At 35.6% G+C, this 144,179-nt stretch overlaps 1 protein-coding gene across 2 annotated transcripts; it reads left to right on the plus strand.

Moving 5' to 3' along the window:
• Positions 1-23,499: 23,499 nt before the first annotated feature.
• Positions 23,500-117,706, plus strand: LOC138703196 (leucine-rich repeat-containing protein 15-like). 2 transcript variants are annotated; one of them, XM_069830887.1, is made up of 3 exons: positions 23,500-23,752; positions 114,195-114,620; positions 115,640-117,706. In XM_069830887.1, exons 2-3 carry the CDS (start codon positions 114,250-114,252, stop codon positions 117,558-117,560), a joined length of 2,292 nt encoding a protein of 763 aa, XP_069686988.1. In that variant the 5' UTR covers positions 23,500-23,752; positions 114,195-114,249; the 3' UTR covers positions 117,561-117,706. The 2 variants fall into 2 exon arrangements, with proteins under 2 accessions (XP_069686988.1, XP_069686989.1); XM_069830888.1 differs by lacking the exon at positions 23,500-23,752 and adding an exon at positions 83,126-83,251.
• The last annotated feature ends 26,473 nt before the right edge of the window (positions 117,707-144,179 follow it).

Raw genomic sequence — 144,179 nt, forward strand, 5'->3', positions numbered from 1 at the left:
ATTATTAAATTTAAACTTGTAGATATCCTACGAAAGAAAATATTTTTTCATTAAAAACCAATGATTATGAAGTAGAGGATCCCAAATCTATTGCATATTCTTTTAACGTATTATAGTATATAGGACAGAAATATTATTGACAACTTAAACATTCAAGATTTTGCAAAGATACTGCAATTGGTTACTTAACAGATGCATTTAATAATTAGTATTAATATATGTAATTATTCAATAACTGCAACAATGCTTTTTCATTCAATCATAACATGAATAAAATTGAATGCACATTAAATTAAACACTACTGAAAACACGTAGATAAAATAGTTAAAATTAACTGAAGGGGTGAGAATGAAATAATCCAAAGCCATACTTTTAACAAAAATTGTTTTGTGCGAGTGCATTTCATACACACATGGGAAAGCTATTAATAAAATATTGTAATAATTACTCAACAAATGATATAGCCTAAAGACTCTAAACCTTTGTAAAAGTTTGTCTATTGTTATATATATTTTTTTTAATTTCATTATAATTGTTAGTTTTTAATATATATGCATTTACATTATACATGTGTGTATAAATGCATTCATTAGATTAACGTTTATAATATTATAACTTGTAATTTTGTATTGTTTGCTATCACTAACACTTAATCTCAGGACTTTGTAAAACTCTATTTCAACGTTACTTAGCTATTTCAACGTTATTTAGACAAAAAAAAATCGTTGTGTAGGCTAAGAATCGAACTCGCACTCTTCTACACAACACGCAGAAGTCTTATCGTCTGAGCTATTGAAACGACATGAAAGCTTTCCTTTCTGTGCGGAGTGTTATCTAGTCATGAAAGTCCATTGTCGATTTAACTACAGGATTTATGTATATATTTATCCTTTATTTACGTAATATTATCATATTTTTTGCAGTTTTTGAAGTGAATTTCGGAACGATGCTAGTTACAAACCAAATAGCCTGAATTTAAGTAACTCAATATTCGTTATCTTGTGTATCAGTGCTCTGGTCTCCGATCATGCGCAGTGTTTTACATCTGAAACTTAGGAATATTCAACCGTCTCATCCTTTTTCAGGGAAACTGTACATGTTGGTTTCATTGAAATCTTCTTCTCATCAGTCGCCAATATTCTTAAGCTACGGTCACACGTCGCTACTTTTGCTGCGCAACTTTTGTATTGCAGCTGCAAAAGTTGCGTGTCATGTTCACACGTAAGACAAAAGTAGCGCGCTGCACGCTACTTTTCGTGCTGCGCAACCCGAGCGCTGCAAAAGTTGCAATTGGAGGGTTCACACACAAGGCACTACTTTTGCAGCCGCAGTCTAGCTGCAGGTTTCCATCTCCGTGTTGACTTTTCAATATACATTTTATGGTTATGTTCGCATTATTATAGAACTCATTCGAGAGCTTACTTATCTATTATTTGCTTTTCTGTTCTAACTAGTATTCAGAAATTGACATTATTTTTACTCTAAAGCTATTAAAAACGCCTATATATATTTAAATGATAACCAACAGCACATTCACGTAATCAATGTTGGCAACCCTGCTGTTTGAAACTACGTTACAGAAAATTAAAAAAATGAATTATATCGCCAGCAAATATCCTCTGACTATGTTGTACATTTAGTAACTGTTACAAACCATTTATTTTCATCACATCTAACATTAAAATATAGCGAAGCAATAAAAGTATCATTGGCACATTTGGGTGGCAACACTGCTCGCAACCGCAGCAAAAGTTTCAACAAAACCGATATCAATAATGCTTCGGCTGCAACCCTGAGAACCCTGTTCACACTTCGCTACTTATAAGCTGCGCGCAGCATGAAAAAGTAGCGGGCAGCAGGTTCGGCAGCCGCTACATTTCGGGCTGCACCGTTGTTCACATGCCACAGTACGAGAGTTGCGCAGTTTTTTTGTACTGCAGCGCTGCAAAAGTAGCGACGTGTGATCGTACCTTTAATTGCCTTATGTCTTCATTTCTTGCTCGATTTCTTCTTATCCATTATTTTTATTAAGATGTTCATTTCGTTTGTTTCTAGAATATCTAGAGTCTCTACTATATCAGGTCTTGTCTCAGCTATATAAGTCAATATCGGACGTAACATTATTTTCAGTTTAGCATATTTCCTCAAATTTTTGTTTCTCCATATTATATCATTCATATAGCCTTATATACTTGTTGCCTTGTTTGCCTGATATGTTACTTCATTTTTCAATGATCCAGAACTGTACTCCGTTCCATAATGTTTGACAGGCGACGTAAACATTGCCAGCAGAGAAGGGGAGAAGTATAATTGCTATTCAACCAATGGCAGAGGTCTCATTCCACGGTTGTCTTGAAGTTTGGCTGGGATAGAACGCTTCAGAGCACTTAACTTCAAGATAAGCATGGAATGAAACCTCTGCCATTGGTTCAATAGCAATTATCCCCCCTCTCTCTCTCTCTCTCTCTCTCTCTCTCTCTCTCTCTCTCTCTCTCTCTCTCTCTCGGCATTGTTTACGTCGCCAATCAAGCATTATGGAAAGAAGTGTAGTTAAATTCAAATTATGGTTTATTTAACGACGCTAGGAACTGCAGAGATCATATCAGCGTCGCTGGTGTGCCGGAATTTTGTCCCGCAGGAGTTATTTTTCACGCCAGTAAATCTACTGACGAGCCTGTCGCATTTAAATACACTTAAATGCCATCCACCCGGGCCGGGATCGAACCCGCAACCTTGAGCACAGAAGGCCAGCGTTATACCGACTACGCTATCGAGGCCGACAAGCATAGTTATCTAAGTACCTAGATAGTTGAACAACATAACCTGTTCCATAGAGCTGCCTTGCAGTTCCAACTTACTTCTCAAAGTTAAATTAACTTACAATCAAAGATTTCGTTTCTCAGGTTGATATTTTCATACCATATTTCTGGCAGCATATGTTATTTTTGTAAGAACTGATATTGGTATTATGTTCAAACTGAAAAATAGTAAAGTATACTTAATGTCTCTCACCTACGATTCGAAGTCTTTGGCGTTAAACTACAGACATGAACAAATTATTAGACTGAAACATTTTTCTTGGAAACATAATATAATTCGTCATATCAACTATCAGTATAATTCACAGAGTCTCTATTGTTGTAAATATGATTGTTTACATCTTCTGGTATATTTTTTCCAATGATTAAGTATATTTTTTCTGGCTATGTTGGTACTACTGGTGTTTTAATTATATACTGCAGAAGATATTCTCCCGTGGCCTGCAAGAAGACCGGACATGAACGAATTTGAAAATCTGTGATCTATACTGAAGAAGAAAGTGAACAAAAAGAGGCTTACAACAAAACATGGACTCATTTAAGCAATGTCTGATATCTGGCTAAATTATGCTGATATTCAAAGAAAGTGTCAAACTTTGGTTTCCAGCATCCCTGAGAAAATCAAAGTGTTAAAAAAGAATAAGAGCATGTTCACAAAATATTAGTAACCTCAAGACTCAATTTTCTGTTCATTATATCTGAAAAAAATACATTTTTGTTCGTTATTTTTACCAATAAATACAGTTTCGTTGCACATGTAATTAATTTAGTCTAATAATTTGTCCACGTCTGTATGAAGTTAAACAAAATAAAGGATATATTTTGTACCGCCTCCGCCAAGAGACAAAATTGTTCCATAACCAAAACTTCACGGGATTTTGAGCATGCAAATATTTGGCGAGTCCAGTATGCGTTCCTTATAATTCAATAACTTGCTATATAATTGAACAACACTACATAAAGAGAGGCTGGATTTAATCCAAAATTAGATAATTATTACAAATGCTATTATGGTCGTGGTCTAGTTTCAGACAATCTATTTAGTTGAATTGTAAATAGGAAAGCTGCGTACTATGAGATAAAAGAGAGGATTCGGAACCCACTCCGTTAATATGCCACTCACACGTTTAATGTTGCAATTACATACGCCCAAAAGCAATCCATTTTGTTTTCGCTGTTCATTTATTTAGCTGGCACTGTGTGTGTCACCATGGTTATTGCTGCTGCCAGTTCATCACACTAGGGCCACGCCCCACAGAGAGACACGAAATAACAGAATTACAAGCGCTTTTTACGAGGCTTAAATTTAACTTTCCAATAAGATACATAGTTTGGCAGCTTTAATTCCCTTTCTATCAGGGGTCTACTTATGTTCCTAGATTATTCATGTTCCTGTATATATGTCATTGTACTTATAAAATAAAACTTGTAGATCTGTTATGGAATATATATCGACTCATGTAGAAACAATTGGAAACAGAATGTCCAAAGAATGACCTGATTCGATATATTCCGTCAGTGCCACTTAAAATGTAATAAGTTTTTGGCTTAATACGTTTCATTTTATTGGGTTATTTTACGACGCTGTATCAACATCTAGGTTATTTAGAGTCTGAATGAAATGAAGGTGATAATGCCGGTGAAATGAGTTGGGTCCAGCACCGAAAGTTACCCAGCATTTGCTCGTATTGGGTTGAGGGAAAATCCCGGAAAAAACCTCAACGAGGTAACTTGTCCCGACCAGGATTCGAACCCGGGCCACCTGGTTTCGCGGCCAGACCCGCTGACCGTTACTCCACAAGTGTGGACTGCTTAATACGTGAGATGTTGAAATGTATTATTATTATTATTACTCAGGTTCTTGTTTATGCGGATGACGTGAATATGTTAGGAGAAAATCTACAAACGATTAGGGAAAATACGGAAATTTTACTTGAAGCAAGTAAAGCCATAGATTTGGAAGTAAATACCGAAAATACGAAGTATATGATTATGTCTCGTGACCAGAATATTGTACGAAATGGAAACAGAAAATTTAGAGATTTATCCTACGAAGAAGTGGAAAAATTCAAATATCTTGGAGCAACAGTAACAAATATAAATGACACTCGGGAGGAAATTAATCGCAGAATAAATATGGTGAATGCGTGTTATTATTCGGTTGAGAAGGTTTTGTCGTCTAGTCTTCTGTTAAAAATCTGAAAGTTACAAATTATAAAACAGTTATATTACCGGTTGTTCTGTATGGTTGTGAAACTTGGACTCTCACTTTGACAGAGGAACAGAGATAAGGGTGTTTGAGAATAAGGTTCTTAGGAAAATATTTGGGGCTAAGAGGGATGAAGTTACAGGAGAATGGAAAAAGTTATACAACGCAGAACTGCATGCACTGTTTTCTTCGCCTGACATAATTAGGAATATTAAATCCAATCGTTTGAGTTGGGCAGAACATGTGACACGTATGGACGAATCCAGAAATGCATATACAGTGTTAGTAGGGAGACCGAAGGAAAAAAGACCTTTGGGGAGGCCGAGACGTAAATGGGAGGATAATATTAAAATGGATTTGTGGAAGGCGAGATATGATGATAGGGAGTGGATTAATATTGCACAGGATAGTGACTTATAGCGGGCTTGTGTGAGGGCGGCAATGAACCTCCGGTTCCTTAAAAGCCAGTAAGCAAGTATTATTATTATTATTATTATTATTATTATTATTATTATTATTACTACTACTACTACTACTACTACTACTACTACTACTACTACAACTACTACTACTACTACTACTACTAGTAGTAGAAGTAGTAGTACTAGAGACCGGATTTTAAAGGGAATCTCTTTTTTTATTTCAACACGAAACATGAAATAATTATTACGATGTTCAAAACTATCTTCCACCGACCAAATTATGTGGCTTTGACTTCCCTCCTTTTTCCCCCTTTTTTTAGTCCATATTGCCTTTTTTCAACTTTTTTAAAAACATATCTTATTTTGGTCCTTTTTTTTGACAATATCGCAAACGTTTAGATAATTTTCCTATACTGTTTTTTTCGATAGACATATAACTTCCTGAGCAAGCGAAAATAAACATCGTTCTTCTTCTGATTCCAGACATTGAAAAACTAATAAAGTGTGCTGATTTAGAGTTCAGGATGAAAAGAACATTTTCATCTCTGGTTTCAGTTGATGTTGAGGGTCATTTTCTGTTTATAAAGACATTCAGCATTCGAAGAGGCAGAATCATATGGAAATGTTGAATGTGTTCAAACACAACACTTTCCTTATGTTATGAAGCGATAAATATATGCTCGTGTGGGCTATGTGTATCCATGAATGTGCTGAAGTGTGTTTTCAATTAAAATAACACCCTTTTGAGGGAGTAATACAGTCCTTTTTGAAGTCCTTTTTTGACTATATCAAATACAACACTTTCCTTATGTTGTGAAGAGATAAATGTAAGATGTGTGTGCCGTGTAGCCTATATCCATGAATGTGCTGAAGTGTATTTTGGGGAGTAATATAGTCCTTTTTCAAGTCCTTTTTTTACTATAACTTTCCCATTTTTTGTCATTTTTCCCCTATAAAATTCAGTCTCTAATTATTATTATTATTATTATTATTATTATTATTATTATTATTATTATTATTATTATTATTATTACGTAGGCCTATTCCTTATAACGCCTTTAAACACCATGAAGCCTCGAGAGAACGGGAATGTAGAGCTCCACTAGGATGAGGTGGTGTGGTCGGCACCACGCTCCGACCGCCTTTTACCCGCGAGAAAGACCCGGTACTCAATTTGATAGGAGGTTGAGTAGATCCTGGAGCCGTTCTGGAAGTTTGGCAACGAATTCGGACCTTCTAGACAGTATCCAGTTGCTGTAACAACTCAGTTAACTTTTCGCTACTTCATTATTAATACATTTAATTAAATTTACAGCTTTTTAAATTTCGCTGTGTTTATTCTGTTATTCCTTATATTCATGTGCAATTATATTAGTACTAGATGGCTCTTGCATTTATAAACAAATATTTTCATTTTTTATTTAGGAATGTGAGTGGAATATGATGCGATATAAGCACACTTGCCGCAGGATATTTAGGGAACTGAATGATATCTCTTCTGAAAGAAACTAAGGAAGAGACTAGTGAAGTGCTTTGTGTGGAATATGGCATTTTATGAGGGCAGAAACATCGATATTACTGGAGCGTGAGAAAAGGATAGACAGAATAAGAAATGAAGCTGTATTGTAAAGAGTGATACTGGAACTGATCAGGAAAAGAAAAAGGAATTGGTTGAGTCACTGGCTGAGGAGAAACTGTCTGCTGAAGGATACACTAGAAGAAATGGTGAACGGGAGAAGAATTCGTGGCAGAAGAAGATATCAGATGATAGATGACATTCAGATATATTATATGAATCATTATGAGACATTTCCCGGTCTTTGATCGGGTCAAAAACCTAGATAGAACTCATATTTAACTCTTGCGGCGAATTTCGGCGAAGTCCGAAGGACCTAATTACTCAAATCCATTCTCCTCACCTCCACGCTGGGGCTCCCTGGGATCTTTTAAGATGCGGAAGAGAGAGTGGTGTGCGGAAAGCAATGGGAAGCTTCCACATCTATCTTTCCCAAGAAAAAACTGCACGAAGCTGTGTTGGAAAAAGTAGATGAAAAAAATAATGATGCTCAAACTGATCAGAAAGAGGAAAAGGAATTCGCTGGGTCACTGGCTGAGAAGAAACTGCCTACTGAAGGATGCACTGGAAGGAATGGTGAACGGGAGAAAAGTTCGGGGCAGAAGAAATCAAATGATAGACAACATTAAGATATATGGATCATATGCGGAGACAAAGAGAATGGCAGAAAATAGGAAAGACTGGAGAATGCTGGGTTTGCAGTGAAAGACCTGTTCTTGGGCAGAACATTATGAATGAAAATGAATATGGAGAGAAAAAAGGAAGGCACAAAATGGGAAAGATTGGACAATACAGAGTTTGCAGTGAAAGACTTACTCTTGGGCGGAAAACTATGAATTAATTAATTAATTAATTAATGTCAATGTACGTTAGAATTAAAGTAAGAACTAGCGCTTTTATACAGCAAACTTCATGAACTGATTACATACTCATCTGATACAACTGATTCATTGTAGCTACATTGTATAAATCAATACAATGCATGCGCATTACGTACCAACCTTGGTATACCGTGTTAATGTGTAAATGGTATGCGTGTTTGCGAAATAGTCTTATTTAATATCACGCGAAATTTTAATTTCCTTTACATAAATTCAGATCGCTTTTGACATTACCCACGGTAATCTAGAAGTATTTATTTATTTAGTAGGTTATTTTAAGACGCTTTATCAACAGCTTAGGTTATTTAGCGTCTGAATGAAATGAAGGTGATAATGCCGGTGAAATAAGTCCGGGGTCCAGCACCGAAAGTTACCCAGCATTTGCTCATATTGGGTTGAGGGAAAACCCCGGAAAAAACCTCAACCAGGTAACTTTCCCCGACCGGGAATCGAACCCGGGCCATCTGGTTTCGCGGCCAGACAGTCCACAGGTGTGGACTCTAGAAGTATTTTTCTTGTTCCCTATATATATTGAAATAATAGATATAGAATGTTGCTGGTACATCTACATAATTGTTATCGAACAAACGTTACAAAAGCATAAAATATTTTCGTAGCAAGTCTGGTCCACCGCTATGAAGTAATGGTTAGCACGTCTGACCATGAAAGAGCGGGTCCAGGTTAAAATCCTGGTTAGGGCAAGTTACTTGATTGAGATTTTTCCGAGGTTTTCCCTCAATCAATTGAAGCAGAATTGCTGGGTGACTTTCAGCGTTGGACCTCGGATTCATATGGTCATAATTCCACTTCCCTTCTTTCATCATCATCTCCGTTTCTTTCCTAGGTTTAGGGCTTGCTCCAACGTAGAATTTTCTACGGGCCGCCGACAAATTTGGACCCCATGGATATATGGTCATTCATTGTTGGTGGTAGCGCTATGCACCGTGGGCTTTTCACTGGGCTCATGGTAACAAGTGGGACTTCACATATCATCATCATCATCATCATCATCATCATCATCATCATCATCCATACAATAGCCCGGGTTAAGTGCACGATGTGGCGTGCTGCACTTCACTGGCGTTCAAAGATACCTGACCCTACTAATTGATAGTGATCGATAATTTGTTGATGTGATTGTGGCTTCTTTAGTTATCGCTAGGAAGTTAGTACCGAAACTGTTGTGTGAGCTTGGACTACATCTCTACCGAATGAAAATAGCGCGCAGCTCTCAATGTCAATGAACCAGAACGACAAACATGTGCTCTAATCGTCCACGGCCTTAGAACAAGAAAAGAATAAAAGAATAATAAAAAAATGTAATTTGTAATTGAAGTCCTAACATTCTAAATGTGCTAAGTGCCATTTTTTAAATTTAATTTTATTCATTCTAAGGGAGGAATATTCATATGAGAATATCACACTAAATTGTGGTTGTCGTAGCTCTCTACATATATTGCGCAGTGTGTTTTTCATCAATATCTCAGAAAGTTGTTTTTGGCACTTAGAACATTTAGAATGTTAGGTCCTCAATTATGAGCTTCGTAACTCCCAATCTACCCATACATATAAAAATAACATATAAAGTATGCAATTGAGGACTGTTTTTGCAAAACTTGCTAACTGAAAAAACTAAATTTTACAGGCGAGAAAAAACACTATAGTATGCAAGTTTTGCTGTATGTCTTCCTTATAGCAGAAAGCAAGTTTTGAAAAAACGAACACACTTTGACACACTACAATGAAGAGAAATAACCCAATTTCATTAAGACGCTTTGAACATCATGTAGAGGCCTGCCTTATGTTAACGAATCCATCAAAATCTCAATTTTGCAAATTTTACAGTTAGCAAGTTTGCAAAAACGGTCCTCAATTACGATTTTAACCTCATTATAACAAATAACAATGAACATTTTCATTTTACCAAAAGAAATACTCCTTTTATGTTAAAAAAAACAACATTTGTACTCTGAAAATATTCGTTCTACGTCACTAAACGTTACTAGAGCAAATCTAAAATATGCTACATTATTTCTTACTATCATCAGGTGAACAACTACTTTGTAAATCTAATAGTGTATCTCGTATGGCACATAATATTAAACCCATAATTGTTTTCAAGAACATTTTAAATTTCTATTGTAATGGCAGCTAGGAAGTTCGTATCGTAATTCTGATGTTGAGTGTAACGCAACCGAATGCATAGTAGCACAGCAACACGAGACGTCAACAAACCAGCAAACAAACAAGTATTGACGGCTGGTAAATAAACTTGTCTTTCAACCAACATTTAACGAAGAATAAACGTGTTACACACTCCTGTTTGCATAATCATTTACTAACAGATGAGTTTACTTTTTTTAAATCATGCATAATATTGACATTACGCAAATAATACAATAATAACAGAATAGCTCATTTTGTTCAAAACCTAAATTATTAATATAAATTAAGAATAATTTACAAACTATTCACGACTGTACACAGCTCCACAAAATGATACTGTGCGTTGTTTATGTGAACTACGTATCATCTGTAGCGAGACGGGAGCAGGGCGAGGCGCGGGTGACATCTATATTGCTCGCTGTCACTCAACTGAAATCTACTGTTTTGTTACGAACTTCCTACCTGTGGTAATGAATCAGCTTATAAGATTCTGCAGAAATGCAAAACAAACGCCCGCCACTCAGCTTGCAATCCAGATGACGTAATAGCTAGTGGAAAGAGATGGAGAACATGCGCATAGGTCCACCTGTCAGTCTTTCCACCACGTCGCGAATAGTACAATGGGCCCACAGGAGCGGCCTGCGTGTGAGAACAGTCCCCGTCCGTGGCCTGCTCTATAAGGGGACTAATGGAATAGAATAGTAGCAAGTCTACATAACCGAACAGACTTAAAAAAGGAGACATAATAATCGCGTATTCGTCGCAGTGTAATCAATATATTATTAAACCTGAAATAATTATAAATTCTTCTGCTGGTAGAAATGAGGCTTTATTAGCTTCAGAGAAATATAATAGCGCTAGGTAACAAATTATTCAATGTTTATTCAGACATGTGCAAAATGACACTGAAAAAACTCCAAGCTGACTATTAAGAAGTTTCTTGTTATGGTTCTAAAAGTAAATCTGTAACATTTTGTGAAACCCGAGAGGAAACTAGTCTAAACTACGAATTCAATGGTGTTGTAATTCCGCAAGAACAATGTTGTAAATACCTAGGAGTATATTTAAACTCCATACTTTCTTGAGGAGACCAAGTTGATAATGTTACGGGTAAAGCATGGAGGGCACTTCACTTTATTATGAAAATCTTGAAGAAGGCTAGCCCCAAATCGAGGGAAATAACATATGTCATGTTAGTGCGACAATTAATGAAAAACAGAACTACATGTTGGGATCCCTATAGAATATATCAGATAAATTCCTTAGAAAGAATCCAGTTAAATTTGTTACACATAAAAGAGAAGACGGGAATGATACGATAAAAGAACTTAAGTGGGAAACATTGGAAAACAGACGTATAAAAACTAGAATAACATCAATGTACAGAGCACATCTAGGTCAAAAAGCATGGGTAGACATAACGGCTCGGTTAGAGAAGCCAACGTACTATGGTAGGAACGATCATGAGTTTAAAATCAAATGTAGAAAAAAGAAAACGGATGTAGATAAATTCTCATTTTTAAATAGAACTATAAATTATTTGAATGACCTACCTGCAGCGGTCTTTGAGGGCTGTCCTTCCTTAAGGAGATTTAAAAATAAATTAAAAAGTTGTAGCCTATATAAAGTGTTACATTACTTAAGGTGACATGTATTTACTTAGCCTGACGAGTTATTCTCTTGGTTTGAATTGTAACTTATTTTAAAATAGCTTGTAAGAAGGTCTTAGACTGCAAATGTTCAGTTTAATATAATTCTGTTTATAAGTATAAATAAGGGTGTAATTGTTTGTCTTAATTGAACTGTAGTATCAGTGAAGCGTGGTGAGTCAGTGAAGTTATGGTTTACAATGACAGTGAATAGTTTCGATCAGTGATAAGTTATAGTGTGTTCTATAGTGTCAGTGAAATTTGTTATATAGTGTCAGTGAAATGTGTCATAGTGCCAGTACAGTGAGTGAGATGAGAATGAAGTGAAAGGTTATCAGTATCAATGTGAAACTTATGTAGGGCTTATACATATATGGGTTGCAATAGAAAATTAGGTTCACTCATTAATTAGGTTATTTTATGTATTATAAATTTAATTATTGTATATTATTTGTATTGTGTATTTTAATTGTATTGTGTAATATTTTTATTCTGTGTAATTAAGTTACCACTGCCACCGGGTGTTTACCCACTTGCAATGTAAATAAATACAAACATACATGACGCTTAATACACATTACAACAGATCATTTAAGGCGTTCGCAAAAATTAACTCTTGAATAACGAGTAGTGTGCATAACATCTCCATGTATTGTGGGTCCCTATCACCACGGCATGGCGCGTCCTGAGGTTGCGGATAGAGGAGACGGCCTCCAGATATGGAGGGTAGCTGCGAATATAGAATAAGCAGTCGTGGACAGCCGATAAGGGGTGGTCCTCCAGCTTGGGGGTTGGGCGAAGGGCTAACAACCCATCACCGTAAAAAACAGCTTGTTACGAAACCTAACAGTAAGCCTCGGAATGGGCCTGATTCTCCGGCACGACCACAGCAAAGGAAAAAGGAGTCCGTATAGGCCATTTTCTATCTGATGCTTTTCCAATTCACTGCGGGCTAAAGCAGGGAGATGCACTATCACCTTTACTTTTTAACTTCGCTCTAGAATATGCCATTAGGAAAGTTCAGGATAACACAGAGGGTTTGGAATTGAACGGGTTACATCAGCTTCTTGTCTATGCGGATGACGTGAATATGTTAGGAGAAAATCCACAAACAATTAGGGAAAACGCGGAAATTCTTGTTGAAGCAAGTAGAGCGATAGGTTGGAAGTAAATCCCGAAAAGACTAAGTATATGATTATGTCTCGTGACCAGAATATTGTACGAAATGGAAATATAAAAATTGGAGATTTATCCTTCGAAGAGGTGGAAAAATTCAAATATCTTGGAGCAACAGTAACAAATCTAAATGACACTCGGGAGGAAATTAAACGCAGAATAAATATGGGAAATGCCTGTTATTATTCGGTTGAGAAGCTTTTGTCATCTAGTCTTCTGTCAAAAAGTCTGAAAGTTAGAATTTATAAAACAGTTATATTACCGGTTGTTCTGTATGGTTGTGAAACTTGGACTCTCACTTTGAGAGAGGAACAGAGATTAAGGGTGTTTGAGAATAAGGTTCTTAGGAAAATATTTGGGGCTAAGAGGGATGAAATTACAGGAGAATGGAGAAAGTTACACAACGCAGAGCTGCACGCATTGTATACTTCACCTGACATAATTAGGAACATAAAATCCAGACGTTTGAGATGGGCAGGACATGTAGCACGTATGGGCGAATCCAGAAATGCATATAGAGTGTTAGTTGGGAGGCCGGAGGGAAAAAGACCTTTGGGGAGGCCGAGACGTAGATGGGAAGATAATATTAAAATGGATTTGAGGGAGGTAGGATATGATGGTAGAGACTGGATTAATCTTGCTCAGGATAGGGACCAATGGCGGGCTTATGTGAGGGCGGCAATGAACCTACGGGTTCCTTAAAAGCCAGTAAGTAAGTAAGTGCATAACATCTTGCTTGCCTCGTGTTCATAGTTAGATTACAATGAAATAAATTGCCTTTGCTAATTGTTATAATTGTTATGTAGATAACGATGTGTTGTATGTCGGAGGTACTTGATTTTTAATTAATATTTCTGAGAAGTACTGCGAATCACGCGACGACAGCGACACCATATGGCCAGCAAGGTGAACTCGGTACTCACTCCAGCCTGAGATGACGCAAGAGGCCAATCACAGGAGGTGGTAAACTGTATTTATTAGCATTGGCTTTTCAACCACGTACAATGCGAATGAATACACAGATGAAGCTATTTACCCTGAAGATTTTGGGTATTATTACCCAATAAAGTTTACTTATCAACGCACAAGTTACAGCCATTAATGATAAATGGCTGGATAGTTACCACAACCTGAAGTTCTTTCGTTATGGAGACATAATAAGTATATTCGAGCAGGGGCACACGCAACCCCCTTGAACTATTTTTTTAAATGGCATATTTAGATTTGAATATTTTTTGTATCCGTAATCTTTCTTCCTTCTGTAATTTTTGACTGTTAGAGTAGCCTAACAAAATTACATACATATAAGACACAGTCCTCTACTACTTCTTCAGTATAGGTAATCCCTGTGCTTGGTATTACGACACGTTCGAATTATAACAATGCTATCTTTATTATAGAGAGACCTACTGCTTAGTACTGACCTTGTAATAAAATGAAACAAATTGAAAAGGTTTTGACAGTTCTGTAGTGCAGATGTGCATTGTCGATTTTGAACTCATTTTAAGAGCGGTAGTCACTCGTCCCTTAGTTTGAGTTTATTGTGAAACTTTCGTTTGACGTTTTGTGCATTTGGGAATTCGTATTTTTAATATTAATAATAATAATAATAATAATAATAATACTAATAATAATAATAATAATAATAATAATAATAATAATAATATGGAGAAGGATGGAGTATGTGAAATGGACAGACAGGATAAGAAACGAAGCTGTGTTGGAAAGAGTGGATGAAGAAAAAATGATGCTGAAATGATCATAAAGAGGAAAAAAAAATTGGCTGGGTCACTGGTTGAGAAGAAACTGCCTTCTGAAGGATGCACTGGAAGGAATGGTGAACGGGAGAAGAGTTCGGGGCAGAAGAAGATATGAGATAATAGACGACTTTAAGATATATGGGTCATATGAAGAGACAAAAAGGAAGGCAGAAAATAGGAAAGACTGGAGAATGCTGGGTTTACAGTGAAAGACCTGCCCTTGGGCAGAATACTACGAATAATAACAATAATAATAATAATAATAATAATAATAATAATAATAATAATAATATTAATATTAATATACACATAATTTAAAATGTCGATCATGTAAGTTGTAAACAATTTTAATAATGACTCCCCCCTTGACAAAATTCTGCGTATCTACGCCACTGCATTCGAGGAGAAAATTGCTGCCAAGTGAGGGAAAAATGAGCACATCATTGCATATATTAATAGTGATTGGATGCTCAAAATATTCACCAGGATACAGGTAAAAGCCGTCAGAGTCAGACAGACTCAAGGTTCGGGCATCAGCACACAGAGGATTTCTGTTCAGTGAAGTTCAATATATTTCGTGGCATTAGAAGAGCGAATCTTTATTTAAGAGATTATATTATGAAGCAATGGCACAAAAATAACGTGCTGCGTTTATTCCAATAATTTTTTCAATGAAATTGTGTTTTCTTTCTGTTAACGGCCCCTAGAGAACATTTTTTACGGCTCTCGTAATTGCGATCGAGTGGCCAAAATTTGTATAAGCACTTCTTCTGACATTATTAACATGGTGAAAGAAAGAAATTTAACTTTTTTATCTGCCTCCTTCAGAATTTTTGCTTGTAAGTCTGTTTCTCGCTCGTTTGACAGGTCGCTTGCAGTAGTTCATGTATTATGTGTTCTTTTTCCTTGAGGATTGCTTGTGAGTGTATTGTGGTAAAGTTGTCATTAAGAGCATCCAGTGAAATAGAAAAGTCGTTTACAATGCCTGGTCTTTCTGCTTCCCTATGCCCATTGTTTTCAAGTCTCGCCATAATGCTGATGGATTTGAAGATGGTTCAATAATGTCGTAGTGTCGTAGTTTGTAATTTCTTATTTCTTGGGGCAACTTTGTTACGTAAGATACTACCTTAATAAAATATGCGAATGTAAAGTTATTTGTTTGACACTTCTTTTAATTTCTGGAATGAGAACATTCTTTAAAAGATTTATCATATTGTATGCAATTCGTACATTAAAGTAATTTTTTCATGGTAAAGGTTACAAATGACAAGTGGGGATGTATGAATGGTGTTTGTAGGTCGCCTAGGATAATTCTACTTTGCTCTCTCGTTTAGCACTTCCAGGACATAAAAAGAACTATTAGATCTCGAAGGTCGTGTTAAAGACAAAGTTCTCAAATGCAAAGAAGATACCGATATTATGAACTCCACAGCTCAAGGACTACAAACTCTATATGACCAGTTAATTGAGTTTAGTTAAGCAAGTTATGCATCTTATTAGGACTGTGGGCAGGAGTGGTAGACAAACGACGGGTGTCAGTAGTAGGTCTATGATTACAAATGCAAACAGTGTATTCAAACAATTGTACCGTATCTGAATAAGAAAGTAACAGTCAACAGCAATGTGTAATCTGGGCTTCTCTATGCCTATGACTTGCAAGGAAACCTTCTCAGTAACCCAGCCACAAACGTTTACACACTGATGCTTACGATGGATCCTCAATAGAAGGCTGCTAAACTCCAAAGAGATAAGATGTGAGGAACTGTGATAACGGATAATTATGAGACATCTCAAAGCAAAATTTGGAAACGGAATTTTTCAGAGTCAAGAACACTCTGAGCAAACGAGATGGCGCAATAAAGGAAATAAGACTGTAGTGGAATCCGTAGGAAGTAAAAACAAGAAAGAGATCAATAAAATTTGACCGGAGAACAGCCATGTATGAAATAAGGAGGCAAGGACTAGAAGTGTGACAGATAGTCAGAAATAGAGACCAATGACGAAAGTTCATGGAAGTGCAGGATCAAAAGATATAAAGCGGATGAAATCATTTTTAGCACTCCGGACGTGGAGTGAAACAATTCTAACCGATGAAGTCGCTGTTGAGTCATCATTATTTTGAAGACAGTCAGCATCACCGGCATATCATCATAATCAAAGTAAGGAGCATTCCTGTAAGATTTATTTCTCTGATATTGGAAGTCAAGATCGGAAGGCTTTCTTCGAACGCCTGTGACCTTCCTTTGTACTTATGCGGTTTGCTATTAGGTCTTTTCACAATATTTAATTTTTTTCCAGACATGGTCATGATATGCAGTCTACATGCTACTTAAGCCGAACCATTTATAAATTAGTGATAATATAAATTCTACATATAGGATACTTCATTGGTGATATTCGGCCGGTCCGGACGAACCGGTTGTTAAATTATTTCTAGGTAATATTTTCAATTACCATGGACATATACCATATATGTTTAACATAAGTACACATGAGAGAATTGATTGTTAAACTTCTTGAATATCACCACTGGGACACTTGAACTGAAGAAAATATATAAATAGCATATACAGTATTCCATATATAATCTACTTAACCCGAAATATTTATAAATTAATCAAATACATTTACATATGAGCTATTTGAGCCAAAAGAAATAATTAATTATATACAGCTACTTAAGCGGAAATATGTATAAATTACTGGAATACCAGCTACTTATAAGCTACTTAACCCGAAAAACATAAATTAATGACATTTAGGACACGTATAACCTACTTACACCGAAAAATTTATTAATGCCATATAGGCTAAATGAAGCTACTTAAGCCGAAAAATTTATAAATTGACATATAGTCTACATATAAGCCACTTAAGCCGAAAAATGTATAAATTAATGGCATACAGTCTACTGAAAAAATTATGACGTGACATACATTCTACATATAAGTTACTTAAAACGAAAACTTTATAAATTGACATACAATCTACATATAAGCTACTTAAGACGAAAACTTTATAAATTGAGATACAGTATACATAATATGAGCTACTTAAGCCGGAAAGTTGATCAATTAACGACATACAGCCTACATATGAATCCTTCAGATTCAAAACCCCCTAAAGACCATCTTGTTCATGATTGAGTTACGCCGACATATTGCTTGCAATGAATGAATTATAATAATTTATGTAGTTTGAATTCAAAAAGCCTCTAAATTTAAAGCAAAAGGTTTGTTAAAAATCACTATCAGGTTGAAAACTCCCTCTACAGTAATTGCCAGAAGTTGCTGTCAAAATTCTTCAATTTGTGAAATGGAAATAGGTAGGGAATTTTGAATCTATAGAATTCATATAAGCTACTTAATCCGAAAAATGATAAATTAGTGATATATGTATAGTCTACATATAAGCTACTTAAACCTACCAATTTGTAAATTAATTCAGATATCTTACTTTTTGAGATTATGAGAAAGTTTGTTACGTATAATACAGAAAATAATTATTCTATATTTATATCTGCGTGTATGGTAAATTATTTCAGGGATATCTGTCTTTTCAAATAAATAAATTATAATCACGAGTAGGCTATTCACTTTTATTATAAGAAATTGAATTGTTGAGAAAAATTTACAAAGTACAGTGAAAAATGTGTATGTGTATCCCCTTTGTTATACGTTATTTCTTTTATAAAACATGTTTATCCCGTTAACGAATTTAATAAAATTTATTGCACGAAAATTCTTTTTCAAGACTTATAATAAATAAAATTTCTCCCGTTCGCGTTACGAGCGTTACTAAAAGTACTTCGATGGTAGGGATCCTACTTCTCTGCCTCTAAATTTGTGGAGTGCTTTCGTAAAGTTATCATCCCCTATAGATATTGCCTTAACCACGACTTCGAGTTGCGTCTATCCGTTGAAGTTACTCTCAATTTCCTCTTCGATTTCCAGAAAACAGACATGCAAGGACTGGACTTTGCTAACATGAATGTCTTGAAAATTGCTAGAGATCATTATATAAATAATCATTGTGAACGTAAGAAATTTCGCAATGGCTGACATTTCTTTAATATCGCTCCCACAAATTTTATTCAGTCTTCTCAATAGTATTTTTCTTCTTGTAATAGGCTATATTGTTCGTTTAGCTGGTATAACAGCATGCGATCGGCTGGTCTCTCAGATTTATTCCATACATTTTTATTACTTCGATGATGCTTGTAACATTTAGTTCTTTCCTTATAGCTTTTTTCTTTGAAGGTTATAATAAGTTACACTGATCATTTAGCTGGCATGCGATCGATAGTCTTGAATAATTTTATAGTACACATTTTTATTGTTTCGATTATACTTGTGCAATATAGTTCTTTCCTTATAGTCTATTCTCTGTCTTCTATGTAATTTAATTTCTATAGATTTTTCGTGTCGTATCTGCTCCTTCAATAATATCCAATATACAGGGTAATCCGTTTGGGTATGGATAAAATAAAAACACCGTAAAATATTTACTATTGAACTTTATTTGTTGAAACCTTTGTGCATACAACATTGAAAGATGGGAGATTTCTCAGAGCTCAACATGATCCCCATTGCGCACCCTGTACAACTCACAACGGTGATGCAATTCAGCCCATGTCCGTTGTAACATAAGAGGGGTGATTTGTTGAAAAGCTTCAGTAATTTTTACTCTCAGATCATCAATGTTCCTGGGTTTCTGTGAATAAATAATGTCTTTAACAAAACCCCACACGAAGAAATCACGAGGAGTTAGATCTGGGGAGTTTGAGGGTCAAGCCAAGAGACAGCTGCTTCTCGTACTGGGTTTCGTCTTCGACCTCCTGCATGTTTTTTTTTAACACAGAACCTGTTTCTACAAATGTTCGATACCACAACATTATGGAATCATATTTAGGTACATTACGCACACCATACTCACGTCGAAATTCCCTTTGAACTCTTTCAACACTCTCAAATTTAGCATACCAAAGAACACATTGTGCCCGCTGTTGATTTGTAGTAGCCATTTTAATCATCTATGATTATCATTTGTCCTTTCAGATTATGCATTGTTGATTGCCATACATGGAAACTGCCATGTTTTAATCATAATATAACCAGCAAGAAATTTTTCCTACTATGATAATAGCTTTATAATAATAAATTAATATTATCCATACCCAAACGGATCAGATTGTACATTTGACGTCATTCTGCGCAATGCTGTTAAAAGAATTCTAAAATATTTTATGCTCTATATCTCAAAATTTAAGATTTTGCAGTTAAGTTCTCGTTCCAGAGAAAGCCTCAATTATTGGCTGGTGTATACACCTCACACTTGGGATATTATTTATTAAATATTTAAATTCAACCTTACCTAACCTAAAATTTACCATACCAAAAGTAAGATGTTTGTCGTAATCCAAATGAGTTCATAAATCCCCAGTTAGTTCTTTTTTTTATTTACAATTTCGTGAATAAATATATGAAAGAGTGCAGGTGATACTGAGAACCCTTGTCCAATAACACAATTCATCTGTTTAGTTTCACATTAGTTTTGGCTTCCATATAACAATAAAGATAAAATCGTTTGTTTTCATGCTTCCTTTCTTGTAGATTTATCTGAGGTAAAGATAGGAAATAAGAATTAGAGAAACAGCATCCAATAGGTGCAGACGCAGCCATTATTTTAGTAGTGAGTAGCGCGCTTTACTTAAATCTGCCCACTGTATACGTGACCACGGACTGGTTGGCACATGCGGCTTTCACCAGGAATTCTCCAGCATGAAGGTGAAACACGTATACAAGCATTTTATTTAGTTTCATCAGAGATCTATCTGTTTTCCTTTACCGCAGCTGTAAGAAGTAATGGTGGTTTTATTGCATTGTGCCAGTTTGTTACAGTGCAAGTTCACACAAGTATACTATTTCAATCTCATCTACTAAGGATCCTGCAAGGTAAATTAAATATTTTGTTATGTTAAAATTGCTGCATTATAGTCACATTTCGTTTTCACAGCATTATTTCTTTAACTTTTGCAAAAGTTTAATATGTGTGCCTCCATCTTCTTGGTAGTACAAGATCTGATTGTGATTCATCTCATAGAAACGTGTCCCTAAAATAGCAAGGCGACTTCAAAGTGTAGGATTTCATCTCCAGAGAATTGGCTAATTTTATGTTTAAAATATTCTGTAGGCCTAATCATAAACATTGAACGTACTGTATTAGCTTTACTCTCGTGTAATAAAGTGGCACTTCTTGGAGCTCTTGATAAGAATAGGGAGGCAGAAGTATCCTCGTGTTTAATCAAATTAATTAAATACGCAATTGGAGTGGTACAAAATTAACTTAACTTACAGCAAATGTTATGACTTGTTTGTATTGTCCAGTATATCAACTTAAAAAGTGTTTAAGAATATAATAGGCTTAATATATTTTGTTGTTCTAGTAAAGATTAATTTTTGGTCCTACAGAATTTTTTCTATTACGGTAATAATTGTTATTAGAGGAGAAAAATTCACTCCGGCGCTGGAGATAAATTCTGTGGGAACAAAAATTAATCCTTACTTAGATTCTTCGCCCAATAGTGCAATATACTGTGGAATCCCGGCCACCAAGTCACTCAACTGAGTGCGCTTCTTGCATAATGGCAGTTGACTCAATATATGTCAACATACTTATGTATATGTCGAATGTGGTGTAAGGCCACAAAGGGAAAAACATTGGAGGAGAGGGATTCGATCCGGTGCCGTAGATGAACTTCGGCGTAGCTCAGTGGTTAGAGCGCCTGGTACGTAGAACCAAGGACCCGAGATTGATCCCCGGCGCCGGAGCGAATTTTCCTCTTCTAATAACAAATATTTGTTGTTCAGTCAACTGTCCGAAGACAGATTTGAACCTCATAAGTGACACCAATAAGGCATCACTCATGAGGCAACTAACCCAGAGATAATGGGGTAGGATACTCAGTTCCTTTCCCCCTAAATTACATACATCGCTGACTAGTAAACTATTACATAATCACACTTCAGATGTACTATACAAACAATTGTTCTTCCTCTGACGCATATCGTCAAGTTAGGTGTACTGCCTGACAATAGATGTACATATCAGCCAGAAGCTCAATCAGAGGAAAATAATATGTTTATTGAAACTAAAAATCACCACAATTTTTTTCACATTTATCATGCTCATACAGTTTAAGATTCATGAATGATTTTAACATGCAGAGATACGGAAATAAAATTTGGAGCTCCCTTATTGTGTAAGTTTCGCTTACAACACACTGTGCATGTGCAGCAACAAGAATACCTGTATATATGCTACTTGTGAACAGTCGTGCGAAATTGTTACCTAAATATAGGTAGACTCCCTTCAAGACTCGCTCCAAATTTCATTCCATATCTGTACAGTACTTAAATATATGTCATTCTCCTTTCTGAAGAAATAATGATATTTTCAGTAATCCTTTTGGACATTGCTACGATTGTGGATGTAGTATCCTTCCTTGTAGCCTAGAGGGTATATTAGTAAAGAAATATTGGTATAGTCTCGGAACAAGTTGGTGTTATAATCTACTAAAAAAACGTTTGTCCAGAGTTATGTAGTATTTTATAGTCTTACAGAAATGCAATACTAAAAATCTTTACGTTTGCAACTGATTGAAAATAATAAAATCAGTGCATATTATTGGTTATCTGGACGTAGTTCAAACCAACTCTGAAAAATGACAAACATACTAATATAGTACAAAGTACATTTCATTCATTTCATTTATAGTTCTGCCCAAAGGCAGGTCTTTCACTGCAAACTCAGCTTTCCCCAGTCTTTTCTATTTTCTGCCTTCCTCTATGTTTCCTTATATGATCCATATACAGTATCTTAATGTCGTCTATCTTCTAATATCTTCTTCTACCCCGAACTCTTCTCCCGTTAACCATTCCTTTCAGTGCATCCTTCAGTAAGCAGTTTCTCCTCAGTGACCCAACCAATTCTAATAATGTATGGTTTGAGTGGTGGAGAAAAATGTACTTAACATAACCATGAATATAGTTAAAAATTATGAAAAGTGAAAATAGTATAAACCAATTCTGGACTAACGATTTTTCTATTGCATATTCCATGATAAAGGTAAGAATGTCTATATACACACCATTGAGGCATATAAGAAATAAAGTTCCTATGCTTTTTTAAATTTAGTGATCTGGTCCACACCATGCTTCGGCCGCCGTTTATCACAGGAAATATTAAATTTTATAGGACACGTTCTGAAATTTATGACGAGAAAAAAAATCCGCCATTAACTAGACTTCAGCTTGAGCTGTTATTATACGTTCAATCTGTCTCTTTACCATTCCTGGTACATGCAGGTAGGCCTAATATTCACTGAAATGTTAACACAAAGCTGAATTTATTTACATTTTGTTTTAAACAATTTTCTTGTGTAGATCGTTGAATAGGTCAGCGTGAATTTCCTTGGAGTTAAAGTATGTTCTCCTATGAAATTAACAGCAGTTTCCATAGTAAGATAACAAAGAGATTTCTTGTAGCTTTCATAATATTATTCTTGGAAGCCCTATTTTTCGACCTTGTTGTGCGGTCAGCGAAGTAGTTCTAACAAGTTTTGCTTTTTTACTTAAAAGTGCAGAACTTCCCCTTTCTCTAGAAGTCATGGACTTCAAAAAGTTAGTCGCGTGGACACTGTCGCGTACACCAGACAAAGCGGTCGCACATAACCAAGGTGAATTCAACCGCAAAGTTTATTGTAGATCAAAGGACAGATGTTCGACTTGTTTTTGTGTGGGCAGAAAGCAGCCTTTGTATAGACATGTCTTTTGCAGGAATTTCCTTCCGGTATGCAATAAAACACTGCAGAAATTTGCGTCACACCACTAGAAAACAATTATTACTTCCTTGAGGGCCCAACGTAAGCGCACTCTGCGTGTGACCTTGGCAGGCCTTGTTCCGCCATGTTGATGATCGCTTCGTGTGTCCAGTAGAGGCCAGTGTAGCAGTGACCGTGGTAGCGGCTAGGATGGTGCTGTGTCTGTGTGTATCGTTACCTTGGCAACGGAACATCGCACAGATTTTAAACAGGTAAGTTTTGTTACTTATTATAGAGTTGTATAATGAACATCTTTGTGAAAAAAAATATGAGAAACTGATTTTATACCAACGAATTGTTGTTATTTCATACGAAATCGTCTAGCAATGACTCTGAAATGTATTTAAAATTTAATTGAAACATGAAATAATATTTCAAGGGTTACAGATACGAGAAGATTTGCTAGTCCGGCAAGTAACTAAACGAGTAAGAATAATTGCGAAATATCGACTTAATAAATGAAAATATGCTTAACGAATTATTTTCAGAATTTGTTCAGAGTTTTATAAACGCCCCACATAAAGCATGTTAATGAAATAAACATTTATTAATTTGGGACCGTATACCACCAAAAAGGAGGATAATTTATCACAAATTTGACAATATAAAGCTCATTTATTGCTTTCAGTACCGCTAGGGCTATTTGTACTAATAGCCTACTGTTACCATTACTACTACAACCGCTGAATTTATTTTTCTGAGTTGCATTAAATGGTTACGGGAACAATGTCCTACTGTTTCTAACAATTTTATATTGGACTTTAAAAATTTCTGATAAAATATAAAATAAAAAATCTCGTAGATTAAAACTAACCTTAATCTTCGAATAAAATGGGGCGATGATAAAAGAAATACTTGTTTGTGGCTGTTAGAAATGATTAAACCTACTTGAGTGACACAGATCAGTCTATTCTAGATCTTGTCTTCCAAACTGCGTTTCCACCGGTGTATACAGAACGTGTCTGCTAGTAGAAAATGCGTACTACAGTGTACACGATAAATTCGTCGTTAAGCTTTAGTTGCAAGTATTTAATTTACATTAGGCTGCAGAAAGTATGAAATGTCTTCTTGTATGGCACTGGAATTGGTTTAACTCCATAAGGGACGCTCGAAACAATGCGACAGTCTAGTAGGCTTAAATTCTCATTTTCTTCATATATTATTATTATTATTATTATTATTATTATTATTATTATTATTATTATTATTATTATTATTTTATGCTTAATTTTAGTAGGGGTGAGTATATAAATTCTTGTAGCAAAGATATAAGAGCGGATTTGGCGTGGCTAAGATTTGATGCATGGAAGGGTCATAAAATTTCCACCGAAATAGGAGACAGAATCTATCCATTATATGTGGAAAAGGAATCATGGGAGCTCATTCTAAAACACTGTAAAGAAACAGAGAATTTCCGAAGAAAATATCCACCACCCTCGATACTAGGACGGATTAGAGATTCGCTTGCATTTCTTGACCTCATGGAGAATAGAGAATAGGAACAAATGACTGGATTGTTCTTCTTCAAAGTGAGATAGATTAGAACATCAGCTGTTGAAGTTTATTATCCGAACTGACAAAGGGATAAGCTAAATATTGAATTATACATTTTTATGTCTATAATAAGTTAAGGTAGGATATATTATACAGAGTGTAAGGGGTATAAGTACCGTTCTTTTGACAGTCGTCGAGGACGGTCTACAGGATCAAAAAATGTCCATACAACATAGGAACGAAACTTCATAGTTTTCCCAGAAAAAAACATTTCTTCTCTTATTTTATTCTCGTTATACTGCTTATATCGTTAGTAAAATTACGAAAATAATTACATCAGTAGGTATATCTAGCAAAGAGTTAATATTAATTTAAATAAATATTTGTGTATTCTATTACGTTTTCGTGAAATTAAATAAAAATGCATGCTTAAATTTGCATATATTTTGGCGTGAGAGACATGGCAAAGTTCAGCAGGCATTATTCCGCACAGACGTAAGTACAAGTCAGCTGAGTTCAAGCTCCCTGTCCATAGCTCTACTGCCGAGCTGATGACACTTCAGTACAGGGTATTCGATAAAAGAAACTTACAATATCATTCACAGTTTAGGAATATCATATGTTATTAATTTATGGAGAAAGTCATCGTAATTCAAGTGAGGCAAGAAGGATGTACCGTCAACGTTTTCCACAAAGTTGGTTACCTAATCGTCGAACTTTTGTAGCAGTTTCTCAAGGATTATTATAAACCAGAAGTCTCTTACCTCGTTTCGAAAATCACACAACTAGAAATTTGTTTAAAGATGACACTGCTTTACGGAAGCGGGAGAGATTAAAATGTTGCATTAGAAAAAAAAAGTGTGTGTGATTTTGTGCAGAAAACCATTATTGTTTATTTTTTAGACATACAATTAAAAATGAAGCAATATTGTCATATAAAATGTAAATTTACCATAATGTTCTATTAATGAGATTGAAAGTTTGTATTTGCTGCTCGTGTTATGTAAACATAAGTATTGTCATGGTCCGCTCCTGCATTAGAACAAAGCGTCTGTTTTGTGCCGGTATGGCTGCACCCGCTTGATCTGTACTTTGTAATTCTAAACCCCCTCCTCCCTGCTTGAGCTGTACTGTATACTTCTAAACCCACTCCTCTCCATCCAGCAACGTTGTAAAACGTCTAATATTGTAAAATTTAATAATTAGTCAAATATTGCAATTGTAAGGACATTTTTTCTTCCTTATGACATGAATAATTATCAGTTAAAATAATGGCACTTATACCCCTTACACCCTGTATAGGTCAACTTGAATATTAATGTGTTTTTTTATAGAGAGTGGTTGGATTGTAATCATAGATTACTTCTTTCCGAGAATAATAGCTCACAGATTGCGAATCCTTTGTGTAAAGGCGATGCATTAAATCAGGCAGGGCATCGGGAGCGGATACAGACTCTAAACGGGGACGCTTAATATCCATCAGGTACGGCATCAACTCTGCGCGGTGCTCGGCGGGGAAGAAAGGGGTTGAAGAGAAATCGTATGTCTCCCCGTGAGAGAGTAGAATCCGCTCTTGCTGCCCAGCCCTGCATTAGTCAGACATTAGAACAGGGTTCAGAGCCATAGTGGGCCAAACGCCATTTATTAAAAACGGAGAAAGCAAGGGTTAAACTTACGTGAATGCCATAGTTTAATGAACATTGACATATCATTTAGTTTGAATGTGTATACTTTATATTATTTGATATAAGTTTCCATTGGATTATGGTAATAACTTCATTTTAACCCTTGTTTTCTACGGTTTTAGTAAATGGCGCTTGGCCCACTATGGTTCTGAACCCTTCAATTGGTATGGAGGGCTCATCAGCTGTTGTGTAATGGTCACTGATGCAATGTCGCATCTCTCGCTACAACGTTATGCAAAGGTGTCAGATGCATAGTTACAACGGCTTGGGTATACATTAGCTGAATTTTAATTTGATATTAAAACCCCGTAGGTTCAGCGTGTACACTGTAGCTGATATTAAGTGATCATCTCATTTGTCAGTTTATTCTTTAAACAAAAATTGAATTCGGCGTTGCTAAGGCGGTCGCACTTTTTCTTGCCGTTCAGGAGTTGCACCCATAGGTGGGTTCGATTCCCGCTTTATCTGAATATTTGGTTTAGTTTTATCCGAGGATTTCCTCAACTGTAATGCGAATGTCAAGTAATTCATGGCGAGTCCTCGATCTCACCTCGCCAAATAACATCTCGTTATCACCAATTGAACCGGCGCTTACCTAGTTCATTCATTAATTCATTCAGTCTTCAGCCCAAGGGCAGGTCTTTCACCGCAAACCTAGCTTTCTCCAGTCTTTCCTATTTTCTGCCTTCCTCTTTGTCTCCTCATATGATCCATATATCTTAATGTCGTCTATCATCTGATATCTCCTTCTACCCCGAATTATTTTCCCGTTCACCATTCCTTCCAATGCATCCTTCAGTAGACAGTTTCTTCTCAGCCAGTGACCCAACCAATTCCTTTTCCTCTCCCTGATCAGTTTCAGCATCATTCTTTCTTCACCCCTCTTTCCAACACACATTCATTTCTTATTCTGTCTGTCCACTTCACATGTTACATTCTTCTCCATATCCACATTTCAAATGCTTCTATACACTTCTCTTCACTTCGTCGTAATGTCCACGTTTCTGCCCTATACAATGCCACACTTCACACAAAACACTTCACTAGTCTCTTCCTTAGTTCTTTTTCCAGAGGTTCGCAGAAGATGCTCCTTTTTCTATTATAAAGCTTCCTTGGTCATTGCTATCCTTTTGACTTCCTGGCAGCAGCATATGTTACTGCTTATAATACACCCCAAGTATCTGAAGCTGTCCACTTACTCTACTGCCTCATTTATAATTCGCAAGTTTACCTTCTTTATTTTTCTTCCTTTGACCATAGTCTTCGTCTTATTTGAATTTATCTTCATCCCATACTGCTCACAACTGTCACTTAGCTCCAGTAGCATAACCCTTAGTGTCATTTCCTCTTCTGCTAACAACGCCATATCATCAGCAAATCTTATGCACTTTATTTGTCCTCCTACTATCACTCCTCCCATGTTCTGAAAACAGTTCTTTACTAAATTCTCCACGTATATTTTGAATAGAGTAGGTGATAAAGGACATCCTTGACGCACTTCTCTCCCAATTTCACTTTCTTCTGACATTTCTTCTCCTATCCTGACTTTGTCCAGGGGTGGACAAATTATTAGACTAAAACGTTTTTCTTTGAAACGTAATAAAATTCATCATGTCAATCGTCAGTATAATTCACAGAGTCTATTCATACATAGTGTTCTGCCCAAGGGCAGGTCTTTCACTGCAAACCCAGCATTGTCCAGTCTTTCCTATTTTCTGCCTTCCTCTTTGTCTCCGCATATGACCCATATAGAGTCTATATTGTTGTAAATATGATTGTTACATCTTCTGGTATATTCTTCCACGAGTTGGATATGTTAGAAGATATTCAACAGTCAGTTCTCCCATGGCTTGCAAAAAAGGCTGGATATGAACCAAATTGAAAATATGTGGTCTATACTGAAGAAGAAACTGAACAAAAAAGAAGCTTGTAACAAAACTTGGACTCATTGAAGCACTGTCTGATATTTGGCTAAATGATTCTGATATTCAGTATGTGTCATACCTTGGTTCCCAGCATCCCCAACAAAATCAGTGTGTTAATGAAGAATAAGGGAATGTTCACAAAATATTAGTAACCTCAAGACTCAATTTTCTGTTCATTATTTCTGTGAAAAATATATTTTTGTTCATTATTTCTGCCGATGAATACCACTTTGTTGCACATGTAATCACTTTAGTCTAATAATTTGATCACCTTTGTAGTTGTTACAGCATCATTAAGTGACCGTTTAAAAAATAAAAGATAATGAAGATAATCTTCTGGCGATTCTTGAAGTGGAGGATCATTGTGTCTTTTATTTCAAATAAAGAACTCTTGGCTTTTTTTTTACTAAAGATTGTTGTTTTAACTAGCTAGATATACTTTGTGGGAGTACAGGAGGTTAGATGGGAACGGCATAATACAAATAGGACATTACTTGTTGTATTATGGGGAAGGAAACGATAATCACCAATAAGGAACAGGATTCTTTATTCATAAAAGAATAAAATCATTAGTAAAAATGGTCGAATTTATCAGTGATAGGTTATCGCATTTGGTACTTAAGGGTAGTTGGTGCGATATCGTAGTTATAAATGCTCACGCTCCTACAGAAAAGAAAGACGACCATATAAAGGATAGCTTCTATGAGGAATTGGAACAGACTTTTGATCAGTTACCTAGATACCACATGAAAATTTTATTGGGGGATTTCAATGCTAAAGTAGGACGGGAGGATATTTTTAAACAGACTATTGGAAAAGAGAGCCTACACGTAACTAGTAATGACAATGGAGTTAGGTTAGTCAACTTTGTCACATCAAAAAATTTAATTTTCAGTGGATTTCAGGGAGGTGGGATATGATGATAGAAACTGGATTAATCTTGCTCAAGATAGGGACCAATGGCGGGTTTATGTGAGGGCGGCAATGAACCTCAGGGTTCCTTAAAATCCAGTAAATAAGTAAGTAAGTAAGTAAAGACTGTTGTTTCATGCACACAGTTCTCAGGCAAATTGATTCATAGGTATTCATTATGATCGAAATCCAGCCATAAGTTCAGAATAAATCACAGTACACAGTCAGATGGACCGACGGACAGAGACATCCCAATACTATTTTTCCCATATCAGGAATGCAGGGAATTTGCATTTCCACCAAAATCTCAAAATGTATACTTTCTCTAATGAGAACGTAAAATCACAATCATTTGCCAGTAACGTCACTCTTGGTGGAATAATGGGGTAAATGTGTCATCGGTCGTTACTGTGGAGGCTTACAACCTGTTTTTAAACAATTACGACTGGTAATCCCAAGATAAAGACGTGATCTGTTAACTTCTGGTGTCGTCCTATATTGCATAACACACACCTTCACAACTCACACTGCATTCTTGATTTGCTTCCACGTTTCAAGCTGGACTCGTTTGACTGGCTGTCTGTGCTTTCCACCTATTTTGCACTTCAACCAGTTTCTACTTCTACGATTATGCTCGCAGCGTTTCGTGGACAAGAGAGACAAGAAACAGCGATGAAGAATTAGCCATCATTGTTGGAGACAAGTTTCCTTAAAGAACTTGTACCTCGCCATGAAAAATATTTCAGTTGTCATGGTAATTTACACAGACAGATAGTGATTGTTTGTAAGGCTTGGATATAATAAACCATTCGTTCTACATTTCATTTCTGTTTAATGGACGGCTGTATGTTTTATTTTAAGCAGAACCACTTCTTAGTATTCGGCACGGCAGGTTGTCAACCTCTCGGTAACGAAGTAAAAGAAAAAGTGTTACATTTTAATTGCTTAGACTCTATAATTTTTAACAAATAAACACCGAAACGAAAAGTAAACCACCTTGTAGATAAAGTAATTCCGTAAAAAGAAACATCTTCACAAAACCGGTCGAATCAATTGGATCAGAGTTCCGCAAAATGATGTCCAAATATGATGAGTTGTGATATCATTGAATGCAACCCGCCAAACGCAGGAGAATCGGAGAGGAAGAATGGGCATTTGCTTTAAAGTGACGGTGCATGAAAAAATCACATTCTTCAGATTTTGCTGAACTATTCATAATTTATATGATGTGAGCATTTACGTTGAAAACCCATATGACTTCATTCTAACTGAATATTTACCGTATCATAAGCATCTAATGTCATTATATAATGGCTACTATTATAATGCTTTTCACTCGACTTAGTTCATACCTATCATATTCTTCGTGGCTGCAATATTTTGTCTGGACGCATGTAATATAACACAGAGAGCTTGGAATTGAAAGGGTTACATCAGCTACTTGTTTATAGGTAACTATACTATTAGGTAAAACACGGGAATTTTACTTAAAGAAAGTAAAGAAATAGGTTTGGAAGTAAATTCCGAAAAAAAAACAAAGTATATATGTATGTAAGTATAGATGTTGTGACTGAGGGGTTAGCGAGTCTAACTCTGAACCCAGCGAGCCCAGGTTCGATTTCCGGTCAGGACGAGTTGCCTGGGTGAGGTTTTTTCGTGGTTTTTCCCTCACTCCTATATCAGGTAAATTTATCAGGCGTTTGGAACCCCATTCACCTTCGCTACTTCTTTTCCTCCCCTGTTATCCTTTCATTCATCATCCCGTTACTTCTTCTTCGCTCTACAGGCGACCCTCCGAAGCTGCTGGCTCTCTCGACCGGCCTCCATGGATTGTATTCAAGTGATGATGGATACCTTCTGCAACGGAACCCGGGGCAGACCTTCTCGGGGGAGGACTTCCGCCTCGGACCGTTAAGGTAGCCTTGGGGGGGGGGAGTTGCGGAAGTAGGAGTGGTAAATGGACTCTGTTGGCTGTAGAGACTGGTCGTTAAGAGGGTCAAGTGGTTAGGTCGGTGCGCGTAGAGGATCGGTGGGCACGCAACTCATCCCATATAGGGGGGATGTACAATAGACCTAGGGTCGTAGTGCGTGGGATGTTCCCTCCCACCTAACAAGAAAAGATATTGAACATGTAATAATTTCAGCTGCGTGAACATATTAAAATTGCAGAATTTATCAACCAAAAACATTAGAAGACATTCTGGTCTACCGCTGTAGAGTAACGGTTAGCATGTCTGATCGTGAAACGAGCGGACCCGGGTTCAAATCCAGGTTGGGACAAGTTACCTGGTTGAAGATTTTTCCTACTAACTAAAAAAAAATATATTTTATGAAACTTTAATGGTGAATAACACAAAAAAAAATAGTTTTAAATTTACCTCAGTTTGATTGTTATATTTCTCTGAAAATCTATCATCTATTAACAGTGAGAAATTATTTTCTGCAACATTATAAAAAAGCTTGACAGTCCAGTTTTGAATTTGTACAAAGTTATAATTCTGATTTCATTGAAACAATGGGGCATCTGTTTCTGCTGTATGACTAATTGTGGTTCATTGTGAACTTAAGAGGGATTATTCCACGTGGGCACAAGCAAATTGTACACATAATTTCCACTTCTTTAAATAAACTTTTTCAAGAGATACTACGAACCCAACCACGAGTGCGTGTGCGAACTATGTCGGAAGCCGTGTGGACGATATCACGTTGAAAACTGCCGCGAAAGGAAAACCTCACTCACAAACTTCTGAAAAGGCTAAACTACAAATCCTATGCACATTGTGCGCGTTCCATTTCATTCATAAATAAACTTGTTTTTTAATGGAGGTTCCTCATCATCAGAATTTCGCTTTTCTAAATATTTAGACAGCATATTTAAAACACCATTTATTACTTAGACCACACAACAGTAACACAAAGACACATTTCCAATCAAACTGAATATCCGGATTTCTGCTTTCTTATGATGTCATTGTTGATTATCGATTAGTGATCGATCATGATCGAATGATTACTTGTACCACAGAGAATGCTGTCAAACTTGCATGTCTTTTTCCTGCAATCAAGAATCAAAATTTTTCCTGAAGTAGAAGTGGTGTTTGGTGGTTTAATGACTTAGTGATACAACAGAAAAATTGGTACCCTGTGGTGTAATTTAAAAATGTTATTTCATAGCTCAGTTTTTTATTTTGAAATTTGAGGCTAAGTTTGTAGAAAAGTAAAAAGACTAGAATATTTTGTAATTTAAGCATCCTAAAATCATTTTTCAGTGGATTTATTATACATAAAAGAAAACCTGCTTCAGATGATAGGCCTATATGCAGATATCAGCATTCAGATTGTTTGCACTGTATATCCAAAAAAATTCCTTATTAATAATGATGTGCGTCTGGAAAAAAGTTAAATTTTGGCTCCATAAAGTCAGGAGCACCACTGTAAATTCATAACTGTACATTTTATAAATATCTGAATAGAAGGAAAACATGATTTTATATTGTAAACAAGTAGGATAAAATAAAACAACCAGAAAACGAGAGAAGTAACTTGTATGGAAGATGAGGAAAAAAGGGCATGTCTTGATGATACAGTTTTAAACACTGTTTGTTATTAACGGAGAAATAAATAAAACACATAACAGAGAATTCTGTTGGCTTAAAAATTAGTATCATCATACAGTTTTAAACATTATGTTTCAAACGTTTTAATCAACGGATATTGTTTTAAATAATTTAGAACACTTTTTTTAAACGTTTTGTTTTAAACATACTAACCCTATATACATACCAACTACTACAACCCAAATTACTGAAGTTGAATGAATACTTGATTTAATTTATTTTTATTATTAAATGTTATGATGCTTCATCTAGATTTTTGCTCCCCTCTGAAACCATTCACGTCATGTTAAAATCCTTTGTACACACACACACACAATGTGATCTCAGCCGTGTCACTTTCTTGTGTTTCAGTAACGTTTCTGTTCTTCAAAAGAACACCTTTTACGAGTATAATATTGTAATGTCAAGAACTTTTAATAATTCTTCTCAAGTGGAGCAAATTTCATAGTTATTGTAGATATTTTATGTTTATTTGTTAAATTTTACGCATGCCAATGACAAATTTTACTCCTATTCTCAAGAACTTTTGAAGAGTAACTAATTTGCAGATTCTGTTCTTCTTTGACCATACTTTATATAAGCCCGTGCATGTACTGAAACTTCGTTATGAAAGTTTAGAGTTAAATTTAAGTAATTTTAAACTCTAAAACGTCTTTGTAAATAGCTGAAAGTGAGCAAACTATATGTATAACTCGACCGAGGAGAGTGGAGACGCGGGCGATTACGCTATACGAACACAGAAGTACAAGTGGTGCTCCAGGCTGCAGGACTCCACTGGCCTTGGTCGAGTAATACAGTCTATGAAGCAGATGTTACCATAAAAATGCCTCTTTTTTGTTTGCTGTTGGTGACCGTTATAATGGCTAGGTAGCGATGTACGAGTACAGGGCAGTGTAATGCATGTAGGTCTATGCTATCCTCAGACGCGATGGCGTTTAACTACGTGTGAACAGTCCTCAAGTTTTCTGACACGTGCCAGCTGCAGATGGATTACGAACCAGGAGCGAGTGGCCATGATTTAGTTCAAGGTGTGAAACTACCTTTCACTGCATTATGAATAATGGAACTTTGCCAAAGTCAAATCATCGAATGCTTCGCATATGACATCATTAATAAATCTACTGTCTTAAGATTGATCTGTAAAATGCACATGATTAGTTCTCACCGAGGGATTCGGACTTTGAATATGGCAGATAGTATATGTAGTGAAAAACGGATTGTAAGGCACCTTTTCCCTTGGCTACTTTGACCTTTCTTGCCGTTATATCATATTTCATGCTACAATTTTGTGGACTATGGTTACTTTGAACAACAATGATATAGTTGGTGGCCCTTTTTCCAAACCTGCCTTCAATATATTCTCTTCCAGCTTCAATGTTCTTCTACCGGAGTTACAGTAGGAAACAGAAAGTCGAAATCAATGCAACTATGAAATCTACCTCGACATGGGGAACTAACAATAATGGAATTCCTCAAGGATCAATATTAGGTCTTCTACTTTTTCTAGTGTTCATAAATGATCTTGTCCTCTTACTAAAAGATGTTGTGTGTATATGACACGAGTATAGTAATTACAGCCAATAATTCCAACACATCCCAATCTTCAAGAGAGGCATTTCCCCTTAAAACATGTGATTGGTTCTCAGTTAGTAAATTAGTATTAAATTATAACAAAAACTAACATAAGACAATTTAAATCCTGCCAAAATTCAACCTCGTAAATTTCAAGCCCAATAATTAACAACAGATCACTAATAGAAACAACAATAACCAAGTTTCTTGGCTTAAAAAACGATAATGTGTTAAATCATATTAAAGAAATCACCCCCAGACTAAATTCAGTATTTTACAATTCATTTTAATATATCAATATGCCTGGTAAATTATTAATAAGTATTTAATGAATTTCAATCTTAAGGCATATAAACTTGCAAATGTTTATTTGCTATTTAATAACAATATATGAACGTTTTCGCCGTTTAGGGCATCTTCAGATATAACAAAACGCTCCGAACTATAAATTAAGTAAATTCTTAGACAAATGGCTAAAACAAACATTACAATTAAAAAATCAATACACCATTAAAAATACAAAGCATTTAATAGACAATTTGAATAAAGTAAAAATCAGCAATGAATCAAAATTGATGTCTTTAGATATAGAGAATTTGTATACAAATATCCCAATTCAAGAAACCATACTTATCGTTAAAGAAAAATTACAAAATTTACAAATAGCAGAAAATATAATTCAGCAAATAACACGATTGTTAAACACAGTTACATCTCAAAATTACTTCATCTTTAATCAGAAAATATATAAACAAAATATTGGCCTAGCTATGGGCAACCCTTTATCAGGAGCTCTTACCGAAATCTTTTTACAAAACATAGAGGATAACAAAATCAATGAATTTCTAAATAAACATAACATTAAATCTTACTATAGATATGTAGATGATACAATCATAATTTATGAGAACACTACAATAGACAATTCCATTCTTGATTCATTTAATAAACTACATAAAAATCTAAAATTTACAGTTGAACATGAAACAAACAACTCGATTCCATTTTTAGATTTAAAAATAATAAAGCATAAATTTGAATTGAAATACGATATCTATAGAAAACCAACACACACAACACGTAGTATACCCGCAGATTCAATACATCCCCAAAACCAAAAACAAAGTATGTTTAATTACCTAATAAATAGATTAACACAAATACCATTATCCAAAAATAAATATAAAAAAGAAGTACAAAGAATTTTAGACATTGCAAATGATAATGGATACAGTAAAACCCTTATTCGAAAATTAATTCGGAAAAAAGAAAACAATAGACAACGACAGACAAACACTACCTTAACAAAAACAAACAATAATAAATCAAAATTTTGGTCAACACTCACTTACAATAAATACATATCTAACAAATTAAAAAACTTCTTTAATAAAGAAAACATAAACATAGCATTCAAAACAAATAATAAGTTAAACAATAAGATCCATAACACAATAAATCCTATAGATAAATTAAATAGTAAAGGCATATATATGCTTAAATGTCACACATGCAATAAGAAATACATAGGCCAAACTAAACGCAATATAAAAACAAGATATAAGGAACATGTCAACGATTTCAAAAATAATAGAGAAAAATCAAAATATGCAACACACTTAATTAATACTGGACATGAATTAGGTCATCACCAGAACACATTAAGTATCCCAAAAACATACAATGACAATAAATTCATAAATGCAGCAGAAGAATTCTTCATTGCCTACTACCATAATAAAGATCAAAATATAATCAACGAAAATTTATTAAACTTTAAAAATCCACTGTATGCAATTTAAAACAGACCTATTCACATTGATCTTGATACGCCATTCAAACAGTTCCTTTCATATTCTTGCGCCGCTACATGCCTCAATACAGACGATTATCTAGGCCTCAGTTCTCTTAAAACCTCCAACACACCAACACCAGTACATACAAATGTAAGTATTCGAATGCCGTCAAAATTCATTAAAACAATTATATCCCCATATCAAAATTGAAAGTAAATTAATAGTTAATATTCTTTCAGTTATAGAGCTTCTTCATTTATATACTTCAATAAACCTGAGAACACGTAATAGGATGTCATCACATCGGAGTAGCCATTTCAAAGTCAATGACCTCTAAGTAAGTAATCTTATAATAATTATTACTGCTGCCGTAAAATCTTTTACATATATTTGGTATTATAGCCCATCTAATTATTACTAATTATTACGAATTATAATATTGATCTTTCTATTAATTTTCAATGAATGATTAAAAGTCATACCTAACTCATGATTTATCTATTACGAAATTTATCGTATATTCCACTACATTCACAATCAACGAGCATTTATTCAATATCTCAACTAATTACACCCAACAGTAATTCTTTAACACAAACAACATTTTTAACAAGTAATCTTATAATAATAGTTATCTGCGTCTCTATATAATAACTTGTCTATATTTTGCATTTATTATTATCTCTTAATCTCTATTTTCAGGTGAAACAATTACAAAACATACAACATCAACTACGAAAACTATCTTGAACTTACGACAATTCTCAGCCATGATTACTCTAAATATTTTATTATCTTCATTATAAAATTTAAATTTTAACATTGACTAATTTAATCACTGTATGTCAATTGTAAAGTAGTCATCAACGTCAAACAACATTCATTCAAATGCCAACGGCCTCTCTAAGTGAAATAATTACAATACACACGAACTTTAACTAAGCATCCTATCTTGTAACTTACGACAACTTTCAGCCATGATTACTTTAAATATTTTATTATCATCATTGTAAATTTTAAAAATAACATCATTGACAAATTTTAAACATTGCATATTAATTGTAACATGAGCTATATGTATAAAATAAAACATTCGTCCAGTCTAAATTCAAATTCAAAGATTATCTCAATATTCATCCTGTATCATGTTATATCTACATAAAGCTCATGAATTTCATGTATCACATATATTGTTCTCTATTCTCCTTGTTATTTGCATAATATACTATTATAGGTCCAGATAACATGTTTTGTTATATCTGAAGATGCCCTAAACGGCGAAAACGTTCATATATTGTTATTAAATAGCAAATAAACATTTGCAAGTTTATATGCCTTAAGATTGAAATTCATTAAATACTTATTAATAAATTCAGTATGTTTTGCTATTAGATTTATGCAAGAGATAGTAAATATCAATACCTTAAAAATAATATACTTTGCATACTTCCACTCGGTAATGAGTTTTGGAAAAATATTCTGGGAAAATTCTACAGACAGTAACAGTACATTCCTATTACAAAAAAGAATAATTAGAATAATAGTAGGTGCCAAATCTAGGAAATCGTGTAAGATGATTTAAAAAAACTATAAACAATGCCCATGGCTTTTTCAGTATACTTTTTTTAATTAATAAACTTCCTCATATGTAATCACGGAAACTTTGTAACTAATTCAATAGTTCATAGCATAAATACGCGTAAAAACGACTTTCATACTCCATCGGCAAGTCTATCGTGTTAACAAAAAGGAGTGCGTTATGTGTCAGTAAAAATGTTTAATAGTCTCTCTATGGACATAAAAAATCAAATTCAAAACACAAGATTATTTAGGGCCAAATTAAATAAGTACCTAATTTCTCACGTCTTTTATTCTGTAAGTGAATTTATGACATTCAACAACGCTTCATGAATATTTCTGTCTTGTATTAAGTATTGATACTAAACCTTTGTGTTGTATTGATAGACTATATTGTAAAACTCTTCTGTATATATTTCAACTAGCTTGTGATTATGATTAAAACTTTATAGACTATTAAGATTTTTTTTTGACATATTCCTCTGTGAAACGATGTACGAATACCATGTAATGCAAATATATACAATACAATAAGATTTTGATGGAAACTGTACTGAACATTATTTTTATTCGAAATCTACCATTGTGAATACCAGTGACGTACTTAAGGTATCATATGCCAATCTTCAAAACAGTAGTCTATCTTCTAACTGAAATACACTTCTGCCAAGGTTGGCACAATTCTTGACAAACAGTCGAAAACATATTTTTCTAAAGCTGCTCCTGTGTACCTAAATGACATTATTCATGTCCATCTTCAAGTTAATTTCTGGAAGACGTTATTTCAAATCGATCGAAGGAAATACTTTGCAGATTTTGTCGTGTTGACGAAAATGTACAATAGACTGTTTCTGCTGTCCGTGAAATATTCGTATCACTTAAATATTGCATTACGGTCTATTGTTTTTCCTCATAAATGTATTGTAATATGACAGTCTAGTATATACAGTCACGAAGCTCAATACGTGGTAAATATGCATCCATAGATAGTTGCTAACCACTAAGATCGCTACTATCGCCTCATTACAGACGATGCGAAATAATACCTGCACAGTCTATTGTTCCTAGTACCCTCATAAACTCAAGCTTCGTGACTGTATATACTAGACTGTGGTAATATCCTCTCAGTTTGTGGTAAAGTTTTTCGTAACATTTTATAAAATTAGATAGCAGTACGCTATTCAGATGCTCGCATAATGAACTCAAAAATATTCTACCACTGTAGCACAATTCACTTAATCCAACATTTCCATAAAAAGATGTTTTCAGGCTTTTACTGTGAATGCGATCAACTGATCAGAAATAAACTTTTGAGCATTTCACGTATTCTGGAACTTGACATTTCCAACGTTTAGAAACTGCATACAGGGTCCATCATGAGGACAGATAGGTAAGGAAATCACTATTTTATGTGTATTTGTTTCAGTATTGCATATATACCTAGAAAGTTATTGAACCGATCACATTCGTAAAAGATAGTCATATATCTTGGCGGAATACATACTGTATACGTAACAAATTGCAAATATAATTACTCAGAGAATATCCAGTTATAATTACTCACGTGTGCCATAGTTCTGAAGGTAGCCTATCAGTCCAAACGTGAGCTGCTTGCATATCGGATTATTTCTGACAATTCTTTAAGGATTCGTTCAGGAAGCACAATACACTTGTTTACGACCTCTATACGGCCTTCAAATCTTATTCCCGAGCCTTGTAGTAGGCCTATATAAAGTACAAGCATTGCAGGTGCATGACAGAATAACAACACAACTTCCGGTTTGATTGTCAACAGTTAAATGCAAGGCGTGGAACAATAACACGGGAGGTAAGCACTCACAATTCAAGAACAGTTCTTACATCACGCATTCTAAACTATACATATCGTGTATGTGCGTAATTGTAATTTATTCAACGCATATAGCTGCAGACGACTAATAGCCACCGCCGTAGCTTAGGGTGTTATTCATAGACATTTCGCTAGCCCGGGCTACGAGCGTGCTAAACAGGATTCATATCATATTATATCGCTGACTCTGGTTTATGAATACGAAAAACCTTAGTTCGCTGATCATCCACCGAAAGCCCGCGCTAAGAATGTCTATGAATACGGCCCTTAGAGGTTAGCGATCTTCAGCCGTATTCCGAGACGCGCTCGTCCGTGAATTCGTACCCCACTTGGGCTGATTTCCTAGCTTCCATAGTCTTACCCAGCTGTGAAGTTAACGTTAACTTAACTCATGCTAGTTTGTAGTGCGCTGGCCTTCTGTGCCTGAGGTTGCCGGTTCGATCCCGGCCCAGGTTGATGGCTTAAATGCGGGACAAAATTCCGGCGACGCTGATATAACCTCGGCAGTTGCAAGCATCGTAAAATAAAACATAATTAAGTCCTGCTGAGTCCTCCGACTCATCATTCCAAAATGTAATTAATTTATCAGCAATTACGTCAGGGTTAAATAATACCGCAGGTATTTAGAGTCCCGTTAAATAACACATTTTAAAATTTCACTGTTTCATGCAACTCAAGCGAGTCAGGAAGTTACTAAGTACGTCACAAATAGAAGTAGGGCTCCACATTTTTAATGGGCGTCTAAAAGTATCAATGTTAAATGGCAGTATTATCCAGGTATCAAGGTGATCGATGTGCGCACAAGCGAAACAAAGAAGCAGCAGTCGCAAAATGGCTGCACATATGGACGAGTGTACCATTGTAGAGTGCTTCGTTATGCAATTCTTCTGGACAAAATTTCTGACAGCAAAGGATATTCATAAAGAAGGTCTGCCCTTGTTCCAGTAAGAAGTAAAATAGTTATCTAATCAATAATAAAATCATTGAGCAAATTAAGTCATTTAGCTATTTGGGATGTTTATTCTCTTATGAAAATGAAAATATATTCAAAATTAAGTTCAAAGTTCCTAAAAATAAAGGGGCTGCTGAATAATATTTTTAAACCTGCAAGGAGAAATAGAATAAAAATGTATAATACTTTGACACTTCCAATGTTAATGTATGGCAGTGAGATATGGACTCTAAAAACATCTGATAAATCAAGAATTAGAGCGGCTGATATGAAATTCATGAGAAAAACTGCGTAATTTATTTTGTTACATCAGAAGAAGAAATTTTAAATAAACTAAAAGTTATGTCTGGATTAGATGAAATACAAAAATAACTGGTTTGAACACATCCAACAGAAGCCACGAGATCGTCTCCCAAGAATAATGAAAAGTTACCAACAAGATGCCATGTACGACCATTGAACTATTGGACAACTGAGACCAGAACGGATCAACCATTTGGCCCAATCCATGATGATGATGATGATGATATGATGATAATGAATTATATTATATTATATTATCGTATCATACCAAACCATACCGTAGCATATTATAATATATTACGTTACCTTACATCCAACGAGTATGGGGTAACGTGTGATTACGCTATTCCCCAACAGTTATAACTGGCTTATGAAACCTGATTTCGCCAATCACTGTAGCTCCCCAAATTCATCACGTCATTTGGCTGATGCTTTCTGAAACGAAACCTCCAGAAACCTAAATAAATGCATGTCTGGCAGTATTGTACATTTTAAAGCTTTAATACAATGAATTTCAATTTTAAAATGTTTTGAGAGTGTAGGCTTTCACGGTTATTGTGTTTGTAAAAAGAATGTTTGATGTCAAACTGTGTGCTGAGACATAACATCTCAATCATTTAGGAAATGCAATATCTATTGGTTTGATATTAGGATCATGATATCCAAGATTTACTAAATTGGCTGAGTGTTCACCATTGCTGGAAGCTGAAGAGATCACTACAGGGTTGTTTCCGGACTTTGATAACGAATTTGAATGACATCATGTGCGTCAGGAGTCACATGACAGCTGAACTGTGGCGATAGGTGACAGACGAGTAGTCAGTGATCTCATAGCACTGGTCAACAATGAAAATGTTTCGGGCTCAAAAATAGCTAATTCTTATGTATTTCCACCTGCTGAATTCAAAAATCACCATAAAAATGACAGATTAGCTCTTGCTTTGGACATAAAGTGACATTTCATTTTTTAGAGTCAACATTTTTAGTTTGGGGGAAATTTGGGGGAAATTTTGTTTTGGGAGTTGGCACACCTGTCAAATAACGAAACACAAATGTTCTTCAGTTGTTTGTAAGTTACAAACATAGATATTGTTACTGTGACTATGAATTTCATATTTTTTCTGCTGTAATTAATGCAGAATTTCTGGTTTGGAAGTGTTTTTAAAGTGTAAAATTTGTAAAAATGCCACGAAAATTGTGTGTTTGAAGTAGAAAATGAAGACAGTGTGGAACAAGAAGAAGAACCTAACAAGTCTTCCACATACCATGACTCCGATTTTGAGGAAAAAAGATGATAAACCGCACAGACTGAGTCAAGCGGAATTGAGTGATCTCATTAGAGACCTTGACCTGTCAAAGGAGAAGGCAGAAATTCTAGGGTCTAGATTACAGCAATGGAATCTTCTCGAACGTGATGTCAGGGTCTCACAGTACAGACAACGTCACAGGGATCTGCTTCCCTTTTTTTTAGAAGAAAAACAATCTTGTTTGCTGCGACATTAATGGCTTGATGAAATGTTTGAATTTGAACCATGATCCAACTGAATGGAGGCTATTCATAGACTCCTCCAAGCTTAGTTTGAGACCTGTATTACTTCACAATGGCAATCGTCTTCCTTCTATTCCTGTTGGTCATGGAGTTCAAATGAAGGAGATTTATGCAAATATGACAGCCCTCTTCGACTCAATCAAATATCATGAACACAAGTGGAAAATCTGTGGTGATCTAAAAGTCATTGCTGTACTTTTAGGAATGCAACTGGGGTACGCAAAATATTGCTGCTTTTTATGTATGTGGGACAGCAGGGATAGGAAATCACATTATATTCAAGCAGACTGGCCTGCAAGGAATAATAACCCTAGCGAGAAAAATGTTGTTGCCGAGTTTCTCGTGGACCCAAAAGATGTTCTTCTTCCACCCCTGCATATTAATCTGGGTTTGATAAAAATTTTGTCACAGGTATGAACCAAGAAGGACAGGCCTTTAAGAACGTAAGATAGAAATTTCCGAAATTAAGTGACGCCAAAGTCAAGGAAGGTATTTTTGTCGGGCCACAAATTCGAGAACTTGTAAAGGATCCTGCATTTGACCAAGTTTTGGAGGGGAAAGGAAAGGAAGTTTGGAAAGCCTTCAAGGGAGTTATTCATGGATTTTTAGGCAACAAAAGAAATGATAACTACACTCAGTTGGTGACAGTGCTCCTGCAAAAATACCATAAACTCGGATGCAACATGTCCCTTAAAATCCATTTTCTCCACTCCTAGTAGTGGAGCTTTCAGTGATGAACACGGAGGAAGGTTCCATCACGATATTTCTGGTATGGAACAAACATATCAGGGCCGTTGGAATGAAACAATGCTTGCGGATTGCTGCTGGTCTTTGCGTAGGGATGCTCCGGAACTCACAAGAGGCAAGCTAAAAGACGACGATCTCATGAAGCCACACATGATTCTCTTCAGACCCAACCATCTGCCAGGTATTCTTCCATAAATTTAGAACTCTTAAAATGTAACTGCCATTTTAAAAAATGTAAATTCACTTCCAATGCTGTTGGCATATGTAATTAAAATGTATCGTTTTCTCTTAATCTGTTAAACTGAAATACTTCCACCTATTGTGCATCACAGAAACTAGAGCTAAGAAAAATTTTTCATTGTCATATTCGTTTTTCTCAACCCAAAATTAGTAAGAATTGACTCATACAGTGCAGGAAACATTCAAAAAAACTTTTTTTTGTTGGCCAGTGTAGTCAGAGTGCACGGCGACTCACAGCAGAAGAAAATCGAGCCTTTTGGGAGGAGTACATAACAACCCTTCAAAATTCCAAGCACAGTTAAGTGAAAATAAAAAAGCCTGCAATTAACGAGGTTTCGTTATTTCCAAGAAAGGCATCTTCTGTGTATTTAATAAGATTGGTAAAGCTCGAATGGAATTAATTTGTATCATCTCTTGGGGTGCGGCGACTTGTGATGGGGGTGGATTTGCTTGCTTTTTCCACTCTGGAATTAATCCCATCCGAGCTTTGCCAGTCTTATTAGGTATACACAAGATGTCTTTCTTGGAAATAACGAAACCACGTTTTTTTTTTTTCGCTGGCTCCTGTGATTTTCACGTAATTGTACTTGCATCGGAAAGTGTTGTTATGTACCTCTCCCAAAAAGGCTTGATTTTCTTGGGCATTGCTACTGTGATACACCGTGCACTCACTACTGGTCTGTCACCTGTCGTAGCAATTCAGCTGTCGGTGTGATTCCTGACGCACATGACGTCATTCAAATTCGTTATCAGAGATCGGAAACAACCCTGTAGTTCGGGTGTAAGAGAATATGCTAACTTTACCAGTGATAGAATCATCCAGCAATCGCATTAGTCACTCCTATTCGTTTTGTAGTGTATTGTTTACATGCGTTGATGCAGTACAGTATGATTTCTACAGTTATTTCTTGTTATTTGATTGAAGACTGTTGCATTGAAATCTTGACATTATAAATGAATATTGTTAAGTAAATTAATGTTAATGAATAATACTGCGACAGAATATGTTTTCTGAACGCATACTAGCCACTAAGTACAAACGGGAGCAAATGGACAACTCGAATATAGGAATGTCCAATTAAAGCGTGTGTAATATTGGAAATAATCTAATATAGGTACTTGAAGCTCTCTATGACATAACTTGATTTGATAAGTGCCTATCTAATTATTGAGATAAAAAACAAGTTTGAGTGGCAATAATTAGTACATCACTTGAGTAATTTAATAATACAATCCTCTCCACGGTACATTCGGTGCTTGCGGCGTAGTGACAGCAGCATGGCGACCACTACACAAATTTATTCGGAAATGTTAAAGTGCTTATGTTGATAGTTTGCTTGATCATCTAACAAGAGAACTGTTAATGAGCTTATGTTGATATCTACAAAAATTGCACATACAGGTCTTCACAACAGATAAAATGAAGAAATGAGTTGCCTATGTAGTAAGTATGAGATTACGAAATTGAACCATGGATAAATTACACAGGCCTACAAAATTAAAAATCATAAAAACTTTTCAAAAAGTATGCTACAGCTTGATTTGCATAATACACGCCACTGTTCGTTAACAGAAAACTACAATTTAAGTCACACAGAGTTAGTGTGCAATCAGTGTTGGTTGCTTGACGGTTGTCAGCCCACTTTGAAGTCTGTGGATATAGAGGGAAAAATTTGATCGGTGTCTGGTAGGGTTCCCGGGTAGCTCAGTTGGTAGAGCATTGGTATGTTTAACCAAAGATCCCGGTTCGATACCAGACCCCGGAAAATTTTTCCCACAAAATTATTCAAATCAACTTTACAGGAAGTTATACCTGAAAGCTTGATTTACAATGTATGCTAAATTTATGGTTTCTTTGGGTGCTGAATACAAAACTGAGCACAGATTTTCTCTATCACGTACCATTTTTCCGCAACATGCATTGGCACTTTCAGCAAAAGTGAATGTAGCGTTATTGAATTTCATGTGGAAAAGTGATGAAGCGAAAATGTCCTCTGGCAAATATTAAATGTATATTTTACAAACACTCTTAAATTGTTATAATTAACAGCTCACATTTCGTCATATCTCTTTATACCGCCCTTTTCTCTGAACTTGCGTTTGTTGCTTTTCCTCTTGTGTGAGGTTCAAGAGATGTTCTTTGTGGCCAATGTTTTTCTTCCCAATGACTGCTTTTTGCTCTGCTATTCATTCACAGAGGAAATATGTAAATTTAGTAGCCTATACCCAGCCTTCTGACAAAGAAACATGCATAATTCCCTCACATCTCCACTGATCATCCAGTTGTGATTTTTATAAGAACCAGTTCAAGATTCTCATAAGTTTAAGGTGTACCGAATTACCAACAGGTAACGAAGAATATTTGTTGCCATTGTGCAAAAGCCCGCATCACTGCCTTCAGACTTCTTTTGGAAAAGTCGATAAAAGTCTCCATTCATCCACTTCGTACTGAACATTAAACTTTTGTATCAAACCAAGAATATCACTGCAGTATACTAAGGCACCCTTTGTGAAAAGTAGGGAGTAAATTCCTGTTCTCTACTCCTACAGCCACGAAGAAATGTCCCTGGTATCAGAAAATTAATTTATTTTAATCTGGAACGTAAGAGCTCAGCTTTTTCCTTGGGTACCATCATTTCCCATAACTATGGTCCTGGAACACAACTATGGTCCACGATACAACTATTCAAAAAACATTGTAGAAGTAACATAGACCATTCGTAGATAGCTGCAGTGACTTGACTTCGAACTACAGTTCAGCAAAAATATAGATAAATGAGGTACTACGTTATGGAGTACAAAATTTGAATGAACCATAGTTGTGTTCCAGCACCATAGTTATGGGAAATGACGGTAATCTTAAATCTCTTCTTAAATCATTGAGTTCAAACTGGTAAATTCTTCAGGACTTCTACTTTCTGTATCACACAGCCTTCTGGATTATGTTTCTGATGTTCATCAACTGGTTCGTAAAAAATTTTACATTAGAGCACTGGGTTATGGATGCAGCAAAATCACTAGTATATTAATATTATGAAACTTAAAATATAGTTTTGTGTAAAAATGGTGCGTGATGTGCCATTTTTGATGTCATTTCTGGCTTCAGCACACAAAAATACATGAAGGAGAGCTAAAATTATCTAAAATGTTTTTTTTTTCATTGTGGGCCTGTGTTATTATCGAAAATGTAATTGCCCACTGTGCGTGTGCGTGCTCGTGCGCGTGCGTGTGCTCGTGCGCGTGCGTGCGTGCGTGCGTGTGTGTGTGTGTGCGGCCCTTCTTCGAATGCCACATGGTAAGATATGAATTCAAGGAGGGTTGCAATTCAACTAATCTGTCAAAAACGCTCTCTTTCTTATTGCAACATTCCAAGTAAGTTTCTTCATCTTTGTTGTTGGTATGGACAATTAACTGATTTTTTTAATATTTGTCTACGGAGTTGGATCCAGAATTTTCCGGCACGACTCAGAGAGTCTTTTAGAGGGGAGAAATCTTATCTTTATTATAATGCCATAAATTCGCCACCCTCATCTAGCTCGGTTTCTTGGTGAGAGTGGTTTGAATTGTACATGTGTAGTGAGATTTCGCAATCTATCAAATTCAATTCAATTTATTAAGCCATTAAACACACAGTGATAGGCTTCAGCATAAATACGGAAGGGAAAAAAACATACATTTGAAAATACATATATAATTGAAAACAGTGAAGTTTAATCAGAATGAAAACACAAAACATTTTGAAACTCTAAAAATTAATGAAAACACTTTACTCTTAATGTATTATTTATAACTAAATAACTTAATTTATTAAAAAACAATTTCATTTTAATTTATGTTAAGAAACTCATCTACAGGATAAAAAGGATTAATTAAAAGTCAATTATAAAATCTAGTTTTGAAACTATTAGTTGGTAACTTACAGTATTGACTGGGAAGCTTATTATATAATTTCATCCCCATAACAAAAACATTTGTACTAGTTTCATGTAATCTACAGTGTGGAATATTAATTTGTTCACTCTTTCTAATTTCATGATCATGTGTATTGACTACTAATGAGTCGATATTATGACAAGTGTAAAGGACTAGGTCCTATATATATATATATATATATATATATATATATATATATATATATATATATATATATAAATTTATGACTGTTAATACCTGTGATTGTTTGAAAAGTGGTCGAAAATGTTCAAGACAATTTGATTGACATAGAATTCTAATTGCTTTCTTTTGCAAAATCAAGACACTCCTAATTTTGCTACCATCTCTCCAGAAAATTAAGGCATACCGGATTATCGACTGAAAGAACTAAAAGTAGGCACATCTTAAATAATTTTGGGAAACACAAGTTACTAAGTTCTTTAATAAATTTATAACTCCTGATAACTTTGTGCAATAGCATAGTACAATGATAAATTTTCTCACTGAAAAGGGTTTAAGTCCAAAGAAATTAAAGGCCGCTTAGGGATGTGTATGGTGAAGTTACACCTTTATATTCGACAGTGAAGGAACTAGATTAAGCAATTTTGTTTAGAACGAGACGACATTGAAGATGAGCTACTGTATGTGAGGTCACCAGTAAGAGACGCTGGTACCAAAATCCATTTCTATCGAGGAGGAGATGCTGTGTGGCAGGAGACTGAAAGTAAAAGAAATGGAAGCACGAATAGGGCTTTCTGATAGCTCACTCTTTCATGTAAAATGCAGTTCACAGGATCAGTTGCCTCAGGTACGCCGAGAAGAGTTTTGCGACCTCGAATACAACACCACTGATGATGTCTGCCGCAGGAGCAGACGAAACGTCTGGTAGAAAATCAACCAACAGACCACGGCCTCTCAGACCGGAAAATGAATCTAGATATGTAGAGTGTTAGTTGGGAGGCCGGAGGGAAAAAGACCTTTGGGGAGGCCGAGACGTAGATGGATTTGAGGGAAGTGGGATATGATGATAGAGACTGGATTAATCTTGCACAGGATAGGGACCGATGGTGGGCTTATTTGAGGGCGGCAATGAACCTGCGAGTTCCTTAAAAGCCATAAGTAAGTAAGTAAAACTTTTCATGTGCTGTTTTGTAACTTTCTTTCTCCTTCCCTAAATATTGATTAAAGCGTCAAGTTTAGTCTCAAAATTGTCTTAGAAGTGTACATCGCACTCTTCAAGTTAGAACGTTAACTGTAGATACTAAGATAATTTTGAAAAATAGTCATGAGTCTGCTTTAAATTTACGGTGTGCATTAAAATACAAATGCTCAGATTTTTAATTGCACACGAACTTGAACGCGTTCCTTTCCTGCAAAATAACTCAACGTGCCCACTTGCTATCGTGGAAGTGGCATTTTTCCCTCCCCCACGTCTGCTTGATAAAGAAAGTTCTTGTTAGGCATTAGCGGGGAGCAGGAGAGCATATTTTAGCCGATAAAACTGTCACGTCCAAATTGCATTCTAGGAGGGTGCAGCATGTCACACTCGTAAATATCCCTCACTATCAAGGTGGTGTATTAGTCCCTTCTTCATCCCTTGCAAAAGAAATAATTAAGACCTCACAGCTTCAGTGTATTGCCATGGTTAATATTAACACAATACAATTTCTTCATAATTAAATATCGCACGAGAAATAGTTCGATACTAAAGATAAAATAAATACTCACTGATTAACTATTAATTTATTTCAATTAATGAATAACGACTTTACCGTGTTAATATTTTAAATACTTACTTACATACAAATGGCTTTTAAGGAACCCGAAGGTTCATTGCCGCCCTCACATAAGCCCGCCATCGTACAAGATTAATCCACTCTCTATCATCATATCCCATCTCCCTCAAATCCATTTTAATATTATCCTCCCATCTACGTCTCGGCCTCCCCAAAGATCTTTTTCCGGCCTCCCAACTAACACACTATATGGATTTCTGGATTCGCCCATACGTGCTACATGCCCTGCCCATCTCAAACGTCTGGATTTAATGGTCCTAATTATGTCAGGTGAAGAATACAATGCGTGAAGTTCTGCGTTGTGTAACTTTCTCCATTCTCCTGTAACTTCATCCCTCATAGCCCCAAATATTTTCCTAAGAACATTATTCTCAAACACCCTTAATCTCTGTTCCTCTCTCAAAGTAAGAGTCCAAGTTTCACAACCATACAGAACAACCGGTAATGTAGCTGTTTTATAAATTCTAACTTTCACATTTTTTGACAGCAGACTGGATGACGAGCTTCTCAACCGAATAATAACAGGCATTTCCCATATTTATTCTGCGTTTAATTTCCTCCCGAGTGTCATTTATATTTGTTACTGTTGCTCCAAGATATTTGAATTTTTCCAGCTCTTCGAAGGATAAATCTCCAGTTTTTATATTTCCATTTCGTACAATATTCTGGTCACGAGACATAATCATATACTTTGTCTTTTCGGGATTTACTTCCAAACCTATCGCTTTACTTGCTTCAAGTAAAATTTCCTTGTTTTCCCTAATTGTTTGTGGATTTTCTCCTAACATATTGACGTCATCCGCATAGACAAGAAGCTGATGTAACCCATTCAATTCCAAACCTTGTCTGTTATCCTGAACTTTCCTAATGGCATATTCTAAACCGAAGTTAAGTTAATCGGATGGACAATATTTTAAATAGTAATGTTATTTTAGCTGATTGACTAGTTTCGACGTTTTTTCATCTGCTGAATTCTAGTAGTTATCGCGCTGTCTTCTGGTTTCCTGCTATTGTAGGTTGTGCTCATGATTGCAGGTACATATTTCAATGAGGTTTTCCTTCATTTTTTAACCAGTTGAAAAGTCCACAGCTGTGGAGTAACGGTTAGCGCGTCTAACCGCGAAACCAGGTGGCACGGGTTCGAATCCCGGTCGGGACAAGTTACCTGGTTAAGGTTTTTCCGGAGGTTTCCTTCAACCCAATTTGAGCAAATGCTGGGTAACTTTCGGTGCTGGATCCCGGACTCATTTCACCGGCATTATTATCTTCTCCTCATTCAGACGCTACTTAACCTGAGATGTTGATACAGCGTCGTAAAATAACTCACTTAAATAAAAAAACAGTTGAAAACAGTTGTCCAAAAACAATTCATTATCCAGCTGTGACTCTTGTAGTTGTTTTGAGTTGCTTCCGGAAAATACTCAGAAAGTTGTTTTAAATCGTAATTTGGTTGGTACCCACTGATTTCGAGTAAAATTATAATTGCTCGCAATTTGACAGGGATTTGTATTTTTCGAATGGGGTCAAGAACCGGTACGGTAGTTGGGGGTACCAACAGAAGTCTCGCTTAAAAGTGGGTCGCGCCTTCAAAAAGTTTGGAAACCACTGCATTAGAGTACAGTACATAATCTGACGGACAAGCTCGTATTGCGGACCTCGCTGATCGTGTGGTGAGCACAGCATAGGGCGACCGTTGAGACAACACAGGACAGTACACAAAGAGACACACTCAGACACAGCATCTATTGTATCCATTAAAGGATAGCGTCTGTCTATATTTTGTTTTCGAATATTGACTTGTCCTTGTTATATTAACACGCAATCAGCAACGGTTTTCACATGATGGACAAAACTTTACATAATACTTCTGTAGCATGTAAACACAGTCTACTTAACTCTTTGCATGTCACATAACTAGGATACCTATATGAATTCACCACTGTTACCACGGGGTTATTAAAAATATATATACTGAACACAATATTCACAGTATTATCAGAAAGAAACAACGGGAGATTTCAAGTTCGGAAAGATAAATTGCATATATTCACGTAACCGTAGAGCTTTGTTCGCCTTTCGGTGTTGTTTTATTATCTGTTACTAGACGTAATAATTGGTTATAATTATTGGTTTAGGCTTGCCAACTCTTTTTATTTATAGGCAGTCACGAAACATAACCTTAACTGATGTTTGGTAATTTCCATCGAACAGTTGTCTTGAAAATAATACAAAAATTACATATTTTAATTATTTCAGGTACAGTCTTAGTAGATAGTCGGCGAGCTATAGGCTTGTTGCGCACGTTCAGATTTCCTGAAGAATAATGTTGAACTCTTCTTCTGATGACTCTTGCCCTCCTCTTCCTTACGCCCGATCCCATGACATTTTATGACCTGGCAATCCAGTTGTTGGTGCAGTAAATCCTACTCAACAAATGGCTTAATCTAAAAGATCCACGTGAGCCTCACTAAATCTTCCAATTAAACTTATTAATTTATTTAGACATTTATTTACTTAGGAATATAGTTAATGTAACCACTTTCATATGTTGAAATAAACCAAGTTGGGCAGATTATAAATGAAAGTAGTCGGCGTGGGCAGCATAGTCGGTAAAATGCGACAGGATCATGTCAGTAGATTTACTGGCATGTAAAAGAACTCCTGAGGGACAAAATTCCGGCACACTGGCGAAGCTGATATAACCTCGGCAGTTGCGAACGTCGTTCAATAAACCATATATTTATTTATTTAAATGAAAATACTTTCCAGTATTGGAACAATTTATGATTATAAAAAAACTAGTTCTAACATATGCATTGAATGATGAGAAACAGAGTACCCATAATCTTTAAAAAAAATTAAAAAAAAAAAAACTATGTACGAAAAAGTCCCGCGCCGTGGCATCGTTGTGTAAGGCATCCTGCCTAGGACTCGCGTTACGGAATGCGCGCTGGTTCGAGTCCTCATAGGAGAAGAAATTTCCAATGTATGGGACCGGTGCCCACCCAGCATCGTGATGCACTTGAGGAGCTACGATAGGTAGCGAAATCCGGTTGGGAGGATCATCGTGCTAACTACACGATACCTCCATTCTGGTTGGATGACAGTCCACCTCTGCTTCGGCATGTGGGCGTGAGGCCAGCAGCCGGCTGGTCAGTCTAGTCTAGCCCTTCACGGGCTGTAGCGCCACGGATTGTTATGTACTAAAAAGGAACAAGACTAAGAAATCCAATGAAACGACATTTGGAAAAGTGAGACTGAGCAGATCAATTCCATGTAAGCTGCGTGGTGGTGGTGGTGGTGGTGGTGGTGGTGGTGGTGGTGGTGGTGGTGGTGGTGGTGGTGGTGGTGGTGTGGTGCACTATGCTCACCACGTGACAGTCGTTTCCTATTAGAAGAATTTTTGTACAAGAACCTTTATTTAGATACTAGCCGTACCCGTGCGCTCCGCTGCACCCGTTAGAAATAAATATAAAGTAATTACATAATTAAAATAGGACTTTTGATCCAGGGAACATTTAGTGTTTGATATAAGGATAAATCGTTTATTATGTTACTTAATTGAAATTGTATTTGCATAATTAAAATGCGATCATTTTGATCCAGAGACCACTCATTTGGTCATAAAAATTATTTTAGGAAATACAGGAAACGAATGTACAGAATAGCCTATCAAGTTTTCTGTGCATAGGAAGCTATTTTAATCTTACCTGTCCTCGATTCACTCAGAAGTTACTGTAATAACTTTATAGCATTATGTCCATCTAGAGAAACTACACTTTCCAATGGTGAATTAATAATTAATTATACAAATCGGTTAATTTAGCTTCTGATATTACTTCATACAAACACAGAAACATTCTCTGTAGGCTATCTTTCATAGCTTTCGATTGTTGCTGTCCAAGGCCCCTTATAGACGAAGTCATTTGTTTTTTAATTCATTGCACGGCCTTAGATGGCAGTTATTTTAATTTTAAAACTCATTTATCTCATTAAATATCAGTCCTATCAAAATTCTTTAAGGAATAAAACTTATCGGAAATTAGTTTTAAAGAAACTCTTGTTATGTAACATTTTTCATAAAAATCAATACTAAGCGAAATATTTCGATTTATTTAATTCAGGCCCTCCTTATAACCCCCCTTTTAAATAATGTATTTTGAATGCCATATAGCGTAAAATCTAAGTTACAACGAACTTAATTTATATTCCAATTTTCATCGAAATCCGTTCAGCCATTATCGCGTGAAAAGTTAACAAACAAACATACAGACAGACAGACAGACAGACATACAAACATACAAACAAAAATTTCAAAAAAGCTATTTTCGGTTTCAGGGTGGTTAATTGTATATGTTAGGACCAATTATTTTTGGAAAATCGAAAATTACCAGAAAAATGTCGGCTACAGATTTATTATTAGTATAGATAATTATATGGTAACATACGTTTTTATATGATCGTGTTTTTTTTTTTTTTTTTTTTGTATTTACAGCTATTGTTGTTAGGCCCTGAAAGTTATAATTCCCAGACAGAAACTTGTTCCTAGGAAAACCATTCTTCATAACATAAAACTATACTGAAATATACAGTGCACTTATTGTTATCTAGTTACCATTACAGTGCAGTTTTGTGAAGGCTTTGGAATAATATTGCTCTAAATGTTCAATGTAAAATATATTGTATTTACAATTAAAAAAAAATATGATCGTGCAAAAAAATGTTGTAAAATACAAGTTTGTGAAGTGCATTACAAAATCTCGGAAATTGAAAAACTCGTTCTACTCGTTTTTTCAAACTTTTTCTCGATTTTGTAAAAAGCACTTCCCAACCTTGTATCGTAATATACTATTTCATCTTAATTCCTTTCCTCATGGCCTCCCGAAATATATTTCAATAGAGACGTTTAGTTTACTGTGTATTTGCAAACTTTGCCAAGATATAAAGAACTGTTACCTACGGTTTATTGCTGGAACTCTCAATAAGGAGCTGAATGTAATTAAAGCCAACTTATCGCATATTTGGACCGTCTGCAGCTAGCTTGGGAGCGAACGAGCTTCTTAATTTTGCATTGGGTCGAGTTTCCAAGTTCTGAGCTATTTGCCATCAATTATGAAATGGAACGTTAATTTATTATGAATGGTGAAAGTGCTCGCGAGAAAGCGACTGGGCACTGTTTTAAGGACTCGTCGGGGATTTAACGAAGAATTAAAAGAAACCACGATAGACCACTAGCAGCATGTTATCCTTTTCATAAAAGTTCTACAAGAACAGAGAATCTCCTATGTCATTGAGACAACCTACAACAAACGTTAAAGTATGCTATTCTCTTAATTCACTCATCACGACTACGAACAACATCACCGACACTGTCGTCACAACCACCAACTCCACCGCCACTTTTGTCACAGTCATAACCACCACCAACTGCACTGTCGTCACAATCTCCAATACCATTGCCTTTGTCATCACAACCACCGCTGTCGTCACGACCAACACCAACTCCACCGCTGTCGTCACGAACACCACCAATTCCACCACTGCCACTGTCTCCACAATCGCCAACACCACTACCACTGTCCTCACTGCCACCAACACCAACACCACTATCGTTACAATCACCAACACCACCATAGTCACCGCAACCACCAACATCACCACAACCGTCGTCACAACCACCGCCACGACCACCGCCACTGTCTCCACAACCGCCAACACTACCTCTACTGTCCTCACAACAACTACCATCACTGTCGTTACAACCACCAACACCACCACTGCTACTATTAAACAAGGCTTGGTTTTTCTGAACCGACGCATGCGACATGCGAGGTGCGAGGGTGGCCTCGCACAAATACGGACTACACGAGAGATAGTGAGTGGTTTGTATAACTGCGAGATACACAGATACAGTTGATACAGAATAAATTCCTTAGGTTCCTATATTATAAGATATCGTCGCTTAAGAACCAATACCGCGTAACTGACAAAATGTAAATTTTACAGGAGAAGGAAAAAACTGAATAAAAACCATAAAAATAACGGAATAGTCTTGAAAAGTGGTGTATGGCTATGAAATAGCTTAACTAATTTATAACTAAGTGAAAATGGATGATCATGGCTGTAGACATTTGGCCATGTCACTTACGCGGTATTGGAACTCTGCCGTTGACTACATTTTGTTAGTTACTCGGTATTGTGAGACAACTTTAGCAGCTTCAAGATACATGTTGACAAGCGTTTTCTTTGCGTGAAAACTGCCTTCTGGAAATATTATTTGTGCTCTTGTATATGTCAATGTGTTATCTGAATTGTTCTCCTACCGTCTGACTTGAGGTCAAGGTCGGTAGGCTGTAGCTTGAATCAGCACTAGATTACGTTCCAGACAATGATTGCTGCATTCTTAGGCCCGATTGTATAAACTATTTAATCTTAGATCAGAGGTTAAATTGATCCTTGTTTCAGCTGAACTTGGAATTTTGTGTTGTATAAAGTCTAATCTGAGATTAATTTGTCTCAAACTAAAGTCAACTTTGACTGAAGAAATTTCTCCGATTAAGTTAGATGATCCAAATTCAGTTATTTCTTTTCTGTTTGAAATATACGAGTGACAGATTGTGCAAATAAAATATCCATTATTATTAATATTAATAGATATGTTAGGTACATTTATATATATTTCTTTCAATTTCTTGCCTTAATACACAAACATTCTTATATTTTATAAGGCTCTATCGTGTTCAGCAGTATCAAATAACATAACCTATAATTATATTATGTTTATAACAACCATTAATTATTAATGGATATGATAGGTACATTCATAAATGTTCAATTAACTGTATTACTAAAAGAAAATTTTCGTTTTATAAAGCTTTATTATGTTTAGCAGTATCAAACACCATAACATGATAACAACTTGGAGAACAGTCAACCTTCTTATTGTCCGCCATTATTTACATTGCAAAAAAAAAACCAGTGTCTCCAACAGAGTGTAATACGGAAAGTCGCCAAAAAGTAGTTGTAAAGTCGCTAGATTTCTCATTATCAACAAAGAAAGGTCACTAAATCCCTATTTAAGCAATGTAAAAGCTAAAAGAAATTGTTGTTGAAAAAGAGTTAAAATCGCTAGATTGGCAACACTGAACAAACCTGTATAACATGGTCCGCGCATCACGCATTTCACCTGTTTATGCGATGTTGCCAAATCATTTTCACGTGAACTTAGATTGCATTTGAACCAAGGTAATTTGATCGCAGAAAAGTTTTATACAATACAAGAAGTGTCTGAACTCGGTTTACTTTTCGATCTTCGATCAAAGTTGATCTTTAGTCGGGGAGTTTTATACAATTGGGCCTTAGTCAGTCAAATGCTGAAACTATGGGAAAGGAAAAACGAAGACACAGTTCAATGTTTATTGTTATAATAATAATAATAATAATAATAATAATAATAATAATAATAATAATAATAATCTATTACTAGGTACTTTATTTTCACACTATGTATTTGAATAGATAAGTAGAATTGTTACTAAAACGTTGCTCACAAGTATAATTTTATAATAAAATAATTAATAATAATAATAATATTATTATTATTATTATTATTATTATTATTATTATTATTATTGACATTGGACTTGACTGACTTGCGAATAATGAAAAGAAAATCATATAAAAATATAATAATGATGATAACTTTTCAGGCACAATATTCGTTAAACACAATAAATAATTATAGGGCTATGCTGAAATCACAAAAAGTAATCCTTGAGTAACCCTAGTGTGGAATACTAACTTATCATAAAAACTATGGCACAATCGGTTCTACATACAGTAATGTGACGGTAATTTAGACAGGCTACTGATGCTTTTTTTTCTGTGCTTTTGCACGAGAACATGACTTCTTTTTACTGAAGGGACGCCATCAGTACTATTAGCTAACCAATATCGCACAGTTCATTCTTTAATTCCCAATGTACACAGAAACATCATTTTGCAAACCTGAATTTTTTTTTCATCAACTTCTAGATTGTAGACAAATGTTCTCTTTCTTCTAGATTCAGAATTTGTACTGCCAGGTCTTTTAGTAGGAGTGAAATTCACAAGATTTGATACGTGAACGGTCCTCTGTCCCCAAGTCATAGTTTTCCAGAATGCCTGAAAGATGTGTCTTCTCTCATTAGAAATTAAATTACAGCCCTTACTTTCGAATTTTGGCACATTTTATAACTACACTCTGGCCCCAAATTCCTTGCATCTCTTTCCGTATCATGTGTCACTTTGCCATCTTTCGACCTCTTGTAGCTAAGATAAGCTTCCTCTTCCATTCCAAGTTTTTCTATTTTTCATTTTCTTCCACTTAACCTTGTGTGGCTTTGAATTTATTTTTCTCTTTTCTGTCACATTTCCATGAAACGCTTGAAGATTCTTCTCTTTACCTTTTTCTGACGAATGTAAAGATGTAGAATAAGTAGCACTCACAAATTCTTCGGGGTCGTCTACATTTGAAGACGCATCCGAAATTTAGTGTAGATCCTTCATTGACGAGGTATTGTCTTCAGTTTCTGTCCTATCCTATTTCTAGCGGTATTATTTTAATAGTGTTGCTTTAAATTATACCAGACTGCATAATGTGATCATAACCTTACCGGTAACACTGGACGGACAATGCCTGATCTGCAGCAACCCATTTTCAGAAGGACGGTTTTCTTTTGCATTTGAATTATCAGGCAGTACACCTACGAATAAGATGAGATTACTAGTGTTTATAAATGTGATATAAATTGATTAAAAACATGTGTAGTAAATATTATCATCAATTTAGATCTTCCTCCTACCGGAGGAAATGGAAGGGACCAAGCTTAGGACCACTGAATGTAGCGCAAATTATTTTAGCGGCCCATTCATGATTATTTATATTAGGCTACTTAAATTAAAATGATTCCGTAACTGAAGAAAAATAAATCTTTAATAACTGTGATACTTCTTATGCCACACCTTTGTTAATGTTCAAAGAAGTTTCTCCCGTCTTGAATGCAGAACATAGCACAGATAGGATTTCGTTCTCGCTAAACTGACCTTCGTCTGATTCATTGTCCATTTCTTTTCTTGTATCTGTAGGCCTATATAATAAAATATTAAATGTACTATATTTCAGTGAATGAACTTGCAATAAGATTCTGCGGGAATTCAGCTCAATTAACATTCAATTGACATTAGTGAAATACTTCTATTATATTTATCTTTTAAATAATTGAAACTGAACACTTCTTTAATCTTCTCAGAATATTACACACTGTTGATACAATTTTACAAGGCAGTAACGAGAACCAGCTTCCGTACTGACGGCGCGCAGGGAGTAGACATAACAGCTATCTGTTGTCAGATACGCGGTATTTCCTACAGACTTCTCGTGACTTCAGATACGCGGTATTGTACCCCCCTCCTTCGCACGCAGGCCATTCATGCAATCAAATTCCCGCGCTTGTCAATGCATACAGATGACAGTGGAGGTACCATCTGTGCAAAAAAACAGTTTTGACCAAAAATGTCAGTTACGCGGTATTGGTTCTTAAGCGACGATATTCAAAATATCTTGTCCATTCCAGTTCCTAACTAGTTTATTGAGATGGATTTTTGGTTTCCATACGCTCAATGACACAAGAACGACTTACTCGATATTTTTCAGAAAAATATGAACAAAAATAATACTGATTACGCTGAAATACTGAAACTAATTCCATTTTATATCCCTCCAAATAAATAAATATCTCTAGATCGAGACAAATATAAAAACTTTTTCCTTGTTTGGCCCTGTAATTTATTATCGATGTATTAAATTTCTTATTTTTTAATCATAATAAGAAACATCTGTTTCATGTTTTCATTTCTGTTATTTCTTTCTATTGCTAATGAGTTGCATATATTAGTACCTATTTTATAACTGCTGTCCATGTGAATCATTATCAATAATTATAAATTAAATTTGTAGGCATCTAGCCCGTGTACCTACTTTCCTGTAAGTCATAATCTATACTAATAATAAATCTGTAGCCGAAATTTTTCTGGTAATTTTCGATTTTTCAAAAATAATTGGTCCTAACATATATAATTAACCGCCCTGAAACCGAAAATAGCTTTTTTGAAATTTTTGTTTGTATGTCTGTCTGTCTGTCTGTCTGTCTGTCTGTCTGTCTGTCTGTCTGAATGTTTGTTACCTTTTCACGTGATAATGGCTGAACCGATTTATATGAAAATTGGAATATAATTTAAGTTCGTTATAACTTAGAATTTAGGCTATATGGCATTCAAAATATTTTATTTAAAAGGGGGGTTATAAGGGGGCTTGAATTAAATAAATTGAAATATCTCCCTTATTACTAATTTTCGTGAAAAATATTACATAACAAAAGTTTCTTTAACAATAATTTCCGATAAGTTTTATTCCATGCAAAATTTTTATAGGAGTGATATTTAATGAGATAAATGAGTTTCCAAATTACAATAATAACGCCATCTAAGGCAGTGTAATGAAATAAAAAACAAATGACTTCGTCTATAAGGGGCCTTGGACAACAACAATCGAAAGCTATGAAACATAGCCTACAGAGAATGTTTCTGTGTTGTATGAAGTAATATCGGAAGCTAAATAACCGATTTGTATAATTAATTATTAATTCACAATTGGAAAGTGTAGTTTCTCTAGATGGACATAATGCTATAATGTTATTACAGTAACTTCTGAGTGAATCGAGGACAAGTAAGATTAAAATAGCTTCTTATGCACAGAAAACTGATAGGCATTCGTTTCCTGTATTTCCAAAAATAATTTTTATGACCAAATGAGTGGTCTCTGGATCAAAATGATCGCATTTTAATTTTTAATACAATTTAAGTAACATAATAAACGATTTATCCTTCTATCAAACACGAATGTTCCCTGGATCAAATGTCCTATTTTAATTATGTAATTGCTTTATATTTATTTCCAACAGGTGCAGCGGAGCGCACGGGTACGGCTAGTAAATAAATAAAAATAAATATATAGACCCTATTTTAGAAGTACATGAGATGTACGAACTTCCGTGGAATATAGGTTACGGCACGAGAAAACTTTAATAATAATAAAAATTAAAATTAAACAAGAGGCAATTATTTCAGAAACTTGTTACGAAACTTAAGGAACAAGGTGTCCAAAACAAATGTAGAAGTGGTTAGCAAAAAGGTAAAAAAAGATCTTAAACAGTGTATCTGTAAGCATACAACATTCAGCGCGCGTTTTTTACGTGTGAGCATGGTTTCAAGTTCAGTGTCTCCGTGTGATCACAAATATGGTGTCAAGTTTAGAGGCTTCAAGCACTTGACTCCTGTAAACTACCCCCGTGTGAATGAGGCTTAATTCATGCAAGCAAGTTTGTGACACTTGCAATAATTGGCAACTGAGCTCTGCAGGAATGCGCTTTTATATTCCAGAAACTTCTGGACAGCCTTGTGCGTCGCATGCTAACGGAACTGGTTTCACCGACAGAAAGAAAGGCGCTTGTTGAACATAGTAATGCGTTCGCAGATCAGTTGATTGAGCAGCCTATAAGCAAATTTGTAAATTATCGCCTAAGAATATATTACAATGTGTTGACAGGCAAGAACATACATGCTGATGCATCCTTCTACAAGACTTCAAACTTAAAATCGAAACATTTCAAGTTTGTTTTGTCGAAGTCTTGTCCTTCACTCCAAGCATTAGATAAATATTTTTCCTTCTCATCTTATTTTTGGACCCCAGCAATCCTCTGTCCTATGCGTTTAGCTAATACTTCATTATTGTTGATTGTAGGTCCTATTATTTTGGCTATCATTTTGTTTGTATGTATGGGTGAATCCAGAACTACATACTTGATTCTAAATTTGTATCTTTATATACAATTTCTATTCCTGGAAACTTGAATTTTATCTCAGGATTGTTCCTTCTAGAAATAAAAATTACCACACTTTATAGTCCCCTCTCCATTGTTTTATGTTTGCTTTCTATTGTATTGTATTCATACTCTTCCCTCTAGTCAAAACGCCACATTTTTAAGGCACCCAACTTTCCTCAATCTTTCTTTCTCTCTCCAGCTATTTGTAGGGGTAAACCATATAAATAGTTTGAGAAAATCCACAAACGATTAGGGAAAATACGGGAATTTTACTTGAAGCAAGTAAAGAAATAGGTTTGGAAGTAAATCCCGAAAAGACAAAGTATATGTCTTGTGACGAGAATACTGTACGAAATGAAAATATAAAAATTGGAGATTTATCCTTTGAAGAGGTGGAAAAATTCAAATACCTGGGAGTAAATATAAATGATACTCGGGAGGAAATTAAACACAGAATAAATATGGGAAATGCCTGTTATTATTCGGTTGAGAAGCTTTTATCATCCAGTCTGTTGTCAAAAAATCTGAAAGTTAGAATTTATAAAACAGTTATATTACCGTTGTTCTTTATGGTTGTGAAACTTGGACTCTCACTTTGAGAGAGGAACATAGGTTAAGGGTGTTTGAGAATAAGGTGCTTAGGAAAATATTTGGGGCTAAGAGGGATGAAGTTACAGGAGAATGGAGAAAGTTACACAACACAGAACTGCACGCTGTGTATTCTTCACCTGACATAATTAGGAACATCAAATCCAGACGTTTGAGATGGGCAGGGCATGTAGCACGTATGAGGGAATCCAGAAATGCATATAGAGTGTTAGTTGGGAGGCCGGAGGGAAAAATACCTTTGGGGAGGCCGAGACGTAGATGGGAAGATAATATTAAAATTGATTTGAGGGAGGTGGGATATGATGATAGAGGCTGGATTAATCTTGCTCAGGATAGGAAACAGTGGCGGGCTTATGTGAGGGCTGCAATGAACCTCCGGGTTCCTTAAAAGCCAGCAAGTAAGTAAGTAAGTCACTTCTGATATTAATTGCACAAATTTGTATAGCTTAATGAAAGTATGCTACTTTGTATTGTATATATTTGTATAGTTTTGGCCGATGAATTGTATATGCTTTAAATTGAATAGTAATCCATATAGCTCTACTGATAAATTGTTTGTGTTTGTAATTTGAAGTAGTTTGCATGATATGTATTATCAATTTCTGTATATCACAACTGGTTGAATTGTTTATGCCTTAAATTTAATTAACTTGTTTTGTATTATACATATAGCTCAACTTATGAATGATCGTTTGCGTTTGTAAATTTAATAATCTGATTGGCTATGTATTGTATACTTTTAGTAGAGCCATCGATGTAGCTCAGTCGGCAGACTCGCTGGGCTGCTTATCCGGAGCTGCGTTCGGGCTTGGGTTGGATCCCCCTTTGGTCTTTGGTTTCTTCCGACGTTTTCCCCAGCCGTGGGACTGAAGCCGGATGGTCTATGGCGAGTCTATGGCGAGTCCTTGGCATCAACCCCTTTGATTTGATTACCCCCCTTTGATTTGATTACCTGGTTGGGTTTTTCCGAGGTTTCCCCCACCAAAAGGCAAATGCCGAGTAATATTTTGGCGAATCCTCGGACCTCATCTCATCTCACTACATCTCGCCAAAAAAAAAAAAAAAATGTAAAAAATTGCACAAAATTGTAAAAATTGTAGAAAATTACTAAGTTGTAAAACTATAAAAATTTGTAAAAATTGTAATTGTAATATTGTAAAATGTTGACTTGTTCCACATCTTAAAGCTTCATTGCTCATGTAAGATCTATGGAATAAAATAAATGAATGAATGAATGAATCTGGTAGTAGAAACTATAATTTACTAGCATGACCTTTAAGCGTGTGCTGACTAGTAAACACTCAGATTGAACTGTATGTGCTAAACTTTAAAAATTCTAAATTATAGTTTATTTAACGACGTTCGCAACTGCAGAGGTTATATCAGCGTCGCCAGTATGCCGGAATTTTGTCCCTCAGTAGTTATTTTACATGCCAGTAAATCTACTGACATGAACCTGTCGCTTTAAACACACTTAAATGTCATCGAACCCGCAACCTCGAGCACATAAGGCCAGCGCTATACCGATTACGCTATCCAGGCCGACGCTAAATTTTAGCGTGCTTGCAACTGCAAAATAAAGTAGCATTGATATATTAAAGTTCAGCAACAGTAGCCCTGTGTCAAGGGAACTATAATAATAAGAAGCAGACATAATAGCCAAATTGAAGCAGCTGGGATGAATGGCATTTCTGAGGAACGTGGCTGAACGACGAAAATGGTCTTATACTGTAGAACAAATTATTTCCTTGGAAACGAAGACGGCAATCTCTCCAAGTGGTATCTCACGTTCAAAGGAAGAACGAATTCCTATAACAAGGAGGAATAGCATGATGCAACTGAAAATGTGATGAAAACACGGAATTAGTAACTGCAACGACCTGGAACCTATTGCATGAAAAAATAAGAATGGTGCAACCGAAAATACGATGTGACAACCGAAATTGGGAACATAATGGTTGAAGAAAAGAAGAAAATGGTAATAAATGTTATGATTTTACGATACTTTACTTTTTTTAAGTAATAAGAAACTGAGAAGATACGATTACATTTAATTTTAGTATTACCACAGTCTACTATATACAGTCGCGAAGCTTGAGGTGATTTTTTGCAAATCTCATGATAAAGCGCTCCAAGCGGTTAGCAACTAGAAACAATAGACTGTCCACTGTCGACTTTGGACTGTGTTGTATTTCCATCGAATGCTAGCTCGTTGCGTATTTCACATTGATGCTTGTGAAATGTTCGTTATTGGTTGTAATGAAAATGTTAATGGCTAAAATACAATAATTGGAATAATAATATTTTACTAGAGACGTAGAAAAATTAAGATGTTTTAACGAATTTTATTTATCACGTTTTATTTTCAATTCTGGTGGGATTATTATTGCTTAGGCCTACTTTTTTTTCTTCAAAGGATTATGTTTTTAATTATAGCTGTTAATTTTGTTGTTATTTTTATTTGTTACTTTACTAGAGGCGTAGAAAAAGTCTGTTACAATAAAATTTATTGATCACGTTTTATTTCCAATTCTGGTGTGATTATTATTGCTTAACCTCATCCCACTTTGTTAACTGCGTAAGCCTACACTACAAGTACCGGTACACGTAAGTTACTCCATTAATTCATATTTCCATTATTATTGTTGTAAAGGGAAATGCAAATTAATATTTATTGGTTTCATAGTTAATTATCGCTATAATCTTGAATGAGTGAAGCTATTATAGTAAATTTCATTTCGTTTTGCACAAACAAAAATAATATTAACCTATTTCTTGCAGGTATCTCCGAGTTTAAGGTGGAATTTAATATACTTCATTAAAATAATAAATTAACTTTATGCATTTAATATTTCAATAATGGAAGGAAGGTGTTAATTTTTCCAAAAGAACACAACGAAAGTGTAACATATTTTGTCGTCTACTAGGAGAGAGATCTGCGATGATGAGGCGATAGTAGCGATCCTAGTGGTGGGCAACTAACCATGTTTGCATTTTTACTACATATTGAGCTTCGCGACTGTATATAGTAGACTGTGGCATTACTGACAGTGTGTGATGGCCAACAGAGGATTTTCGGTCTCTACACAGCGACCTACATCACGTCCCTTGGCGTACGGAGAGAGTGTAGCAATGATTTCAATGACCTCCCTGCAACTCACGTACACCTAACGTTCAGTATCTGAACCGAAAGTCCGCTGTCTGCTGGTGGCATATGTAAAAGGCGAATGTTTCCTTTGAACATTAACTTCTTGTTCACATTGCTTACTTTAAGCATCTGAAATAGAAAAAGCGAAGCTTTAATTAAATTATACCAGTTTGTTTGGAAGAGTTGATCCCAGTATACGGGAACTAATGTTAACATGTATAATTAATTATTCTGAGACCGAAAATAGCATTTTTGAAATTTTTGTATGTATGTATGTATGTATGTATGTATGTCTCCTTTTCACGCTTTAATGGCTGAACTGATTTCTATGAAAATATGAATATGAATTAAGTTCGTTCTAACTTAGGTTTTAGGCTATAATACATTCAAAATACTTTATTTAAAAGGAGAGGTGTGAGAGGGTCTGAATTATATAAATCGAAATGTCTCTCTTATTATCGATTATCATGAAAATGTCACATAACAAAAGTTTCTTTAAAAACGATTTCCGATAAGCTATATTCTATAACAAAAATTGATAGGATTGATATTTAACGAGATACGCAAGTCTTAAAATAACAATACTTTTTATCACCGCCGCCTCAGACTAATGGCTATAATGAAATGAAAACAAAAAATGACTCGGTCTATTTAAGGCGACCGTACATACAACAAACGGAGAATATTATTCATTTGACACTATTTTTATACCTATACAGGGTAGAAGGTAACTCTTTACGATCCTTCACACACATAACAGGTCATGTCATTTGGGAACGTTTTGTCAAATAATATTTTTTTTTCATATGACCAATAGTTTCTGTAATATTTCGAGAAAACGAATGTTGCAGCGTTGTAGACAGTAGCAGCGTTTCTTCGCGAGATGTGATGTTGTGATGTTTATTGACTTTACTGGCTTTGAGCCAGAGGCCGTTTTAGGGTCTTATACGCGCAGGATGCCCTCTCCAGCCATTGTACATTAATAACAATAAATATATATTTACATACTTATACACTATTTCTGGCTTAAGTGCCAGTAGGTGTGTGAGTGCGGTGATTGGCTTTTTATTTATTTTATTTTTTACTTTATTTTTTTTTTGTTTTAATTATTTTGGTGTAGGCCTAATTTGTTAATTTGGAATGCTTAAGGAATGGTGAACGGGACAAGAGTTCGGGGTAAAAGATATCAGTTGATAGACAGCATTAAAGTATTATATGGGGAGATTAAGAGGGAAGCAAGAAAGGGAAATGCTGGGTTTGCAGTTAAAGACCTGCTCTTGGGCAGAACACTGTGCATACATACATACATTTTTGAGTTTCCCCTTCCGGTGGCAGAAGCGTCTGAATCGTTATGGAGACTTTCATGGTGTGGTGTTATTTTATTCATCTGCCTCTCTGTTGCTGTCGTGTGTCCTCTCAGACAGTATTCAAATTTCCAACACGTGTTTGTGGTTTTGTTTGTGTGTTTTAGTTTGGTGGTGGGGGCTGGTGGTAGTTGTAGAGGAGTTTCTCCAGTGTTGTTCTGTTGTTTGTGTTCGGGGGATTTGCGAAGATGTGTTGTGTATATACGCGATTTACTGCCGAATGTGTGTATTTCCTGTTTATGTTGTTTAGGTGTGTGAAGAGTGGCTTTGTTTTTGTGGTAGTGTAAACTGTGTTATTTCTGGTGCGTCTGTGCAGGTGGAAGATTTGGCGGAGAATTCTTCTTTCGCGTGCTTCAAATTTCAATTGGGTCGTTGGAGGGGCTTGTGCGAGGAAAATGGAGGGATATATGCATAGGGATCTAACCAATGCTTTGTATAGGTGGAGGAGTTTTTCGGTTATACAACCGGGTCGATTGATGCCACTTAGGTAGCTTATTGCTCTGGTGGCTGCGTTATATTTCCTCCAGGTTTCTTTAGCTACTTCGGTCCAGGAGAGTTTGGAGGTGAGGGGTATTCCTAGATATGTGAGATTCCGCTGGAGTGGAAGTTGAGTGTTGGCTATTGTGATTGGGTTGTTCTGGAGGACCCGAGTCCGGAGTTTTGGGCGGAAGACGCATATCTATGTTTTGTCTGTGTTGACTGTGATCCGCCACGTGTTGGTCCAATTTAGATACTGCCTGAGTGTTGCGTTTAGTAACTTCCTAGCGGATGGGAGTCGGGGGTGTGTTGCCCAATATGCGACGTCGTCTGCATATTGTGCCAGTCCTACTAGCGGGTTATTAGGTAGGGGAATATCTGCCACATAGATGTTATACAGAGTGGGAGATATGACACTGCCTTGGGGGACCCCAGCTTCTATTCGGAAGGTCCGAGAAAGTTCGTTCCTTCCGAGTCTCACCTGTCCTATTCGGTTCGATATGAAGCTGGAGAGCCAACGTGTGATTTCGTGTGGCAGGTTTAAGGATGTGAGTTTATATTTTAGGGCGTCTATCCAAACTGTGTCAAAGGCTCTCTTGGCGTCTAAGGCAATAAGGATACTGTAGTGTCTGCGTGTATAAGCCTCTTCAATGGGAGTGAGCACTCGTATCAGCTGGTCGTGTAGCTGCGCTCCCGGTCGGAATCCGGCTTGAGTGGTCGGGAGTAGATTGCGGTTGCGCATATAGACGTGTAGTCGTGACACGAGAACTTTCTCCATTAATTTGGCTAATGTTGATGTCAAACTGATCGGTCGGTAGTTTTGTGGGTCAGACGCGTCTTTGCCTGGTTTAGGAAATAGAAGAATGTGAGAGTGTTTCCAGCGCTTTGGTGTGTGTCCTAGTCTGAGTGATCCTGTGTAAAGTTCTGCAAGATAATCTTTACACATGAACTATGTTATTCGTTATCTATGATGAAACATTCGTTATTGTACCGTTTCAGCACTAAATTTAGTACGAACAAACACGTAGTTCCCGTTACATTTTAAGGCAATTTCATCAATAATACAGTAGAAAGAAAAATTATGCAAGAAACAAAATTAATCCTTTAAGTACAATATGATTTTACATTGAGGATCACAAAGTTCATGTCACTCCAACTCAATTACAATACAATGTTTGGAAGAAATAAACAACTTTGAAACTAAATGAAAATGATACACAGTAATGTGGGGTACACTGTCAAATTTTTTCCACTATTCTCTACAGTGTCATTCAAAGATATTGTTCAAAGTGTCCACCAGTTGCGTGTCTACAACTTTCACACTCTTGATCCAGTTATCTGTCACAATATAAGCAAGCAGCTGCAGCGGCATTGTGAACAGTTTCGCCATAAATTAATAACATGCCCAGATACTCTCGATTATAAAACTGTGGCATCTCGTTGTGTTTCAACTGCTTCGAACTGTACGTAGCCTGCAACTAATGACGAAGTGAATGTAAGCGCATCGTCTGCCCCGTACACCTAGCTTAGCCACATGGTTTGCGTACGTAAGAAACATTGTTACCAGCGTGTCACAACCCTGTTCCCATGCAATGTGTACAAGACTATTAACGCGATTTATTCAAAATCTGTGTTATTTTCCATGCAAATACTACTGTAACATGGCCATACATAGCTTACTCTATCATCCTACATAAGATAAAAATATAATTTTGAGCAGTTTCATGAAAAACTTAATCAAAATTTCACGTTACAAAAGACCCTTTTTTTTTTTTTTTTTTTTTTTTTTTTTTTTTTTTTTTTTTTTTTCGAAAACCGTCCTTCTGGGAACAAAATATTATTAGACTTTCTTCTTTGTCATAATTCGAGATATCATATCCCAGAAGGATTGTAAAAGGTTACCTTCCACCCTGTATGTTTGTGTTTTATGATGGGAATATATAATTATGTTTATCAAGAGTAATCTCACTAGACGTTTTGATTTATCTAGAGAAAATCAAAACTCGAGTGGGATTTAATTGACTATTACACGATTAGAAGAAAGTATATAAAGATTAGAAGTAACGAAGTACTCCAATACAATAAAATATTAATTGACTTACGAAAATACAGCTGTCTTCAAATATATTATTGTACCATCTCAACATTACAAATATTACGCTAGATGCATGCTAGATGGCAGTAGTGAGCAATGCCTTCTCGTTGAGAAGTTCTCGATCTATTATACACGATGGCAATGTTACTAGTCAAGAAGGCTTTGTTGATTCAGTTTCATTTTTATTAAAATGCAACATTCCACTTCAATTACCCCAGTAATCAACGTCACTTGACAGCTGATTTTCAATAAATCTTAATATTAAACAATCTCTGATACGTGACTATTCATAATATCATATAGCAGAAGCTATAACATAACCTAACTAATATACACAAGTGTTAGAAAAGTTTTAATTAACGACGATGACATAAAAAATAAACAAGAATAATTTTAAAAGGAATAATTATTGAATGTACAATTTTCAAATTTGAATGTGGTTGGTGGTTCAATTGATGTTATATTGGACGTGTGCGTAATAGAAGTGGAACTCGTTGATTTAGGCCTACATGGTGTATTCAACTTATTCAGGATTTCCGAATGGTGCTCTTCATTTATTTGTAAATCGGATTTCAGAAGATGCATAGGTATGATCAGTGATTTTTATTAATTCTTGTTCTTGAATGCCAATGCGAGTCATATTTGAAACTGCTGTGCATCGACTGGAGTGGTTTGTAATTATATATATATATATATATATATATATATATATATATATATATATATATATATATAAAATTACAAACCACAATTATATATATATATATATATATATATATATATATATATTTTACGTCCAGACCAGCGCAGTTTCAAATGTTGGCAAACAAAGAAACAAATGCTAGGGACGCGATAAAATTAAACAAATGCTAGGGACGCGATAAAATAGTGCGATAAGCAGCCATGATTGGTTGAAATACGTCCTTTCGTACCGTTTTATTGGTCAAAAGTAGTATGACGTAGTAAGAGTGTAATAGTCAATATTAATATACAGAGAATGTTTGTGTATTTGTATGAATTAATCTCAGTTCGGTCTGAATTTATCCATCTTGATCTGTTCTAAGTAGATGAATATCGTCCACAGTGGTAAATCTCAAACGACAAGTATATTTTAATACCGAATTAGGCCTATGGTAAACTTCGTTCACGTCCACGTTATCCACCTAGCGTTGCAATAACGTGAGTTGCGTGGCTCTGATTGGCTCTTTCAACAATAACGTCAACATAGAGTTAACCGTTTATCAAAAGACAAGGTGCGAAAATTCTTTATAGTAAGCAGAGGGACCTTAGTGTAACAGAATAGCAACACTAATCAGCAATAAAGAAAAACATGTAGTGAAAGCTGCTCAGAAGTCATTAAGATAGTCTTCTGAGAGATAGAGGTGAAGGAACGCGGAATTTTATTGCACGCAGTAAGTTTATTACACGCAGCAAGTTTAAAATATTTTTATACGTATTCATATACTTGCAAACCTCTCACTTGTTTACAACAAGCACTTAAACTAATATCACCGCTATATGTGGAAAGTATATAAATAAAACGGTTGGAAGGGGTTCGTTAAGCGATAGGTTAGAAAATTACTAGTAGGGGAGGGGAGATTTTTATCTGAGTTATAAGACTTCCAGCATAGCGAGAAAGCAAAGTTAGTTTGCTAGCAGAACGAGTCTGAAGGCGGTTATTTGAAATATTTATTTAACGAGTGTCGAGAACTTCTACCTTTCTTCGCTTCTTACTATTTCTTCTTCCAATCTTCATCCTTTTTTCCACTTCGTCTTCCGCTTTTCTCCTCACTAGTGTTCTCCCCAATTTGTCATCCTTTCCTTCTCCTCAGTTTTCTCATTTTATACCTTCTTTCCTCCCTTCTTCTCTTTCTTCACTTCTCCTCTCCTCTACATATCTATCCATTCTTATCCTCTTCCATCTCTTCTGTCCTTTTCTTTCTACTTGTTATCTTTTACCGTTTCTTCTTCACTTACTGCTCCTAATCTTCATCATTCTACTCCTCTTACATCTTTTTTTATTTTCTACTTTACTCTTCTCTTCTTAATGCTCCTCCAATTTCTGTTATCCTCACTTCCTTCGTCTATCCCTCTTATTTTCTCTCTTTTTTTCTACTTCTTTTATATCTTCTCTTTCTCTATCCCTCTCACTTTTCCTGCTTCTACAATTCGTCTTACTCCCGTGTTTCTCCAATTTCTCTAACTTCTACTATTACAATTCCTTTTACTCCTGCTACTTCTACATTTTTCTTTGGTCATGATACTTTTATAAATTTCTCTTGCTCCTGCTACTTCTTCATTTTCTTTGGTCCTGCTACTTTTACAAATTTCTCTTGCTCCTGCTACTTCTACAATTTTCTTTCTACTTTTACAAATTTCTCTTGCTCCTGCTACTTCTACATTTTTCTTTGGTCCTGCTACTTTTACAAATTTCTCTTACTCCTGCTACTTCTACATTTTCTTTGGTCCTGCTACTTTTACAAATTTCTCTTGCTCCTGCTACTTCTACATTTTTCTTTGGTCCTGATACTTTTACAAATTTCTCTTGCTCCTGCTACTTCTACATTTTCTTTGGTCCTGCTACTTTTACAAATTTCTCTTGCTCCTGCTACTTCTACATTTTTCTTTGGTCCTGATACTTTTACAAATTTCTCTTGCTCCTGCTACTTCTACATTTTTCTTTGGTCCTGCTACTTTTACAAATTTCTCTTACTCCTGCTACTTCTACATTTTTCTTTGGTTCTGCTACTTTTACAAATTTCTCTTCCTCCTGCTACTAGTACATTTTTCTTTGGTCCTGCTACTTTTACAAATTTCTCTTGCTCCTGCTTCTTCTACATTTTTCTTTGGTCCTGCTACTTTTACAAATTTCTCTTGCTCCTGCTACTTCTACATTTGTCTTTGGTCCTGCTACTTTTACAAATTTCTCTTGCTCCTGCTACTGCTACAATTTTATATGGTTCTGCTACTTTTACAAATTTCTCTTGCTCCTGCTACTTCTACAGTTTCTCTTACTCCTCATACTTCTACAATTGTTTTTACTCCCGCTACTAACATATTTTACTCGTGGTATATCTGACTTTTCTCTTACTCCTACTAATAATATTCTTCTTAATCGTGGTACAGTTGCTATTTCTCTTACTCCTACTAGTAATAATCCTCTTATTCATGCTATCTCTGCCATTTCTCTTAATCTTATTACTAATATTCCTCTTACTCGTGCTACATCTATCACTTGTCTTATTTCTACTACTAATATTTCTCTTAAATAACATCCTATTTCTTTAGTGCAGTAATCGATGTTCATCTATTTCAATTCATCTATTTCAACTTCACAATGTCTGAATAGGTTAATTATTCAAAAATATACAATTATTAACATTTTGTAAGCGAATTTTAGGGATATATTATTTGCATTTTTATTTTATTCACGAAATAGTTCTAATAAATATTCATTCCACGTCTGAGATTATTATAAATAATTTTACCTTAATGACTAGTTTCGACATAATGCATCGTCTTCTTCAGCAGATTTCCTACTGCTTTATTTCAATTTATACAGAAATTAAATTCCGTTTCTCTCATAACAAACCCTTACAGTTGCGCCACTTTCACACGAAGCGCTTCAACTGTTACATAGAATCAAGTTTATAATACATACTCTTTACAATACAGGAACTCTAGTCATTGTATGTACCAATCGTCCAAGTAAAACATGTCACGTTCGATAAAGATATGAGCAATACCGGATCTGCATTAGCAAAAATTTCTGCAGTTCAGGCCTTGGATCGGCGGCATTAACCCAGAACATTGACCTTCGTATTATGTTGAGATAATCACATGGAGTTCCCCGTCATTAAAGGGCGTTAGTTCATCGCCCTTGATCCAGATCTTGTAAATAGAGCAGTTGTACCCACCTCTTTCAAAGAACCCACTAAAATAGGAAATTCTATCAGACTTACGCTCAAGATTCTGCATGCTGAACACTTCTGCTGTGTCAAGTCTTGTTCATCCCAGTTAAGTTTCTGGAAAAGTATTAACAGCTTGTCTTTAAGAAAATTAAGTTATTTTCATTCCAAGTTTTAGTAGTTGTTCATTAACATTGTAGGCCTATGTTTGTTGTCAATTTGAAAATATCATTTTCTGAAACCATCTCCCTTCCAGTTTCTATTAATCTGTCTGTCTATCTGCCACTATCTATTTGTCTGTCTATCTAATTTCCTTCTGTCTGTGTCTATCTACCTACCTATCTGTCTGTCTGTCCGTCCGTCCGTCAGTCCGTTTATCCGCTTGTTTGCCTAATCTATCTAGATATATTTTTTATTTGGTTATTTAACGACGCTGTATCAACTACTAGGTGATTTAGCGTCTATGAGATTGGTGATAGCGAGATGGTATTTGGCTAGATGAGGCCGAGGATTCGCCATAGATTACCTGGCATTCACTTTAGGTTGGGAAAACCTCGGAGAAAACACAACCAGATAATCAGCCCAAGCGGGAATCGAACCCGCGCCCGAGCGCTACTTCGGACCGGCAGGCAAGCGCCTTAACCGACTGAGCCACGCCGGTGGATCTATCTATCTATCTATCTATCTATCTATCTATCTATCTATCTATCTATCTATCTATCTATCTATCTATCTAGTCGCCCTCAGTAGCGTAGTTGGTATAGCGCTGGCCTTCTATGCTCGAGGTTGCGGGTTTGATCCCGGTTGAGGTCGGTGGCATTTAAGTGTGTTTAAATGCGACAGGCTCATGTCAGTAGATTTACTGGCATGTAAAAGAGCTCCTACAGGACAAAATTTCCGGCACATCGGCGACGCTGATATAACCTCTGCAGTTGCGAGCGTCGTTAAATTAACCATTATTATTATTATTATTATTATTATTATTATTATCTGTCTGTCTATCTATCTATCTATCTATCTATCTATCTATCTATCTATCTATCTATCTATCTATCTATCTATCTATCTATCTATCTATCTATCTATCTATCTATCTATCTATCTATCTATCTCTGTATAATACGATCTATCACATCTATCCTATCTAGTCATCTGTCTGCCTGTCTATCGGTCAGTTATAATTATTTGTCTTTGTCTCTGCCTATCTCTATCGATCTGTGTATCCGTATACGTCTTCGTATGTCCGTCTGTACTCTTGTACGTTCCTCTGAACCGCAGGACAATGCATTCCTGTTGTGAAGAGTGTTTGTTATGGCAAATAATTGAGGATTTATGAGGTTTAAGTCTCCGCCTGGACTTGACGTCTGTGCTTGAGTTCCGAGTAGACTTCGGCTTGTGTAGCCTACTCCCTGGGATTATGGAAATACTTCAGAGGAGGACTGCTAAACTTCGTAAGTTGGCGGTTGCAAACCCTACTTCCAGACGTCCTGCGCTCTCTTTGAGTAGACCTTGCCTCGTAAAATTCGCTTGGTGTGTGATGATTGCGTTCATTTAATTACACGGAGTCGAAATTTTATTGGACGCCACTAAGCAGATCTCTGGATTTTAGTGCTATTAAAACTTAAATATGCGACCCGTCCAAGGTTACGGCCAAGTCTATAGAGAGAGACTGCCGCCCTCTGTTAATCAGGAGTGATATTTCCATCGCCTCTCTAACTAAATATTTTACTTTTATTAGCTAATTTATTTTGTAACTTGATAAATTTATACTGGACTTCAAATGTAATTAACTCCTAAGAAAATTAAAAAAATAAATGTGAATTTTTGGATGGACGAACAGACAGATGAGTGGACTGATGGATTAATGGAGTATGAATGGAAGGAAGGATAAATGAGTAATGGATGGATGTATGGATGGGTGGATAGATGACGAATGTAAAAATGTATACCAGCATATGACTAGATGGATAGACATTGATTTCTTGGGTGAGTGGTTAGTTGAGCATAGGGGAATTGTTGGTTGAGGGGATGGATGGATGGATGGAATGTTAAATGTTATGTTTTATTTAACGACGCTCGTGGTTATATCAGCGTCGCCGGTGTTCTGGAATTTTGTCCCGCAGGAGTTCTTTTACATGCCAGTAAATCTACTGACATGAGCCTGTTGCAATTAAGCGCACTTAAATGCCATCAACCTGGTCCGGGATCGAACCCGCAACCTCGGGCATAGAAGGCTAGCGCGATATCAACTGCGCCAACCAGGCCGACTGGATGGATGGATGGATGGATGGATGGATGGATGGATGGATGGATGATTTAGTAGGCTATGTAAACGGATGATGTTGGTCGGTTCGCCTGTAGGTAGGTTGTCCGGTTGGTTGAATTGGGTTGGTTGTTGGTTGGTTGGGTGAGTGGATGGATGGACGGATGGATGGATGGATGGATGGATGGATGGATGGATGGATGGATGGATGGATGGATGGATGGATGGATGGATGGATGGATGGTTGAGTGAGTGGGTGGATGGTTCGTTGGGTGAGTGGGTGATTTTTTGGGTGCGTGAGTGGTTTTTTGGGTGAGTGGAATGATTTGATGTGTGAGTGAATGATTTGGTTGAGTGAGTGGGTGGTTGGTTGGGTAAGGGGATGGATGGTTGGTTGAGTGAATGGATAATTGTTGGGTGAGTGGATAATTTATTGAGTTAGTGGATAATTGTTGGGTGAGTGGATAATTGTTAGGTGGGTGGATATTTGTTGGGTGAGTGGATAATTAGTTGGGTGAGTGGATAATTGGTTGGGTGATAGAATAATTGTTGGGTGAGTGGATAATTGGTTGGGTGAGTGGGTAATTGTTAGGTGAGTGGTTAATTGGTTGGGTGAGTGGATAATTGGTTAGGTGATTGAATAATTGTTGGGTGAGTGGATAATTGGTTGGGTGAGTGGATAGATGGTTGCTTGGGTGAGTGGATGGTTAGGTAGTGGGTTGAGAGAATGGATGGATGGATGGATGGATTTTCATTTGGCCAGTTGGATGGACATGTGTGATAAATATGTAGAGATCTAAATTAAGTGATGACTTCATTATTATCAGCCCGTAACCTAGTCAAAAATGAAGAGACACTTTTGACGTTATGTTAAAGTCACAGTCTTGCATTCGAATCCCGCCTCTAATATAGATGTTTTTCCACTTGTTAGTGTGATGTCCTGTGTTGTTTTCTATGAAGATCCATCGTCGTAATGGCCATCGGAGATCGGAGTCTTTCCATATATATCCGTCCAAAAATGTAAAATGTATGGACTAAACACTAAACTTCTCGAGAACTCTTGAGTTCCGTAGAAAATAAATTACAGTTCTTATCGTTTTATCTACTTGAATTATGTGGATAGTCAGTAGGCCTCCTATTTTATACTTTGTAATAAATCTTAGTGTTTTTTTTTTTTGTGCCGCTGATAATGTTCAAATTTCTGGTCTGTATTCCTTTACCACATCGTGTCATGTAAGCTTATGTGTATTACAACTTTTAATCGTGTTCTCTTTATTTTTGTCATGCTTTGTAAGATAGCTCCTAAACATCGCCTTTTGGAACAAGAGTGTGTCTACACCGGAAAATTTTCGTTAATTTTGGATAATTCATGTACATGAGCGTTTTTCGACGTTTATTAGTAAAATCACGAGTTCATTAACGTTAGCAAAATGTATTAACTTCTCCAACTGTGCGTGTACAGTAACAAACAGTATCATATTTATACCGATTACTGTCGATCATTGATTATTATCCATTTTTATGACCTGGTTGAATCAGACTATTTCAATATGCGCAAGCTGACAGAACACAAAAGTTGTTGTTAGTGTATAGTTATTTTATCATCATGGACTGTAACAACAGTCGAACTGTTATGCAATTATTTGACTGGTATAAAATTTACCCTGTTTCATCGGTCTATGGACATCAAAAATAAATTCAGAAATAGTAAAAGAAAAAGTGTCTACAATTAGCTTGTACAATAATTTAAGTGTAATAACACAAATAAATTCAAGTCCACCGTTAGGGAATAAGGGCCAGCATGTCTGACTACGAAGTAGTGAGCACGGGTTCAAATCTAGGTTGCTTGATTGGGGTTTTTCCTTGGTTTGTCTTCAACCAATTTCAAACAAAAGCTCGAAAATTTTCAACGTTCGACGCTTGGTTTCATTTCACCGACATTAATTTTAACTTCATTTACCATTATTCGACAATTTCAGATGAAAAAGATACAGCAGACCGTAGTAACATTACCTTCTCACACATGGCATTGTACTGAGGGAGTTGAAAATCTCTTAGGACAAGGGAACAGCGTTAAATGTGGAACTGAGTGTTGTGTAAGATCGATAGATGGCAACAAATTAGTGAATCACGATACTTACGGAAATGCGGTCCTACGAATTTCAACAATCAACTATTGGAGTTCGGTATAAGCTTTCGGACCCTTTCTCCGTGAAAAGAGAGGAAAATGCATTCGAACGATGGTCCACAAGAGATGTATATGAATCAGGAACTACTTATAAGTGTCGAAGGTACAACCTATAGACCTCACATTAAAATATTTTTTGCGATTTATGTAGGCCTATATATCGTTATTTGTTTAGCCTAATTCGTTATTTATTTATTTAGTTATTTATTTATTTATTTATTTATTTATTTATTTATTTATTTACGAAATTCATATATAGATATTAAATTAATTACTTATTTAATCTTCCATTTATTTATTTATTTATTTATTTATTTTATTTGTCTATTTTACATTTATTTATTTATTTATTTATTTATTTATTTATTTATTTATTTATTTATTTATTTATTTATTTACTTGTTTATTTATTTTATTTATTTGTTTTTTTACGTCCAATTGTACTTATTAAAATTTCAAACATACGAGGAGAAATTCGCAAAGAAATCACTAGAGCCTTTTAGCTCAACCAAGGTCCCGCGCCGTTTCATAGATAAGGCTAGAACTCGCGTTATGGAATGTTTGCTAGGAATTCTCTTATGAATTTCGTCCAGTATACAATGGGACCGGTGACCATCCAGCATCGTGATGAATTTGGATAGCTGCTTTAGGTAGCGAAATCCGGTTATGAAAGCCAGCTTTAACTGCTTGGAAGATCATCGTGCTGACCATACGACATCTTCGTTCTGGTTGGATGATTAGTCACCTCTGCTGAGGCATGGGGACGTAAGATCTGTCGACAATTCGGCTTAGCCCTCTGTGGGCTGTTCGCGCCAAAAGAGTTCAAACGTAAAATATTTTTTACAACTTAGTCCCCTTTAGTAGAATATTTCACTCCAAGCTGTATTATTTATCTATGATGGTACAAAAAACAACAAATATTGTATTATATAATTTCCTGTTTCTTAAATCCATGTTATAAACTTCTCGAACACTTGATCTTGGTATGGCTAAAGTTAAAGAAATGAAATATGCTCGTGAATAATATCTTTCTACACAAGTGGACGCACTTTTAGTTATATATCACAATCTTCAGAAAATTCCCCCAGGTATCGAATATATTTCTTGTGTTTATTGTACGTTATCGTAAGCGCTGATTCCGTTATGCTGACCACATAGACAGGACGTTACACTAGTTCTGAATATCAAATGTTTGTTCATAATCCTAGTTCAAGTAGATACGAGATTTTCTAAAGGCAGAATAATTGGAAAAGGATGTGAAAAATATGATTGGTTATTAATGTAGAAAAATTCGCTACAGCGCCAGGGATCGAACCCAGGACCTCCAGTTCCACGTACTAGGTGCTCTGACCACTGAGCTACGACAAGGCTAAATCCACAGCACCGAGCGAATTTTTCTCCATTATTAACCAATAATATAACAGATAATTCTATAAGACCAAAAAAATTAATCTTAACGTAGAAAAATATGATGATTGTGATGGTGATGATGATTTAATTTTATTGATTAAAGTGCCGGTACCATACAATGTGACATTCCTCTTTAAAACTCTTCTTCTTTCTCTTATTCGTACATATACTATTTTTAAGTTATATTTTGCAGATACCGCTCAAAGTGTATATGGTGATCCTCTTTAAATGCTACTACAGTAAAAAGATAATATAATTTGTTGGAAACTGTGATGATGTACATATACATTTCATATGATAGTCTCTAATGACTTGCACCGTGTAAATATTACAATATTTAAGTGGGTTTATTATTATTTTTTGTGAGAAGAGTTCTCAGTAGAATAGCTTTGTGAATTCATTAGTATAACAAGACTGCAAAGTTAATTGTTTATTAATACAATTTACTGAAATTACAATAAATAGAAACTGATGCACAGGAGCAATTATACTTCATGTTACAATTAATTGTTCGCTTTATAGGTTTTAGCTCATATTGTCAGTTTCATATGTTGAGTTACAGACAACATTTAGACTAGAATCTGAGAGACAACAAAACATTCCATTTTATGTCCATGTTTATTTTTCCTACATACATAGTATATAATCACAATTATTCTATATTTCTCTCCATATCTGTATTTTTCTATTTGTACTCTACACTTATAATTTCATATTTCTGTATTCTCTACATATACGTGCGTCTGTAATCATCCACTCCGCAAAACTTGCAAAAAGAGAATGTAAACAAAAGCGTCTCATCAAATATGTTTCGATCAAATTACTTTACGTTCGTATCACTTAACACATTACTTAACGTTACTGTAAACTTAATTTATTTTTCAAATTTATCTTTAATTTATTCACAGATATTAACTTAAATAGAGACTGAGTTAGAGAATATGTATTCGTAACAATGGTATATGAGTTTACACAAATATAAAGGAATCTTTAGTTGAAATGGTTTTATTTTACAAGAATGTATATATTTTTTACTATTTTGTAATTACGGAAAAAGCAAAGAAATAAACAGATGCTGTGAATGTTAAATAAGTTTCACGGTATGAAATTGTAATTTTATTCTTCATATTATAGTTGGAATCTCCTGGTAGAGGGGCAGAGAAGGCCTGACGGCCTGATCTACAGTAATTTGATCGAAACGTATCTGATGAGACTTTTGTTTACATTCCCCTCTCGTAAGTCTTGAAGAGAGGAGTTACTCATCCCCACTACGGAGCAATGATCTCAAGGAGCACTGGTACTCTTTGCAGTGTTGCAACACGTTGAATTTCATATTCTCAAAACTATTAAACATATCAAAAAACTTATTTGACAAAGGTTTTTCGCATTGACTTTATCTATTATCTCTATTTTATCTGTATAATATATAGTGTTTGAGCCAGGTAAGGTATTGTGTTATAGTTATAGATTTTCAATAACTTTACTCCCGCTGCGATACAGCTGGGCACGCTAGTGTGAATCGAGCGTCCCAAGCTGCTGATCGTAAAGCGCGCCAGTGTCTGGTCAGGATACATTTGATAAGGCTACTTACGCAGAGACAATTGAAGACCAACATTGTGATTGAAATCGCTGCTAGCATATTGACAATCGGCTATACGTAGCAGTGTGATTGTTTTTGGGTGGATTATGTGGCACTGTAACGATAACAGAGGCTGGTTTTCCTTTCGTGGGTAACCAAAACTTAGTTGACCTACAGAAGCCTGGTTCAAAAGATACACTTCTCAAAATGACAAACCAATGCGTAATAATTTTAAGTCGGAACTCTTACGAACTTTATCACTGAAAATTACTTTCTTTCTGAATACGACGATGAGTCTACTGCTTTTGCACGGACGTGTCTGCATACATTAGCATATTATATGCTAGAAGCATTCTCTCACACCGCTGAATACGCTAAAGCTCGATACGTATCCATAGTAAACCCCACATGTCTTCTGCAATAACCTTCGCGCATTGCCAACCAGTAATCGGAGAAATTTTAATGAAATATGAAGATGTTGACGGAATGACGTCGATGTCTGTATTGGGGAAACGGGAGAACTCCAGGGAAACCCCCAACTGTGACCTTTCGCCACAAGTGTCACTACCGGTATGGATGTTTCAATGAAAAATACCAAAACTGACTGGAACTCGAACCTGGAAAGCCTGCGTGGCGGGTTGATGGTCTAGATCAGCGGTCGTCAGCACAGAGCACCCTGGGGTTAGCGGAGAACACAGTGCACCATGGTGCACTCGTAGCTGCTAGCGGGTATGCTCTCTACCTCTTCCTGCTGCACTACAGTGCACACGGGACGGCTCCGCTTACCCTTTGCACATTTCAGCGAGTGCTGACGACCACTGGTCTAGATGATCAGGGATTGGATATTACCAGATGAATAAGCTACCCAAGTTGGCGTCGAACTTTATAAATCACCTGTACATAAGTGCAAAAGACGTTCAACATATTGAAAAATAAAATTTTATTTAACTTCCTTCTTTTGAAAATATATGTAACAAATATATTACCAAATTGTGCTATGAAGAATCTGAAGAATTTACACTAAAATGAAGAGAAAATATCGTCATTTTTGCACAAGTAAAAATAAAATTCAAGAATTCTGCGAAAATAATTGCGCAATAAGCATTGGGATTTATTTCTCATACCAGTAAGTAACTATTTCATGTCAAAATGGTCATTAGTTTGCATAATCAGTGCAGATCACTGCGTGGCATTTTCAGTAATACTTAGATTTGTAACAGCAACCCTAGATCATATATACCCAGATAGGTCGGCCTTATAGGCTTTGAGGTTAACAACTTTGTCAGGTTTACTACACTGCCATCTAGTTGTTACATAAGGAGTCACGTCATAATTCCCATTTGACTTACATTAGCGACTGTACTGCCGTCTCGTGTTCGTTTATGGCAGACGGGTGGCGATTCTGGAGGTTGTTCTCTTCAAAGTGCTACCGATTTTAACATAGCGATGAGTTATCTGTTACATATATGATCTAGGGAGCAACCCAAAAAATCGTGATTTAGATAATGTTACCAGAAAGCAGGGGAAGAATCATTTTCTTTTTACGAAAATCATGCAACGTATCTCCTGATACGGCTGTAGAAAAATAAATCTACTTTAAATTTTGGTACATTAATTTTATATATATAAAAAGAAAACTTTCAATTTAAATATATCAGTTCCTACTCTCTATGGGTTAAATCCCTTTTGCATAATTTCGTCCAGCTGCTGCTTTCCTTTAAAGGGATAAGATTAGAGTTTGTTTACTGGTTAGGCTTTGTCAGACACCACTTCACGAGAAGCGGTAACACATATGAGGGGTTCACAACCATAGTGTACCAAGTCCATCTGGAATAGTTCTGAGATATTGAGTCTTAAAGATCCTGGCTCACGCTTAGCAACCTTCATCTTCCATAGGAAATGCTGCCCTCTGTGGAGTAACAAATGAATTATGGACTTTGTTTGTTATGGCAATGAATAAATCTAAGTTTTCTTCATCCGAGATTGTATTAATCCACAAACTGATCACTGGTGGACTTGGTCCACTCTTGTTGTCAGCACCTCATATTATCTACCAAAGATGTGTTAGAATTTTCAATTGGCATGTGCATGTTAACGCCACGTGGAGTATAAAACACCTTTGTAATATCTCGACTTGACTGATGACTACTAAAAAATTATTAATATCTTATAGCTTAAAATTGTATTCACTGTGGATGGTGGTGATAGAAATCAGTCAATGTAGGGTTAATTGATAGACTATCTGTAATTAATTGTATAATAGTAGGTTTATATTCTCTTTAAAACTAAAGATAATCTTTATAACAAAAAGTGACAAGACCGCTTGACATTGCAAGTATCGATGCGTCTAAAAAGGATGTATGCAACACAAAGCTTGCCGCTAGGGAACTAAGTCACCGCGGCGACTACACAATGTACGTAAGCACATCAGCAGCGCCACTGTGATTACAGGCAGATGATTCGCAACCCACAGACTGAACTTGAACATCTTGTAGATAACGTAAACCTGGGATCATTGAACAGGCGACTTAATTTATTGTATCTACTACAGCGACTAAAGATAAGTTATCACTTAACTTATCAGTTTCGTATTACTTCCTCGCAAGTTGTTGCAAGCGACAACTCTTCCTGGTTTATCTGCTGGTTTGTCAAAGGCCATTATGCAGGGCGTAAAGAACTTGGCAACTGCAGTCTTGCATTCGTCAAGTACGATAGTGAGCTGTAACCATGTTAATAGGAGTCAATTCACAGAAACGTGTGGGCATTGAGAAATACACGTCGGACAGTCACCGAGGCAAGTAGTAAGTACTCAATTTACAAACAGTTCACGTTCTGGTTCGCAGGCTGGCTTCCGAACTGTCTCTGCTTACGTATTTCCAGCTGACTCTCAGCTCCCAGATAAGGTGCGTGTTATATGTTGAAGATATATAGGTCTTTCATTCGAAACTTCCCAGTCTAAATAACTAATTATTTAAATTGAATTCAATTTAACCCCTTCAGGCCTGATGTACATTATAGTGTTTCTTTTTTCTTTTTTGGAATGTCTTCGATACTTTTAACTATTATGAAAAATTCAGTGTTATAGAAATGGGGAGTATTATTTTTTAAACATTTCTATACCTGAATTAAAAATAAAATTTAAAATTTTGGGGCCCCAGGGGTTAAAATTTCCCCCAAGTTTTGATTTGCTGCGAAGACTTTATTTGGGATTTTTGGATCCCCAGAATGATTATGTGACCAGTTTTTTTTAATATAAATTCGGGTCTGAAGGGGTTAAACAAAAAACACGTCAATTTAAATATTAAGGGGGAAGAATGAAACCAGGCTTAATTGAATTTTAGGTTTCACCCCCTACCCCCAGCCACCCGACCTTTAAATTTCAAATGGCACCCTTATATTTTTATACTTACATATCAAAGAGCATCCAATTATTTATACACCTCATTTATTTGTTTTTCAGTTGATTATAAGATGAAAGTACAGATTATTTTGTGTAATTTCCTAAATTTAATCAATAAGGATGATTTCTGTTCTCTCTTGAAGAGTACACACCATTTTAAAATAATTTAATACACAAACACAACTATTGCATGAAATGCTCAATAAGTTTTTGTAGCTTTATTCTCTCTTCAGCTCCAATCAACAATAACAACAATCCTTGGACCCCGGACTCATTTCACCGACATTATCACCTTCACCTCATTCAGACGCTAAATAACCTCAGATGTTGATAAAGCGTCGTAAAATAACCTACTAAAAATAACAATCCAGGTTGCCAGACGACGATAGGAAACAAAAGACCCGAAAACGAATGAGATGTATAAACAATTGAATGCTCTTTCAGATGTAAGTATAAAAATATAGGGGTGTCGTTTGGAATTTCAAAGTGGGGTTGTCTGGGGTGGGGGGCGAAATCTAAAATGCAATTAAGTTTGGTTTCAGACCTCCCCCTCAATATCCAATTGACATGTTTTTTTTATTGAATTCAATTTAAATAATTAGCTATTTAGACTGGGAAGTTCTGAAATGAAAGCCCTGTATGTACATACATGAAAACATATTTCAAGGAGTGAAACAGAGTTATGACCTTTTTAGGCTTTTACAGTGCTGTACCCAGAAAAAGAATATTTGGTTTTCAATTCTGTGTTCAAATTTAATATCTTGGATACTTCCAAAACTGCTTCAGGTTCTACACTCAAGTTCGTACTACCTAAAAACTGAAAGGTTTCCCAGTCTGTTGGATTCGCTATACCTTACAATTGATCCGGATGTAACGTACCAAATACAGTACACTGCTCCGTCGATTTAGTAGAATATGTTTGAATCTAAAGAAAGCAGAAAACAGTACAACGTGGTATGTTGTGGTGAGAATCCAAGCCCCCGCATCATGTCACAAAACGTTCACGTATGAGTATTTCTGACAAAGTAAACATTATTCAACGCCTAGAAGACGGCGCAAATATTAAGGATACTGCTGGAGATATCTATCTATCTATCTATCTATCTATCTATCTATCTATCTATCTATCTATCTATCTATCTATCTATCTATCTATCTATCTATCTATCTATCTATCTATCTATCTATCTATCTGTCTGTCTGTCTGTCTGTCTGTCTGTCTGTCTGTCTCTATCTATCTATCTATCTATCTATCTATCTATCTATCTATCTATCTATCTATCTATCTATCTATCTGTCTATCTATTCTAATGTAATCTAATCTATCTACCTATTTATTTATTTATTTATTTATTTATTTATTTATTTATTTATTTATTTATTTATTTATTTATTTATTTATTTATTTATTTATTTATTTATTTATTTATTTATTTATTTTATAGATAGATAAATATTCTAGGAAATAACATTAATTTGTATTAACCTTGTATCAGATACAGTTTTTGTAATGAATTAACATCTCTTAAATGTCCATTCCCATATGATCGATGTTTTCCTCTCCATAATATTCATCGACTTTCGTGCTGTACCCAGACGAGACTATGGTATTGGTTCCACCTAAACTCGATGCTTGCCGATTGCAGGGAACTTGCTCCGCTTGTTCTAGCTAAGTAGGTAAACACTGACTTTCTCCTATATCGACGGAGCACCGTATACAGTTCAGGTCTCAAGAAATACGAACCTGACTATGAAATCTACACAACATTCTGAAACATCGGAGATTTTAAGTCAACACATGGTTGAATATTCAAAATTCTTCTTCTAAAATAAATTACTGAAGAATAACTTGCGTTTTGTAAATGTTTGTAGAAGATTAATGTCCGTGATGTCTTCAAACTATCCCGTCAACTCCTAGCTTGGCCTACGTCACAGAGAAAGGAGAGCGAGATAAGGAGAAATAAACAAATGGTTCTGTAATACGGATTGTTAAGTGTGTATGTTAATAATGAAAACATCGATTACTTGCTAGGCTACTATGTTATTTCTCTATCTCAGTGAAGTATATAATTCCCACAGTGACAGTGAGCTGATGTTTTTATACCGATAATGTCGCCACATCCTTCCCTTTTTCCCGCAAACCCGCTTTCAGGAATCGAAATAGTTTTTATGATAGTTTTCAGGCTCGGAGATATCCTGTGGCCACTGTATATGGATGCGTTGGCCATCTCTCACGGCTGCTATTTGCTATAGCGGTGAAAGGATTACTTTAGTTCTTAAAATTAACAGATTTTCCATTGATCGAGTAGGAATATGAATCATTAAAAATTCCAGGAAGCTTCAGAAATAAGATATACGGTCCCAGACACCAGAGGAATCTATTTTAATTAAAAGCCTACATTTATGGCTGTCGGAAATTTCCTATATCCTGTCGCACATATTATCTCCTATCTCTTGAATTAACTATGCGACACGCTGTAGACTACTAACTCATCACGTGCTTGTATGTGCCAATAGCAAAAAACACGTGATTGAAGATGTCGTGTTTGAAGTGGACATAAATGGCTGTTTATTATCAGGTTATAAAACGTTCCAACACATTCATAGAATAACTGACATTTTGCACTTCATTATTCTGTTGAAAATAGTCACAGAATTTTTCTTCGCCAATTGGACGGTGATTAGCAATAGTGATTCAAGCGACAAAAACCTGTTTCGAGATATTGGCCATTGAAATAAATCTGTTTCTTTTATAAAATATTTTATGCAAGAAGTATTATAAAATTCATACTATTACAAAAAAATAGCACAAATAATACTGAAAAAGACTAACCGATTTTTAATAAGAGACCAGCAGTTGAATTAATATTTCACAGCAAAATAAATAAATGAATTTTATGCAATAAATTAATTTTTGCATATAAATAGTAGCAAAATTCAGATATCGGATTCTTGATTTTTTTCGAGTTAAATTAGCCTGCCATCAACAGATTTGTACAAATATCTTTTTTTTTAAATTGTCGGTTGATCTGTTATTGCGTAACTCCGTCCAATTAGTTCATTCAAATATAATATGAAAATATTCTTAAGATAAGCTCCTGTCTTAAGTACATTTAAAAATTATACAAAATTATGTTAACATTAACGACTATCATCATCATCATCATCATCATCCAGTTTCAGTTAAAACATTTATTTTACGACGAATTTGGTCCAAAAATTAATCATTCGTTGTCATTTATGTTCTTTTAAAGCACGATAAGTCAATGGGAGTTTCGTACAAAAGGAAGTATTTAAATTATACGATACAGCAAAAAATAGTCTTAAAAATTTCTGCTAATAAAGCACGCACCTCACATGAAAGAGCAAACATTGAAATAGAAGAAAAAGTAATTGAGCAAATCTCAAGTTTTAATTATTTAGGACGCATAGGAGTCTTACCAATACATGAAAATTACTGTAATGATATAGCAAATAACTCAAGGGGGACATGCACCTTTTACAATAAACTGTCTAGCTTTTATTAATCAGTTAATCTTTTAGTACTTTGATTTTTATTGTATTTGTAAATTTAATATTAATTGTAATTATAATTGTAATTGTATTCTTAATATTGTAGTTGTAATCCCCTATTAGAGGGGAAGAGAAGGCCTGATGGCCTTATCTCTACCAAATAAAATAAATAAATACATCTTGAAGTACTAAAAAATTGGTGAAATTCAATTTTTTTTTCATCAATGAATAAATCTCTAACCTTGAAATTTCATATGCTCAGTAGGCTATATTCTATTTCTGTAACTGTATACTATTTTCATGTTTAGTATAACAACTATTGTCATTACGAATAATAATTAGCAATTCAAAATGGCAGCTGCATTTTGTCCATTTAAATGCCGTTTCCCTGATAATTTCCACAAATATATCAATATTTCTGTGTGATTCTTTTTTTTTCTAGTTATTCCTGAATTCCATATGAAGATTATGACCTAGAATATTTAAAAGAGCTTTAATACAAATATTTTTCATTTTAATTTATATTTTAAATTTTTTTCAAATTGTATTAGATCAAAAATATATATTTTAATTAATTAAACCAATAGTTATAATAGTTCACAAGTATAAAATACAATTCCATGCAAATGTTCACTGCAATATCTTAAAAACTCATTGCGTTATTAGGCAAACTGTTTAAATAAACAAAAAGTTACGTACTCCATTTTGTGTTTCTAATAACACGTAACAGTAATAATTTCACTAAATGTGAAAATAGTGTACTATTGAAAGAGTAGTGTATATTCAGCATATTATATAGAATTTCAAGTTTATACATTTATTAATTGCTGAGGAAAAACACACAGAATTTCACTGATTTTTCAGTAGACTACTTAAAAGTACTTAAAGGTGCAATGCCACCTTTTAATTAAATTTAAGCAATTAGTAGACAATCTTAAAATAACACTGTTTAAAATGTGCGTCCTGGAACAATTTAAAATGTTATGAGGTTATTGTTATTCCAGTGCCAGCACATAAGTCTAAAATATGGACAATTAACCTGAAAAAAATTTCAACAAATAGAAGCAACAGAGATGAGATTACTTCGACCTTTAGCAGGATACACCATGTTGGCTTACAAAAGAAATGTAGAGTAGACACAAGAAAATATTTGGGGATAAGAGTGATGAAGTTACAAGAGAATGGAGAAAGTTACACAACGCAGAACTACACGCATTGTATTCTTCACCTGACATAATTAGGAACATTAAATCCAAACGTTTGAGATCGGCAGGGCATGTAGCACATATGGGCGAATCCAGAAATTCATATAGGCCTAGAGTGTTAGTTGGGAGGCCGGAGGGAAAAAGACCTTTGGGGAAGCCGAGACGTAGATGGGAGGATAATGTTAAAATGGATTTGAGTGAGGTGGGATATGATGGTAGAGACTGGATTAATCTTGCACAGGATAGGGACCGATGGCGGGCTTATGTGAGGGCGGCAATGAACTCCGGGTTCCTTAAAAGCCATTTGTAAGTAAGAGTAGACATAAGAAATGAACTAGAAGTTAATAATATAACAGATATAATTGTAAAATATAGAAACAATTAGCTTACACATACTGTATGTTTGTGTTTGAATCATTTAGAATAACACTTATAAACTTAATGGAAAATAAAAGTTACGAACCTAAAAACGCTAGAGAGAAGAATTTCAAAATTAAATAAAACTTGTGAAACCGGAATAGGCCAGGAATTCTAATCTGAATAGTTTATTATGGTTTTCTTTCTTTTATTAATTATTTATTTATTACTCTATTCCCGAAATAGCCTTATTAAATATCATGTGAGCCTTTAAATTTCTTTGGATAAATAAGTAAAATAATAAATGGACGGAGTTATGCAATAAGAGACCAAGCGCCAAAAACCTGTTTCGAGATATTGGCCATTGACATAAATCAGTTTTTTATAAACATTTTATGTAAGAAGTATTATAACATTCAGACCATTACAAAAAAATAGCACAAATAATACCAAATAAGAGACCAGCAGTTGTTGAATTAATATTTCAAAGAAAAATAAATTAATTAATTAATTTTATGCAACAAACTAATTTTTGCTTATAAATAAATTCAGATATCATATTCTTAATTTTTTCCGAGTTGAATTAGCCTGCCATCACCAGATTTGTGCAGATATCTCTTTTTTTTCAAATTGTCGGTTTGTCTATTTTTACGTAACTCTGTCCAAACATAACGTGATAAAAAATAAAATGTTTATACGAAATCATGTTAGACCTATGTAATTCTTGTATGGTTTATGTTTAAAAGACAGCTTTATTAATCCTGAATAGTACTTTATTTGTGTTTGCCAAACTGCCAAAGTCTGCTCATAAATATCCTTGACATAACTTTGACGAAATGCGTCAGCTATATCTGACATCACCCTGTCGGAAACAGAACTCGGAAGAGCGAAAAGTAGTGAATACAGCCGCCAGGAACTTTGTAGCTACTAAGAGTACTGAGTAAGGTGCAAATGCACCAGGTTGCGTAATTCTGATGATAACTGTGGAGCTAAACAACCTTAGGCCAATGGCCTCGAATTTGGCAATGCACGAATATGGTTTCATAAGAGAGTTTCACCGTTTATCACTTCTCGTTCAAACGAATCAGTACGTGCACCACTGTGTGAAAGTGATGGCGGAGCGTTACCGTGATTTCTTATATCTGACGATCTGCGTTTCGATTTATTTATTCCTTCACAATTATCTGAGAAGGCACTCCAGAACATCAGGTTTAAATACTGTGAAGAAATAGTAACGTGTGAAATCTAGTTTCTAATACAAATTTTAAGACAACGGTAGTTGGTTATTTACGACAGGCCTTACTTACATGTGACTCTTAGGCCCGATGCAGACTAGCGTCATAAAGACGCGCGTCCAATTATTTGGTTAACGCTGCGTCCCTGTGTCCACCCGTCCACACGTAGCGTCATAATGACGCATTATTCTACGTCGATTTCGCTGTCCATACGGCCCGATGCAAACTAGCGTCATAAAGATGCGCGTCCAGTGTGTACTGAACAACAGGCAACAATGAAGTGCCAGAACGCAGCAGCCAGCAGTGACGCCGCGTTCTGGCAGAACACGCAACTAGATAATTAACGCTGCGTCACCGCCGTCTGTCTTTACCTGACGCCGCGTCCTGGGAACCACGTGTGTAATGGTCACTTAGAACAATTTACTTCTAAACCGCGCATCAATGGGACGCTGTAACGCTAGTCTGGATCGGGCCTTTCAGAACCCGGAGGTTCATTGCCGCCCTCACGCAAACCCGTCATCGGTCCATATTCTGACCAAGATTAATTCACTTTCTATCATCATATCCAAATTCTCTAAAATCCATTTCAATATTATCCTCCCATCTACGTCTCGCCTCCTCAAAGACTTTTTCTCTACAAGCCTCCCAACCAGCAATCTATACGCATTTCTGAATTCATATTACCTGCTCATCTCCAACGTCTAGATTTAATTTTCCTAACTATGTTAGGTAAAGAATACATTGCGTGCAGTTATGCGTTGTGTAACTTTCTCCATTCTGCTGTAACATCGTCCCTCTTATTAGCCCCAAATAGTTATCTAAGCACCTTATTCTCGAACATCCTTAATCTCTGTTCCTCTCTCAATGTGGGAGTCCAAGTTTCACGACCATTCCGGTTGTTCTGTATGCTGTTTAGCTTTTTCGAGTGCAGACTGGATGATAAAAGCTTCTCAACCGAATAACAGGCATTCCCCACATTTATTCTGCGTTTAATTTCCTCCCCAGTGTCATTTATATTTGTTACTGTTGCTCCAAGGTACTTGAATTTTTCCACTTCCTCAAAAGATAAATATCCAATTTTTATATTTCCATTTTGTACTATATTCTGATCATGAGACATAATCATATACTTTGTATTTTCGGGAGTTACTTTCAAACCTACACTACCGGTCAAAAGTTTTCGATCACCTATCAGAACTATGGACTTGTGGTTCAAAGAGGGATTTCGTTTTAATTATTCTATCATATCATAATGCTAGAGAGAGAAAATATTTACTTTGTTGGTCTATTTAGTTTTTCCGATGTGTTTGTACTTTGAAATAAAGTGTATAATTGTTTTCATAGCTGATCGAAAACTTTTGACCGGTAGCTGTGTCTCTTTACTTGCTTTAAGTAAAATTCCCGTTTCTTATGTTAGGGTTTCATAACAAGCTTACAAGTGTTAAAATTGGCATTTCGTTCTGTGAGAAGTAAGTCAGTCCTTATGAACAAAATTGAAATAATTTTTAACATTTGAAGAGTCCACTGCGAGGATGATGGATGTCATTTGGAATACATTTTGCAGGAGAGACAATTGAAAGTTTGAAATGCTTAGAGCTCAAAGCTTAACTGAGATTTTCCGATCATTATTGGACAATGACTATCAGTGTTAATGCCATATAACCCTCTATGTACAGTACATTCTATATGTCTTAAGCTATGCATTGACAGTCTTGGTTCATTTTCGACAAGAAAGTGACATCCATCATTCTTGCAGTGGACTCTTCATTTGTATCGTACACTATTTTTAGACACCATTCGTTCCTGCTAATATAGATATAATTCTCACGACATCTCCACTATTCTCACTATAATAGTGAAACTTAAATATGTTTCAATTAAGTGGTGTTATAGCTCAGTGATGGAGCGTTGGATTGCAAAATGAAAGGTCTCCTGATTAAACCTTGGTACCATCTGATTTCTTTCATAATTTTATTAAACTTAATTCTTAATTATTTCATATAATGTCGATAAAATAGTTGTTGAAGTAATTTATTTAATTTGTATATATTTCTTCCTCCATTCTGGTTGGATGATCGTCCATCTCTGCTTCGGCATGTGGCCGTGAGGCCAGCAGCCGGTTGGTCGGTCATGTTCCTTCATGGGCTGTCGTATCTCGGATTATTATTATTATTATTATTATTATTATATATTTCTTAAACAAAAACAGTCATTAAGTACATATATAAATGTTTGGACCGTTTTATTGATCGGTTTGCGATTGCTGCCGTGTGGCATCTGGTGGGAAACAATCGACAGTCGTCGCAAACAGTTGAAAGTCGGTGTTAAAAATTGTTTCTCGAACTCGTGATAAAAGTACTTTTCGCATGATACCGTATAATATTGCATTTTTAACATGCCTACCTAGCGGTGAAGATATATTCGTACCTTTAGGCATGACTGTCTAAAAATATATTTGAAAACTGGTAGGGTTTATGCTTTTTTTTCTTGTCCACTAGTAGGTCTACTTTAATAAACCTTCTAATTGTCACTAATGAGATCATACTTTATGCTGCAATAGATGCATATTAATATGCTGTAACCTATAAATCACAGTTTAACTACTTCCGTGTGTGAACACTTTTAAGGAATTGCCCGCTTATCTGTCAATAGAAATGCAGTGCGATATAGGAGATCTAAAACTATTGGATGAGAACTGCTGGATCACAGAGAACACTTTCAAATATGTAAGTTCCAAAGTATGACAAAAATAAATTACTCTAATGCAGGTTCCAAGTTATTTTAAGCTTTTTTTGCGCCTTGAAGTTCCTATGGAGACTTATTTTTATTTAACCCTTTCTTTACGTTGCCCACTCGAGTACTAGTGTGGCAAGCCAAGGAAAAGATGGAGTGACCTGTGGCGTTGGAACAGACAGCATAGTCTACTGCCTGCAATGACGTCGACGATGTTTTGATATCTATACAATTTCAATTCTGATAAAAGTATAGAAACGAAAAAGTAACTGTTAACCATGGAGGTAGGAAAAGGTACCCATTATCCCCCGCATTATTTAATTTTTACTTTAATAATTTTATTTCAATTGGAAAAAAATTTGTTTCTAAAATATAATAAATAATTACCGACGATAAATCCGCTACTTGCAGATGATCAAGTTATGATTACACAGACAGGCGATATTTCACAGATATCAAATTATTCATGAATTTAATAACAAAAAGGTAGAACCTTGAAATATCAGCAAAAAGACGAAACATACAAGCAGTTAAAGGAAAATATCAATAAGAACAAAAATGATATAATACACTATAATATAATATTGTTTTATTAATTCAGTCTGACATATCACAAATATAAAAAGTCAATGACACTTACCCATGTAAGTGATCATTATGTACTATACAAATGTGCCCGAAGGAAAAAGTTTGCTCAATTTTAATTTTTTTATATATTTGTAAGGTACACAATGATCACATACATGGGTAAGTGTCATTGACTTTTTATATTTGTGATATGTCAATTAGACTGAATTAATAAAACAGTATTATATTATATTATATCATATTATATTGACTATCTGAACATTTCAACATGCTTTCTAAGATGAGAACAAAAATCTTAATAGCAGACGCCACTATACAACAGATAAGAGATTTTAAATGCCTTCGTTATATTTTAAGTTTAAACATTTTTAAAGATATTCGCTAGAAAGTTTAACAAATTCAATATTTTTAGACACAATTAAAATAGTTTTAGATGGTAAAGTTAATATTGACACAATTTCAAGGTTTATAAAGTAATGGCAGTCCCCATAATACTTTTGGAACTGAGCGCTGAATCCTAACACAACACCAAAACAATAGGATGCTAACAGCAGAGATAAGATTCTTGAGGTAAATTTTGGGATATACTGATCGAATGAAAAATAAAGAAATAAGACAAAAATTAAACATATATAGTCCGGTAGACGAAGTAACAAAACACCAACAAAAGTGAATGTAACGTCTAGAACAAATAGACAGTGGCAGATTCCCGAAATTATTCTCCAACTACAGAGCTGAGGGGAAGAGAGACAGAGGCCGTCCAGAGAAAAGATGGAGAGAGCAGTTTTCAATACTTGAAGACGAAACAGTCTTAAAAAAACTAATCCCTCCAGCTCATGATGATGATGATGATGATGATGATGATGATGATGATGATGATGATGATGATGATGATGATGATGATGATGATGATGAAATCGGGAAATAATATTAGAAATCTTACACTGTACGTAATTATATTTGTTTTAACTTATGTGAGTTTGTGCAAATTAATTATATATATTTAAACCGTTTAATTTGTGAATGAAGTCAAATCGCGGGCTCAGAATGACAAGGTTGTATCTGACATTTTTAACAAAATTGAGACTTTCGTTGCATTGAATTCTGCTACTTCACAGCTATCTACCATATAAATAGTATGTTGATATCCCAATTATTGTTCGTGATGAAGTTAGTTTGAAAAGGTTCTTATCTGCATTTATTTTATTAACCAAACTTTTAAAATGCTCTCCTGAAAAATTTACTAAACACTAGATAGAACCTTGTCATTCTGAACCATCGAAATGCTTTCTTACTTCAAGGATTATATAGAATTGCTTGTATGTGTATTACAGAAAACAAAAGTTTATCTTCAAGTATGCTTGGTAAATTATGTGTGCCTTTTAAAATATAATCAAGAAAATAAATTATAGCTAAACGATAAAGCCAACTCAACGAGATAAATGAATTGAATTGTTGCGATAAGCGTGAAACAAATAATTATAAGGTTTCTGTCCCTTTCGTGTCGTGATGCTTACTAATTTTTGTACGATAAAACGCAATAGGAAGACGATAGCTTCATGTCATGACTTGGTTCTATTAACTGCAAGAACTATTATGGTTACCTCATATACAGCTTTGATGCTCTATCTATAAGAACTTACAAAGATGCATGTGTAAAAATTTTCTTCAACGCTTCGAGGTATTGTCTTATGACATTCCTGACGACGTAAAGTCATACTTGCCATACGTAATCATTCGTCTAGTTTTATGTATTCTGAGAACACTAGAAAGTTGTTCTTTGAACACTCTCAATTATACTGTGTACATTACGAAAGGAATGGAAGATGTCTGATTTCATATGAATTTAAATCGTTTCATTTCTGTACGGAATAATGATACTAATATGTCGTCGGCTTACAAGCAAAACACAGCAAGTCAAAAATATTATTATTATTGTATCTCCAAAGGGGGGTAGCCCTACTTTACATATGTATGCTAGGGTTATAGTTTTACATAAAAAAGCATAAAGACAAATGGAAAAGATAAAATAAATTAGCTTACACAATGTAAACAAAACATATAACAATCCGTAATTTAGACATTGCGATTACAAAGCAAACATCAGTCATCAATTTGAGACATACAAAAATCAGTTACGCCACACATACGTAACACTTCTTAAAAGTCGTTCTCTATAACACAAGTATGCAGCGTTCCGTACCATACATCATAAATTAATATACAATAGTGACACAAACACAATCATACTATAATTAAGACATTGCGACGACATCAAGCATCCCATAACTATGATTCACATACATATCAAATCAAGCATCCGCTACCACACATACACTTCAACATAGTAACCACACTTTTAAGAGTTACAAATTTGGCTCCAAGAAGAATAAATAGGACACTATTACTAAATACTGTTATTTTCTACAAGGTCTTAAATACACCTGTAATGAATCTGTGAAATTCCTTTAAGCAACATTGTTTCAGAAGAATTTGTATTATTGGTGGTGAGAAAGTTGTATCGCACATGCTAAGGTGGGTTTCTAGCCGGTATCTCTTGCGTTCTTATAGCGGGCACTCAAATAACAGGTGGTAGACTGTTTGTGTGGGGTGTTCACACGAACATGAAGACCCGTTTGGGTTGCCAATTTTGAAAAGTTCAAAATATGAATTAAATTTTCCGTGTCCAATCATAAATTGCGTGGATATGTATGATGGTTCATAATTCTTTACGGTTAGTCTATCTTTTACTGCTATTATCTCTGAAAAAAGGCGTTTTAAAAGCTCTTGACGAAACTGAATCCTCAAAATATTATTTTTAGTTAGTTGTTTCCCTTTATGTGTATTTCATTTTGTAATTCCAAGTTTATACACAAACATTATGTACATTATATACGCCTTTTTCCCAGAAGTAATATTTTTTACTTAATGCGTTTTGCTTTCAAACAGAAGATGTGTTAATGGAGTGTGTAAGTTTTTCTGTAGGCCTATATAGCGCGTATACTTTACATGTATTGCCCCTAGTCGTCTGGTTGTTGACAACATTCGTATAAGGAGCGGTTACATGCTAACATGAGTACTAATAAACTGTATGAAATAAACTATATATCTTGGTGTCGCGGAGACTAAAGCGCTGTGTTCCTAACCGAACAGTTTGGGTCCGAATCCCACCTAAGGCGGATTTTTTTTATAACGCCAGGCTGAGGGGTACAATGAAGGATGATAGCTGTTGTTTAGTCAACTGTCCGAAGACAGATCTGAACCTCACAAGTGGTACTAAAAAGACATCACTTTTGAGGCAACTACGCCAGGAGGTAATGGGATAGGGTGGCCAGTTCATTTCCCCCTAGGGTGATAGTGCATAGCGTGTACCGAGTATCTTGAACTGTATCTTATCATCAGGCTTAGGATCCTGGGACCTCATAAGTGACACCAATAAGGCATTACTTATGAGGCATCTAAGCCAGAAGATAATGGGGTTGCCAGTTATATTTTCCTCCATTCATACACCGCTGATTAGCAACATAATGAGTATGATACTGAAAATGATTACTATGATATCGACTATATTGTGGCTGATAACTGATACTGACGATGATGATGACCATGATATTGAATGATGATATGAGGTGACCATGATGATAGAGACTGGATTAATCTTGCTCAGGATAGGAACCAATGGCGGGCTTATGTGAAGGCGGCAATGAACCTCCTGGTGCCTTAAAAGCCAGTAAGTAAATAAGTATTATTGTTATTAAATCCAAGTGGTATTTTGTACATGAGTATTCTTCCTATTGTTCACCGGCTTAAACACACGCGAATAAATAAAATGTAAAGACACAGTACTGGAGCATGTGAGAAGACAACTAAACTGTAGTGCGAACTGTTGACTCGCAACTTGCTCTCCATATCAAGGGAAGCTAGTATGATCGATGTACTCCTAACTTGTATTCAGAGTAACCAAACGCTGGACTCTAGTTATGATCGCCATGTGAATACGAAAAATTTACGAGTTGTTCTTCAGAGTGTAAATGAAAACGACATATTACTTACTTTCAAATGGCTTTTTAAGAAACCCGAAGTTTCATTGCCACCCTCACATAAGCACGCCATCGGTCCCTATCCTGTGCAAGATTAATATACTCTCTATCATCATATCCTACCTCCCTCAAATCCATTTTAATATTATCTTCCCAACTACGTCTCGCCTCCCCAAAGGTCTATTTCCCTACAGTATCCCAACTAACACTCTATATGCATTTCTGGATTCGTCCATACGTGCTACATACCCTGTTCATCTCAAACGTTTGGATTTAATGTTCCTAATTATGTCAATTGAAGAATACATGCAGTTCTGCGTTGTGTAACTTTCTCCATTCTCCTGTAATTTCATCCCTCTTAGCCCCAAATATTTTCCTAAGAACCTTATTCTCAAACACCCTTAATCTCTGTTCCTCTCTCAAAGTGAGAGTCCAAGTTTCACAACCATACAGAACAACCGGTAATATAACTGTTTTATAAATTCTAACGTTCACATTTTTTGACAGCAGACTAGATGACAAAAGCTTCTCAACCGAATAATAACAGGTATTTCCCATATTCATTCTGCGTTTAATTTCCTCCCGAGTGTCATTTATATTTGTTACTGTTGCTTCAAGATAATTGAATTTTTCCACCTCTTCGAAGGATAAATCTCCAATTTTTCTATTTTCATTTCGTACAATATTCTGATCACGAGACATAATCATATACTTCAAAACGACATATTATCCAAACTATTAGAAACAGGAAACTAAGATGGCTTGGCCACAAATTCAACACTGAGGTTTGTTAGGCGATGTTATGAAAGATCGAATAGAAGGGACACGACCTACAGGACGCCCTCGGAGCAGTTGGATAGAAAAACTGATGGAAGACGCAGGATGTATCAACTATCAACACTTGAAACAAAAGCCCAACGACAGGGTTACATGAAGAACACTCTAGGCCCATATTGAGGCGGATCAGTTTCAGGACTGAAGCACTAACCAACATCTTCTTCAGATGGTATAATGGACATATGTATATCTTCCTCCATAATCATGTAAAGCGTCGGATTTCCAGCCCATTGTAATGATGGTATTGGTCTCATTTCAAACTTGGTTTTTTTTTCTCTACTGAAAACTTGCAATTCATGACTTATCCCCCCTTTTGCTGCGCGCATAGAATAATTCCTTGTAATTTGTAGTGCAAACAAATGAAGCAATGGAATTGTGTCCTCTTGTAGAGTGGTTATCTCACGTCAGAAGGAAAGTGAAGACGCATTTACGGAATTTCCAATTATTATTGTGCGGAATTATACAGTGCGATTGAAAAGTCCCTCCGCAGCTCCATTAGTTCTAGTAATGCTGTAGAAAGTTGGCACTTCCTCATTCATCTCGGTTTGACAACCTCACATCCCCAGTCCATCATATGCTTAGCGGCCAGTGCTGCCACTTGAATTCTCTGCCTAGTGGATTCTCGGCTACACGTGGCTACACAAGCACTGCGGAGAGACTTCTCGATCGCACTGTATAACTTCAAGAGATACACTCTGTGTAATTTATTATAAAGTAGAGTGATCACTTAAATCAAAGAACTCTCGTACACGATAGCGTCCGTTTGATACGCGAGGGGTACTGTGGGGGTAAGTAATATTTCATGAACAGTTCATCACTTAACTATGACAAAGACTGAACCATCAACCAGATGAACAAAGCACTCTAAATACTTTTATCCCCAGCTACACTAACCTTTCTGCTTTTAGTAGCAGTAACTCTAGGGTACAGTATGTCATCCCACGATACCATTGCGGACCTAGGCTAACACAGAATATCAGCATCTGAGAGGCAATGACTTTTCTCCACTTGGCTAAAGAAAACGAAAGACTGTGTGCTACAAACGTTACACAACCTCATGGTGAGAGCAGGTTGTGTTTATGACCGAGAGTTCGTAACGCGAAGCGATGCAACACTTTCTGGAACGGTATAGAGAAAGTGACCTGGATTGATGCGGTATATTTTAATCCGTGATGCTCAGTGAGTTCTTAGGGGAGCTACTTATTTGCCTCTATATTTTTTAAATAATATCTTTCTAGGCAGGGCTTTTCATTCAGAATTACGCACTTTATTTTCCGCTACGTTCTTCGATATTTTGTCAAAATTATTTGATACGCTCTGACTACATTAATTCGTTTTTTTTCTTTCTTGTAATTTTGTCAGAATTTCGTTTAAATGCCCGAAATGAATCATATTTCATTTCATTTATTTTTAAATACAATTCTTACATCATACCTGTTATTTATGAGATCAGGATAAGAGTAAACGAGAGGAAATCGAATCCACTGTTGTCGACGAAACTGTCATCTTTTGACCAATGAGGAGCACTAATATACCATGATTGTAATATAGAGGCACTTTGTGAAAGGAATCGACTGTGTGCGATTCATTGCTAGAAAATATAAAAGAACTTACTCTGGTTTGTTACTGAAATGGCAGCGTGTTTGCAATGTAGTTAGTCCAACAAACAGTGTCAGATTGTCTTTAAGAACTGAGCTTCTACACATGATTTTGTGCAAACATGTCAAGAACCTATTGCGATTTCTCCTGGAATCTCTCCATAAATGCCTACACTGAGTGTTCTCAAGAACCCGCACAACATTTCCTTAAGAGCGATGTTTGTACTTTATCTTCCTAAAAAGCGGACCTTGTTGGATTTGTAATACTTGTAGTATGAGCACGTAATACAGGCGCTTTGACATCCCTAATATAAGCCTCATGGCTCGTCTTCTTCCCTGCCTTTCAAGTGATGCATTTGGTATAGATCCTTGTTTCTAGATAACTTCTCCGTTTTCTATATCCGGTGTGTTGCCTACATTCAGGGCAGTCCGGAAACTTATTGATTGCCTCCTGTATTTGCATATTTTAAACAATATCCAACATTATTTCCACACTTAAGAACATAGCTTTTCAAAAGAAAGAAAAGCTGTAGTGAGATACTGCTATAATATCTTTCTTATGAAATATCCAGAAATGCTGTCATACTAGACCATCAATGGGGAATTTGTAAAATTAATTGCTTCTGTTGACATTCGATTACTCATAAGAAGAGAGTTTAGAACTAATAAATACTAATCTCTCTTACCAGATCGATAGGGTTACTCAAAAATCACGAAAGATTTGAAAGTCCTCTGTATTTGTTAAAAAGTAACTTTATAAAACAGTAATACTGGTACATTTTCTTATATAAAAGAGTGAAGGTCCTATAAACTAATTTTTTAGAATACGCCATACTGATGAGCAGCCCATCTGTTACCTTGCAACTTGATTCACACTACATGTTCCATATCCTGAATTTTGTCTAACTTCTTGGACTTATAAAACCAATGCAGGTTTCACGTTGTTTTCTACGGATGTTGCTGTACTACAATTTTTTTTAATGTTCAAATGTTTTTACAAGCTTGCACAGTAACAGCAAATTGATTCAAAATTTTCCCTTGAAATTATTCAAGTCTGCTTCAAGGGAGCTATATCTGAAATTCAGATTTGCGTAATATACGTTACTGTAGGTACGTTTACAGAAAACTACAATTTCAAGTCACACGGAGTTTTAGTGCACTCAGAGTTGGGTTTCTGGCATCTTGTCAGCCCATTTGAGGTGTGTGGATATAAAGGGAAAAATTGAGACGGTGTCGGGTGTAGTTGCTGGGGAGCTCAGTCGGTAGAGCGTTGGTGCGCTAAGCCAAAATGTATTCTTATTTCTCCGTAAACTCGCATTTTAAGAAAATTACGAGACTTTCAAATTTTTCTTATATTTTGAATATTTATATTTATATTTATCAGGAAAGAAATGTGTCGTTCGCTGTCCTCCTCTCTTACTTTTCAGTCCTCAGTTTAAGCTACGAGCACAGTCTAGTATATACAGTCACGAAGCTCAATACGTAGTAAATGTGCATCCATGGATAGTTGCTAACCACTAGGATCCCTACTATCGCCTCGTTACAGATAATGCGAAATAGTATCGGCACAGTATATTGTTTCTAGCACCCTCACAACTCAAGGTTCGTGATTGTATATACTAGACTGTGCTACGAGTATGTTGCTATAAAATAAAGTGTAAATTACAGTAATATTTCAGTATCCACCTGTTATACTTTAAATGTCTGAATTGTTACTTCAACACCTAATTAATTATGCGTCCTTCGAACACGAAACAAGTTCATGACTCACGAGTTTCCTGCCTGTGCCAACCAAGCAGCAGTGCAAATCACTCCCAAGAACACACAGTGGATAAGTGAATTGTGAGGAGTACGAGTAGGTGTTTATGTTAACACTTAGAGCGAACATGCAAATATTTTAAATTCACGTAAGAGCTAGTATAATTAATGTCCCCGGTTATTCTAAAAGGCATCAGGCCTCAACTCGCGTTACGGAAAGAGAGCTGTTTCGAGTCCTCATGGGTTAGCAATTCTCTCATGAAATTTTGGCCAGTGTATGGGAATGGTGCCCACTCTGCATCGTGATGAATTTTGGGAGTTACGCTAGGTGGCGAAATGTGGTTTCAAAACCCAGTTAACCGCATGATAATCGTTCACCTCTGCAGACGTAAGGTCAGCAATCGGCTAGTCGGCCTTGGCCCTTCATGGGCTGTCGCGTCAAGGAAAAAAGAAGAGAGTGCTTATTAATGAAATTTCTAAACGCACCGTTGTTGATCCATTCAAACACGATTAATATTCAATTATTATGGATTTCTATCCTTGATTATCTCCATTCTCCATTACGTTAGTAAAATAATTAAAGAATAAATTTTTAAGTGGTGGTGGTCGTTCTGAACGCTGTGGTTTTGGTGGCGGTCTTGGTGATGATGGTGATATTTTATTTAACCAAGTTTTGAACTGCAGAAATTACTCAGATTCAATTTCGGAGTGTACCTACAATGAGTGTAGGAATTTTTCCTACAGACTTACGTATATTTGAACCGGTTCCATTTAGTTTTGGCTTTTGTTTAGAGCTGTTTAGTTTCGACTTTTAGGTTTATACCTTATTTATTTTCGATTTCGGATTAGCTGTTTGTTTAATTTTTGATTTAGCAGCTTAGTTTCGATTTTGAATTAGCTGTTTATTTAATTATTGGTTAAGCAGCTTAGTTTCGATTTCGGATTAGCTGTTTGTTTAATTGTTGGTTTAGCAGCTTAGTTCCGATTTCGGATTAGCTGTTTGTTTAATTGTTGGTTTAGCAGCTTAGTTTCGATTTCGGATTAGCTGTTTGTTTAATTGTTGGTTTAGCAGCTTATTTTCGATTTCGGATTAGCTGTTTGTTTAATTGTTGGTTTAGCAGCTTAGTTTCGATTTTGGATTAGCTGTTTATTTAATTATTGGTTTAGCAGCTTAGTTTCGATTTCGGATTAGCTGTTTATTTAATTGTTGGTTTAGCAGCTTAGTTCCGATTTCGGATTAGCTGTTTGTTTAATTGTTGGTTTAGCAGCTTACTTCCGATTTCGGATTAGCTGTTTGTTTAATTGTTGGTTTAGCAGCTTAGTTTCGATTTCGCATTAGCTGTTTGTTTAATTGTTGGTTTAGCAGCTTAGTTCCGATTTCGGATTAGCTGTTTGTTTAATTGTTGGTTTAGCAGCTTAGTTTCGATTTCGGATTAGCTGTTTGTTTAATTGTTGGTTTAGCAGCTTAGTTCCGATTTCGGATTAGCTGTTTGTTTAATTGTTGGTTTAGCAGCTTAATTTCGATTTCGGATTAGCTGTTTGTTTAATTGTTGATTTAGCAGCTTAGTTTCGATTTTGAATTAGCTGTTTATTTAATTATTGGTTTAGCAGCTTAATTTCGATTTCGGATTAGCTGTTTGTTAACTGTTGGTTTAGCAGCTTAGTTCCGGTTTCGGATTAGCTGTTTGTTTAATTTTCGGTTTAGCAGCTTAGTTTCGATTTTGGATTAGCTGTTTATTTAATTGTTGGTTTAGCAGCTTAGTTTCGATTTCGGATTAACTGTTTAATAGTTGGTTTAGTAGCTTAGTTTCGATTTCGGATTAGTTGTTTAATTATTGGTTTAGCAGCTTAGTTTCGATTTTGGATTAGCTGTTTATTTAATTGTTGATTTAGCAGCTTAGTTTCGATTTCGGATTAACTGTTTAATAGTTGGTTTAGAAGCTTAGTTTCGATTTTGGATTAGCTGTTTATTTAATTGTTGATTTAGCAGCTTAGTTTCGATTTCGGATTAACTGTTTAATAGTTGGTTTAGCAGCTTAGTTTCGATTTTGGATTAGCTGTTTATTTAATTGTTGATTTAGCAGCTTAGTTTCGATTTCGGATTAACTGTTTAATAGTTGGTTTAGAAGCTTAGTTTCGATTTTGGATTAGCTATTAGTTTCATTGTCAGTTTAGCAGCTTAGTTTCGATTTCGGATTAGCTGTTTGTTCAATTTCTGGTTTAGCAGCTTAGTTTATATTTCGGATTAACTGATTATTTAATTGTTGGTTTTGCAGCTTAGTTTCGATGTCTGATTAGCTGTTTGTTTAATTGTTGGTTTAGCAGCTTAGTTTCGATTTCGGATTAGCCATTTAGTGTCATTGTCGGCTCGCCAACTTAGTTTCGCATTCGGTTCAGCTGCTTGTTTTTAGTCATTTCTAGTTGGTTATGTAGTTTATCTGTTGCCCTATCGAAATACCAAGTAAGCTATGATTCCTGCACGCAGCTGTAACGGAAGGTACCTTATGTTGACGTTCCGTGCATTACTATAAAGTGAGCTGAACGGCCAGTTGTAACCTACGCTGTTATGCAGGTTGTTGACCTCAACCAATTATTCCTGAAGTATCGCGTAGCGCACCAGTCTGGCTGCAGGCTGCCTACTCTGGTTCAAACAAAAAGATCTCTGCAACGCATGCAGATTGGAAGTTACATGTGGAAAGTTGTGTTACTGATTAAAGGCTGTCTCAAAATATGTGCTACTAACGGAATTGTAACAACAATTGCACCTGGAAGCTATTTAAATGTTTTATACTTCCTCATGCTCTGCAATGTTCTACCATTCTCTTCCGTGATTTGCGGTTTAAGCTGCAAATCTAACAGAAAATATTATAATGTAATACAGACTGCTTAATTTGACGTTCATTCATTCGAATTATTGGGTAATCAAATCTATTTATTACTTTTCTTCAGAATTCTCTTTAAATCGATTTTTAAATGTAAAATTTAATTCGAATTTTCAGCGGAAGTATTTGGGCAAGTCAAAGTTGAATTCTAGTGGGTAGTAAAACAAATGATCATTCAACGTCTGTATACTGTATAATTGTTCTAGAATTTAAAAACCAAAGATCCTGTAGTAAAAGAGGAACTAGTTATTGTCAATAGATTTGTACAATGTGTACATTGAATCTCTCTTAAGTGGTTTTAAAAATTTCATTTGCTCCGTATTTCAAGATTGATAACTACATAAAATTAAAAGGGAGATTGTCTAGCTCTCTTTCTGAATATAAATACCTCAAATACCTATAGTGTAAAACAAATAAAAACATATGAAATTTACGAACTGCTTTAAATGAATAGTTTGAATTATTTTATATCAGGCGTTCTCAACCTATGCTCTTTTAATGACATTTGGTGCTCTCGTCATGCGAGTTAAAATGTTTACGCGAGCCTCTGAGATTCGGTTCTCAATTCAAACTTTGTAGTATTCACTGGATTAAATAGTGTTTCTATCTATCAATTGTAATATGTTACAGACCTGATAGGCCTTCTCGTATTTCATGGTGTATAACCCTTTTAAATACAGTGTGGACTTGATCAGAAAAATCAAAATCATTCAAAAGAATAATATGGTTGCTCGTGTGGAATTTCAACTGATACTTACATCTCCAGTCTTCCTTAGCGATAAAATATTTGCCTTAAATGGAGAAATTCATAGCTTTGGGAGAGCAGAAGATAAACAAAACGGCTCCAAATACTGCGGACTGTTTCTCTGAAATGTTTGACCGTGTTCGTTACAACGTACCTAAATGAAAAACTTTCTCACTTATGAAATACCTCAAGGACAAGGCAAGATCGCGAATAACTAATTCACATAGAACTTCTCGGATATCATTGAAATTTTTAATAACATTAAAGTTCAAATATATCATTATACTGGTGAGTGTTTTAAAAAATAAATTTTTTTATTTTATTTCTGTACTCATATAGGCCTATTGAACCTATTCGATTTCATGGTGCTCTCTCATTTAGTATTACATTGGGCCGGTGCTCACAATCTTCAAAAATTGAGAACCCCTGTTGTATATGGTACATTACACCATAATATTTCCGGGGATTTCCCTCAACCCAATATGAGCAAATGTTGGGTAACTTTCGGTGCTGGACCCCGGACTCATTTCACGGGCATTATCACCTTCAGCTCATTCAGACGCTAAATAACCTAAGATGTTGATAAAGCGTCGTAAAATAACTAAAAAACACCATAACATGACTAGAGAGAGGATTTTTAGTCCGAAACTACATTGTCAAGGGAATATTGACTATTGTCAACTGAAATAAATATTAAAGTACAGTAATCAATAAGGAATGAAGTCTGGACACCAAAACATTGGGTAGGGCCGGCTACACGTTTAAGAAACACTGGTTTAGGATGACGTTAGTTGTTTACTTTACTGATGTGCCTTCAGGTTCGTATGCAAAATGAAAGACGTCGCGTGAAGAGAGTTCTATTCATTCGTAGTTTAATGAATGTGGGTTTTGTACTGCATTATAATAGACTGTTTCGACACAGCACGCCTATTAACTTCTAAAAAGTAAACATTTCATAGGGAGTTTAGTTGTGATCTAGCAAAGGTACTGTGAAGATGTATTGAAATTCTGTCAAAAAATCTGCATCTTTGCCTGTGCCTATAAAAGATTTCGGAGATGATTATTTTTCAGTCAAGCACGACATTATGTTATGATATAAAGTGGTTAGACATAAAAGTTAATAAGCGTCATGATTTACAAAAACATTGCAACTCTAAAATAACAACAAACATCTGAAATTGTTTAGTGATTCAATTTCGTACCAGTCCACATTTTATTATGACTTGTGTCTGATGCTGATATGTGGGAATATTCACTTCTATAAACTTCAGAAAGCACATTTTAAACGCTTCATTGAAAAGTATGCGTTTAGAAAATTGCCGACTCCAACAACCATGCGTACACAATATTTAACTTTTAATTCTGTGCGATCAGCTGTTGGTAACAATAAAAGGAATTAAATTAACATTATGTATTTGCCGTCTTAGATAGCTTATCAAATGCTAAGTGAAAATTTATTCACTAAGTTAGCATAACTTGTAAGGCGATGTTAAATCGATGAACGTTTTCGGCAATGATTTTCCATCTTCAGATCATTGAGTTGTGAATGTTACAATATACAGTATGAACACTTCACAAGGTCAGAGTACGAACAATGTCAAGGTTAAAATCAGTTAACATATAAAATATTTAAATATATAAAATAATTTGTGGTAAATTTAAAATGTAACAATAAAACAATTAAGAAAATTAATGTGTGGTATTACAATTTGCATTGTTTTTAGCTGTTTTCGTGGTACTATTTGTTGATTTTTGTGACTAAAGTTAGTGACAAATTCTTCTATAAGGAAGATCGTTCCATGGTGTGTGGTTCAACCAGGCCATATATAACTGCAAATATTCAAACGAAAAGAATCAAACAAAATAAATTACTATTACGTTTAACTGTAACCGGTAGTTATTGCTGTTTCAAAACAATTTTAGTATATACGAAACTTACGTATTATGTTGGAAGCTACAATGAAAGGGTTAAACTAAAACTTATGAGTGTTCTTGAAAAAATCCTGCATATTCGAAAACTCTGAAGTACAATACGAACTAAATAGTGAACAGGTACAATATTATGTTAAATAAAACTATTTCAAATTTGCAGCAATAACATCGTCCGATGTCGAAAGATTTTCTTGTTTGCGTGACAATCAAAACAGGTTTATATTTGACATTTTACGAATGTATAGGTCATTCAAATGGATGCGTGCGCTGTAGCTTATAGTAAGAACCTTATGGTGGGGGTAAGCGAGCTAGTTAGCTGCTAGTTGAAGCGTAGCGAGTGAAGGAAGCTTCCCAGTCCACTTTTTCCTTCTCCTCACGCGCAGTAAGTTTCACGAGATACCGAATGGCCTATACACACTTGTACATTGCAACGAAATTAGTGGCACTTAAACTACATTATTTTTATTTAAAATGTATCACCATTTTCTACAAAGAAGAGAATGAAGTAAGTCGCTATCGGTCACCTGATTATACCGAGCCATGTTTTGATTCAAGCACAGGAGTGCTCTGTACAAGTTCCTGTACTACGCTGAGTTGATATAAACAACACGACTTGTATAATAGCCTACGTGACGTAGTTAACTTCATAGGTGCGGTGTCCGACCTTCCATCCCTAGTAATCACTAAAGATACGAAGTTAATGCAAAATCATATATTTTATAGTTGATTTCATCCCATGCTCTTGGAATATATGCATGAATTAGGACTCTGTGCGTCTAAAAATGGTTACTTTATGTGGCATATTAGTGCATATTTATACACATTTTCTCCACAGCATCATATTTTCTATATTTCTGAACTGGTAGATATATTTTTGCATGTTCGTATATTTTGTTGTATTTATAGTTATTGTTGATAGACCTTGAAAGTTAGAATTCCCACACAGAAACTTGTTGCTAGGGAAACCATTCTTCATAACATAAAACTATACTGAAATAGACTCATTACAGTACACTTATTGTTGCTTAGTTACCATTACAGTATAGTTTTGCGAAGTCTTTGGAATAAGATTGCTCTAAATTTGCAATGCAAAATATGTTGTACTTGTAATAATTTAAAAAATATGGTCATACAGATAATGTTGTACAATACACGTTTGCACGTTTTTCAAACTTGTCCTCGATTTTGTAAAAATCACTACCCAACCTTGTATCGTATACTATTGCATAATATGTTCCATTCATTTGGATCTTTTCGACATTTAATAACTTTTCTGTCGTTTACATCTATATTCTGGAAAAACGATAACGGTACATTATTTTAGCATAAGTCCCTAATTTCCAATAAGAATTCATATGATAAATTCAGATATTCACAATGACCGAGCCGGCCAATATTGACACCCTGTGCTATTGTTGTCTAATGTTGGCACATCTTCTGAAAATAAACTTTCAGAATTTTCTAAACATTTGTAGGCATTAATTGCAGCAGATATTCCTTTGTGGAAAATGAACAATCCAAAATTATGGAAGTTCCTGAAAAATACTGCAATAGAAAAATATCTGAGCAATCAACTCTCAGGAAAACGTATGTTTGAAATATTTACAAAGATATCATTGAAAAAATCCAAATTAAAAATTAAAGACAATAATCTTTGTTGTGGATGAAACGACAGGTGCTTGTCACCGTTGTATTGTGAATATGATTGTTGGTATTTTAGAGGCATAAAAAGCTGGGGAGATGCTTTTAGTGAATGTTCAAGAGGTAGAAAGAGCAAATTATTCCACCATTGCCCATTGTTCTGAAAATTTCATGAATATTCTATTTATAAACCGTATAAAACGCGGAAATATTTTGTTGTTTGTTACAGACGCAGCGCCTTATATGGTCAAAGCAGGATCGAGACTTAAAGTTCTATACCCAAAAATTATTCACTTAACATGTTTGGGACATGCACTTCAGAGAATTATTGAATGTGAAGAAATACATGTTCAGTAGTCTAATGTGGATGCATTTTATTTCGAACATGAAAAAAGCATTTAAAAAACCACCACCTCTTTGCAAGACATTCAAAGAAATTTCACCGCCTATTAAGTTATTGATGGGCGAACTTTTAAATGGAGAGAAGTATTATAGACGTATTGCTACTATGCGAATACACGAATCAATATATCAAGTTAACGTGTATTCAGTTCTGTGTTTTGCGCAGATGTTGCGGTGCTCAGATGCTGCTGTGTGCAAAAGATCTGGCGTAACACGTCAAGTATAGTACACGGAACCGCAACACGTTCCAGTATTTCTCCCCCTTAATTTCTCGCCAACCTTTAGACTTTGGACATATGTATATCAGGATAAATCGATGTAGGTTAACCCCAAACTACGTTGTCCTGAAGTATTTGACATTCCTCCTGAGACATCATGTATAAGTATATTGTTACACTGTTTTTTGATCTAGTGGCTTTTTATTTGATCACTCAGTATAGCTTATATATGAAGAGATATAGTGAATTTTCAATTACTACTAAATCTATTTACATTACATAGCATATTTTCACGTTGCTGTCACAAAATCTGCTTTATCCATTGCAAATTTTGAACTCTGAGATTTGAATCTGGCTGTGGCGTGATAATATTCTTTCTGACTTTCGGGTAACATTTCTTATTCTTCTCCTAACCATAGAATACGACCTACTGACATATGTCCATTATTTCACATATCGTGCTCTCCATCAGTAAGAATTAAACAGACAGCTGGAGCGAAAAATAAGTCTATTAATTAAACCTGTGCAAGTTGACTATTTTAATTCCCTTCCAGTCTTCAGTAGTTGCTTGCACCTACAGTATTTTCGCCAATGTAAGCGGATGAGCAAGTTTCTCCTTCATTCTTACATCACCTACCTCTGTATCTCTTCAGGGCACATTGGTCTGTCAGTAACCTTTTACAACGTAATCAAACACATTCCACCAATGATAGAAGAGATTTATTAAGGTCAGCCGTGGGCGCTCAGTGATTAAATTGGCCTGTTTCATAACTCTTTTTTCATTCCAGCCTTCTGGAATTTCTTAGTAATTTAATGTCTTCTCTTAGTGCACAGATTTGAGCAAGTGTGGGAAGACATGACAAGAGTTCTGATCCAGTACATCCTAACTACTGCATTATAATTCCTGCAGCAGGCCTTGACACATTAGAAATTGAATTTCTGCTACTGCTACTGCCAACGAGCTTCATTGTTTCATATTGATTACCTAACTTTCACTGCCATACAGCAAGTTATAACAACCATCATTTCTGAAGGTTATGTAGTTCACACTTCTTCTGCACATATACTGTTACAAGAATCATGAGCTAATCAAGTTTACTCGATGTTTGGATACCTAAGTAGCCACACCAGTTAAACTGTGCTCTATTATTGCTTTATATACTGTATTATTTGTTTCTATAGTACCGGATATGTACAAAGTTACGCTCAATTTCTGCTCATGCAAACATACTCCATGTACAAGAATTAGTATTATTGTTATTCAAATCAAGCTTTCAGGTATAACTCCCTGTAAGTTGATTTGAATAATTTCGAAGGGAAAATTGTTCCGGGGCCGGGCGTCGAACCCGGGACCTTTGGTTAAACGTACCAACTGAGCTACCCGAGAACTCTAATAGGCACCGATCCAGTTTTTCCCCTCTATATCCACAGACCTCAAAGTGGGCTGACAACAGTCAAGCAACAAACATTGAGTGCACACTAACTCTGTGTGACTAAATTGTGGTTTTCTGTTAACGAACAGTGACGTGTATTATGCAAATCAAGCTTTCAGGTATAACTCCCTGTAAAGTTGATTTGAATAATTTCGAGGGAAAAATTTTTCCGGGGCCGGGCATAATACACGTCACTGTTCGTAAACAGAAAACCACAATTTAAGTCACACAGAGTTAGTGTGCACTCAGTGTTGGTTGCTTGACTGTTGTCAGCCCACTTTGAGATCTGTGGATATAGAAGGGAAAAATTGGGTCGCTGTCTGATAGAGTTCCCGCGTAGCTCAGTTGGTAGAGCGTTGATACGTTTAACCAAAGGTCCCGGGTTCGATGCCCGGCCCCGGAACAAGTTTTCCCTCGAAATTATTCAAATTATTGTTATTATTTTGTGGAGCTGTTGTTGAGTGTGAGTAAAATTATTGGTTATGGTTATGGTTTGTTTCAGGTAATCATGTTGTTGAAACAAATAAAGAACACTTCTTGCATTCAAAATCGAGCGTAACATTTTATACACTCTGTATTATAATTATTATTAACTGTTTTATGTAATAAAACCAATTCTACAAAGGTCGGGACACACATTCAGTGACTGATTGCAGAAGTTTTGCCAATCTGCTTCGAAATCGTGATGTGGCGGAACGGGAAAGATGTTCGCTGATTTTCGTAATTATGAACTACAGCATTCGCGTTAGAGGTAGAAAAAGAGAAAGTAGTAAGAAGTAGGCAGGAAGTGATGAAAATACAGTGATTACACAGTTATCCATATTCTTGTCAAAGATTATGAATAAAATTTCGGTAATTTGAAAAGCTACTGTCAAAATACGCGCAGATACAAACCTCCAAATGTTGCAAGTTGATTGAAAACAAATCTAGACTCCAGCCGAAATCGGGCCGTCGCGTCACCGTGAAAAAGTAAACAAAACAGTTGCTGCTCGGCTCGGCGTGCGGGCACTGCGCGGTGATGTGTGAACACGCACATTTAATTTAACTGTGCAGTGCATACACCGGGTGACGGCCTTGGCACGGCACGGTGATGCGTCTCACAACTTACTGATCGATGACATCATGTGATTTTGCATGACTTAAAGCGTTCTATTTCTTCGTCACTGATGAAAGGCCTGACCAGCTTGCCAAGAAAGCAGCATCTTCTAGTTTAGACTATGCCTATTCCTGCTCTTTTCAAAGTATTGTTGGACTTGCTGTTATAAATAGTTTCTTAGTTCCACTTGTCGTATTTTTAAGATTTTTAACGCATCTTATGTTTAGTTTATTATTCTAAAGTACAAACCTAATATATCTTATGTGCAGTAGGATTATTGTAAATTTGTTAGGTTCAATAACAATATTAAATTATTGATTTCTTAGTTCATATCATTTTTATTATAGATAACACAAGACAAATAGTCTAACGTATATCGAGCTGTTGATGCAACCTTATTGGCAATAAGAATATGACATTTGTTTTCTGATTAATTTTATGGATTTAAAATGTTTATTCTGACAGGATATTTTCCTCGGAAAGCCATTGTATTTTTCTTCGACTCTGGGATGCTAATAATTTAACCATCATTAGTTCGGAGAATTTGTGGACTTACAGTAACTCTGGAATTCCAATAATCAGACATTGCGAAGTAGATTTGTGAAGAAAACCTGAATTAATAGTCGTAAGGAATCGTTATTATTCTCGGTTATGACGAGAGTAATACATGTCATGTCTATGCGTCATGTCGATAAAGAATAACGTATTAGCAAATCGACACGACAGACGTGTTAATTAAGTGTGATGCAATTCTGTGACGCAGAGAAGCCTGACGGTTTAACTATACCTTTCAATAAAGTGATGATCGTGCAGCAGCAGTTCTGCAAAAGGAAAATAAAATGAAAGGTAAAAGAACTGTGAGTAGAATAAAGAAAGAAGGTAAAAATTTCGAAGAATGATTGAGGCATTACGAAATGGAAATATAAAAACTGGAAATTTACCCTTTGAAAAGGTGGAAAAATTTTTAAACGTTGGAGCAGCAGTAGCAAATGAAGAGTCCACTGCAAGAATGATGGATGTCATTTGGAATACATTTTGCAGGAGAAGCAATTGAAATTTTGAAATGCTTAGCGCTCAAAGCTTAATTGTGATTTTCCGATCATTACTGGACAATGACTATTAGTGTTAATGCCATATAACTGTCTATGTACATTCTATATGTCTTAAGCTAAGCATTGACAATCTTGGTTCATTTTCGAAAAGAAAGTGACCTCCATCATTCTTGCAGTGGACTCTTCAAATATAAATGACACTGGAGAGGAAATTAAACGCAGATTAAATATACGAAATGCCTGTTAATATTCGGTTTGGAAATATTTATCATACAGTCTTCCAAAAAAACAAAGTCAGAATTTACAAAACAGTTATATTACCGGTTGTTCTGTATGCATGTGAAACTCGAATTCCCACTTTGAAAAAGGAACGGAGGTTAAGGGTGTTCGAAAATGAGGTGCTTAGAAAAATATTTGAGGCTAAGATGGATTAAGTTCGAACAGAATGGAGAAAGTTACATAACGCAGAACTGAACGCATTCTATTCTTGACCTAACGTAATTAGGAACATTAAATCCAGACGTTTGAGATGGACAGGGCGTGAAGCACGTATGGGTAAATCCAGAAATTCGTATGGAGTGTTAGTTGGAAGACGTGAGAAATAAAAGACTTTTGGGGAATTCGAGACGTAGGTGGAAGGATAATATTGAAATGGATTTTAGGGAGGAAGGATATGATGATAGGGATTGGATTAATGTTGTTCAGGATATGGACAGATGTCTGGCTTATGTGAGGGCGGCAATGAACTTCTGGGTTCTCTAAAAGACATTTGTAAGTTAGTAAATATACAGATGTAGCTGATTAGAAGTAGAGGGGCAAATATGCTCAAACAACCTGGACTGGGTACTGAAATGCATATCTTGAGCTCATTTTGGAAACTGTTTACTCTTATGTGATTTGTGGTTGGTATTAACAGCTATTCTTTATTTTATTTAAGCTGTCTATCACTGTACCTAGCAATGTACGACCATTCAGGAATAGAATGCTTTTGGCATAATAATTTTTGAAGGCTGACTTTTTAAATACAGATATGCTTGTTATTTTTAAAAGTTAACAAGTTCGTTATATTTCTTTTGCAGATAATCGTCGAAGTTGAAGCTGTTTTAAAACTGAAACCAAAGAACTATTGCGAACATGTGGGCTAGCAGAGTGCTGGTGGTGTTGCTCGGCGTGGGTGCTTGCATAGCCACTCTGCCGGAGCTGGAGTGCCCGGAAGACTGCGATTGCCACTACTTCCGGATCAACTGGGTAACTGATTGCTCTGAGAGTAACTTCACAGAGATTCCCCACGACGGCCTGAGCCTCAACGTGTACATCCTCAACATGAACAGCAACAACGTGACAGAGGTGCGGCCCTTCCCGGAGAACATCAAGCTCAGACGTCTGCAGATCGCGGACAACCAACTCAACAGGCTGAGCAGGGAGTCCTTCGCAGGCCTCAACTACCTCATCGACGCGGACTTCTCAGGAAATCAGATCACTCACGTGGACGAGGATGCCTTCAGGTTAGCTCCTTGTGCTCTCTACTTCTGATTTAAATATTCCATATGGGAAGGAATATGGTGAGAGTCCGTGCAAAAGTTGCAAGATAAACTTAAACATGCTATAATTAATCCACTTATGATTGACACTATTCTTAGTCTTACAGACCACTATTTAGGAAACTGGAGATCTATTTATTTATTTATTTACTTATTCACACATTCATATCTATCTATCTATCTATCTATCTATCTATCTATCTATCTGTCTGTCTGTCTGTCTGTCTGTCTGTCTGTCTGTCTGTCTGTCTGTCTGTCTGTCTGTCTGTCTGTCTGTCTGTCTGTCTGTCTGTCTGTCTGTCTGTCTGTCTGTCTGTCTGTCTATCTATCTATCTATCTATCTATCTATCTATCTATCTATCTATCTATCTATTTATGCATTTATTCATTCATTTATATTGTGAGAGAGGGTTGTAGGCCTATAGGCCATTCGGTATCTCGTGAAAACTACCTGCACGTAAGAGGAAAGAAGAAGTGGACTGGGAAGCTTCCCTCTTTCACTATACTTTCACGTGCAGATAGTTCGCCAACTTCCACCATAAGATTCTTATTATAAGCTACGGCGCACACAAGCATTTGATTTCACGAGAAACGAATGACCTATAATTCTATAACTTTTTTGCTTCTACTTTATTAGTGTTACAATTGTATGGGTGTGCAAAATCGATAATGAAAGTAGTTATTTTTAAATGTTTTATAGGTAATTTTCTGTTTCATTTTCTGGAACAATCTTATATATCGATATCACAAGATATAATACTTACAATGGTGGTTTTTTATTGTGGGGGTCATATTTATTTTTTTTACAAGTTCGAGTTTATTACCATAATTTTTATGCTTATTATGCACAGTTCGTAAGTCATTCGATGTGAGTCAAAAATAATGAAGTAAAGAGTGAGAAAGCTTGCATGAAGTTGATATGATAAGACATGTGTTATTAGGGAGTACTTTCGCTATATCGTTTTCGTTCTGGTATGTTTCAGAGATAGTCCAGGACTTCTAACCCTGGAACTTCAAGAGAATCCATTAGAGCCAGTTGATGGACCCTTCCTATCCAGCAGATCGCTCTTGTATCTGGATCTAAGCGACTGCCATCTCACAAGATTGTCTTCCCAGTTTTTTATTCACTCTTCCTCTCTCAACAAACTTGATCTATCTGGAAATCCTCTGCGTTCAATAGATTCAGGAATACTTGATCCACTTACGAGTCTGGAAAGCTTGAAGCTGAATCGGTGCAATTTAAGTCATATTGCTGACACTGCCTTTATAAACGTCACAAATCTGAAATATTTGGAACTATCCGAAAACTATCTAACTACTGTACAGTGGACAGCTGTGCTTGGCCCTCTTGTGCATCTCGAATATTTAGATCTCAGAAAATCTGCATTGATTAACCTGCCTGAAAATGCCTTCGATGGCAATAATTGGCTCAGGAGCTTAGTCCTCGCAGAGAACGAATTACATGACTTGGATGTTGCCACTACATTGGGTCAGAATCTGCGCCAACTTGACACACTGGATTTGTCGAACTGTCACTTGAAAGGACCCCTTTCCGAAGATGCATTTGCTAATGCTACAAAGCTTCGAACACTGAAACTTTCTGGTAATTTCTTGTCGGCTTTGGACTTATCAGTAGCTTTGGCACCACTGGCACGTCTTCACACATTATCGTTAAAGAACTGTGGACTAACTCGTCTTCCACCAAACACCTTCCATAGGCTGACAGAATTGGAAGAATTAGACATCTCTAGAAATCCTCTGAACGATGCCTTCACTGGAATACTGTCTCCTTTGGAGTCTTTGGAAATACTTGATATGAGTTACAGTAACTTATCTCATATATCACGTGGCACATTCTCGAAAATGACTCACTTAAAACGATTAGTGCTTTCTGGAAATCATCTAACAGACCTTGAATCAGGATTATTCCAGAATCTGACACAATTGAGAACTTTAGAACTGAATCATTGCGGTCTCAGTCAACCACCTGAAGAAGATGTTTTTAACAGTGCTGTATACGAAGACTTCCAAGAACTTCGTTTAGCTGGAAATCCTCTTGTTATCAGCGATTCACAACTATTACTTCCACGTCAGTTGTCAAATGTGCATCTATTGGATATGAGTAATTGTAATTTGAAAACTTTAACAAAGGAAGCGTTCAAGAATACTCCAAAAATAACTAACCTCAAGCTGTCTGGAAATGAAATTGGTGCAGTGTCTAGTGATCTAGAATTTATCGAACAATTACCCCATCTTGAAAGCTTAGACATTAGTAACTGCAGGTTTAAACACTTATCATCAGACGTGTTTTCGAATACTCCAAACATCACGTCTCTAAAACTAACCGGAAATCCTTGGAAATGTGACTGTAAAATATTTGAGATGTGGGAATGGGCGTCTGTAACAAAAGGAAATTTGGCTGTTCTTGTTGGATCTACTACTTCGCCTGAAGATGTCACTACCGGAAGTGGTAAACGGAAGAAAGAACTGTTTTGTGCATATGACGCCAACAGTATCCCATCCCCAAAAACGCCATCAAGAATTAGAGTAAAAGATTTACATGCAAATAGAACGTGGGCAAAATATGTGAAAGAATCGAACTGTGGATCAAGTCGGACTCCAAAGTCGGAGAGATATATGTCTGATATTAACATTGATGGAAGGGCAGAGTCGGCCATATTTTATGTGGATGATTCACCACCAACGTGGATTGTCATTGCTGCTTGTGTGTCAATTCTTATTTTCCTCACAACGGCAGCTGGAATTGGTATGATATTTCTATTGAGAGCGAAAAGAGTGACAGTTGGTAAATATTCTAAGTCTGCAATTGCCCCAGAGGATGGAGACTATGTCAGAGAAGTGGAAATAATACCAAAACGACGTAGGAACCCAAAGCTTGTTTAAATAATATGTTTTATTTGTTAAAATAAAATATTGTATATTTATAATGATTTATTACCATGTTTGTTTCAATAAGAATGTGTATTTTAATATTATGATGTAATCTCAGTTACTTGTTGAAATATGTATATGAGTATGATTTTCCACAATCTGTTAAAAGTCATTTGATTGCTTTCCATAACAGATCCAGTATCCTCCCACGTCATCATCTGCATCAACAATTTTCTCTCGAATAGGAAAAATAGAAGCTGAGCCACGTAGAGGCATATAAAAATTGTATAAACTCGAACCCTATATCTCCCTCTGATTATAAATGTGCAACTCAAGAGAATGGAACGTAAATTCTCCAATACTGATTAATTATGTAACGTGTAATTGTTTTTTTTTTTAATTCTGAAGTTAAAAATAGAAATTTGCGAACAAATATAGCAGACTGTGAAAATACATAACTTAAGGATTAATTTCCATTATAAAAATTCACAGTACGCTTCTGCAAGATGAATCAAACCTACTTAAACTGAGAGTAAAAATTCTACTGACAAGATGGGAATATATTGGCAAAAAAGTTTCCGTAACTTCACAATATTATCAGAGACTTCGAGAATGGATTTTAATAGTAATATTTTTTGTATAGTCTAATAACCAGATTATTATAGAAGAGTTGTACAATGATTTTATCATTGAAACCGCTACTTTCGTCTTTCTATTTCTGCCCACTTAGAAGTCTTATTTTGCTCCACTGTGCGCTGGTCGCTTGAAGAAGTCGTCATGGTTCCCCTCTATTACAATAATTAAAGAGATAGTTTTATTACAACAGTGATGCATGCCGACACAGGTCGCTGCCTTTGGCAATTGATTGATTCTAAACCAATTTCACGGTGATTAGCATCGCGTACCGACTAACTGAAAGAGGTCAATATTTAACTACTCCGAAACAGTTGTCCGTGAATTATTATCGCCTCAATATGGCAGTAGAACATAATATTCTGTAATTTTTAAAAACAGAAATAAATGTTGATTGAATACCATCGAACCCTAATATTTTCCTGTAAGAAACATGCATGTGTGGAATCTAGTTCCTAAAAAATGAGAATCGTTATCATGCTTTTTATAATCTGGATTTATTATAATACCAATATTTACAACATGCTGTATTATGAAATATTTCAAAACACGTTTATCTTTTAGTCATCTGTCCGAAGACAGGTTTGAACCTCATAAGTCACACCAATAAGGCATCACTATTGAGGCAAATAAGCCAGGATATAATGGGGTACGGTGGCCAGTTCCTTTCCCTCTCCATTGCATACATCGCTGACTAGATACATACTTTACTAATCAGACTTCAGATGTATACAATCTATTGTTCTTCCTCAAGTGAGATATAGGTCTATTGCCTCGTATTAGTCAGAATCTCAATCAGAGTTATTATCCTGAAATACTATTAAAGTCTTCAATCACAGTCACGTGGTCAAAGGCGTCATGCTTTGGACTATTGATGCGAAATGAACGCTGGTTCGAGAAATTTTATTTGTGAAATCTCAGTTAATTTATGGGATCTATGTGCACCCAGCATCGTGGGGAATTTTGACCTTGGTATCCAGCAAACTAGAATATTTTGTAAGAAATAAATAAATATAGTGGTTATATAAATATAACCTTGCAGATTTTCAGAGCGAATTCCTCATGTTATATGTAACAAAAATGTGTAATAATATATTGGTGAAAAGTCCATAGTTTTCTGAGAAAAAACTGTTTTTCCCCAAATGTTTTTTTTTCGGTAACTATTACGAGTATGATCGTGATTTTTGTCCATGTAGAAAATATAATCATCATTTATTCCCCTGATATATTTTAATAAAGTGAACGAATTTCGTGTATGTTTGATTTTAAAACCACTAATTTTCAGATGCGACCGGCTTGCAATATTGTAGCCAGAGAGGAAGATGGAAGGTAGTTCACTAAAGCAGACAGATCTGAATTCATTGACCCCTTACATATTATGTATTACGAGAAGAAAGAGCAGTGTGCTAGCGGCGATGCCAAATTGCTGAAACATCCAACTCAATTTTCTAATTAACCATGCATTTAATCACACAACGTAATATAGGTTTCTTTTCATTTAAGTGTATCCCATCGTACCTTTCAATCTGCAGGATTATTTCACTTCCACTCTGTATATCTGAATCTGAGTACGTTGAGTTAATACCTACGTCTGTTATCACAGATCAACGGCGTGAGATAATCTTCTGTAACATTTTCAAAATCTTTTTCAAATTTCCTTCGCCATTGTGGGACAGAAAAGTAGCTTTATAAAAGTTTATTATACAATGAGTCCCAATGAACGTTCCCAGTGTTTCCGTCGGCCAACTAGCGGCCGCTGCTTGCATCTCAAACTCACGGCACTTTCATCACTCCTGATTGGTGTTTATGTTAGCCATCAGGCATCAACTCTTTTTGTTTATATGCCAAGGAAGAAGAGATGAAGGAAAGAAAGGGGATCATCGCGTGAAAGTTACATAGTTGATGAATTCCAGTCCTCCGAAATTAGCTGTGCCAATTGTAGTCAGTTCATGACAGCCGACAGAAGGCCTTAAATGCATGCAATGACTCAGCTGAGAATAAGTCTAGTTTATTACATTGTATTGCGTTTTGCTATGGTGTCTTATTCAGATGCACGAACATGTACACATTTTGAAAACGAATATATGAAAAATGGAAAACTTTAGACGTAAATTTTCTGGCAGGCCAGTTCCGTATAGAAAAACAACACTAAATTTAGTGAATAGGTTTAATAAAACATGTTCTGTAAATGATGTGATGTGAATTGGGCCTATGTATCACACAATATGGGAAACAGTGCTAGCAGCTACTGTGAGGAGGGTGAGTACCGAAAGTTATTAATATAACATAGGATGTAGGTTTCAGTGCTTTGAAGCGTCGTGAATCCGCAGCTCTGTAACTTGTGGGGACCTGTTACAGGTCGACAGACAGTAATACTGGGAACGTTCGGTGGAACTCACTGTTTATCTGACCTCCATTTTTATTACACATAATAACTTGTAATTTGAATTAAGTTTACAGCTGTTTCTTGACCACAAAAAGTTACTTTCTTAGTAAGTGACTCCAAATCATAACAGAAGAAAAAGTTCAAGGAAAATGAATTTTAAATACATATAAAAGAAAGGATATGTCTTATGTTAATATTACTTTTCTTATGTACATAAATTAAACCCTTATGTACAGCAATATAAACTTCATGCAACTCGATTTAAAATAAAACATACCGTAATATTAAAGTATTCGCTTATTTAATTTTTTAACTGAGATATGAAAGAATTCTAAAATATTTATTGCCGAAACTACATAGTTTAAAAGCATACATAGCTTGATATGGACGAGTTCATTTACCAGTAACCATGGGAACGACTAAAGATATATATAGGTCACGGACCGAAGAAAGCGTTGAGAATTGGTGAGTTGGTATTCTGAAGGGACCCTTTGCTTTCATTAAGTATTAATTGAATTCTAATGAAGTAGGGAGGAGCCCTCTTTTATTCATCGTGGATTCTTTCTTCCCCTGCTTGCGTGGTGTAACTTCTTTCAAATTTCCGCCCTGTGCTACTTAATGATATAATTTCACATCTTACTTTTCATTTCTTTGTATTCAAGTTTTTCTTTTTTAATACTTTGTGGTCAGAAAACGCTAGACACAAGTAAATCACTCCTGGAGATTATTAGCTACAAAGAAACTTACTTCCCTTCTAACTTTTAAATATGCTATTTCATTTTAAATTAATGTTGTGCTATCTAATTAAAAGATATTCCCCCCGTCGTCGTGTTGCTTTCTTTGGGTGGTATTCATAGACATTTCGCAGCACGCTCTACGAGCGTACTAAGCTAGCCCCGGCTATCCAATGGTTACTAGTACAGAATTCAAATCATATCCTATCGCTAACACTGGTTTATGAATACGAAAAACGCTGATAATCCACCGAAAGCCCGTGCTAAAAATGTCTATGAATACGGCCCTTAATGTCTAAATTCCCGATGTATTGCAGCTAAAGATAGTATATATCTGAATTTATAAACTAATGAAACCTGCGTTTAATCACAATTGAAGGGCTTGGTGACAGGCTTAGTGCGACAGGCTCATGTCAGTAAATTTACTGGCATGTAAAAGAACTTCTGCGGGACAAAATTCCGGCACACGGCGACACTGTTATAACCTAGGCAGTTGCCAGCGTCGTTAAATAAACCATAATTTAACTTTAATTTTGAAATGTGGAAGTTCATGAAAAATCATGTTTTTAAAAATACACTGCATTAGATGATAACTTTAAATGTGTATGTATATTGGTAAAGAGAATAGATAAATGCTCAATTTGTTTATATATTTTGTTCACTTTGTGATGCTGCACCACATTTTCCTAAGTTTAAAGTGAGTGTAACTTACATATATGTTATGTACTGTACCTTCTATCTTTTTTTACGCGGTACGTTTAAGTGGGCACATATTAGGGAAAAATGTTATTTGCCATTTCTGTAACACTCTTCGAGTATCTTGCTCCTTACAACCGCAACATATCATAATTGGAAAAATAAATGAAGTCCAATATCTTCGTATTATGCATTACATTCAAGATATTATTAGTGGCTTGCGCAGCGATTGCTGCATTTATTTCCTTGAACTGGTTACAATATTAATCAAGAGTCCAAGTTCTTCGTTTTATGATTATGCTAAGATGATAGGCTACTGATCAAGTGGCGACCTACTATTAACTGAAATCACAAAACCACTTAAACGTTCAACGAATTCTACGAATCCCGTGCAATCTTTCTAGATGGAAAATTTTTTTATTTAAAAGTAATAAATAACCCACGCCCACTACTATTGCATAATGCATTCCTGTTTGCCTGAAGGGAGATATAACGAGGAAAGGCAAATCACCGCTACAGAGGATTCCACGTAATGAAAATACACGTAGCATTGAACATATGGAGGCTGTTCCGTCAACTATTTATCAGTATTTTTCTTGAGAACTGGGAATTAATTAGTTTCCTTTAATTCATAGAACATAATTCAATTGAGAACTAGATCGATTTCATGTGCTAAAATTGTGTTACACCTCTAAAATTACCATAGGCTATATTTAATTTACGAATAACGGAGTAACAGCTAAAGTGGTGGAATAGCGTTCCACTTTCTTGCCAAACATACCCGCTGATAAATTTAACAGACAAGTAAGAGTGGTACAGTTGAGGCCGTCTGCGCTTATTATATAAAGTACACAAAATTTAACTTTCAGCAAAACAACAAAGGCATTAGATATGTAACTTAGGTTCTTGTTTGATTGTAGTCCGAAGTTAATAACGGAAAACGTGTGCTGTACATAATCCTAAATTTGTATTATAAGAACTTCTTAACATTTAATAATGAAAAACATGTGCTGCACATAATCCTAAATTTGTATTATAAGAACTTCTTAACATTTAATAATGAAAAACGTGTGCTGTACATAATCCTACATTTGTATTATAAGAATTTCTTAACATTTAATAATGAAAAACGTGTGCTGCACATAATCCTAAATTTGTATTATAAGCGCTTCTTAACATTTAATAACGGAAAACGTGTGCTGCACATAATCCTAAATTTGTATTGAAACAACTTCTTAACATTTAATAATGGAAAACGTATTCTGCACATAATCTTAAATTGGTATTATAAGCGCTCCTTAACATTTTATAACAGAAAACTTGTGCTGCACATAATCCTAAATTTGTATTGTAAGCACTTCCATACATTTAATAACGAAAAACGTGTGCTGTACATAATTCTAAATTTATATTATAAGCGCTTCGTAACATTTAATAATGGAAAACGTGTGCTGTATATAATCTTAAATCTGTAGGCCTATTAAAAAGTACTTGTTAACCCAATAAAATAACTATATTGATATTTAACACAGTTTTATTATTATTATTATTATTATTATTATTATTATTATTATTATTATTATTATTATTTGTAATTGTAACTTTGTAGGTGTCTGAAACTGTACTTTGATGCCTACTTTCCATCTTTATGGAGCCTAGTTCAGATGTCTGAAAGTTGGTTAATGGCCTAAATGTCCAAAGTCTAGTTATAATGTATATAAAATATAATGTATCTTTTTGCAGGCATCATTATGGCACTAATAGTTTTTTAATATAATTAGAGCGTACTCAACGTACCTATCTTGTGCGATAAACTTGTTAGAATGCTGTACGTGTTAGGCAGAGAGTGAGAGAGAGATACTATACCTCACTCGTTCTACTAACGGAGGCATCTTGCGGCAACAGTGTACTAGCCAAGACCCATATGACCCATCCTTTTTTCTTAAGCTGAAATACTCTATGGAGGTATGGTATACGGATATTAAAGCTGGAGAATGTGTAGGTAGGCTCAGCAGGACAGCACAGTCGAAACGCAACTCATGACATATGATCCACATATCTTAATGTCGTCTACCATCTGACATCTTCTTCTGCCCCGAACTCTTCTCCCGTTCACCATTTCTTCCAGTGCATCCTTCAGAAGGCAGTTCCTTCTCAACCAGTGACCCAGCCAATTCCTATTTCTCTTTCTGATCAGTTTCAGCATCATTCTTTCTTCATCCATTCCTTTCAACACAGCTTCGTTTCTTATTCTGTCTGTACATTTCACACGCTCCATCCTTCTCTATATCCATATAAATGCTTGTAGTCGCTTCCTTTCACTTCGTCGTAATGTCCATTTTTCTGCCCCATACAATGCTACACTAAACACAAAGCATTTCACTAGTCTCTTCCTTAGTTGTTTACTATATTGATGTCATTTAATATTTACTTGTAAGGCCTTATGGCCTTAACCCTATCAGTACCAGTTAACATAAATCAAATAAACGAGCAAATAATTGAAATTGTAGGAAAGGTCATCATGATATCAATCTTTGTCTCTAGAATGCAAATTCAACAGTCTTCGAGGTCAAGTTTTGAATCATGAATTGAACATCAATTCAAGCCCAAACATTATGCAAGTGTTTCCACATAGTACCTGTGCTACGCGCCAAATATGACGTTACTCCAACATAGTCTATGAACAACTAACCTTATTTCCTTACGCACTGGAACAGAATACGGTCCCTAACAATAGCCTATAAAGTTAGTATGGAAGTGAAAATTTAAGTCTGTATCATGCCAGTTTTCGAATAATAGAATGAGATTTGTAAGATGTTCACCATGCCTGTCTTTAGTGAATTTTGACTTTGTATTCTGTTTGAAAGGAAGGGGGAAAAAAGCTGAAGTTCGGTTAAATAACTTCAAACACTTGAAATGACATTCATCAATCGCAATATTATTCACAACAGGTTTTAATGAGTTATTTAATGATTTATCATTATCTTCTGGGTTATCTACATAAGTTTACAATTCATGTTTTGATTATCAGTTAAGTCAGTTATTAAACACAATAAATAATGTTAAAATGTTCAATTTTATGACATCAATTTAATATTAACATTTGTTTATATTTGTTTTAACAAATATTAATATTAAATTCGAATTTACTGCGGGCTAAAGCAAGTAGATGCATTATCACCTTTACTTTTAAAATTCGCTCTAGAATATGCCATAGGAAAGTTCAGGATGACAGACAGGGTTTGGAATTGAACGGGTTACTTCAGCTACCTGTATATGCGGATGAGTGAATATGTTAGGAGAAAATCCACAAACGATTAGGGAAAACACGGAAATTTTACTTGAAGCAAGTAGAGCAATAGGTTTGGAAGTAAATCCCGAAAAAACAAAGTATATGATTATGTCCGGTGACCAGAATATTGTACGAAATGGAAATATACAAATTGGAGATTTTCTTCGAAGAGGTGGAAAAATTCAAATATCTTGGACCAACAGTAACAAAATATAAATTACACTCGGGTGAAAATTAAACGCAGAATAAATGTGGGAAATGCCTGTTATTATTCGGTTGAGAAGCTTTTTCATCTCGACTATTGTCAAAAAATCTTAAAGTTAGAATTTATAAAACAGTTATATTACCGGTTGTTTTGTATGGTTGTGAAACTTGGACTCTCACTTTGAGAGAGGAACAGAGATTAAGGGTGTTTGAGAATAAGTTTCTTAGGAAAATATTTGGGGCTACAAGGGATGAAGTTACAGGATAATGGAGAAAGTTACACAACGCAGAACTGCACGCATTGTATTCTTCACCTGACATAATTATGAACATTAAATCCATACGTTTGAGATGGGCAGAGCATGTAGCACGTATGGGAGAATCCAGAAATGCATGTAGAGTGTTAGTTTGGAGGCCGGAGGGAAAAAGACCTTTGGGGAGGCCGAGACGTAGATGGGAAGATAATATTAAAATGGATCTGAGGAGGTGGGATATGATGATAGAGAGTGGATTAATCTTACACAGGATAGGGGCCAATGGCGGGCTTATGTGAGGGCGTCAATGAACCTCCGAGTTCCTTAAAAGCCATTTGTAAGTAAGTAATATTAAATTGATAAGACATGAGATTGAACATTTTAACATTATTTATTGTATCTACATTAGATTTACAAGTGTATGAGATATCGCTGTACAAAGATGACATGCGCAAATTTTTCCTTTTTATGTCAGGAAAACATAAAAGATGAAACGTAAACATTTTGAAATCTAGTTTTCGGAGAATTACCATATTATCTTTTTATACTCCATTAAATGAAAAAATTAAAACAACAACTAGCAAAACGAAGCAAAAGCAATATATTGCCTAACTTCAAGTGCCAAGTGGATTTAGCGCCTTGACGAGGAGTTCTTGACAGTGTGTTTCTTATGTAAGATTGTTTACCTTGACGTCCGCAAAATTCTTACTATTATGTGCACGCTATTCATTTACATCCTGTGTAGAGCTGGAATAAAACGTGCATTATTACACCAGACGAAAAGAGTGAAAATAAAGGAGAAAATGAAAAAGGACGTAAAACAAAGGTTTGCAGTTTCATACAATAGCACTTTCAGCGTCACTTGCGGTAACCACGGGAATTTAACTTCATTCTTTATTTTGTTCAGTGCGCTGTTTCTGATACGCATTCCGATTACAGCCGGCGGTTTCCATGTAACAATCAACGTAGCAGTTCTCTAAACTGAAACATACAAAACTACACTTGTACTAGAATTTTATGCACAGGAAATAAGTAACCTCTACACAAGTGATCTAAAAATCTGCATATACAGAGTGTTTCCGGGCTAGTGTTGCAAACTTTCAGGGATGATGGGGAAGGGAACATGTATCAATTTGAGATAAGTATCCCTGGTCCGGAAATGATCGAGTCGAAAGTTACAAGCAAAAATATTTGTGTAGAAATGAAATAATTTTATTCCTCTATACACCTTATTTATGTGTATTTATCTGTACACCTCACACATACTGTATTCATCTGACGTTGTTTACGTTGTCTACTCACAATATTCCATTCAGTGCGCTGTCTGAGGGATGGGGACAGGAAACTACACTAAAGCAATGCAGATAGCGTAATGTGTAACGGACATGGTCGGTCCTGATATGCACGTCTGTAGACATGAGTGTATGTGTAGAAACTGCAGTATCCATTCGATCAGTCCTAGTGAAATTGGAGAAGTACACGAGAGCGGAATATGCAGACCTCATCTTCGAATAAGGATGAGGCAATGGGAACAGTAGGCAAGCTCACAGATTGTATCGGGACAAGTACCCACGTAGGAGACATCCGGCCCATACCATCTTTCCACGACTGTTCTAAAGGTTAAGGGAAGGAGGGCACGTGGTGCGAAATTACAATTCCATTTCCAATCAACTATGTTTGCTTATAACTTTCGTCTCAATCATTTCCGGACCAGGGTTCCTTATCTCAAATTGATACAGTACATGTGCCCTTCCCCATCATCCCTGAAAGTTTGTAACACCAGCCCGGAAACACCCTGTATAGAGGAGCACTTTATATGACAATTTCAATTCACTTACATCTCAGTAGATGAATATCTTCCATTCTTCTTGTTAATTGATAATGCTTAATGTCACTACACATTTGCCTAAATTGGAGCTAGAAACCAATTTTTTATTATTATTATTATTATTATTATTATTATTATTATTATTATTATTATTATTATTATTATTACCACCATCGTCACTTACCTCTGATTGAGGTTCTGGCTGACGTTCAAAGATATCTGACCTACGATTTTATGATCGTGTAAGCGAACTTTCCAACCATGGGATAAGTCAGAAGTAAAGATATTAAAATAATTGATAAACTTTTGAAAGTTCTAGTTCTCAATAGGTGGCATAATTTTTGGGACGGTTAAAAAAGTGTCAGGGATAATGATGATGTAGATTGAGCATAAATTATTCTCATAATTGACACTATCAGCGGTTTCCAGCTGAACGCAGTGTTGTTTTACAATCAGTAGAGGGGGATGAAACATTGAATTCCTTAATGAGGGTATATTTATGTACGATTGGCAACATTGACTATTACCTTCGCCGTCTATTTATAGAAGTAGTAACTAAAGAAGCCATACTTACACCAACATGCTTCGCCAACAGTGAATGAGGGCTATTTTGAACTGATATGTCATAGTTATTAGAACATTATTAAAATTGTTTTTATTGACTTCTCTTTCTTTAATGTCTATGCCTTTCAGGTCTATTAATATTATAGTTAAATTTAATTAGTAAATATCCATTTTCTTAGCTGCCAATGTATTTATGTTACTTTATTTAGTAAAAAGTTTTGTATTTTTACGTTTTGGGATATGAAGAATCAAAAATTGTAAAAATAAGTACATGGTGCCATTGAAAGAAAAAACTTCTTGACACACGCTCTCTAAATAAAAAAAACAATCAGTGTGGGCTATATCAGAAATACAAACGCAAATTTTATACGTGAATACGTTTCTCGGTATGGGATGCTGAATGTAAGGTTTAAGAATGAAGAAACACACTCACGTTTAGAAGTCGAGTATAATTTTATTTATAACAAGTCGCCATCATGTACGCATTCAGAATAAACAAGTCGGTTGCTATAGTAACTACTGTACTCTATCGTTTGCTATCCGTTGCTTATAGCCTACTCATATTTGCGCTGGATATGCCTCGACATTGAAAATTTTCTCTATTCACTCAAGTCACTCGGGAATTTTTCCAATTTAATTTGTCGACTGTTGATTGTTGGTCAATTGATGTTCTAGCCTGGTTCATTACGAATCGTTTAACACTACTGTAAACGTTCTATCACTTCGCATTCTCGAATTATACTGCCTTGACTGCCGAGCGACCAGATAATTCGTGCCTCAAATTTCTCTCTCCCCCGTATCGCAAGATGATGTCACCTGATCCCACTCCGTGGCTAACGAGTAAAGGCTCATTCACAATGAAAATTAAACATAACGTAAGCGTTAACTTAAGAATATAAACGTTATGGTAAAATCAAGAAGTCATACCATCATTCACGATGGGAACATAAACGTAACAGCAAACATACTTGGTAACTATGGAAACATAACAACGGCGCCATTTCCTCATATTCTGTGGTATACTTCAGCGCTCCACGATTGTGTTCTGTTTGCAAATCACGTGAGCATAAGCATGAAAGTTTGGAGTTTGCAAACTTTCATGTTAACTTCTTACGGTAATGTTTATGTCAGTGCTTATGTGAATCATTGTGAATGATCCCATTTGGTAGCCTGGGCGCAAACTTCTGTATTTATGTTACGGTTATGTTTAATTTTCATTGTGAATGAGCCTTAAGACAGGTTACGTTGCGACGTCACATTCTTAGTCATAACATGGCCAATATTGAACAAATGTAGGTATACATAAATGCACATTTAACATGAGTTTAATGTAGCTATTCCTTTGTTTTTTAGAACTTTGAACATGTATTTACGTTAGGCGATTGTCAAGATGGCCATGAATAGACAATGATAACCACGTGACTCCGATTCGCGCCGTAGCCTGTCTTTCTCGTTAGCCACGATCCCACTCAAAGCCACATTGGATACAATAATCTTTCATCTGCCGATCGCTGCTTACTTCATTGGAATTTTTCTGTAGTTTAGAGATTACAGGTGCGACAAAGCTCGTCTGAAAATGTATCAGTCGACTGTCTGGGACAGCAGCTTAGTAGGCCTACTGGAGCATTTCAAAACTTAATTTTCGAAAACAAGTTCCATCCCCTATAACTTTCATATATAGAGTTTCTTGATAATATTAAAAATAGGAAAGCTAAAAACAGTGTTCTATACTTTTTACTGACCTTGTATAAACAGAAACAAAACTCTTCGAAGGAAATCTGAATCACAAGAATTTCTGGGTAAACAGTTCCGGTCCCGTCCGTTAGAAAACATTAGCTTACAGAGCTACGTCCGAGTCACGTGCTTACACACAATACAGGCGCACCACGCACCTACACATACAATAGTAATGTACTTGCACTTGCGCTTTCCAATCTCCTCAATGAATTCAGATTTTTTGTCACAGTCCACTTGAGAAACGAGCTATTAACAGGAAAGAACAAGACATACTGTGTTGGGTTGACAGATCGTCAAATGCAGGCTAGGTTATTACAAGAACAAGTGAAAATTCACAACAATGCTCCTTCCCTCCCCTAACACGAGAAACATTGACTTCAAGTTTGGTTTTGACGTCATAGTAGGAAAATAATTATGTATTCTCTTCCGTGAAGGTAGAAGCTTTGAAATGAAGATCGATACAAGTCGCATATTTTTGTACATTGAATCGTGTACACCGAGCGGAAGAGAAGAAGAATCTGTTGCATTTATTATTGCTAGTTCTCGGAAGTTGAATTAGTATCAACTTTTTTCTGAGACATCACAGACAATGCAGGATGTAATATAAACTCGTTTCACTTCAACAGGAACCAATATAGCCTACTTTTATTTTGTATTTTTCAGTATGTTCTTATATATTGGTCATATTTTAAGAAATGTTCTACTTTTTGTTGCATTTTTTGCCCTTTTCTGGTTTTGAAAGGACTTTTTTTTACGGTGTAATCATAGTCTGTATTCGAGAATCTACCGGAGATTGCTTACGTAATTCGATTGCGTCATACAGGAATTTCCCTTACGGTTGCATCAGCCTCGATTCCTGATCATGTGTGTTACGTGCCTCCCTCAATTCAGCGCAGCAGAACAACAAATACTGAAGCCGTAGTGTCCGCAGTCAGCATATTGTATCTCACAAGTGAAGACGTAAAAATGCCTAAAGTAAAGCAACTGCCGATCCTTCAAACCCGACACCTTACGAATGATGACGACTCTTTACTGTAATGCTGAAGAAGATGTCTGGGAATTTCAGTTCCTCCTGATATTTAAATGTGCATGGGTGTAATTTCGGAGACATCCAATATTGTTGTTGTTATTATTATTATTATTATTATTATTATTATTATTATTATTATTATTATTATTATTAAAATCATGGGCATCTTTTTCAAGTTTAATATATTTTCATAAATTTAAAGTCATTTTATAGGTCATTTTTCTGTGATTTTTAAGTCATCAACTTCCGAGCTCTATTTATTGCCATTATCTGTGATTTCAACCAGTCCCATCGCTCGTCCTTGCTTAAGCCTTGAGTTTTCTGAAACGACACATAAGACGTGCGAGGTGAGAGGCCCGTCTCGCACAAATCCGGACTACACGAAAGATAGTGAGTGGTTTCTATAGCTGCGAAGTACGCAGATCTCGCATCTCGCAGTTATAGAAACCACTACTATCTCTCGTATAGTCGAGATTTGTGCAAGGCAGGCCTTGGTCTGTACAATGCTCTCTTAAACTGACTGAGCATATTGGGAATTAAATCAATGGCTTTCCCAAAACACGCTATGAAATATTTCATATAAAACAATTTTTATCTCGAAAAGTAAGCAAAAACAAGCAAAATTGTATTAAACTTATTTGTTTGAAATGTCTCAAAGAATAACCCCCTGAAATTAATGACATTTTTTACGGTTCAATCTGTATACTATACAGCCGGGAAATTAAAATTACCTCGAGATATCGAAAATTTGAGATACAGAATTTCAACTGTAATAATTTGGGCCGAAGAAGTATCTTGTATGCATTTACTTTGTGTTGACAGGGCATCTGTTTCGGAGATAGAATGCATTGTAATAAATGCTGCAAGTGTTCTTCGAATTACTGAATCTATGTCAGTTTTCGAATTTAATTTGGTACGGTATGTAATATGACCCCAAAGCACTTCGCAGTAGTAGACTGTTCTAAAGTCTAGTGCGGTGTACACACTACCAATTTAAGCGGTCCGTGGTTCGATTACCCAGGTAAGCACTGGAGGAAATTCATCTTACGTCTATTGCAGTGACGGTTGTCCGTTGTATTGTACTTATCCTGTGTTTCTTTGCGGTGACCCTAAGTCGTGCGAATCGCACATCCAAGAGTGGTCTACGGTGTGTGCATTCACAGAATACCATCCCTACACTGCATAGGCTTGTAAATCGGTAAAAGAGAAGAGAAGCAGATATTGTAGCGGTCCATTCTTATAACTTAATCGTTTATTCATCTATTGGTTATGGTTCTTTTCCTTGTAAACATGATTGAATTTGTTCGACCATTTATTATTAATAATTTCTCAATCCAGCCTTGTATTTAGTCTAAATGATGCTTTAGTCGTTTTACTGCAAAATCATTGTTTCTGTCGGTAAAGAGTAGCGCGATATCATAAGAAAATTATTAGGGACCGTAGATTAAGTATTACTGGAGTTTTTAAATGAACGATGTGCTTGCGTCTAGCAAGCGAAGTATTTGACTGACGGCTTACGCTACTCTTGTTTTGTCAAGTGGGGCAGAATAAAACATGGACTACTTTGACAATATTACAGTAATATTTACAATTTGAATTATTTAAATTATGTACACTAAACTACGCTATTTTTTCGACTTAAACTATAATAATAATAATAATAATAATAATAATAATAATAATAATAATAATAATAAACTACATTGTTCAAATATTAGTCTATATATATAATTTATTTCCAAAAGATAGTCTGCCCAGACATCCTGGGTTGCCAAAAACACAGAATAACACACATATAAGAATAGTAACGATTACAGTAAGATAGATGAGTCAAATTGAAATGTGAACTAGGAGCTTAAATTTAAGAAATAATAAATTTGTACATATATATGTAACAATCACATACTAACGAATAGTAAAGGGGGGGGGATTATGATATTCCGTATAAATGATTTTTCAGAATTGCCACAGACCCTTTAATGGTTGAAGTAATTATTTTTGGAATGATGTCACTATGCTTATGCATAGTGTTATGTATTGTAATGTAAGGTATATTATTTCATAATACTATAGCCTACTTATTTTATAAATTGTGTATAATAGTGTTTGATCATGTGAGCCTGCATTTCTTATGATAGTGTAATAGTGAAAATAGCGTATTTTAATGTGCATAGTGTAAAGTGCTGTCGGACATTGACTACTTTCAAAAGGCGATTGTCATAAAAGCTGCTTTTCGTCTCAAGAATATAATCAATTATCAAACATTACTTTTGTAGAATATTTATTTTTAATACCGTCTATGAATTTTCCCTCAGTATGTTAATCATTCCTTCGAGCAAAATTGTCTTATTTAACATTAAATTGCACTTGTTTAATTCTTACAGTTACATGTAGGGCCTAACTGAATACATCTACATTTTGCTTTTACTATTGTTATTACTATTATTATTAGGCCTATTATTATTATTATTATTAGTATTATTATTATTATTATCATTATTATTATTATTATTATTATATTGTTTTCTTAATGATGTAATTTATATTTGATACGTAATTTATACCAGTTGAGTGGAAGAGAAAGCCTTAAGGACTTAACTCTGCCAGTACTAGTAAAAATAAATCAATAAATAAATGAATAAATAATTTAAATTGTAGAAAAGGTCATTGTAGTATCAATCTTTATCACTAGAATTCATTTCCAGTAGTCTCCAAGGTGAAGTTTTGAATCAATCATTAATAGAACGTTAATTGCAAAACAAACAAGATGTTCCCTTATAGTACCTGTGCCACGCGCCAAATATGACGTTACTCCACTATATTCTATGAACAACTAACTTTATCTCAGTACGTCCTGGGACAAAATAAGGTTTCTACAAATTATGCAACGGTAAATCTTTGGGCCGCTGGAATTTATGTAATATTTTCTTACAAATGGCTTTTAAGGAACCCGAAGGTTCATTGCCGCCCTCACATAAGACCGCCATCGGTCCCTATCCTGTGCAAGATTAATTCAGTCTCTATCATCATATCCTACCTCCCTCAAATCCATTTTAATATTATCCTCCCATCTACGTCTCGGCCTCCCCAATGGTCTTTTTTCCCTCCGGTCTCCCAACTAACACTCTATATGCATTTCTGGATTCGCCCATACGTGCTACATGCCCTGCTCATCTCAACTTTGCTGTGGTCGTGCCAGAGAATCAGTCCCATTCCGAGGCTTATTGTATGGATTCGTAACAAGCTGTTTCTTACGGTGATGGGTTGTTAGCCCTTCGCTCAACCCCCCAAGCTAGAGGACCACCCCTTATCGGCTGTCCACGACTCCTTATTCAATATATTCGCAGCCACCGTCCATACCTGAAGGCCGCCTCCTCTATCCGCAACATGAGGACGCGCCATGCCGTGGTGATAGGGACCCACAATACATGGAATTTATGTAATAAGTAATTTAAACAGGAAGAGAGATGGGATTGATAACTATCCCAATTTTGACCTCTCATTGCATACCATTCAGACATTTCGTCACCCAAAGACACACAGGCTGATCAATTTTATATGTAATCCCACAATCAGTACAGGTATAATACTCTATTCCGTGTTGTAACTTCCATACAAACGAGAATTTGTTTAACAACACATAGTCAGGACGCTTGTGCTTGAATTAACCCTTGTCTTTTGTCCATGCCTTTACTTTTCCTCCTTCCCCAATCGTCCGTCACAGAAATAGGCTTACATTATATTTCAATGTAACAATTACACATAAAAGCTTCTACCCCTATCAAAGAAAATTTGTCAAATAGCATGACATACCAGATAAAAGTACGGAACGAGGAACTTATGCTAGATAACAGAACTATAGCCACTTCTGAGGAATTCTTCTGATTCCAAAATAATCGATACTATCGCATGTTTGAATCGGAAGAGGAAAAAGGGGGAATTTGCCTCTAGCGTGGATTCTTGTCTCGAATCCTTCGCGTATGTGGGAGGGAAATGCGGCCGCATTTTAAGCGAAGGCAGAAGAGCTCATGGATTTGATTTGTAACACAAGCAATGAGAGTTTCTTTAATGTCATTGCCATATCCTATCTCATCTTGGATGAAAGTGGGGTATCGTGTTGGCCACATGCCATTAAGTCTGTCATATCGTCATTGTTCCTGCAATGACTCCTATATGCAAAATATGAAATTTTTCAGTAGGAAAAGAAAACACACATTTATTCTTCTATGGCAGTAGTACAAAGGAGATTGTGAATTCTTACATTTTCGGAAGAAAGAAATATAATTACATATATGAGATTTTATTAATTGCTGTATCACTATTTAAGTTATTTAATAGAGCAAAAATCTGAAAATTGATAAATATGTCACATTGGAGTTATTGCCGATATGTTCTTTAAAACTGCGTAAGGGTTAATTCTAAAGATTGTTGTTTCAAAAGCTGGTAGTGTCATGCACACTTATAAGTAAATAAGTAGGTAATACAGGAGATAAAAGGAAGGAAGTGATGAAATATAGACAGAAAGAAATAAAAATGAAGAAAGACAGGAAAATTCGAGAAAGAAATAAATAACTACCAGCACTGATAGGATTAAAACTTCCAAAAGTGTTACAATTTATTATAAGTATCACCACAACACTGTTGGAATAGTTTTTAATTGGTTTATTTTACGACATTAAGCAATGAAGATAAATGCCAACAAGACGAATACCATGGTCATAGGAAAAAAAGTAAAGATAGTAAACCTGCAAATTCTAAATGAGGCAGTAGAGTAAGTGGACAGCTTCAAATACTTGGGGTGTACTATAAGCAGTAATATGAGCTGCTGCCAAGAAGTCAAAAGGAGAATAACAATGACAAAGAAAGCTTTTAACAGAGAAAGGAGCATCTTCTGCGGGCCTCTGGAGAAAGAACTAAGGAAGAGATTCGTGAAGTGCTTTGTAAGAGGCAGAAACATGGCCATTACGATGAAATGAAGAGAAGCGACTAGAAGCATTTGAAATGTGGATATGGAGAAGGATGTAACGTTTGAAATGGACAGACAGAATAAGAAACGAAGCTGCTTTGGAAAGAGTGGATGAAGAAAGAATAATGTTGAAACTGATCATAAAGAGGAAAGGGAATTGCTTGGGTCACTGGCTGAGAAGAAACTGCCTACTGAAGAATGCAATGGAAGGAATGGTGAACAGGAAAAGAGTTCGGGGCAGAAGAAGATATCAGATGATAGACGACCTTAAGATATATGGATCATATGAGGAGACAAAGAGGAAGACAGAAATAGGAAAGACTGGAGAATGCTGGGTTTGTAGTGAAAGACTTGCCCTTGGGCAGAAGATTATGAATGAATTTATTAATTAATTAATATCAACAGTGATGATTATCTAACTTCCTTCAGTCACAAAGATAAATGTCAGATTGTAAATTTGCATACCATGATTCATCACCGTCTTAATCACATCATAATTAATAAAATTGAAATAATTTAAAATGAATACATTATTATTATTATTATCATTATTATTATTATTATTATAACATACGATAATAGAAACAGAATCGCAATAGTCCACTGCCTACTAATATACCAAAAGATCCTACATACGCGGTATGACCTAGATGTTAAAGCGTGCATAAATGGTGGGTACATCCAACTTAAATACGTGAAAACCTTTCTTACTTCATTTTTTCAAGTCTCCCTACTGAATTAAGTTGAAAATGTACGAGATTATTATTCATATCCTCATTTACAAGAACCACTGACTGGTTGGATTAAATTTGTTTGCCATATCTTAAATTTCCGAAATTTTGACAATTTTTCTACAATCAATCACCGTTTTCCTCCTGCCTTCCACAAGTTTAAAAATATTTTAAATATCTTTTATCCAGCCAATTCCAGAAGGTTGCAGCAACAATGTGAGTCAGTATCATTAAATTACTTGCAGCGAAAGTAGTATATATATATTTTTTTAATTTTCCTGAAAATGTTCACTAAAAATACAGAGTGTATCTAAATTGGTGTCAAATTTTTCGGAATTTTACTGTAGACATTTCACTTCCTATTAAAAGTGTTTGGTTAATAAATGAAATTTGATGTGATCTAACAGTTGTAATGATTGTTAAAGTTAAAATTGAATAGATTAGAAAATAAATAATTCATATATTTTCTCCAATATTTATAATACGTGTTCCTAACATCAAAACAGTAAAAAAAAGTTAATATGAGCATGGGTCTGAAAATTATTCGTTAGGGAGTTATTAAAGGATTTGTCCCTTCATTGACCGCTGATTGTTTGCTGTAGACTAAAGAAATCAGAAGCAAATATATTATGTGAGTGAACAGACCGATATGCACTACATCTATGGCTTTGCAGATGGGAATGCGTCATGAGCACGTGAACTTTATGCAGAAAGGTACCCTGACAGGCAGTTACCTTGTTTACGAACATTCTCAAGAATTCACCAACGCTTGAGAGAGACTGGCTTATTTGTGAGGAGTGTCTCGGATGTTGGAAGACCAAGAGAGGTACGAAGCGTTGAGCTTGAAGAACGAGTTCTTCGTGATGTGGACGCAAACCCACCAGATAGCATAAGACGCATTGCAGTAAGGGAAGGCTTTAGTCACATGACTGTCTGGAGAATTCTGCATGATGGTTTTCTGTATCCTTATCATCTTCAACGGAAGCAAGGATTAAATGTGGCGGACTTTGAGCCAAGAAGAACTTTCTGTTAATGCATGTTATACTGTATCAGTGTGCTATGTTCATGCATTTCTTAACATTTACCTTTTTCACTGAAGAGGCTGGGTTTACTCGCGACGATATCTTCAATTTTCATTACAGTCATAACTTGGCCTATGAAAACACTAATGAAGTACGACAGGACAAACATTAACAGAGGTTCTGTCTCAACGTTTGGGGTGCAGTAATTCATATATATGATTTTTGTCAACTTTTATTATTAGAATTAATTTAGTAGATCAGTACCATTTTACAGAAAAAAGTTGTTGAATAAAATTTATTATTATTGCAGAAAATAAATAAAAGATTCCGTCACGATGTTACAAGATTTGTGAATTCACTTCACACGTTATTAACAAAAAGTGTAAAACTCAGGTCTCTGCCTCATTCAAAAAGAGATTAATTCTTATAGTGTTTATGTGAAAGCTATGCAAATCTCATGGCATCCAATTAGTTCACAAAAACATAACCGGTAAATATTTTATAGCTGTTTATTCCATGTCACGGATATTACACACATTTGGCACGAATGTTACAGATGAGTTAATGTCCTTCATTTTTCGAGTTTCAAAACAGCTGTGACATTATTTTCTAAGTCAAAATATTCACTTGAACTGTAAGATTAATTGTTAATCCAAAATACTTCAAATAAATGGCACAATAATTTTGTACAGAGCAAAAGGTTTCTTGATGCTGGAGCTATGGAATTAACAGTGCAGACTCTCAAAATATTTATTCAACAATAGCTCCTTGAAAAAGTACATTAACAGCTGATCTGTCTGTGAGTAAGTGCTGGAAATTTAGGGAAACAAAACAGTACCTATTACCCAGCCAAGATCTCTTAGATTCCGTGCCCATAAAACTTGTAAAATATTTTCCTTTTGAAAATAAAACATTATAATATTTCAATGTAGAGTCTTATCTATGTCTTACACAAATAATGAACAAATATTTCTGAAAAAGACTTTTTCATTGGAATTCCCAGTTTATCCGTAATGTATGTTAAGTGTTGCATTCTATGGCTATCACTGTTAACTTGTGTTTTTAAATTAACGTAATAACAGAAACATATTTGCGTCAATATATTATATCGGAACGTTGGTTCCACTGCTGCTTTTTTTAAGATTGTGAAAGTCCAGCTATTCCAGAGATCACTTTTCTGTCCCTCCCCCACGTGTGATGAAACTTTGACCTGTAGGAATTTTATTTTCAGTTTTGTGTTCTAGAAGTATTTGAAATAGTGACAACTGACTTTCACATTTAACGAAAGTTACTATATTTTGTACTTTGCTTTTAGTCAAAGTGACGCTCAGAAATATAGAAACTGTGTAAAAAAAAATTCAAGTTTCTGAACGATCGTGTCTGTCCACTTCTCACACCAAAGTGTTAAGTGAGTTCTTTCTGAAGCCGAATGCTAAATTCGAAACTTTGGAGTTCACTTCTGAGCTGGCGTCTCCCCACGTGCGGGGCTGACTTCTCCTGCGGGCTACATACTTTGCACATCAACTGGGAGGGGAGGCTACCCGCTACACAGACGAGCCGATTCAATCGCTCAACCACGTGACACGTCAAAATCAGGGAGGGTGGAAAATTATATTAAAAATTTAATTAATAGCTTTCCAAAGTTTGTTACCATACGGAAGGCTTAGAGTTCTATTCTGCACACCATTGACTTAACTTATTACATTCTGTTTTATACATGGCCACTGTAAAACTCGATTTTCTGAATTAAACGAAGTACAAATCGTAACTATTACATAATTCTTATGGAGAAAAGGATCTTCAGTGCAAGAGTTATGGAAGAAAATAGAAAGAATAAATAATGAAGGAGTGAGAAAGATATACAGCCATTCCAGGCAAATTGGGAATTCCAATGAAAAATTATTCTTCAGAAATATTTGTTTATTATTAGTGTAAGACATAGATAAACGTTCTGATTTCAACAGCAAATCTATAGCCTACTCTAAACAACCGCACACCATATTTCATTATACGATAGCTTCAGTTAAATAATACTTTACCTAGAACGAAAATATACAGCAATTCACAACGATTCAAAGCCAAACACTTTTCATTTAACTTCCGAAATTTGGAAAAGTACTTTTGCAAGACTTATTCAATGATGTCGGAACGTTTGCCCTCTTCTGCATGGCATAATTGAAGCGGTGAGATCAATAACCATTCAAGTCCATTTACACAAGTTTCGAGAAAAATGCAAAAACCCTTTTTTTATTTCTTACCTAATTATTATATTTTGCACGTGATATTTCTGGTTATTTTACAAATCAAGACAAAGTAGTATACCAGCTTTTAAAGTCGTAACACTTGTGGAAATATTCCAAATTTAATTTCAAAATTGCAAAAAAATGAATGGCCAGAAGTGGTCTTGAATGGTTATTGATCTCACCGCTTCAATTATAGTCTGTTATTTCCGGCGTGGCTCCTTCTCTTTATTTACGTCTTAAGCTGGTCGCGTTGTTGCACATTCTGTATACCTGCTTGCCGCCTATCAGCACAGTATATTAATTCAGTAGTTTGTTAAATGTGGCACCAGTGGAAGTGCATAACTTCATCAGTGGCCAATGACAAGACGTACATATTTAAACGTACCCGAGCTGCAACGTGATCAGCTGCCGGAAATAACAGCAATGAGGCTATAGTCACTCACTTGCACTCATTTCTGCTTTATATTAGATTCTCATCAGTTTTTCTTACATCTAACTGTCTACTGGATAGTGTGCCGCCATATAGGTACGTTTTTTTTAATAATGATAATTGAGACTTGAGTAGAGATTGAAAGAATATAAAAACGGAAGAAAATATAAACAAATCTATCAAAATTTGATCATAGATAATTTATTTTCTAAGCTCTTACTCAAGATAGTGACAATTTCACAGAGCGGGGTAGCCAGGAAAACAGCTTTGACAGGTCTTTGTGGCGATGCCAACAAGCACAAGTCAGTGACAAATATGACCATCTCAAATCTCATATTGTCTGCCCTAATTGCTAAGATGAATTTACACGACGTACACTACAATATGTATGCGCATTACTTAAAGTTATACATAGTAAGAAAGTCCGCAAAACACAACAGCACACTACTGGCTTGATTTGTGTGCTCGAGCTAACTAAATTACTCTATGTTCTTCTGTTTCGTAGAAATGGGACAGCGCTGGAGAGTTGCCACGACATTGTAAACAAAACACTGTTAACAGTAAAGGCCTCCCCAGCGCATAGGGAATTACAAGTATGGACACTTCGCGTCGGTACCTTTGATGTAACAGGACTGATTTTAATAACCTTCAAACCAGCTTGAGCGTGAGATTCTGCTTTTTCCCTAGAGTTGGCGCTGACATCACATCAGTTAGCAGTCGACACAGTGGAATATAACAGTCATACAATTAATACATCTAGGTACATTTTGTACTCAACTAAAATAACACCGATTAAATAATGAATCCGTCATTATCTGTAATGTCTAGACTCTAGAGTTCCTTTATAATAAGAGTTGAGACGTTGACCCCATCAACAATTAAAATATGTAACGATTTGATAGCACTGAAAATGGGAAAACAAAACTCCTATGAGAAGTAAAACCATATCCCTATATATTTTATACAAATACTAAACGAATTTGATACATAATTTTATAATGTATTATATTATTTTATAATATAATTTATTATACATATAAAACATAAAAAAATATTATTACAAGTATAGTTATATACAATAAAAGTAATTTGATACAGTTGTATAAAAAGTGTTCATACAACTGTATCAAATTACTTTTATTGTATATAACTATTCTACTCATGAACACTGTCGCATCTGACCTAACTTATGTAATTTAATTATTACAAGTAGTTTATCACTGAGAAATAAGGAGAAGCTGTTAACTTGAATTTATATGACGCAAAGAGTTACTGGATTATGCAATAAGTTAGGCGATGTTTGGACCCTGTGTCTCAACTCTTATATTCAATTATTTTCTTAGCGTGTGCTCGATTACACTAACCTCAAGCGATTGAAAGTGGAACTAAACGCCGGCTCACAGAGAAACAAAACAGGAAAATTCGCTGAGTGTCCATTCTGTATAATCCCTATTCGCTGGCCTCCCCTTCACGTTGAGATTTATATCGATACATATTGCAAATATCGGTATCGCGATACTAATCGCAATGTTTACTTAGCTGGAACTGTCTCAGCACATCTGTGTATCGGTGTATCAGCATCAGCTATTAGCCGAGAAATGTCGAGAAACTGCGATACCTGGCATATCCAACAGGTACAAATATTTACTCGTTTCAACGTATAACTTTTGTGACGTGCGGTTGCCAACTTTTTTGAAGAAAATACGGGAAAGTAAGGAATCGACAAAATTTCACATATAAAATAGATAAATTATTCGGTTCAGTTATTGAAAAACAGCTTTATTCTACACTTTGACAGCTAGGCTTAAATTAAGAGTATTTTGAGACACATTTTGTCTCGTGTAATAGTTGAAGTCGATTGCAATTTTCAGCTCTGATTTCATTAAATGTGTCGTGCTCATGTTTCGAACATCTGCCCAATTATTGTTCATGAGATTGTACACCCTCTTTGTATGAACATTACTACTTGGTATGCTTAGAATAAAACTAGCCAGTTTTTCCAAATTTATAACATTAACACGGTTTGATTTTAAAAGAGTGAGCACTCAACCCATTTATGGTAGACTAAGCATTACGTTCTATAAGGGCTGCATATTGTAATCCATATCTTGAATAACAAAATTAATCATATAATCGATCATCATTCACGGCAAAATCAAATGTTTAGAGTAAACAATTTTACATTATGCAAAAATAAACGACAAAAATGCTCGAAGAGAAGAATAATACGGGAGCAGGGAGACTGTTAAAAATTAGGGGCAAATACGGAAGAACCCGGGAAATACGGGAGGGTTGGCAACCCTAATCTGACGGTATTCTCTAGCTAACTACTAAAGTTAATATATTATTACGATGTGCCGAAGTACATATGATATTTCCGTGCAGAAATTCTGAGTCATCGTATAATGAAGGATGAATGGAACAGAGAAAAATTCTCTCCGGCACAGGGGATTCAATCCGACATCGGGATGGGAATCCGATATGGCTTAGTGGATAGAGCGTCAGCACGTAGAGCTGAAAACCCGGGTGCCGGAGAGAATTTTTTTTCCGTTCCACTCATTCTTCATCATACTAAAGTTTAATTTCAAATTTTGAACGATGTCTGCAGGTCAGGAGTTTCGGAAGTTCTTCAATATGTTGAAGTCATGTCTGCGTTTGTGAAATTCGTCGTCGAAAGACTACTCACACTAATAGCAATAACAGTACGGATCGTACTATACCTAAAAAATATAAATAAATTTTCCGTTGTACTTTCCGACGAGAACTACGAAAGTTATAACTTCATTGAAGAATGGAGCATCTTCCGATCATTCATTCATTCATAGTTTTCTGCCGAAGTGCGGGTCTTTCACTCCAAACCAAGCATTCTCCAATCTTCCCTATTTTCCGCATTCCTCTTAGTCTTCGCATATGATCCACACTCTTAACGTTGTTCATCATTTGATATCTTCTTCTGCCTGAACTTTTCTCCCTTATACCATTCCTTCCAGTAGACAGTTTCTTCTTAGCCAGTGTCTCAGACAATGTATTTTTCTTTTCCTGATCAGTTTCAGCATTATTCTTTCTTCATCCACTCTTTCTAGCGCATTTCACACCCTCCATTCTTCTCCATATCCACATTTCAAATCCTTCTAGTGGTTCCTCTTCACTTTGTCGTAATATCCATGATCCTTTCCCATACAAAACCACACTCCACACAAACCACTTCACTAGTCTCTTCCTTAGTTCTTTTTTCAGAGATCCGCAGAAGATGCTGTAAAATCTTCCTTTGTCATTGCTATACTTTTCACTTCCTGGGACCACCTTACGTTACTACTTATAGTACACTAAGTACTATTGCCTCGTTTCAAATTCGCAAGGTTATCTTCTTTAGTTTTCTTCCGATAACCATGGTCTTCGTCTTGTTTTCTTTTATCTTCATTCCATACTGCTCACGTTAGTCATTAGCTTCAATAGCATATCCCTTAGTATCATCTCCTCTTCTGCTAACAACGCCATATCATCAGCAAATCTGATGTACTTTTTTCTACTTTCTCCTATCACCTCTCCTATGTTCTGAAAACAGTTCTTCATTAAATTCTCTAAGTAGATGTTGATCGGGTAGGTGATAAAGGGCATCCTTGTCGTGTTCCTCTACCTATTCTACTTTCCTCTGACATTTCTTCTCCTCTCCTAATTTCGACTCGTTCCTTATAAGGATTACTGAATAACCTCCTCTCTTTCCAATTCACACCTATTTTCTTCAATATCCCCATACGTTTATTCCGATCCACTCTGTCAAAAGCCTTTTCTAAATCACAAATACTACATACATTTTCTTATTTTTATCTAGGTATTTTTCGCCGATTTTTCACAGCAGTCCAATTACATCTCTGCTACCT

Source organism: Periplaneta americana, chromosome 7, assembly GCF_040183065.1.
Source record: "Periplaneta americana isolate PAMFEO1 chromosome 7, P.americana_PAMFEO1_priV1, whole genome shotgun sequence".
Lineage (NCBI taxonomy): Eukaryota > Metazoa > Arthropoda > Insecta > Blattodea > Blattidae > Periplaneta > Periplaneta americana.

Bases quoted from the DNA above. Each gene is read 5' to 3' on its own strand.
- LOC138703196 (XM_069830887.1), top strand. From the start codon at position 114,250: ATGTGGGCTAGCAGAGTGCTGGTGGTGTTGCTCGGCGTGGGTGCTTGC. The intron at 114,621-115,639 runs GTTAGCTCCTTG...GGTATGTTTCAG, and splicing joins GTGGACGAGGATGCCTTCAG to AGATAGTCCAGGACTTCTAA.